This window comes from Myotis nattereri (genome assembly GCF_964212035.1).
Source record: "Myotis nattereri genome assembly, chromosome: 2".
NCBI lineage: Eukaryota > Metazoa > Chordata > Mammalia > Chiroptera > Vespertilionidae > Myotis > Myotis nattereri.
In genome coordinates this window covers 57,291,283-57,435,461 of record NC_138076.1, presented here as the reverse complement: position 1 = coordinate 57,435,461, position 144,179 = coordinate 57,291,283, and positions in this window count along the sequence as shown.

Sequence of the window (144,179 nt, the reverse complement as noted above, 5' to 3'; positions counted from 1 at the left end):
GTGTTGGGAAAATTGGACAGATATATGCAAGAAAATGAAACTAGACCACCAACTTACACCATACACAAAAATAAACTCAAAATGGATAAAGGACTTAAATGTACGACAGGAAACCATAAAAATTCTAGAAGAATCCAAAGGCAACAAAATCTCAGACATATGCCGAAGCAATTTCTTCACTGATACAGCTCCTAGGGCACTTGAAACTAAAGAGAAAATGAACAAATGGGACTACATCAAAATAAAAAGCTTCTGCACAGCAAAAGAAACCATCAACAAAACAACGAGAAAACCCACTGTGTGGGAAAACATATTTGCCAATGTCATATCTGATAAGGGCCTAATCTCCAAAATTTATAGGGAACTCATACAACTCAACAAAAGGAAGATAAACAATCCAATCAAAAAATGGGCAAAGGACCTAAATAGACACCTTTCAAAAGAGGACATTCAGAAAGCCAAGAGACATATGAAAACATGCTCAAAGTCACTAATCATCGGAGAGATGCAAATCAAAACAACAATGAGGTACCATCTCACACCTGTCAGACTGGCTATCATCAACAAATCAACAAACGACAAGTGCTGGAGAGGATGTGGAGAAAAAGGAACACTTGTGCACTGCTGGTGGGAATGCAGACTGGTGCAGCCACTATGGAAGACAGTATGGAGTTTCCTTAAAAAACTGAAAATGGGAGAGAACCAAGATGGCGGCATAGGTTAACGCCGGAGTTTGCTGCTTTGAACAACTACTTCAAAAGTAAAACTAAAAGACTGAACGGACATCACCCAGAACCACTGGAACGCTGGCTGAGTGGAAGTCCTACAACTAGGAGGACAGAGAAACGCATACGGACACTCAGAGGAGGCGCAGTGCTGAAGTCAAATTCTGAGGTGCAGAGTGCGCGCGCGGAGCGGGCTGGCGGCGGAGGGCGCGGTTAGCGTTTTTCAATCGGGAGGGAGTCGCAGACTCTGAGCTCCAGATCCGGGCGAGTCTTTAGGGACCCAGACTCAAACGGGAGGAGCGGGACTGTCTGGCCTCGGTCAGAGCGAGTGCAGCTTTCTCTCCGAGGTGTGCAGCGGGGCTGGGACTCAGAGAGGCAGAGCCCCTGGGGACAGGACTGAGAGCCACCATAACTGCTCTCTCCGGCCCACCCCATTGATCCTGTGCGACCCACCCCGCCCAAGCCCTGCACAGAGGCATTTGCCGGATAGCCTCAGGCAAACGCCAGATTAGCACCTCCCTAGAGGACAGAAGTTCAGACCACTAGGGGGTGCACCAAGGAAGCATAACAAAATGCGGAGACAAAGAAACAGGACAAAATTGTCAATGGAAGATCTAGAGTTCAGAACCACACTTTTAAGGTCTCTCAAGAACTGTTTAGAAGCCGCCGATAAACTTAATGAGATCTACAAGAAAACTAATGAGACCCTCGATGTTATATTGGGGAACCAACTAGAAATTAAGCATACACTGACTGAAATAAAGAATATTATACAGACTCCCGACAGCAGAACAGAGGAGCGCAAGAATCAAGTCAATGATTTGAAATGCGAGGAATCAAAAAACACCCAACCGGAAAAGCAAAATGAAAAAAGAATCCAAAAATGCGAGGATAGTGTAAGGAGCCTCTGGGACAGCTTCAGGCGTACCAACATCAGAATTATAGGGGTGCCAGAAGATGAGAGAGAGCAAGATATTGAAAACCTATTTGAAGAAATAATGACAGAAAACTTCCCCCACCTGGTGAAAGAAATGGACTTACAGGTCCAAGAAGCGCGGAGAACCCCAAACAAAAGGAATCCAAAGAGGACCACACCAAGACACATCATAATTAAAATGCCAAGAGCAAAAGATAAAGAGAGAATCTTAAAAACAGCAAGAGAAAGAAACTCAGTTACCTACAAGGGAATACCCATACGACTGTCAGCTGATTTCTCAACAGAAACTTTGCAGGCCAGAAGGGAGTGGCAAGAAATATTCAAAGTGATGAATACCAAGAACCTACAACCAAGATTACTTTATCCAGCAAAGCTATCGTTCAGAATTGAAGGTCAGATAAAGAGCTTCACAGATAAGGAAAAGCTAAAGGAGTTCATCACCACCAAACCAGGATTATATGAAATGCTGAAAGGTATCCTTTAAGAAGAGGAAGAGGAAGAAAAAGGTAAAGATACAAATTATGAACAACAAATATGCATCTATCAACAAGTGAATCTAAGAATCAAGTGAATAAATAATCCGATGAACAGAATGAACTGGTGATTATAATAGAATCAGGGACATAGAAAGGGAATGGACTGACTATTCTTGGGGGGGAAAGGGGTGTGGGAGATGCGGGAAGAGACTGGACAAAAATCGTGCACCTATGGATGAGGACAGTGGGTGGGGAGTGAGGGCGGAGGGTGGGGTGGGAACTGGGAGGAGGGGAGTTATGGGGGGGAAAAAGAGGAACAAATGTAATAATCTGAACAATAAAGATTTAATTAATAAAAAAAAATTGAAAAAAAAAAAAAAAAAAAACTGAAAATGGAACTCCCATTTGACCCTGTGATCCCACTCCTAGGAATATATCCCAAGAAACCAGAAACACCAATCAGAAAGGATATATGCACCCCTATGTTCATAGCAGCACAATTCACCATAGCTAAGATCTGGAAACAGCCTAAGTGCCCATCAGTAGATGAATGGATTAGAAAACTGTGGTACATCTACACGATGGAATACTATGCTGCTCTAAAAAGGAAGGAACTCTTACCATTTGCAACGTCATGGATGGAGCTGGAGAGCATTATGCTAAGTGAAATAAGCCAGTCAATGAAGGAGAAATACCACATGATCTCACTCATTCATGGATAATAGAGACCATTATAAACTTTTGAACAATAATAGATACAGAGGCAGAGCTGCCTCAAACAGATTGTCAAACTGCAGCGGGAAGGCCGGGGAGGGTTGGGGGGCAGGAGGTAGGGGGGTAAGAGATCAACTAAAGGACTTGTATGCATGCATATAAGCATAACCAGTGGACATAAGACATTGGGGGATAGGGGAGGCTAGAGGACTGTCTAGGGCGGGGGGATAAAATGGACACATATGTAATACCCTTTGTAATACTTTAAGCAATAAATTAAAAAAAAATAAAAATAAAAAAATAAAGTAAGGTTTGTTTCATTTCCAGGCTGAAGTTTCTAAAAAAAAAAAAAAATGAAGCTCAAGTGCCCCACAAAATGCGTCCCTGAAAACTGTCACTTTCTCCCCTCATATAGCAATGAAATAAGTAGAAAAAGCAGACAATAGAAAGGGAATGCTCTACATAGTCTTGGCCAAGTCTGAATTTGTCTTCCTAAAATGTAAAGTCAAAACACTAGCTAAGCCATTTCTAAATCTCTTAGCTACAGATGATATTCAATACATACCAGTAAAACACTATTAGTTTGTGTGAAGGTTATCTAAAAACACCGAAGGTTTTGAATTGAGCTATGATTGCCAAAGGGCTGAGCCTACTGAAATTAATAAAAACCTGTAGAAGCCAGAGGTCATAACTTCTGAAGTGACAACTTTCTATTCTTACCAATAAATCATACTTTTGTACCTGCTGCTTCAAAGAAGAGGCAGCTAAAAGCTATATATTTATAGGGATGGGGCTCTTTTTGGTTTGTATTTGGGCAAGTCAGGGCTAAAATTAAATGTGAAAGCAACCCAATTAAGACTGTTCAGTTTACTCTAGTGAATACTTATTATACAGGGTTAAGCAAAAGTAAGTTTACAGTTGTATGGAAAATTATTAATAAGTAATAATACAAGAATAAACTGTATTTTGTGTACTCACAACTGTAAACGTACTTTTGCCCAACCCTGTAGTACCTGTTCAGTTATTCCCATGAATACATGTGATTTATATGAAATTTTTTCAACAGCTCCAAAAAACAATGAACTCTTCCTAGTGCCATGTGGACTTCCATGTTTCTATCTCTTTTACGGAGGTCTTCAAATGCCCTGCTGGGTCTGGCAGTACAGTGTATGTTGATGGACTGATTCATTCGCCTTGCTTTCAGTTGTAATGACAGCTTTTAAATTAAGATCCAGTTTTAAAAGGTGGTAAATAAATGAGTAAGGAATCCTCAGTGGACAGAAATAATGTTAGTCAAGATCCCAGAATGAAATTCCCTCCCTGAAATGTTCTACAAAACCAATATGGATAAGCTTTAATGTATCTTCACATCTTGCCTCACCTAAGCTAAACACTAATTTATCCCATAAGTGGAATGATCTGAATATCCCCAACTGGCATTCAGGAAAAGTAAAAATCTCCAATTAAAATTCCATCAGATTGGCTAAAATTTTACTCAACAATTACTAGGGGAAATTTAGGGTTGCTTAAAAATGTTTCCATATATTTGACATTAGTATAGTAGAATCCTGAGAAATCATTGTAGGAGAATAGAAAAAAATACATATAAAATTAATTAATCGATAAAGCAAAAATACTTTTACAAAATCAAGGGGGAAACTTCCAGTTTCCTTTTTATGTTATTTTGGTGTTGATCTAGTTTAGAGCTCAAAAGAGATAAAAGCCTTGTGATGCTTCTGTTTTTCCTCCTCTATTGCTTCTTTGTAGCTCCTATCACCTTGCTATTTATAAAGCCTCTTTCATAGCTGACCTGTGTTTTTACCATTTTGTTTCAGCAGTCCTGCCCCATTCCTCCTTTTTATATATTTTTTCTTTGTGATACAAACCTGGCATGTTGTGCGTGTTTTGCACTGGGGGTTCTCACAGTTTAGACATATCCATGGGATTCTCCCCACTTTCTTGTCATGAATATTTCTTGAAGAACTTTTTTCCTTACCACAGAGAATAATCGACCTCTCGTATTACTACTGACATATGAAGATTTTAATCATTCCTTATTGTTTGTTTCATTTTTACTTGTAGTTGGTCCCCACAGCCCTAGGCCAATCTTGTGTGTTTTCATGCAGATGTCTGTAATGAAAGGGAACGCTTGGGAGCACCAGAGAGGAAACACAGCTCTTCTCCCATAGCCAGAGCTACAATGGCAAATAGTTTCCAGCAAAAATAAATGCTAGAAAGCAAATTGAAAGGAATCAAATCCAAGGGTGTTACCAGAGGAAAAGGGGGTGGGAGTAGTAAAGGGTAAAGGAGGCCAAATATATGGTGATGGATGATGCTTTAACTTTGAGTGGTGGGGACACAGTGCAACATACATATAATGCATCATAGAAATGTACACTTGAAACCTATACAATCTTATTAATCAATGTCACTCCAATAAATTTTAATAAATAAATAAATAAAGCATTTTTAAAATCTGAGTGTGAGTTGTAATTCAACAGAATTAAACAGATGAGACTTTTACAGAGCCATATGTATATGAGCGTAAATACTGCAATTGTTTCCATAACATTCAGTCTACAGAGATTTGTACATTGTTCCTCTTTGTGCATATACTTCAGCATATAATCTCTTAATATAAAGCGGATGGGAATTCTAACAACCTTTTTATCTTCACGTGATGGTGAGCATTGCATTAAGCAAGCAGAATGTCACTTTTTAGATGAATGGGTGAGAATAATATAATAGTGAAAAGTCACACAAACTACCTGCAGCATTACAAAGCCCAATTGGAAGGGATTGATTTTCTGTAACTATTGTCAAAAATGCTTTAGAATTTCTTTGACTTTTCTTCTTGGGTAGTTGAGTCATAAATGGCAGTGATCTACTGAGTCATTTTCAAAACCAAGATCTTGTGTTTCATTTTTTTTTTTTTTTTTGGAATTTCTTTATTTTTTTATTTTTTTATTATTAGTTAAGGTATTACAAATGTGTCCTCATAAGATCTTGTACTTTCACTTTGCAATGACTCCAGTGTAAACCGGCCACCATCATCTTGTACCTAAAAATTTCTCCACATATTTCCTTTTTATAAACATTATTTTTAAATATTAAAAAAAATAGGGAGGAGGAAAAATGGCGGAGGTATAAGCGGACGTGTCCTGTGCCTTGTCCTGGAGCAGATAAGGGTGAGCAGCTGAAACGGGTAACATTCAGCCCGAATAGGTAGAGGATTTTCAGCTGAGAGATTGTCTGCAGCTAGGAAAGACTGAGAACCCCCCAGGGGAAAAAAAGGACGGTTGGAGACTGCGGCTGAAGCCTCTCCTGGTGCGCCAGCTAAGCAGCGGAGACTGCGCCATCTTGGGTGATTGTTGCCGGCATCCAGAGACCAGCTACTAACCTGGAAACAAGGGATCTCAAGCAGCGTGACTGCGTGAACTCAGACGAGCACTGCTTCTTCTCACGGAAAGGTTGGACATCCCCTAAAGGTGCGGTTTGCAGTTCGGGTTGGAGGGAGGACCGAGCTCGCGCGCGCGCGGGGCGGAATCTGCGCCCCACAGAGTCCGCAGCCGCTGGGACCAGCGTGACCCGCGAGTGGGGAAGGGGCCCCACAGGGCTGCTGGCAGAAGGGAACGCGAAAAATGAGCCCATAGCTGGACTGGATGTAAAGGAGCAGCCTTGGACTTTGCCAATCTGCTGTCTGCTTGGTGCCAGGGGCGAGTGGGCGCGCGGAGACTGCGCGCGCGGAGACTGTGCGCAGACCTGGAAGGTGGAGGCTTGCGAATTCGCACAACTATCAGGCTCTTGTTACAGTTCCCCTTAGATCCGTGCATTTGATTATTAAACCCAGCGCATGGGATTCCCCAGTTGGGGTCATTCGCAGAGCCTGTAGGGGAAAGTTCTTTTTGGGGAGCCTGGGAAACAGCGGACAGTGGCAAGGAACCAGCTCTGGGCAGTGGTCTTTCCCGAATCAGTTCCAAATACCATAGAGGACAAAACCCTACTGATAGAGAGGACTTAGAGCCTCGGTGGTAAATCCAGACACACTGCCACCCAGAGGCAGAGCCACAAACTGTCTCTTTTGCGATCACAAATAAAGGCAGTCTGGTAAAAAAATACAACCTGCCTTAAAATCAGGTCTGTGGTTTACTGCACAGAGGGACAGTGTATCGCAGGGAAGTTCAACACTCCCCTGAATGCCTGGCAGGACTGAGGCGTGCCAAAAAGAAGAGTGGAAGATCTGAAGCACCTTCACTTCCGAATATTTTTATATATATATTTTTTTAATTCTTTTTTCACCATTTCATTAAGAACCTATTTTATTTTTTTTTATTTTTTATTTTTTTTCATCACCTGATTTTACCTTTTTAATTACTACATTTTTTTAACCAGTATTACTGCTATCCTTTTACCATTTTTTCAAGTGTCATTTTATTTTTTATTATTTTTTTTTATTTTTCTTTATTTTATTTTGGGATTAGTGTTCTACACTCTATTTTCATCGTTCCTTTAGCATCATTTCTCTCTATTTCACATTTACCCTTAAGCCAAAACTATCTTCCTCACTTTTCCCCTTTTGTTGTCCTGTTTCTCTTACCCTATTCCTGCTTTGGATTTTACCTATTCCTTCTTCCTACCCACTGTCTAAATTTCACCCTACTTATATATCTAATTTCCAATCCCTCGCTCTCCCCATACAAATAGCCTCTTCCCCACCTCTATTTCATTCTCTTAATTTTTTTGTTTTTGTTTTTGTTGTTGTTGTTTTTTTTGGTTGTTTTTTTTTTTTGGTCTTTTTGTGGGTTTTTTTTTTTTTCTCTCCCTTTTCCCAATCTCATTTCAGCACTCCTTTTTGTTTTTTATTTTTCTCTCTAATATTTTTCTCTTTTTTCTTCTTTATCCCCTAATTCTCTTCGCTCGGGGGGGGGGGGGGGGTCACCTTTATTTGGGGTTATTAATATTGTGAATGCATTTAGTTCGGTGCCTTGTACGTTGTGCCTTGTTGTGTTGTATTTTGTGCCTTTGAATCAGCGCAACAGAGAGAGATCTACATAACCAAACACCTTGAGAATAGAAATCATGGTGAAACAAAGAACCAACCCAAATATGAAAGAAAAACAGGCATCATCAGAAAAGGAAGTAAACGAAATAGAGGCAATGGAGGCAAGCAACCTGTCAGAGAAAGAATTCAGAGTAATGGTCATAAGGTGGATGAAAAGAATGGAAGACCAATTCAACAATATGTGTAGGAACCAAGAGGAAATGAAGAAGAACCAAGAGGAAATGAAGAGAAACCAAGAAGAAATGAAAAACGACATCACTGCCATAAAGAACTCAATAGAAAGCATCAACAGTAGACTAGAAGAAGCAGAGGACCGTATCAGCGAGCTAGAAGACAAGGTAGAAAAAAATACCCAAACAGAACAGCTTCTAGAAAAAAAAATTAAAAAGCAGGAAGAGAGCCTAAGAGAACTCTGGGACAATGCTAAACGAAACAACATCCGAATAATAGGGGTGCCAGAAGGAGAGGAAACTGAGCAAGGAATAGAAAACCTGTTTGAAAAAATAGTAACAGAAAATTTCCCTGATATAGGGAGGAAAAAACTCACACAAATCCAAGAAGCTCACAGAGTCCCAAACAAAATGAACCCGAAAAGACCGACACCAAGGCACATAATAATTAAATTGGCAAACACCAACGACAAAGCAAGAATCTTAAAAGCAGCCAGAGAGAGACAGAAAGTTACCTACAAAGGATCCCCCATCAGACTAGCGACCGATTTCTCAACAGAAACACATCAGGCAAGAAGGGAATGGAATGAAATATACAAAGTCATGCAAAGGAAGGGTCTGAATCCAAGAATACTATACCCAGCGAGGCTATCAATCAAAATTGAGGGTCAAATCAGGAGCTTCACAGACAAAAACGGTCTACGGGAGTTTATTACAACCAAACCAGCAATGCAAGAAATGCTAAAGGGTCTGCTGTAAATAGAAAAAACAGGAAACAAAGAAGGAACGCAGCGGTAAAGAACAAAAATGGCGACTAACAAGTTTCTATCAATAATAACTTTAAATGTAAATGGATTAAATTCCCCAGTCAAAAGGCATAGGGTAAATGAGTGGATAAGAAAACATGACCCATATATCTGCTGTCTACAGGAAACCCACCTCAGAAAAAAAGACGCACACAGACTGATGGTGAAGGGATGGAAAAAGGTTTTTCAGGCCAATGGAAGTGAAAAAAAAGCCGGGGTAGCAATACTTATATCTGACAAATTAGATCTCAAAGTGAAGGACATAAAAAGAGATCAAGAAGGCCACTTCATAATACTAAAAGGAGCAGTCCAACAAGAAGAAATAACTCTGGTAAATATATATGCACCCAATATAGGAGCACCCAAATACGTAAGAAAGCTTCTGGAGAAGATCAAGGGAGAGATTGACAGCAATACAATCATAGTAGGGGACCTTAACACCCCATTATCGCCACTGGACAAATCCTCTAAACAGAAACTCAGCAAAGAAACATCAATCCTAAATGACTCACTAGATCAGATGGAATTAATTGACATCTTCAGAACATTTCACCCCAAAGCCACAGAATATACATTCTCCTCAGGTGCACATTTGTCATCTTCAAAGATAGACCATATATTGGGTCACAGACAAAGTCTCTTCAAATTCAAGAAAGTTGAAATCATATCAAGTATCTTCTCAGACCACAAAGGCATAAAACTGGAAATCAACTACAACAAAAATAATCCAAAAAAATCAAACACATGGAGACTAAATAGCATGCTATTAAACAACGACTGGGTCACCAGTGAGATCAAAGAAGAAATAAAAAACATCATGGCAACGAATGACAATGAAAGCACAACAATCCAAAACCTATGGGACACAGCAAAAGCAGTCTTGAGAGGGAAGTTCATAGCTCTACAAGCCTACTGCAAGAAACAAGAAACAATGAGAATAAATGACCTAACTCTACAACTCGAAGAATTAGAAAGAGAGCAACAAAAAAAGCCCACTGTAAGCAGAAGGAAGGAAATAACAAAGATCAGAGCGGAGATAAACGACATAGAGACCAAAAAAACAATACAAAAGATCAACAAAACCAAGAGCTGGTTCTTTGAAAGGATAAACAAGATTGATACACCTCTAGCCAGGCTCACCAAGAAACAAAGAGAGAGGACCCAAATAAACAAAATCAGAAATGAAAGAGGAGAAATAACAACAGACCCCATAGAAATACAAAGGATTGTTAGAAAATACTATGAACAACTCTACTCCAACACACTAGACAACCTGGAGGAAATGGACATATTCCTAGATAAATACAACCTTCCAAAACTTAACCAGGAAGAATCTAAAAATCTCAATAGGCCAATAACTATGGAGGAAATCGAAGCAGTAATCAAAAAGCTTCCAACAAACAAAAGCCCGGGGCCAGATGGCTTCACAGGGGAGTTTTACCAAACATTCAAGGAAGACCTAAAACCTATCCTCCTCAGACTATGTCGAAAGATCCAAGAGGAAGGAACACTTCCCAGCTCATTCTATGAAGCCAACATCACCCTAATCCCAAAACCAGATAAAGACAATACAATGAAAGAGGATTATAGGCCAATATCCCTCATGAACATAGATGCCAAAATCCTCAACAAAATCCTAGCAAATCGGATCCAGCAGTACATCAAAAAGATCATACATCATGACCAAGTAGGATTTATCCCAGGGATGCAAGGATGGTACAATATCCGCAAATCAATAAATGTGATACATCACATAAACAAATTGAGAGAAAAAAACCACATAGTCATATCAATTGATGCGGAAAAAGCATTTGACAAAATCCAACACCCTTTCTTGATGAAAACTCTCAGCAAGATAGGAATTGAGGGATCATACCTCAACATAATAAAAGCCATATATGACAAACCCACAGCCAACATCATAATCAATTGGCAAAAACTAAAACCATCCCCCCTAAAAACAGGAACAAGACAGGGATGCCCCCTCTCACCACTCCTGTTCAACATAGTACTGGAAGTACTAGCCATTGCGATCAGACACGAAGAAGAAATAAAAGGCATCCAGATTGGAAAAGAAGAAGTAAAACTGTCCTTATTTGCAGATGACATGATACTGTACATACAGAACCCTAAAGACTCCATCAAAAAATTATTAGACTTAATAAATGAATTCGGAAATGTAGCAGGATACAAAATTAATGCTAAGAAATCCATGGCATTTCTTTACACCAATAGTGAACTTACAGAAAGCGAAACTACAGAAGCAATCCCATTTACCGTTGCACCAAAAAAATTAAAATACCTAGGAATAAACTTAACTAAGGAGGTAAAAGACTTATATGCTGAAAACTACAGGACACTGAAAAAAGAGATAGAGGAAGACATAAACAGATGGAAGAATATACCGTGTTCATGGATTGGTAGAATCAACATCATCAAAATGTCCATACTACCCAAAGCAATTTATAGATTCAATGCAATCCCCATTAAATTACCAATGGCATATTTCACAAATCTAGAACAAACGTTCCAAAAATTCATCTGGAATAAAAAAAGACCCCGAATAGCTGCAGCAATCCTGAGAAAACACAAAGTAGGTGGGATCTCAATACCAGATATCAAACTGTATTACAAAGCCACTGTTCTTAAAACAGCTTGGTACTGGCACAAGAACAGACATATAGATCAATGGAATAGAATAGAGACCCCAGAAATTGACCCAATCCACTATGCCCAATTAATATTCGACAAAGGAGGCAAGAGCATACAATGGAGTCAAGACAGTCTTTTCAATAAATGGTGTTGGGAAAATTGGACAGATACATGCAAAAGGATGAAACTAGATCACCAACTCACACCATACACAAAAATAAAATCAAAATGGATAAAAGATTTAAACGTAAGACGGGAAACCATAAAAATACTAGAGGAATCCACAGGCAGCGAAATCGCAAACATATGCCGAAGAAATTTCTTCTCTGATAATGCTCCTAGGGCAATGGAAACTAAAGAGAAAATAAACAAATGGGACTACATCAAAATAAAAAGCTTTTGCACAGCAAAGGAAACCATCAAAAAAACAACAAGAAGACCCACTACATGGGAGAACATATTTACCAATGATACCACCGATAAGGGTTTAATTTCCAACATATACAGGGATCTCATGAAACTTAACAAAAGGAAGATAAACAATCCAATAAAAAAAATGGGCAACGGACCTAGATAGACACTTTTCGAAAGAGGACATACAGAAGGCAGAAAGACATATGAAAACCTGCTCAAAGTCACTAATTATACGAGACATGCAAATCAAAACGACAATGCGTTATCATCTCACACCTGTCAGAATGGCTATCATCAACAAATCAACAAACAACAAGTGTTGGAGAGGATGTGGAGAAAAAGGAACCCTTCTGCACTGCTGGTGGGAATGCAGACTGGTGCAGCCACTGTGGAGAACAGTATGGAGCTACCTCAGAAGACTAAAAATGGAACTCCCATTTGACCCTGTGATCCCACTCCTAGGAATATATCCCAAGAAACCAGAAATGCCAATTAGAAAGGATATATGCATCCCTATGTTCATAGCAGCACAATTCACCATAGCTAAGATTTGGAAACAGCCTAAGTGCCCATCAGCAGATGAGTGGATTAGAAAACTGTGGTACATATACACAATGGAATACTATGCTGCGGTAAAAAGAAAGGAACTCTTGCCTTTTGCAACAGCATGGATGGAACTGGAGAGCATTATGCTAAGTGAAATAAGCCAGTCAGAGAAAGATAAATACCACATGATCTCACTCATTTGTGGATTATAGAGAACAACATAGATTGATGAAAAAGGACAGACCCAAAGACTGAGAAACAGCGATCAGGCTATCAATCCCCAGAAGGAAAGTAGGGGAGGGCGTGGGTAAGGGGAAGAGATCAACAGAAGGACTTGTATACATGTATATAAGCCAAACCAATGGACATGGACAACGGGGGGATGGGAGCACGAGTTTGTGTGTGGGGGGGAGGTTGGGGGTTAAAGGGGGGGATGAGGACACATTTGTAATTCCTTAATAAAAAAAAAAATAGAACTCCATTATTTCAGAGAACAAACATTTAGATATTTGGGCAAATTTATGCTCCTATTTGTATACTCTTAAAAGTATTCTTTAAGGTGGTCTATCATCACAAGAGTAAGTTTTCTTGAAATTTCTGAGTAACAAGTAGTATATTTGATGTTTCCCCTTGAGTTTTCTTTGTTCATGATCCTGATCACAACACAAATTCTTTGAGAATCAAATAGTGATCAGATAGAATGAATGTGTGTGGATAAAACCAGCTACTGCTACTCATTAGATGTATTGATCTATCAAGTAACAATCACCACATCACATTTATTAAAAATGTAATAGTGTTTATAAACATTAATAAGGTCTGCAATGTTTTCAGATGTTTTGAAACCCTCAAATAAGCATTGAAAAAGAAATTTGGAAGAAATTGGAATTTAAAAGGCAAACCTAGAAATCTAAAATTAAAGTGAAAATGGCCCTTTATAAACACCCTGTGATAGCAATTGAAATTATTTTAACTAATTAATATCAATCATTCTATGTTCAGACATATTTGAGGGATACTATTCTAAGGAGTGCTTTCTGCTAATAATACAGTAATGTTATTGCTATGCCTTAAAGGTATTGACCAATTTTTTTAAAAAAATCAACGCCAATGTTGCCTTTAAGGAATATGAACATTCTTCTGGTCATACTTATGGAATATAGCCTCAGGAAGAACTTTACTACTCAACTACGAATCAATTAGGGTCCTAAACTATGCAGCAAGTATATAACTCCTACCTACAATACGAAGAGTGTTTGCCAGTAAAATTCGTGGAGAAATCAGTGGGCTCTTGGACCTACATGCATGTGAGCCATTAATAAATGATGCAATGAAAAAAAAGGACTTTCTCAGTTAGTAGTGGCTTATTTGGTGAAGAAGTGAAAATATGTTTGGTTAAAAGAATACCTAAAGTGAAATGTGTAGAATTGACCTCATTCTCCAAGAGCCCAACTTAAGTTTAAGGGCCTTTGTGAGTGGATGCAGTTTCCATTTGCCAGTGGTGATTCCGCAAAGATTTATGAGTAAGTGATTTTCTCTTGCCAATGGATCTGAAACTAGTGGAACACAGAGGGAATATATTTGTCTCCACGAAGACGACAACTTTCTAAGTAGGTATTTTTAAAATCTCATGTGAGGAAAACTTCACTTTGGTGAAGAGGTTTATTATTTTCCCCCATCTTTTTGAGGTTTTATTGACAAATAAAATTGTATATACTTAATGTTTGGATGTCATTGTATACATTGTGAGATAGTTGCCACAAACAAGCTAATTAACATATCCATCACCTCACATAGTTACCTGGTGTATGTGTGTGGTGAGAATACTCTAGCAAATTTGAGGTGTCAGTTCAGTATTGTTAACTACAGAACATTAGTTCTCCAGAACTCATTCATCTTACATAACTGAAACTTTGTACCCCTTGACCAACATCTCTCCATTTCTCTCCCCCCACCCCAGCCCCTGGAAACCACCGTTCTACTCTGTTTCAATGAGTTTGATTATCAGAAATAAATTCCAATTCTATGCACTCCAACTTTGTAAGAAATGTATAAAGTTATATATGTGTCTGGCACAGAGTCGATGCCTAATACTGCTGAATTTGATAAAGTGATTAAATAATCAATATGGTTGCATAGAGTTTGGTTCATGTTCTGTAATAATAAATGAAAGAAAATGAAAAATAGATAATGAAGCAAACTTTCTAGGTTTCAGAAATTCATTACGTCTTGAACAATGAATAGAAACTCATAAAATATAGGTAAAATATGTGCGATGGGTTCACATATTATAAATTACAAATGTGAATATTTAGAGTTAGAAAACCAATCATAATAAGAGGCCAAGAGGCATCATGACCAAAATGACCAAACGACCAGTCACCATGAGGTGGCATTGACCACTTCTCGGTCCCTACCCACCTGCCCGCGAGCGGGGGCAAGGCAGGATTGGGGACTGGCGACTGGCTGGTGGGCTAAACTGCTGACCTCTTGGTCCCTCCCACACACACACACACACACACACACACACACACACACAGGCTCTGATGGATCAGCGATGGTGAATGGGGGAATGGGGGTATCCGGGTGGGTGGCAGGAGGACCAGGCTGGCTGTCAGGCCGTTGGGATCACCAGTTCATCCCCGGCTTCTCCGGGGCTCAGGCCTGTGGGAAAGCAGGTGCCGGCAACTTCTCCATGAGCGTGCACTGGCCGGCTGCTGATGGAACGTGCTGCCCACTCAGGGCGCTCACACCGGGTGGGGTAGGTCGGGTAGGTAGCGGGCGTGCCCCACAGCCTCCGACAGCAGCTGAAGCCTAGCAGCAGGGGCGGCGGCGCCTGCGTGAGCAGTCCGAGCAGGCAGCATGTTTCATCAGCGGCTGACCCAGCACAGGAGCATGGAGGTGAAGTCTCCGGCGCCCTTTCCCACAGGCCTGAGCCCCGGAGCAGCCAGGGATGAGCTGGTGATCCCAACGGCCTGACGTCCAGCCTGGGGACTGGCGAACGGGCAGAAGATGGCCCTGATCGCAGGAGGCGAGGCCTAGGGACCCTACCTGCTCGATTTAATCATGCGCTGGGCCTCTAGCTACTTATAAAACAAGTCATGTGATTTGATTTGTTAAACTTCAGATTATGCACATTTTTCCAGAAGGTGGCATGATCATTTGGAAAGAACACTCTCTTACAGCCTGAGGTTTGGGAATAGTTTGGGGCTCACATGGAGTAATTGTGGCAGCGGCTCTGCCAGCATCTTCGGCTTAGAGCTGGAGTCTAACCACGTTATAAAACACACCCTTTTGTTTGTTAACCATGGGACCCAAGCAAGTCAATTAACAAAGCTCCCACTTTTTGTTGTTGCTGTTGTTAATGCTCATTCGAGGATATTTTTCCATTGTTTTTTTGTTGTTTTGTTTTGTTTTGTTTTGTTTTAGTAAGAGTGGAAGGGAGGAGGAGAGACAGAGAGAGAGAAACATTGATGTGAGAGAGACACATCTACTGGGGGACCTCCAATACATGTCCGACCAGGGTCAGGGATTGAGCCTGCAACCGAGGTACATGCCTTTGACTGGAATCGAACGGGGGATCCTCAGTCCTCCAGCCAGTGCTCTATCCACTGAGCAAAACCGGCTACTCTCACTCTTTCTAGGTGCAGTAAAGCCTTGGCCTATGTTAGCTCTATTTTCATAACTCTGAAAATAGAGATTATCATCTCCATTTCACAAATTAAGACCCTGAGCTTTAGAGAAATCCAACAGTCATATATAAAAGGCACAGCTAAATCCCTGGTGTACAGAAAGTTCTTTATAAAATACTGCTACCCTATAACCAAGTAACCACCAAGGAAATATTATAGAATAATGGTCCGGGGGCCTATTTTAGGGTGAGACTCAGTGAGCTGAGGTCATGACCATGCTCTGTCACTGAGCAAGACACAGAATCTCTATGACTTGGTTTCCTCATTTGTAAGTAGGGATTGTAACTTGATCTCCCTCATGAAGCTGTTTGAAGATTAAATGAAATAACACAGGAAAAGCACGTATGTAATCTGACACATAAACTTCATGGTGATATGTGTGAAAGTATTTTGTAAAGCATAAACATTCTACATTGTTTATCTTCATCTAAATTTGTAATCACAGATATACAGCTAAAATAAAATTTTTTCAAAGCAGTCATTTTATAATGACATATAATTCAATGTAATAATAACCCTTTATCAAAAAGAATAATACCACATCTCAAAATAAGGAAACTATGGAAGTGATATTACACTGTTTAAAGTGGGTACACAAAGGACTCATACTTTAATTCAAAATTTTCTTTGCATTTTCCTTTTTTATATTAAAAAATGTTCCAAATACCATGTATAAAAAGTCAATTTTTAAATGTGTTTCAGTAAATAACCAGGCAAGCTACAATTCTTATGATTGATTCAAATCATTGATTGCAGCCTGACAACTTCACCTTTCTTAATTATAAAATACAATTTCAGTTTTGTGCTTTCCAACCCAAGATTTACAAAAGCTAAGAGAACTATCTGCTCAGTCTCCCATTATATGAGCAGTGCCACTTTTTCAGATCTTATCAGATTGGGTTTGGATGATAATTACTTGGGAAGTGTTTGATCTCAATGATGAATACATGATTAGTTTTTCATGAAATCAGTCAACCACACCGAACAGCACTACTCATGTGAAACCTTGTTGATTTAGCTGTTAAAAAGCACACATCTCCCTCAGTTCAGATATGGGACATCAGTCTTTGGGGAAAAGAGGGGGGGAAAAGAGGGCAAGTTTGTGGGTAATGATATTGCAGAGGCAGATATTTAAGGTTTGCTAATTTTCTTCTCGATTATATTCACCTCTTACCTATTACGTGACCACAGGTTCCATCTCGGTTATGGATTTAAAAAAAAAAAAAAGATTTCATGAAACCTTTGTTATTTCTCAACCCCTTAGAGGGTTTTGCCCTGATGAATAATATTTTATATGTGAAATGTTTATGTGATTTTTCACAGAGTGATAACCTCGCTAGCGCTTAACTTTGATGCATTGCGATCACTGGTTTTCCTCACTAAAGTGCTTTTACAAACCCCTCCCATAAATTGACTTAAGAGTTAGAAATGGAACATTCGATACAACTTGGGTGCTCAATAGAAAAATGTCTAGGAGAGTATTTTATGTTTGTTTTGCAAATATATATGGCTACTTTTTCTAAAAGGCCTGGGTTGAGGGTGTTTTGTCTCTTGGTTGATTTGTATCTGTGTGTATGTATGTGTTTTTCTATGATGTAGGCTGTTTCTCTAAGAGTCAATGTAACTTTCATTTTCTTACATTTCAAGTGATCTAATACTCAGAAACCAGATAAAAGGATTCAATTGTCAGTCTTTACACAGCATGCATTTGTTTAAAGAGGTAGAAGCATTGCATTTTGGAAAAAAAAAAAAAAAAAGGAAATAAATTTTGTTTATATTTTGTATCTACCTGATCTTTTTTACTTAAAATGGTCCTAAAATAAAGAATTCTCTAGATTATTTTTAATGAAAAGATCCTTATAAAAAAGGTTTCATATCTTCAGCTTTATTCTAATAATTAAAAAACCACTATGAAGAAAGAGCATACATATATTTCTATTTCATTTGGATTATCCTCTTTCAAAAAAAAATCTTCAACAATATTTTAACCAACATGCTTTAGAAATTATGTCTAGTTCTTTCTTTGTGGGCACAAGGAAGAAGAGATTTAGGAAGCTTATCTGAATATTTTGAATATTACAAAATCTAAACCCTAGCTTTAATGCAATAACTGAGCCCTGGAATATTCTTGACCATGGTCTTACAACCTCGGCACGATTGACATTTTGGACCCGATCATAATAATTCATTGTTGTGGGGCCCACCCTGTGCATTGTGGGATATTTAGTCTCTTCCCTGGCCTCCACCCACTAGATGCCAGTAGTACTTCCCACCCCAGTTTTGTCCTCTGGCAACAAAATTGCCCAAATTGAGAACAAATGTTTTAGACAAAAATTTGGGAAGGATGGGGTTAAGGTATCCAAATAATTGCCTTCATTTTCTCTTACAGACAAGAACCTTATTTTTCTTCTGGGGGATGTGTGTGAAGAATGATACAGATTTGTATCATTTTTTAACAGAAAAGAAGGCAAGCATTAATGTTAATGAGACCTATTCGTCCAGTAAATAAAGAACAGACTATGAGTAATATGCAAATGCCACTGACTAGTTACTACCACAGCCTCTCTTCATTTTTATAAAAAGAAGGCAGCTCTATAGCTTAAATTTGGAATTTTGAATTAAAAGAAGTGGAAAGAATACCTTCAAAAAGTATAAGAATAAAAAGAGCAGACCCTTCATTTTTATTATAGGTATTGAATAAATTTGATAAATTCTAACATTACAATTAAGTCATTTTATTGATATGAATGGTTTAAGCATATCCTTATTAGACTAGGAAAAGATAGGATGTCTTTACAATGTTGTGAATATTACCAAATTGATAAAATGAGCAAAACCTTGGTGTGGTTGTGGAAAGATTATCCTAATACTATAACATTTTCATGGACTCCTCACTTAACTATTATCTCATTATTCTGTTCCAAGGGAAGAACAGTCAGGCTGACATTAAAACAAATTAAAATAAATTTAAAAATAACTATAGTGTAGTACAGTTTCTGTCATTGGGAGCTAATGAGTACATTTCAGTATTGACTAGTAACCACATTGATACAAATGCCACTGATTTGGAGTCATAAATTTTAGGACATGGAAGGCTCATCTATATATATAAAAGCCTAAGTGACCATCGCAACCGAAAGGACGGCCGAACAGGCTGTGTGGGGCGACTAGCTGGCAGGGGGGTTAGTGAGGGGCGACCAAATGACCGAGCAGCAGGTTGCGTGAGGCTACCAGGCCGGCAGGGGAGTCAGTGAGGGGCGACCAGGCTGCGTGGGGTGACCAGGCCCAACGGGAGGCAGTTGGGGGTGACAGGGTCAGCGGGGGGGGGGACAGTGAGGGGCAACCAGGCTGGCAGAGGGAGGCAGTGAAGGGTGACTAGGCCAACGAGGGGGGACAGTTGGGGGTAACCAGGCTGTCAGAGAGGGCAGTAAGAGGCAACCAAGCTGATGGGGGGCCAGTTAGGGGTGACCAGGCTGGTGGGGGAGGCAGTTGGGGGTGACTAGGCTGGCAGGGGGGGCAGTTGGTGGTGACCAAGCCAGAAGGGGGGGCAGTTAGGGGCGATCAGGCAGGCATTCAGGTGAGCAGTTAGGAGCCAGTGGTTCCAGATTGTGAGACATCCCTCAAGGGGTCCCAGATTGGAGAGGGTGCAGGTTGGGCTGACGGGACCCCCACTAATTTCATTCACCAGGCCTCTAGTATTACTATAATAAGCTCAAATATTCATTTCACATTAAGAAAGCATATAACCCACAGTAGACCATCAGAAATACCTGTTTGTTTTTTTCTTCCAGCAAAGCTCCATAGCTTTAAAAAGGAATCCACTTACTCATTGTATTGAAGTCTGAAATAAACCTGAAAAGCAACCATGGCAAATCAGTTCTTATTATTGCCAAGAGTATGGCTTGGTTATCAGTGCAATTATTTACTGCTATTAAAAATTAAGTTGATGTCATTGCTTTAAAAATGTTTTCCTATGGCCCTAGCCAGTGTTGCTCAGTGAGTAAAGTATCTGTCCATTCATGGAAGGGTTGAGGGTTTGATTCCCAGTCAAGGGCATGTACCTGGGTTGTAGATTTGATCCCTGGCCCCAGTCAAGTGCCTATGGGAGGCAACCAATCGATGTATCTCTCTCACATCAATGTTTCTCTCTCTTCCTCTCTCCCCCTCTCTCCCTCTTACTCCCTCCTGTTTCTCTTTTTAAAAATCAATGGAAAAAAATATCCTTGGGTGAGGATTAACAAAAAAATAAAAATGTTTTGCTATGGTTTACTGACAATATTTCAAATCAGCCTGTTGGCTGGTTTAAAGAATGTTTTAATAATAGATAAAACAGCTAACATTCATTGAGTTTTTACAATGTTACCAGTAGTGATATAAATTCTTACATGTGTCATTTCATATAATCTTTAAATCAACCGTATAATGTAGGTGCCATCATTACCCTTACTTGCAGCTGAAGAATGTTTCCCTTGGTCCACTAGCTGGAAACACAGCTGGGATTTGAATAAGGTGGACTCTCTTCAAAATTTACTCGTATATGCCTTTTAGTGTGTGTTTTATAATAGTGGACACGTATTATCTTATTTTTTTCTTTATAAGTATTTAAAATAGGTAGTTTACAATAGTTACTTAAGTCACGTCTTTGGTGAAGTGTGGCCCAGAGAGACCTAGTAATATGTCAAAGATCAAATAACTGGAAAGAAGTCAGTTGATTCTGAATATAATTTACAATTCTTAATTCATAACTAGGATCCCATTTACCCACCATTTGCACAAGCACACATGATTGCATCATTCTTCTACGTGGCTATAATGATTTTGCCCAGATGCGCCTCCGCCACACTTTCTGTCTGGGCCTTGCTTGTGACTGAGAGTACACAGTGGTGAACTGGGTCCCATTAAAGGGCTGTGGCCTGGAAACACAGCAAAGCTGATTGGCCTACACAAACCAACTGCTTCCTTGGCTGGGTGACCCTGTCAGCTGACCTAACTATAGAGAAGCCAATGTAACCAAAACAGGGAACTAAAAGAATGGCATAGACCAGTGATGGCGAACCTTTTGAGCTCGGCGTGTCAGCATTTTGAAAAACCCTAACTTAACTCTGGTGCTGTGGCACATATAGAAATTTTTTGATATTTGCAACCATAGTAAAAAAAAAGACTTATATTTTTTATATTTATTTTATATATTTAAATGCCATTTAACAAAGAAAAATCAACCAAAAAAAAATGAGTTCGCGTGTCACCTCTGACACGCGTGTCATAGGTTCGCCATCACTGGCATAGACGCACAGTGTACCTTCCTTTTGGGGGTGATGTTTCTTTCTTGCTCACTAATCACAAGTTATAACAGAATTCTGATTTCAACTAGTTTCTTAGGGAGCAACTCTAAATCTTAATGAATTGCCATCATTCCACTGATATCAAGGAAAAAAATATAAAAGCTCACTAGCCTATTACCAGTGGCTCAGGAACAAATACTAGCAGAACTAGCAGTGTGAGAGTCCACCCAGGTGTCACTGCTAAGCTAAATGCTCGTACACGTGGAAAAAAACTTGTAGACAGAATTGTACTTCTTTAGTTTGACTCATATTTACAATGGAATGCTTTGGAATGATAGATGGATTCACTGCCGAGGGTAAGGAGGCAGTGGCTTGGAGTGCCATGACTGGATGGCTGGGGCTGCAGCTACTTTTGCCACAAGATGCTTTCCCTCAGGCATTTTGGATCATTTCTGTACAAGGAGTTGCCCTGAGTGATAGGCTAATAGGACTAACACCAGGAGTTCCTGTGACAGTGTGCAAATAAGTAAGTGACTAGAGATAGATTTATTAATAGAAACAGTAAGGAGGGCAACTCAGCCACAATAGGTCAGGCGGCACAAGAAAAATTACATTGGCAATAATTTGGGATCTCCAATTGAGCCCAGGTAAAGGCAGCCTTGTCTTTGCATGAGTGAAAATCAGGCCTTCTGTATCCTTGAGGCTACTCAGAGGAAAGCCACATTTCTGTAGGAATTTAAAATGTTTGTAGCCCCAGGGAATGAACACAGACCTCTGAACCAAGGACAGGCATGGAATATAAGAATTGCTTAAGTATCCCAAAAAATACATGAAATTTACATTAAGCATCCTTCTGAGAAAGGTATGATTGAACTAAGATGCTGCTTCTGGTTGTTAGGAAAATAGGACCTAAAATTATAGCCCATAAATATTCAATTTTCACAAAATACAGAAAGGATGGGAAGGACTTACTGCAAGTTGTATGAGGAGAGCATGGATAGAACCAGCAGATCCAAGGGAAATGGGAAGCAGACCAAGAACTGGCTTTTCTAAAGCTCTGAGAGCTAGCCAGTGACTAGAGAAGATGTTAGTCATTTTCTAAAATCTAACTAGAATGTTAGTCACTCACTAAAATCTCCCTAATTTGAAACCCACCGAACCAAAATAATAGGGTTTGAAGTAACCAAATTAAAGATTATCCTTTTCTTTTTAAAGAACAGCATAGAAATCTCCTTGAATTATGTCTTATTTTAGATAACCCAATATTGAAGTAATGACTTTTTAACATATTATTTTATCAAGTAATCAATGTTCCCCCAAAGTAATTTATTCAGCTTCATTTATTCAATCATTCGTGAGCTTCCTACTATGTGCCCAGAACATTGGTTGATGTCATTCCACAGGGCTATTTATTGGTTTTCATGGGACGGCGTCACTTCCCAAGGGACAGGCCTTTTTCTGTGAACAATAGAAAGAACAGCGATTCAGTGTAGAATTTGAGGAAGCTGGGGAACATTTTCTTTCTTTTCTTGACCTGAAAAGTCATGGACCACAGTCCTAAGAAAATAGCTTAGTCACAGGAATTAGAAACAAATTTCTGAAAAGAGTTCTGTGCTTGAGAAAAGAAACGACGTCCATGCCGTGGAATTGGTGATTTCCACTTCCTCTGCAAAGACCAGGTGGTCCACTGACTGAGGGGAGTCTCAGCCAAGGTCCCGCTCTTGGGAAGAGACCTGAACAGTAGTTTTGACAGATGGACTAGTCTGAGGTAACTGTAGAGCCCTAAGAGAATCACCACTAATCATTGCCAAGGCTAGTCCAGACTGATTGCATTGGGGGAAAGGACAGCATAATGTTTCCTACAGAATATTATATGCAACATAAGTGTTTACTTTAACCATCCTTCTAGTTTAAGAGTAAAGCAACAGCAGAGTTCTAAGTAGGTTGATTAGAAAATAGACAATAAAAAGCCTAGGCATTTCCAAGACCTTCACAGGCCAATATGACAGCCACCAGCCATGTGGCTATTGACCACTTGAAATATGGCTATTCCACCAAATTTCAAAGACTTGGTGTGAAAATGGATAATATCTTATTAATAATTTTAAGATTATTTACATGTTGACATGATAACATTTTTAATATACTTGGTTAAATAAAATATTTCATTAAAATTAATGTTATGTGCTCCTTTTTCACATTTTCTAATTTTGCTACCAGAAACTTCAAACTTATATACATGGCTTGCATTTATAGCATGCGTCCTGTTTCTTTTAGATATGGTATCTTGGACATATACATGACACATAGTACACCATTTTTTTCTGTTTGAAAGGATTAACTATCTTGTCAGATCCACAATAAAACTCAATGACTTGGCCATCCATTCCTCATTTTGTAAATAAGAAAACTTAAGAGTCATGGAGCATGCCTTAAGTCACATAATTATTCATTAGCTGAACCAGGTTTGCCTCATACCCAAATACATATTTTGTGTCTACCTTCCTCAGGCATCTCTCTCTAATATTCTGTTAAGGCAACCTTTTAACTTAGAAATGTGTAAGATGTTATGAGAACAACTAAATATTCTCTGCGAAATAAAAAAATATATACAGTTTATTAAAGACAGACACTTAAAACAGCTACGAACTGCACATGTATGTAACCAGAGTGGTATTACAGTGTTCTCTGCAAACTGCTCCTCGCAGAGTGGATAGAAACATGAGCGACAACTGTGTCATGTATATTCTAGGCATTTCTCATTTATTTCAATTATTTCCCAAAACAACTCTTAAAGGTGAGATAACTAAGGCTCAGAATGATTAAGTGATTTGTTTGGTATCCCAGGGTCAGCTCATCAGCAACAGAGATAAAATTGAACTTAATAAAGTCTGATTTCTCTCCCTATTCCAGAATACTTTGGGTCTTTTTGTGATCAATAGCCAATATATTTTTTAAAATACGTTTTTATTGATTTCATAGAGAGAAAGGTACAGGGAGAGAGATAGAAATGTTGATGAGAGAGAAACACCAATCAGCTGTCTCCTGCCTGCCCCCTACGGGGATCAAGCCCAAAACCTGGGCCTGTGCCCTGACCTGGAATGGACCCGGAAACCTCCTGGTGCATGGGATGACGCTCAACAAACTGAGCCACACAGGCCAGGCCAACACCCAACTTTTTAGCAACTAGACTCTGTGTTACCATCTGCTCTATTTTCATAACCTATTCTAGTCTATGGCCCAAACTGATTGGGTCATTCCCTTCCCTCATCAAGTGGAGCCCAGGGGAGAGAGGACACAGCTGCAGCTTTCCTGGAGGTGATGCAAAACACAGAGCAAGACCTGTGTTGTTTAGAGGTAGAAGAAAACAATGAACCTAGTGTCTCAATGGAATACAAAGGTCATAGACAAGGTAAACAGTACACAATGAAATTCAAATTCTAGGAACTAGACTAAAAATGAGAGCTAAGATATAGACTCAAAATGGGCAGGAGAAACTTGAGGAAAATCCAATGATATCTAGAAGTGAAGGAATGAGGAATTCTGCAGGCAACTGCCAGGAATATGTAATGAGGTTCCAGGCTGACCTGAATTCAGGGTTTATTTAAAGGATATGAAATGAAATAGAGTGGGGGGATGGGGGGTAATGGGGGGATAAGGACACATATGCAATACCTTAACCAATAAAGAAATTTAAAAAAAGAAGAAATGAAATAGAGACTGGTTTATGCTGACCCATGCTATCCATGGCGGGCTGATCAGGTTAGTAGCAAAAGTGAAACACTGGTAAGAAAGAATTTTCTACTTACGTATGTAACTGTGTAGTGACTTTTAGACTATTCAGGTTTTGCCATTTCATATAGTAGTTCCTTAACTCTTGGTTCCCATTAGCAACTTCACAGATCTCAGAGAGTACTAGAAAGGCCATCGCGTCCCCATTGCTGCCCATGTTCAAGGTGCCAGCGGCAGTGCTCCACAGGTAGTCTATCCAGTTTGGGTGGGAATGTTATCACTGCAGCTCTAACCTGCAGCCCCTAAGCTTTTGGCAACATATTTCCCAATCTAAGCTCTACTCCCAGACCAGCTCAATCTCGTTATCCCCTGGTTCCTTATCATACAGCTGTGTTACTCTGCCCAGTGTTCCTTCAGTTTCTAGGAACAGTTCTTTGCTCTCATTCTGAGGTGGTCTGATTTGTTTACCGGTCTCTCATATAAGGTCCTGTGATAGACTTGGGAAGAAAACAAAGGAATGCAATAATGGTCTCTGCCCTTAAGATTCTGGTCACCTAGTGGGGCAAACAGGCAAACTTTAAAACTGTGGGCGCTGGGGTTTGGGGAAATTGTTCAGTGTCAGCCCCAGGTTCGTGATCGTGAGTTTATTCTCTCTCAAGTCTTGGTTCGTATTATAAGTCAGAAGGTTGCACTGGATAAATGACTCTCAGGCTTTTGTATGGCAATGGAATTCTTTTGTTCATGAATTCTTACTTGGACTCCCAGCATTTAATTCTTAAGATGAGTTTTAATAAATAATACTATGAAGAAATAAATAGTTGGAAGGTTGTTTTAAGTAGAAATTGGGGATGGGACCCAGAGTGCTACTCACTTGATATCCTTCAAATACCACTGCACCCCACCCCACCTCACCATAATGCCTTCCAAGGAAGCTCCAGAGGACATCATTGAGGATCCACTCATCTAGTCAGCTGTTCATTTCCTTCTAGCTCCCAACCACAACTTCATTAAACAGCCCACCCTGTTCACAAAATAACTACATGGAAAGACAAATTATGGGAGAAGACTGTCAAAGAGATTACAAGACAATGTAATTTTAAAGGAATGACATAGAGCCTGAGAACTGTGAGCTCAGAGTAAAAGTAATCACCTTGGGCCAGAGCAGACTGCCAAGGGCTTTGAAGGATGGATAGAGAGGAAATCCTTGACTTTTTAGCAGCCTTTCAAGGGAGAACACAAAGAAACCAAGACTGAAATTTAAAAGAAACAATTAGGGATAATAGTACAAACATGATTACTGAGAGCTTCCGACGGCCAGGGGCCAGACATAGCCACAGTCTTCACAGCAGTGCAGTGAGAACGGTACTGTTAACCACGGGGAGAACTGAGGTCCAGAAAGCTGAAAGCCTACTCATACAACTAGTAATTAGTGGCTTCTCATGTGGCTCTGCCTGACTGCTGATCATTTTGCTGTTGCATTGGGTTTGTAAATGGGAGTAGCTGGAAATGAAGCTATGAAGGTTGGTTGAGGTCAGAGAGAAGGATACATTTTTCTGGCTAAGGAGCTTGCCATTTATCCTCTAGGCAATGGGGGGACATTGAAGTTGATTAGAGAGTGAAATGACATTGGTCAAAGTGTGTTTTAGTATGATTTTATTTCTGTTTTAGTAGATTTGTTTATTAGGATACATGCACTAAGACCAGGAATGCTATTCATTACAGTGTGTTCATTAAAAGTTAAATCACACTGAGGTTATTTATCATATATTACCAAACACATGTGATTGCATCACAACTCCTCTTTTTTACTCCTCTTTTAGAAGAAGTGCCAACCACTTGAAAGTTTTAAAGTTAACTTACTATATTAACCATTAATATTAAGGATATTAAGCTAGATTTGTTCATGTGTCCTGTATTTTCTTTTTAAAACAAACACACTTTTTTAGAGCAATTTTAGGGTCACATCAAAATTGAGAGGAAGTGGTCAAAAAGTATATCCTTCCAGTTATAAAATAAGTAAGTCCTGATGATGTAATGTACAGCATAATGACTACAATTATTGTATGTTTGGAACTTGCTAAGAGGGTATATCTTAAAAGTTCTCATCTTGAGAAAATTTTAACTATGTGAGGTGATGAATGTTAAGTAAACTTATTGTGATGATCATTTAAAAAAAATTGAATCATTATGTTGTATCCTGAAACTAATATAATGTTATATATTAACTAGAGGCCCGGTGCACAAAAATTCATGCACTGGAAGAGAGGTCCCTCAGCCTGGACTGCCCCCTCTCACAGTCCAGGAGCCCGCAGGGGATGTCCTACTGGCGGCTTAGGTCCGCTCCCCACAGCTGATCCCCACAGCCGATCAGGGGAAGGCACCACCCCTTTCACCCCCTCGCTGCTGCTACTTCTGGCCTCCCTCTGTGGGAGGCAACCTGGTGATCAGGGGAAGGCGACACCCCCATCATGCCTCTGCTGCTGCCACTGCCAGCCGTGTGGATGCCTGAGCCTAGGGCCGGCCCTGGGCAGTGGCAACCACCATCCGCGGCTTGCCTGAGCCTTGGGCCAGCACTGGGCAGGAGTAGCCACCATCTGTGGCTTGCCTGAGACTCAGGCAGCTGCTGCAGCTTTGTCCGGAAGGACGCAGTGTCAAGTCCCCGCCCACCCATGTGTGCCTCGCCGAGCATGCAGGCTCTTGTTGATTGGTCGTTACAGCATGATGGCATGACAACAATTAGCATATTAGCTCTTTATTATATAGGATTGTATCTCAGTAAAAACTTGAGAAGATACCAAGATTTCTCATGTACACCTAACCCTACATATGCACAGCCCTCCTTATTATCAACATCCCCCTCAAGAATGGTATATTTGTTACAATTAATGAATCTAGATTAATGTGTCCTATGTTTCCTATCAGTTGATGACAACATTTTCTATTTGTTTTCTAAGTAGAAAAGATAATTGTAATAAGCTAATTATAGTACTTAAAAACTTTAACCTATATTATGTAGATGAAAAGCTTGTATAATTTGTATTAATTATTATGTGCTATAACTTTAGGGAAATGGTTAGAGACTGTACACTATGTTCAAACAACAAGAGGGAGTTAAGTGAAATAGAAAGTTCCAAGATTTCATAGTAGACTTCCCTCTAAGATTTAAAAAAAAAAAATTTCAAACAAATTAAACCAGATAACCACTGAAACGTGTACATGCAAGTCTTCCAGACTTCAATGATATACTATAGTAATGTTTTTAGATAAGTTTTGCTGTGTGGTTGTTCTGAATCTTCTTAGCATTTATAACAAATATTAGGCTACAAAAATGTCAATTTCATTATACTAAGAGCCAACATTGATTGAGCCTATACCATGATCCAAGCCTTAATTATTTCTTCCTCCCTCCCTTCCATCCTTCCTTCCTTCCCTTCTTCCTTCATTTGACAATTATTTGCTGAGAACTTGACCACTCATAGCAGTATTCAAAGTGCTGGGTATATAGCACTAAATGAGACAGACAAATGTCTTGGCATCATGTGACCTAAGCCTAGTAAGGGAGACACGTCTGTCGTGTTGTCTGAACCAAGCATTATTTTTGTTACCAAAGAAGTTGTGACTTATCAGGGCATTTTAAATATATGAGGTATTATATATTTTATGCTGATGGGAATGATGGAAGAGATGATGGCGAGAAAGGGTATTTATAGGTGCAGATGCTTTGATTAAATAAAAAGCGAAGGAAGTAGAGCACACATACGTTTACCTGGCTCTAAAACTTATGTCCTTTCCACTTCACTATATCAATATTTTGTAAAGATTTCAGCATTTAATATATATATATATATATATATCTTATATATGTATATATATATATATATATATATATATATATATATATATATATCTTATATATGTATATGTATATCATCATTCTCCTTGGCAGTTAATGCACACACACACACATATACATATATTTACTTACATACACACATATAAGTAAAGTACAAAATTGGTTAGCATCTTATTCAGGAGGGGTGCAGGCAGCACACATGAGAAAAGAGAACATGTATTTGGGACATGCCAGGAGAGCCCTGATGGAGACCCTGAGAAAGGACAGGCACAGTCCGAGAGAGCAGAGAAAGCACTGAAATAAGGTGAAAGCGTAGAGAGCAAAACCTCCCTAAGATGGAGAAGTTACCCAGGACTATGGTGAGGTGTTTGCAACTTAATTTTAAAATATTGTTCTTTCAAATCATTTTGAGCTCTTACCACCTCAGAAAGGCATGGGTTGGTAAATTAAGCATAAATGTTTTAAATGCAAGTAAAGTCATTTTAAACACAGAGCTTTTGAATGGATGAATGTATTATTTATGCATTAGGTATATATACACTGAGTGTCCAGATTATTATGACCACCTAACGAATGTAGGCAAATTAGCTCTAATTTCATGCTGAAGTTGGTAGAGGGCCAGACCATTATAACAGGGAAGCAGGTTGTTTACCATGACAGAAGTGATTTTTTTTCTGAAGATATGGGTAAACAATGTGATTTAACAGCCTTTGAACATGGAATATATATATATATATATACACACACACACACTGAGTGGCCAGATTATTATGACCACTCATCAGTAATTCCTTGGGCCACCTTTTGCCTTCAATACTGTGGCGATTCTTCTTGGCATTGACTCCACGAGATGTTGAAAGGTGATGCGAGGAATCTGACACCATGCCTGATGAATAGCACTGTCCAGTTCTGTGAGATTTGATGGTTGTGGAACCAGCTGCCTGAGGGCTCTTTTAACTTCGTCCCACAAATGCTCAATTGGATTGAGATCTGGTGATTGTGGGGGCCACCTAAGCAAGGTAAAGTCTCCCTCATGTTCTTGAAACCACTCCTGCACAATATGAGCACCGTGGCATGGTGCATTGTCTCGTTGGAAGAAGCCATCTCTATTGGGATACGCCAGCAACATCATAGGATGAACTTGATCAGCAACGACACTTAGGTATGTTGTGCTGTTCAGACATTGATCCACATGAATTAAAGGGCCCAAATCATGCCAGGAAAACATGCCCCAAACCATAACACTGCCCCCACCAGCTTGAAGGGTTGTACTCAGGCATGTGGGGTGCATGCTTTCATGCTGTTTCCGCCAAATTCTCACTCTGCCATCTGTATGATGCAACTGGAAACATGAATTATTGGACCACATGACTTTTTTCCAATGCTCAACTGTCCAATCCTTGTGTTTCTGTGTGACTTGTAGACGTTTTATCTTGGTAACTGCAGACAGCAAAGGAGTTCGAACAGGCCTTCGGCTTCCATATCCCATATGATGCAGTGTACGGCTAATTTGCCTACAAACGTCAGGTGGTTATAATAATATGGCCACTCATGTTCAAATATATCGCATGTTCAAAGGTTGTTAAATTGCATTGTTTACCCACATTTTCAGAAAAAAATCACTTCTACTGTCGTGGTAGGCAACCTGCTTCCCTGTTTATAATGGTCTGGCCCTCTAGCAACTTCAGCATGAAATTATAGCTTATTTGCCTACAAATGTCAGGTGGTCATAATAATCTGGCCACTCAGTATATATATATATATATCAGACATACATTGTATACAACATACTCATTTAAGTTTATACATAATCATATGATTTGCTTTTTTAAAGTCATCCAAATTCTATAGTTATGTTTATCCTACCTGGAGGTGAAATTTTAAGAAAATTCTTCATTTTCCAGGTAATAAAGGGCAGTCCTGATCTGGATCCCTTGATACCAGAACGCTTTTTGCAAGATTAAATGGGATTACCATCAATAGGCCCACAGGGTGTTTGGCTTTGAATTAAAATATAGAAACCTTATTAACAAAATTTACATTCCTTTCTTAACCTTAATCTAATTTTACTGGCATCGTGGCCTCTAATCGAGAGCAATTCTGCAGAATACATGCCTTCTAACCCATCTTTGTCATCCTAATCAGAAGCCCCTGATCACTCCAGAGGAAAAATAGATGCATGAATTTTAAACTGGTCATCACATTCACATTTTTTAAAAATGTATTACAAACTAATATTTTATTCATGAAAACATTAAATATTATATTACCAGCAAAACATTTTCTGGTACCTTGAAATTTATTCTAAAATGGAGTTTTCTTTCGCTCTTTGCCTAAGTGCTGTTTTTTAGCTGACAGTCTTTGCTTCCTTCTCCCCAAGACCGATGACAGCAGCTTCAATCTCTAACAGGAACAATGTAATGTACCTGGACCCTCTGCAGACAAGGCCTTAACCCCCAAGTAATTGCATTAATTGTCATTGAGTTCTGTGGGGAAGGCAGAGGGGCATTGTAATTTGTTCTTCTCCCACAGGGAATTACTTTCACTGCCATTTGCAGATGTCTGGACAGAAAGGATGGGGGGTCCAAAGTAAAATATGAAAATAAGGTATTTTGAGACATTCTCAATGATTCATACTTAAACATCCCTGAAAAGTCTTCACTCACATTTAAATGATCACAAAATCAAGTAATTGAAGTCAGGGAGGGAGGCCGGATTATCGAGTCCAATACACTCATCCACATGTATTTAAGGACACTCACCCACATGTATTTAAGGACACTTAATCACATGTATTTACTGGTAAGTTCTGCAGAAAAATACATTGGCGGTCATGGCCTAAAGTTAATGAAAATATTCAATTTGCAATAAAATAAAATTGCTGTAGATTCCAATTAAGAAAGTTATCTTATACAGAATATTTTTTAAATTTCACAAATTTAAACATCTGGAATTTTCTACAGTAGCATCCTATCTTAGCTTTTAGAGCTAAGAAAAACAATGTAAAGACAATATTCTTGGCTTGTTTATTCTCTAAGAAAGGGGATATTTTTATTTATTCTATTTTTTTTATTTATCCTCGCCTGAGTATATGTTTATTGATTTGAGAGAGAGAGAGAGAGAGAGAGAGAGAGAGAGAGAGAGAGATCAGTTGCCTCCTGTACATGCCCCAACATGGATGGAATCTCCAACCTAGGTATGTGCCAGGAATCAAACTAACAACCTTTTGGTGTATGGAACCACACTCCAGCCAGCAGAGCCACCCAGCCAGGACAATTATATTCTTAATTTATGTTAGAGACAGGCAATTCACAATTTTTATTTTTTCAAGTATATGAAACTGGAGGTGCATATGTGCACTAAGAAAGAAGCCGTTCTTCCTAAAGCCTGAGAACCACATGATCACATCCTTTGCAGGGAATATAATATAATGCTGGCTGTCAATGGAGAGTTTGGAAGATAATTATTAAAATGAAAAAGCCTAGCCCTAACCTGTTTGGCTCAGAGGATAGAGCGTCAGCCTGCAGACTCAAGGGTCCCAGGTTCGATTCTGGTCAAGGGCATGTACCTTGGTTGCAGACACATCCCCAGTAGGGGGTGTGCAGGAGGCAGCTGATCGATGTTTCTCGCTCATCAATGCTTCTAACTCTCTATTCCTCTCCCTTCCTCTCTGTAAAAAATCAATAAAATATATTAAAAAATAAAAATAAATGAAAAAGCCTAAAAATTGGGAGATAAAGACTTCTGTCAACTTCAGTTTTGTCACAAATACACAAATAGGCTTTGCCTATAGCTAACACACACACAGGGCAAGAGGGTGGGAGAGAGAGAGAGAGAGGAGAATGTGGTCATGAGGTCGCAGGAAAAGTTCTGAAAAACTGTTAAGGCAACTCCAAATAATTACGACCAAGAAAAATATAATTCAAGTTATAAATGTGAGTGACACATATAATTCTAAATGTTGAAAGTAGCTATATTTTTCTTTATTGATTAAGGTATTACATAGTTAGAAAGTAGCTAATTTTTAAAAAGTAAAAATTAATTTAATAAACCTTACTTAACCCAATATACCTACAATATTGTAATTTCAACCTATAACCTATATAAAAATTATTAATGAGATATTTGCATTATTTGTTTCATACTAAGTTTTCAAATATGTTGTATATTTACACTTAAGCACATCTTATTTGGACTAACCACCTTTCAAGGGCTCAATAGGCACATGTGACTAGGGCAACCATTACAGATAGCACAATTTTAGAATGGAAACACACACAAAGAGGTGCTCATTTTATTCTGTTTCCTTCCTTTCCTGTCTTTTCTTCTTCTCTTCCCCTCTGTCTCTCTTTCTTTCTCTCTCTTTCTCCTTGTGTCTGTGCATGGTGTTGCTGAGTATACAATAGTGAGCAATATAGGCCAGAACCCTAAATCATGAAAACATTGCCTCTTTGTCAAAAAAATATTAAACACACTATTTAAAGATACTCAAATAGTATAACTAGTTAAAATGCAGCCACAGCCCTGGCCAGTGTGGCTTAGTTGGCTGAGCATCATCCCATGCACTGAGAGGTCACAGGTTCGATTTCTAGTCGGGGCTAGAATTGCAGGCTTGATCCCCAGAAGGGGGCGTGCAGGAGGTAGCTGATTGATGGTTCTCTCTCCTCAACCAAGAAAATGTGAAAGCATGATCAGTTACACAATTCACAGTATACATGGTCCAGAGTCACTAAGATCAACCCAAACCAGTTGTTTCAGAGAGCTATTCTCCTCTGACTGTATAAATCTAAACTCTTATAAACAAGCAAAAATATGACTACAAAGTGGTAGACTGATCTATAAAGGGTGAATGTGGTTCTCTTTCCGAATAACTTGAAGACCTAAGACTTTGCAGATCTTCTACTCTATGACATGCTATGAACCAGAGGTCTATTGCGCAGGACTTCCTGCTGCCCTCACACAATATCCATGATACAAACATTTGTAAAATGACTGAATGTTAAAAAGAATTAAAGAAAAAATTAAGCTGTTAGTCTGGTTTCATTATTCTATACACTAGAGGCCTGATGCATGAAATTCGTGCAAGAGTAGGCCTTCCTTCCCCCAGCTTCCGGCACAGGCTTCCCTCTGGCACCCAGGACCCGGGCTTCCCTTGCAGCCCTGGCTTCATCCAGAAGGTCGTCAGGAAGGATGTCCAGAAGGATGTCTGGTCTAATTAGCATAATTATGCTTTTATTATTATAAATGTTATCCAATTCAAATTCTTGTACAATTGGTCAGCCTTCTTTGTTATAGACACAAAAACAATAAGCCTTTAACCCTCTAACCCTGAAAGATAATAGCATTATCATGGAGCTAAAACTAAGACTTGTGAACATAAAATCATGAAATTTATTAAAAAGAATACAAAAGAAGCATTGCATTTTAATTATTGATAAATATATTAGTACATATTTCACTTAAATATTACTAAGTCCACAATGTATAAAAAAACTCAACAAAAAAATCCTAAATGTTTCAGATATGTTTGAACCAATATTGAGGTTCTTTAAGAACTGAAATTCATTTTTTATGTGAAACAAAGGGGGAGATTCATATGGACTTAACTATAAAAAGAACTGAATATATTTTTGCCACATCATGTATTTGTGCTAGAGGAATATTATTTTTAGATAGAATGTTTAAATTTCCATATAAATTATATTAAAATTTACATCTCTAATCAGCTAACTAAGGCTAATTATGCAACTGGATTAAAACTCCGAGCTACCTGAGAATCACATTGTACTTCCTTTAATATGAAAGAGCTTCAATTAGGTAATTTTCCCAGTCTTTCAGATGGGAAAATTTTAGGATTCTAATAGATCTCAAGTTTCACAAAATGTGGCTGGTCATGTCAATCTCCCCTGCAACCATCCCTCTATTCCAAACACACACAATAGAAAATAGATTATTCTACATTTACTCTAGTTTCATTCAAAGGTAAGAGAGACAAGAGAAAAAAGATAGGTATATCATGTTTTAAAAAAAGAAAGGATATTGGTATCATGTCACCATTATGTTCACTATAAGACACAACTAAAATATCAAGAGTCCCTGAAGGCTAAATGAAATGGCTAAAGATGTGTTTATTGATTTCTAAATAAATCTTACTAAGACACTGAAATAATAACTTACCATCCTCATAATTGAAAGAGGTTTGGCTTTTACTAAAACAGAGAAAGATCTCCAGAATATATGATAATATTAAAACTATTGTATGTTGTGTTGTGGAACATAGTTGAATTGAGGAGGAAGGAGAAAAATCATTCAGACATATAACCTGAACCAAATCTATTATTTATCTTTTCTCTTACTGTATTTATTTATTTATTTATTTATTTACTCATTTATTCATTCATTCATTCATTTATCTATTTAAAAAACATTGAAAATTGTAATTATTTACTTTGAAATCCAGTATAAAGTCATAACCATAATCCATCAACTTGAGTTGACATACAATGCATTTATGCATTCTAAGCCTTCTAAAAATAGATGCAAGGTAGGAATGTAAAAGCTTGTTTACATAGGAAAATCACCACCAACTCTTTGCAGAATTAGACTTTTTCCCCCTCAAATAAGAGGAATATGTGCAATGACTTTTTTTTTTCTTTTTGGTTGACAATTGCTTCCCTTTTCTGTAGATCCTAATGGTAAAATAATGGACCTTGCCAACCATTATGAGCTTCAATCCAGCTGGGGACCCATAACTTTTATTGTGGTCCATTATCTGGCCATTAGAGGCCACAAGTGTTCTCAGCACAATTGTGTAACATTTTGCTGAGGAAAAGGTGTGGAAAGTGTGGAGGCAGCAGATTTTCTAGTATCTAAAGCCATGGAAGCTCCAAAACCTTCTATATTGTGACCATTCATTTTCCTTATGTTGAAAATTTTATAGTGCATTCTTCTTGGATAAAGTTTCCTTTATCAACCCTGCCAGGAAACCAAATATTCCACCCAGCATTGACATGAAACATCCTTGTTTTGTTTTTATTCTAGGAGCAGCCCTGGTGTTAGCAGGGTTTGTTATACCTATTTAGATTAGAAAACAATATGCTCTGGTTGTAGAAAATATTTACTCCACCAGTCTTATTATATGTGAAGAAGATAGAAAAAGGGTCCTCAATAACATCACAGAATACAAGTGGTCTGTCCTAAGATAAGGAAACTCAAATAACTTCTTATCTGTGTAAGTTTCCTTACTGAAGGAGAAGAACTACATCATTTTAGCTGGCATTCCCTTTGGTAGCTATTGGCACACTCTTTGGTACACCACCAATCAGCAACATCACAATTGCTTTCTATTTGTATTACCCCTTTGATCATTGTCATACACTTTAACTTTAAAAGAAGCACAGTTCAAAATGTGGTACGTGTTCGATGCCAAGTATGGCCCATCTTTCACCCAGAGGGTAGAGAGGGCAGACACTGTATTTCTTGGGCAGAACATGGAGTGCATGGAGCGCAGAATAGTCTAGTGCTTCATAAGTAATTTTAAAAATGCTCCCACTTCTCTCATCATCCACCTCCCAATCCTCTAATAATTTTGAAAAGCTTTATGGCTGGTTATCCCCAACTTAATCCTTACATTAAACCCTCCATCTTCCATTAGCAGCAGCATAGGCGGGAAATCTCTAGGTTAAGCCCATGCCCTGAAACACCCTGACCTGAGGGCAAAAAGGCTATTACTGAGACTGCTCTAATGGTTTTCTCCTGCTGTCTGTGAGTCTAAAAGTCTGGAACCTTAATTAGGAAAGGGACAACAGATCACTTCTTAGTATTCCCCAAAGAGGGTACGATGTGCGTTTACTGCCACACGCCATCTATACCACAATGGCTATTCAACAGTATTTAATCAACGATGTTTTTTAAGCACCTTCTATGTGCCAGACCCTGTCCTACATGTCAGAGATGCAGTTTTAAATAAGATGAGTAAAAATTCCTGCTCTTAAGGTTTTTTTCTTCTGGTGAAGAAAAGCAAGAAAGAAATATAAATAATCAGGTAAGAAAATATCAGATGACTGCTATGAAGAAAATGGAAATACTGCATTAGCGATGATCACTTTATACAGGTGGTTAGGAGATGCTGACATTTATTCTAAGAGGCCAATTGCCACGAAAGACCTAGGGGTAAACAATCCAAGAAGGAAGTAGGAGCGGCGGTACCAGGACTTCATGAGTTTAGCCTCCTGGGGGAATGGAGAGAAGAGCAGTGTGGCTGGAAAGGAGAGACCAGACACGGAGACTGAGGAGGACCGACGCATAAGGGAAGTGGGGTGAAAACCAGGAGAGGCGGAGCCAGATGAGATTAGCAAGGAGGGCGGGAGCCAAAAATGCTTTTGATTTCATGACAACTAAGCGTAACCAAAAGCCTTAAAAGTTTTGGAGCAGGATTGAGTTTCTTTATGATTATTTTCTAAAATGGATATTCTGACCACCTTGTGGAGGATTACTTATGTGGAGGAGGGTGAAGTTACGAACACACGTAAGGAGCCATTTTGTTTTATATCCCACATATGAGTGGAATCATATGGTTCTTAACTTTTTCTGTCTGGCCCATTTTGCTTAGCATGATATTCTCAAGATCCATCCAAGTTGTTGCAAATGGCAGTACAGTGGGGTCTTGACTTACGAGTGTCCCAACTAACGAGTTTTTTGAGATACCAGCTGTCTCTCCACCAATTTTTTGCATTGAGTTGACAGAGTAATTTGAGTTAACAAGCTCCTTAACGAGCTCCTCAACGAGCTCGGTCTCCGAACGAATTAAACTCGTAAGACAAGGCCCCATTGTGTTTTTTTTCCTTTTCTTATGGCTGAGTAGTATTCCATTGAATAATAAAAAAAGAGCCATTTAGGAGAACATTGTGATAATCCAGACACTACTAAACTTATCCTGGCTTAAACTAGAATAGGAGTGATGAAGATAGAAAGAGATTAGGATTTACTTTAACTGTAGAATTGAAAGGACTTGCTAGTGTTTTTGAAGTGGATATGATAAAAGAAACAAGAAGTAAATTATAATTTACCTTTAGTAACTTGTTAAATAGTTCACTGAGAGGAGGCAAAGAAAAGCTTGAAGGTGTGAATCATGTCCTCTTTGGAGCCATGTTGAATTTGAGTTGCTTCTTACTAGTAGACACCCTCATGAAGATGTCAAGTAATAATTAGGGTATATGATGCTGGAGTTCAGGAGAGATAATAGGGCTGAAAACATAGATTTGGGCTTTACAACTCTTGAAGAAAAGAGATCCTAAAGCCAAATCTTGGATCATTCCAATTTGGGAGATCAAGTAGAGTAGAAGGAACCAGAAAAGAGGACTGGGAAGCAACTGATGAAGTAGGAAGAACATGAAGGGTGTGGCATGATAGTAGAAAGCAAATAGTAGGTCTCCACATGTGTTTCAAGCATAGATGTATGAAACTAAAGAAGAGGATCATTTGCCCCACTGACCTACCCACAGAATGCCATGCTTTTATACATTATTCCTAGATGAACTAGTAAGCAAACTGACAAAATGATTCACTTTAAGGATCAAACACCTGGCCTAGGTACTTTTTCTTCTTCAGTAAATATTGGGGAAAAATGGTTTTTGAATAAGAGCATCCACAAATAGCATGTTTCCTCGTAAGAAGCTATTGGAGTTTGGGGAGGAAGGCACATTTGCTGCATCTGTCAGCACTTTCATTATTCTAGTCCAGCTCTCTTCACACCCACACACAGTAGCGGTCATGATTACAAATCTTTTATGCAAATGAAAGTGCTGACTAATAAAACATCAACATTAATACAGCCATTACATTGGTAAGAGTGTTATTAAGAAAAGAAATTCCTTGATACCTTGGGTTCTGTGCAATTCTTGTCTGTGTTATTTATGCATAATTATTCCAGCTTAGTGCTAAAGATGCTTTCTAGAAAATATCCCTGCCTTTCTTTAGGAGGGTACACTGGAACATCAGGTTCTCTCATATGTTAATGTCATAACTAGTGCACTGGATTATTCATGGCCTCTAGAGTGACTTTTCTAAAACACATACCCAATCATGTTCTCGCGATTAAAGCTCTTTGCTGTCTTTTCATTGCCTATGGGACCAAGTCCCAACCCTCCTATGTGTGATATAAAATCTTTCCTGACTTGCCCCTGGCTCCTTTTACAGTCTCTTCCATGAACAGACAACCTAATATCCTATGTTCTAGTTGTGAATATGCTATGTTGCCATTTGTAATCACTCAAAGATGCAGCTGCTTCATTCTATTTTCTACTATAACGCCTTTTCTCCTTCTGCTTGGAATGCTTTTCCAATTTCCTCAGCACTCCCACCCCAGATGGTCCCCAGTCTTATACCTTTTTGCTCTGTAATCTACTACTCATACCATATTTATCTCTTCTCATAACCTTGGGCAGTTTCTGGCCCATAATATGCATTTTAGTATATGTATAACATTGAAATAAACTGGGACATTGAAATTGTTTAACCTATTTTCTCCTGAAATGAATCAACCCCTCCATTTCTCCCCACTGTACCCCATACGTAAGCTGTCAGAGTACCACATCGCTGTCTTCTCTATCAGTGTATAAGTTCCTTTAAGAATTTTGTTTAATGCCAGTACTTCCTGTGCCTAAAACAGTACCTGAAATAATTGTATCATGGAAGACACAAAATAAGGCAATGATTACACAAGGCTATAATTTGGCACACCATTGGAATCAGTGATTAGAAGTTGTGAAGGAGATTTTTCAACTACACTAACAAACACATGACTTAAAATATTCCATCAAGGGCTACCTTTGTGATATTTTCTATTTGGCAATACAGTAAAAACAAGAGGCTATAACAACACTAAATTTATTAATTAAGTTGTTGATCAAAAACTGAATTGCTCACTTTTTGGTACATAAGATGTGATCTCTGAATCCAAAGGGATTAGAGCTTAAAGTATGGGATGTGTACAGTAATCATCTCTAGACAGGGATCATGTTACAAATACTCTTTAGGGGCTAGAAAAGCTCAAAGAAGTAAATGAAAGTTTCTTACTCTAAATGAACATTGAAAGACTCAAAACAAAAGTAGCCTCTGAGCTTGACTTGGAAAGAATAATTAGAGTTTTAAAGACAATAACAAAATGTGAAAAGCCTTTCAGGAGGAAAAAAACACAGCATTAGCAACGACATAGGAGAAGAAAATTAGAACTTGAAAAGAACATGGTCATCAATAGCATTGAAGTAGTTCTAAACCAGGGGTGAGTATAAATCACTTACATATAAATGCATACCCAAGCTTCCTGCATGAAGATTTTAGATCAGTAAGTCTGGATAGTGCCAATGATATATCCCTTGGCAGAGGGCATGAAAGGCGAATGCAGTACAGTAGGAGTCAACTCTTCAATATTTGGGATTTCAAATTCGGAGCCCTCATTACTCCAGAAGCTTAAAATCTGGTTAGAGAAATTGGACACTACAAGACAAACATCACAACACTTTAGGTTAAGTAACAAATGAGAGATATAGCCTAGGAAAGCTGCAGAAATTTGGAGGAGAGCTGATTTAGTTAGGGCAGACTTCATGAGGTCTCACTGAGCCCTGAAATGGTAAATCTGGAGTGGCAGATGTTTGGCCATGACTGAGGCACAACTCCTTCCCAGGCCATTCTATACATAGTTAAAGGCATCACTGAACCCAGATTGAGCCGCAGACTCCTCAACACAGGACTAATCAACAACAATTGGTCAGAATTGGCTTGCAATGTAAAATTCTTTGCCATTCATAATACAAAAAAAAAAATAACAGAAAGGAAAGTAAAATGTATTTCAGGCAGAAGCAAGAAATGTAAGCCATAGTGGAGACAATAAAGTTCAAAGAATATTTTCAGGCTAAAAAGGAGAAATCGCATCGGAGAGAAATAGAAATTTAGACTGGTAGGTAGGTACAGGTCATATTCTTAAGGGTCATAGCAATGCCTCAAACACTTTTATGGCGACTTCTGATTGCTAGCATGTTATTATCCAACTCCGTATGTGTATAATGTTCTATATGCATACTCATCTCTATTCTTTATTTTCTAGACTATAATAGAAGCTGTGTGTAAAGAAAAATGTACTGTGTTCTTTAGCGTTCAGCCTCTTCTTTCTGCATTATTTCTCTTCCTACTATGATGTCACTCCCCCAAAGCAGTGTCTCTAGACATCTTCCCCCTCCCTGAAGCGCCTCCTACACCCCATCAAAATCTTCTTGGTCAAAGGTAAGGGTAAACTCACACTAGAATGTAAATGACTAATATGATTTTGGAGCATTAATATTCTCTAATTTAAAGTCACTGGCCCTTTTTAGTAGGGAGCCAGAGGCATTAACATAAGCAGATTTCTGAACTATGGCACCATAGTATTTTACTAGTAAACTGATAAGTTTTGCTAGGGGGGAGGGGAGAGCTGTCCTACACATTGTACAATGTTTAGCAGAATCCTTGACCCTCTACCTATTGTAGCACTCCCAGGCATGGCAATCTAAATTGTCTCCAGGCCCTGGAAGGTGTTTCTCAATGGTTAGAGAGTCAGCCCTTCAGCAGAAGGGTCCCAGGTTCGTTTCCCTGTCAAAGGCACCTAACTAGGTTGCAGGTTCGATTCCCAGCCCCCAGTTGGGTCAGGAGCCTACTGGAGGCGACCAATGTCTCTCTCTCTCTCTCTCTCTCTCTCTCTCTCTCTCTCTCTCTCTCTCTCCCTCCCTCCTTCCCTCTCTCTGTCTCTCTCTTCTCACTCTCTCTTTCTCTTTCTCCTTCTTCCCCTCCCTCCTTTTTTCCCTCCTTTCCACTCTTTCTAAGAATAATTTTTTTAAATATATTTTACTGACTTCAGAGTGAGGAAGGGAAAGGGAGAGAGAGAAATATCAATTAGCTGCCTCCTGCACATCTCCTACTAGGGATGGAGCCTGCAACCCGGGCTTGTGCCCTGACCGGGAATTGAACCAGGACTTCCTGGTTCATAGGGCAATGCTCAACCACGGAGCCACACAGACTGGCTGGACTCCCTTTTATTCTCTCTAAAAATCAAAAGTATCCTCAGGTGAGAATTAACAAAACAAACAAAATTATCTCCAGACATTGCCAGACACCACCCGGGGGACAAAATCACCTCCACTGAGCTAAACAAATAGATCTCATAATGTGAAATGTCTTGTATTTGGACACTCCTGGAATCTCTTTACTAGGCAACTAATGAAGCTGACCCAGGCTATACAGAACAGCAAGAAGTCTTATTGGCTGTCAATCTTGCAATAGCCAAGAAAGCATTAAAAACACAGTTGTTTCCTTTTGAAAGGGTTTCATGGTATCAATTGAAATGAAAACACACCAAAATTGACATTTGTACTGACATTCCATGTATTATCATTGGGTTAACATCTGGGAAGAAAAGTTTTGCAAAACATGGTGATAAAAGATGCTTTGGGTAAATAAAGACAAATAGAGCATTTCAGGCAAAACATGAGGATCTTCTCAGTATCTCCCATGATCCATAAGTGGTCTGGTCTGGCCTAATATCAAATGTATTTCAACATGTGTTTGGGAGGTATTCCCTTTGCTTTTGAATGTCAGACGATATTCTGGCTGCTTTTCAAGAAGTGCTAATATATATATATATATATATATATATATATATATATATATATATATATATATACATATATATTAGAGGCCCAGTGCATGAAAATTCATGCACTGGAGGGGGAGTCCCTCAGCCTGGCCTGCCCCCTCTCACAGTCCGGTAACCCTCAGGGATGGGAGGTGACCTGGCGATCAGGGCAAAGCAATGCCCCATCACACCTCTGCTGCTGCCACTGCCGACAGCGCAAGCCTCAGCTGGCCCTGCTTACCTGAGCCTCGGGTGGCCTGGGCGGATGGGGGGCTAAGGGGACTGGGGACTCTGGAGGCAGGTGCGTGGCAAGGCTGGGCCCACCTGGGGGCGGGCCCAGCCTTGCCACGCACCTGCCACCCTGGCAGGGCTGAGGGGACTGGGCACTGCCGTCTTGTGGCTGTGGGCGCCGCCATCTTTGAGGGCATGGCAGTCAATTAGCATATTCCCTCCTTATTGGCTGTGGGCGTTGCCATCTTTGAGGATGTGGCAGTTAATTAGCATATTCCCTCCTTATTGGCTGAGGCACCACCATCTTTGCAATGGCATGAGGGTCAATTAGCATATTTCCTCTTTATTAGGATATATATATATATATATATATATATATATATATATATGGCTTTTTTTTTTACTTCCTACCATTCTCTCTTTATATTTTATCACATATTACCAGTGATTAATTAGCAGAATAAGACATATATCAGAAGGAAATAATTTTACTTGTGGTACTAGAATGTCATGCTGGTGAATACCATTTTTTTTACAACAAAAATCTCTAAGAAGTAACAACTCCAAAATGTCTAAAATAGTTTTAGCTTTGCCCTAACCAGGTAGCTCATTGGTTGGAGCATTGTAACCCAAAAGGTTGTGGGTTCCATCTCTGGTCAGGGCATGTGCAGAAGGCAACTGATCTATGTTTCTCTCACCTCTCTCTCTCTCTCTCTCTCCCTCAAAATCACTAAAAACATACCTAAGGGTGAGGATGAAAACCTAATCTAATAAAAGAGAAACATGTAAATTGACTGTACCTTTGCTATGCCTTAAGCCACGCCCACCAGCCAATCAGAGCAACTATATGCAAATTAACCCAACCAAGATGGCGGCTGTCAGCCACGGAGCTGAAGCAAGCAGGAGGCTTGGTTGCTCCAGTGATGGAGGAAGCCAAGCTTCCCGGCCGGCTCTGAGCTCCACTGAAGGCAACAAAGTTTCAATTATAGAAGGTAAATCTCAGAATAAAAAAAAAACAAAAAAAAAAAGGAGAGGCTGGGAACTTCCTTTGCTGGGGGGCTTGGCTAGCCAGAAAACAGCCCTCAGCCCCTCACCCAGACTAGCCAGGCACCCCAGTGGGGACCCCCCACCCTAAAGGGGGTGTGACCAGCCTGAAAATAGCCATCAGCCCCTCACGTAGGCTGGCCAGGCACCCCAGTGGGGACCTCCACCCTGAAGGGGGTGTGACCAGCCTGCAAACACCCATCAGCCCCTCACTCAGGCTGGCCAGGCACCCCAGCGGGACCCCCACCCTGATCCAGGACACCTTTCAGGGCAAACCAGCCGGCCCCCACCCATGCACCAGGCCTCTATCCTATATAATAAAAGGGTAATCTGCAAACTGACCCTAACAGCAGAAAGATTGGGAATGACTGGTCACTATGACACACACTGACCACCAGGGGGCAGACGCTCAATGCAGAAGCTGCCCCCTGGTGGTCAGTGCGCTCCCACAGGGGGAGCTCTGCTCAGCCACAAGCCAGGCTGATGACTGCCAGTACAGCGGTGGTGGTAGGAGCCTCTCCCGCCTCCTCAGCAGCACTAAGGATGTCCAACTGCAGCTTAGGCCTTCTCCCCACTGGCAAGTGGACATCCCCCGAGAGCTCCCGGGATGTCAGAGGGATGTTTGACTGCCAGCTTAGGACCAACTTCCCAGGGAGCGGGCCTAAACCAGCAGGTGGTCATCTCCTAGGGCAGGGGTGGGCAAACTTTTTGACTCGAGGGCCACAATGGGTTCTTAAACTGGACTCAGAAGAAGGAGCTGCGGCCGTGTTTCCCGATGTTGCCAGGTTAACACTGCTGCTGGTGAAGGAGCGGAGGGGAGAGCAAGAGAACCCTCCACTCTTTCGGCTCCGCGGGCTGGATAGAACAGCCAAACAGGCTGGATCTGGCCTGCGGGCCGTAGTTTGCCCATGGCTGCCCTAGGGGGTCCCAGACTGCGAGAGAGCACAGGTCAGGCTGAGGGAACCCCTCCTCCCCCCCCCCCCCCCCGCGAGTGCACAAATTTTTGTGCACTGGGCCTCTAGTAAATAAATAAAATATTTTTACCCTCTTAACCATGCATATCAATATCTTCAAGCTACCTCATATTCTCTGATGTATTATAATAGGGCTTTCTAATCATGTTCAAACCTGTAAGAAGGAAGTATAGTAGATTTCAACTCTTAAGCTAAGGATTTGGTAGCCATTTCTCCCCCAGAAGCTAAAAATCTAGTTAAAGAGGTTGGATACTATAAGAAAAACATTATCACGTTTTGGGGTACATTTCAAGTGAAAGATCTAGACCATGTATGCTAGGTAGTCCTCAGAATGGGCTAAGCATTATAAATTAAAATATCATGGGTTAAGCTTTTTAGTATGTGATCAGTATTACGAATTAAAGAAAAACCTGACTAGTGTCCAAACTTCATCAAGAGCCAGTAGTCCATGGTAGATGAAAGAATCAACTCTAGGGCCAGAGAGCATAGGTTCATATCCCCATTCCACCTTATTGAGCTGTGTGAGTTGAGACATGTTACTTAAGCTCTCTGTGCCTCCATTTTTCTTATCAGCACATGATTATAAAGATAGAATCTTCTTCCAAAGGTTGATGTGAGGATACATAAAGATTAAATGAGTTGATACATGCAAAGTGCTTAGAGCATTGACTGGCACATAGTAAGTACTGCATGTGTTCGCTACTATTTATTCCTCATTAAAAAGAAAACAGTGCAATATGCCTGAGAGGAAATCTAGTAGAACAGTAAAGAATGCTCACCTTGGAATCTGATCTGGGTCAAAACACAGCTCTACTTACTATGAGATTTGGGGCAAGTCTTATGACCTTTCTGAGCCTCAGTTTCTTCATCTGTACAATGGGAATAGTATCTGTACCTACTTCTTAGAGTTATTTGAGAAATAAAAGTAATAATGCACACTAAGTGAATGGCAACTTAGCTATCCCAGTACTTCATAAACGTTACTACTTTATGCTCATATGTGTATTAGAAACAGAAGAGGGAAAAAGAGTAGAAAGACTTTGTCTTCCACAGTCACCTCAACAAGTACATTTTTAGGGCTTCCTCTGCGCCAGGCAGTTGGGGATACAAAAGTGAACAAGACGTGGTTTACTGTCCTAAGGGAGTCTAAGCTCTGGTAAGAGTCTCCAAAGCGCCATTGAAGTTCTTTAAACTTTGAGAGAGAGAGGAGTGTTCACAAGTGTATGCTGTTAACTTATAGAGAACTTTATCGATAATATCTAATCTGTTTATTGTTCTCCTATGAGCTTCTGGGACTTCTATTCACTCATCTGTTCACTTATTCCTGTGACTGATATTTATTATATATCTATTTGGACCAGTGATGGTGCTGAATTCGGGCATACAACAGTGACTAGGACAAACACAGGTGTGAAACACAGGGAAATTAAGACTCAGGAGAGCCCTTGATGGTTTTGCTCAGTGGATAGAGCATCCGCCTGTGGACTGAAGGGTCCCAGGTTTGATTCCAGTTAAGGGCATGTGTCTGGGTTGTGAGCTCGTTCCTCAGTAGGGGGTGTGCTGGAGGCAGCCAATCAATGATTCTCTCTCATCATTGATGTTTCTATCTCTCTCTCCTCTCCCTTCCTCTCTGAAATCAAGAAAAGTATATTAAAAAAAAAAAAGACTCAGGAGAGTACATGACTGAATGAATGCATATATGCATACTAAGAGACTAATGGAAGAAAAGGGGAACATTGCAGAAGGAATATGAGTTTGATTCATTACCAATTAATAGTAATGTACTAAGTGAAGCAAGAATGCAGAAAACACTTTCTATTCTCAATAACTTTAAAAAAAAAAAAACTTTAGAGAAAATACAGTAGTTGCTGAAATAGGTCATTAAAGTATGGCAATTCTGAAACAAGGCTACTTATACAGCATTCAGTCATGCAAATGTATCATTGGGGAGTCAGGATGGCTTAATTCTAGTTCTGTGATAAAAAACCATACCAGGAATCAGGATGTCTGAGTTCTAATCCTGATGACCAGACGTTATCTGTGTGACCTTGGACAAGCCCCTGGCCTCTGAATATCTCTATTGTTGCTTCTACATTCTTCACATGAGGATGGTACTTGGACTTCCTACTTCACGGGACTGTGGTAAAAAGGCAGACGATGCAGAGAACTGTCTTAAAAACTGTCTTAAAAATGAAAGGCGCCAAGACTTTCTTTTTTTAATTAAAGAGGTCAGAATAATAGATCCTACAAAAGAAAGCAAAGGTATTATTTTCTAGAGAAATACTTGGTCACATGTAATTAAAAGCCATGGTCTGGTTATTCACGGTCTTTCACTGGTGATTGCGCTGCGTGCTGCGTGGAGGGGCCAGCACGGTGGAGAGGGATGTTTTCCACGCCAGGTCAGGTCGGTCTGTGTTTTCTTTCATGTAGAAGGAGGCGGTGTAGCTTCCCAGTGCAGGGCTGGCGTGCGGCAGGATGAACAATCTTCTCGCCTCTTCTCTGTGAGTGATCTGGTTGAAAAACTAACAAGCGCCTGTCAGATCTGAAGCCTCGGCGTTTCTGACAGGCGGTCCACTGGACTCTCTTATCAAGAGCGCCTTTACAAAGAAACGGGGCTTCTCTCGCTCAGAGAGGAAACGGATCGCGTCAGCTTCTCCGGACCCTTGACTTAGAGGGCATGCTGTCTCCGATGAAGGTCTTTTGATCACTGGGGCTCTTTTATTCAGATTTGACTTCACATTATGGCTAATCAATACCTCGCAACTGTCCAAGCCCCCAGTCAGAAGCACGTCTCTCCATCAAGCAGGGAGGCCTCCTAATTGAGGAAAAGTCCCAGACCTGGGTACCAAGCCCTGGGGCCATCGTCCGGCGCCCATTCCCTCTGCTCCTCGCCTTCTAGAGATGGTGGAAATAAAATTTAGAGACATGACAGGCACAGCCAAGGAGGATCAATGCCTGTCACTTGCCACCAGTGTTTACTGCTTCCCTAGGTCTTCAGAGGGTGTTTTTCTTTCATAGCTTAGGGGAACTTAACCTTTTATAAATGGGAAGAGGGTTTCTTCATGAATTTTAAATTATTTTTATCTCCTATGTCTAGCATTGTTGATTAGGTTAAAATGATTATTTGCTTTCTCCCCCCAAATACCAAATTCTGTTGAGTCATGGCTAGGAGATATGTAAATCATAGTTCTAGTATTTGTGGCTACAGAATGAAGAGGACATATTAATAATGACTTGTATAATAATGCAGTTAAGAAAATAGCATTCTTATGACCCCAGTGTTGAACTGGGAGTAAAGACAAATTTCTGTTCTGAAATGTATCACTGATATTAACCAAGCTATTTACTTATCTAGAGTTGGTTTAATAAGATAAAATATCTTAGTGAAAATTTTAAATATCTGGCCATTATTTCTAGCTATTTCTTCATATCCAAATATTGTGTGCATAAAATATCTGCAGAAGTATGGATTTTTTTTCATTTTTTATCAACTGTTTCAAACAGTAAATTTTTCTATCATTAAACCAGAAGATAGAATACAATTTTGAAAGCACTGTGTGACATTTATATAAAAACTAGAGGCCCGATGCACAAAATTCGTGCAAGGAGATCGGCCTTCACAGCCCTGGCTGCCTCAGCCAGCCCTCACAGCCCCGGCTTCAGAAGGTCATCCAGATGGTTGTCCAGAAGGTCATCTGGATGGTCGTTCTGCTGTTCAGTCTAATTAGCATATTAGCTCTTTATTACATAGGATTCCAGGATAATCAATAAAAGTCTATGATTTTACTGAATATATTTATGACAAGTAAACAAATTTTTTAAATGCTAGTATTTGTCTTGGTTTATGATAGCCTTATAAATACATAAAGGTTTTTCTCTTTTGTCCCAAAGCTACTACTACTACCAAAACTAAAAAATTTTGTCATTCAGCCAATCGGTATTTGGTGTAGTTTCAATTGACCTGGCTTACCTGTTTCCCATCCCCTCTGCCATATACTCATATCCATATGAAATTAACTAAATTATTTGAGTATGGGTAAGTACAGGTCCCATTCTTTAATATTATCTTGAAAAAAAAAAACTATCACTCACCTCAAACAACTTGTTTTTTAAAAGACAGAATTTGGGACTAAACAAAATTAACCAGAATGTTTAAAGAATTAAATATCTATATTTTGGGGCTAGTGATTAAACAGAGTTATTCTTCCCCCAAGATTATTAGCTATGAAATCTTTCTAAACCATACCACACATTCTTGCCTTAGTTACAACACTATGCTGAATGAAATCTATTTTTCTTTGATGAATCATGAAAGACTTCAAAGTCCTTTGGGCCTAGGGATCATTATTTTTAACATCAGTTCTCCCTGAACAAAAATGTGGGTATACATTTCTGGAAAATTTAGTAGTATGAATATCAATCTCAGAATATCTCCCTTCTAGTCCACTTAATTCCTTTTTATTTCCTCTGAGGTTGAATGCAAAAAAAAAAAAAAAAAAAAAAGTCAGTTGAGTGAAGTTTCTGATTAACTAGGTACTTAGAAATCTAGACTTTTCCTATGTTATGCAACTACATTTTCACCAACATTTGTGTGAGCTGAACAATTTTTATGAGTTAAAAAATATATAGAACCAAACTAACTTCAAAGAAACCTGAGTGTATGTTGAACAAAACACCTTCTGGGGAATAGAGTACTCACTGGCATAAGGTAGCTGACCTGCGTGCCCTCTTCCAATGATTCATAGAAGATACACATACTTAATAGAATCTCTTCTTGAAGTCTTGGAGTAGGTCATCTGCCTCCTCTGGGTTTAGCAAAGATCTGTGCATTCTAATACTCTCTTACAGAAACTTCTTCCTGTGCTTTAATTTTTGGAATTGTTGTATTGCTGAAAAGAGTTCAAGGCCTTTGATTATCAAGTGCTATCTCAATATGGTAGTACTTGCCTCCTTGCTGAAGTATGATTTTGATATTTGGTTTTCTACTTAGTTCTAGAATTTCGAAGATCGCGTTGCATTTGGACGTTCTTATTATACCTGTCTATCTTTTCAATAAGATTCCATTAATTACATTCCACTCTTTCCACTTTGATATGTCATTAAAATCTTATAAATGATCATGCAGTGACCTTGAAGGCTATGCATAATACATGAAAGTGAACCTGCAGTAAAATGTATTCTTTCACTCCTGACTGGCTACATCCCACACTCGTTTTCTTCTCTCAGTGACTCCAGTCGGGAGAGCTTGCTAACTGAGCCAAGATATGCAGGGTGCACACATTTCCCAACCCCGGTACCGTTCTTAGTCATGACAGCTGCAATATGCTAATGGCTTCTGTTTGGGTGTGATGGCCCCGTTGCTACTTAGGGCACTGTGCTAATTAACATAGGATGGCAACAACAGGTGCAAATGTCATTTTCCATCAGCATCCTCAGGCACATGCAAAGAGAGCTAGCAGCCCAGAAGCGAGCCAAGAAAATATTAACTTGAGTCAGCAGCCTTGCAATCTCTGAACAGATCTTTTTGAATGCCCAAGATTAAAGGATTCACACGCAGTATACTGTTGCTTTTTTTTTTTTTTTTTTTTTTTTGCTGCTGCAAGAATGGTATTTCTGAATATATGGGAATGTCTTCCTAAGCTTTTAAAAATTATATTTCAACAAAGTGCACTTCTACAGCAGATCAAGTAAAACACACAAGGTCTGTCTTTATGAAGGTTTCCTTATTGAATAAAAGTTCTGCTGAGCCACATTTACTGCGCTGAGCACCTTTGGAAATGGACATGGTTTTGCACAGAGTGAAATAATACCAGTTGGCATGCCGTGATTTTCCCAGAGGATTGATTGCATTTTATTCTATTTGTGTGTATGTTTATTTAGAGCTTGGTTCTTTTAGTCTTTTTTCATCTTAATAAAATTGAACAAAATAGGAACATAGAAACTCCTTTTAAAGTTTAAGGCACTGCATATGTTGAATTTATCAATGAAATATGATCTTTCTTTACCCACAAAAGGGGAAACTCATATACTAAGATCTTACATAAGTAATAATCACTCATTCTCTAAAACATAATGTATGCCAAGTGACTTAGCTTACTTGTAATAAGGATTACTAATTCACTGTACAAATTATCCCCAAAGAGGTTTATTGGTTTAACTTTCTTTAACAATTTGAGTTCTATGAGACATATTTATTATACAATCCAAGAACATTGGAATGAAAAAAAGAAAAAAAAAGGTGCGGAAACTCTAACAATACTATAAACACACCTTTTCGATTAAATTGGCTGCATTGGTCCACCATGCATTAGCTGCAAATCTTGGCCCCATCACTCTCTCAGCTGCAGTTTCTTCATCTGTAAAATGGGGATGCTGGAAATCTCTCAGGTGCTATGGGACTGTAATTAGGGCTCTGAATTGAATTCAGAATGATTTGCATTTTGTTTGTAAACCTGCCATAGTGGTACTGTGTATCATGTAGTTATCTTTACATGTCAACCAAACAAACTTTGTGGCTACCCCAAGGCTGGACTGGATGTCAGGTTTACTTTATTATTTCCAATACCTAGTACAGGGCTGGATCATAATAGGTTTCAAAAAATACACTGTGCATAGATTTGTAAATAACTATGTCTGTGTCTCAAACATTTTCATCTCAGAACTCAAAGACTTTATATTGATATTTACAGTACTGGACATTAAAACTGAGAATTTTAATAGAATATTAATTTATTAAGTAATTAAAACAAGAATAATAAACCCATTAAATGGTAACATAAATAACATTTTTAATTTAAAAACTATATTTTCCAAAGCAAAAAATATTGCAAAAAGAGTAGTATTACAAATTCTTTTCCACCCTGGCCAGTGTGGCTCTGTTAGTTGGAGTGTAATCTTATACACCAAAAGATGGCGGGTTTGATCCACAGTTGGAGCACGTGCTGGAGGCAATGAATCAGTGTTTCTCTCTCACATTGATGTTTTTCTCCCTCACTCTCATTCCCTTTCTCTCCCACCCTCCTTTTCTTCCTCTCTCTAAGATCAATTTAAAAATTTTTAATATTTTTTTTCCAATCTCTTTAACATCTGCCTTATAGAAAGAAAGCAAGATGATTTTTATGTCTGTTTCACAGACATATTGTTTTGGGATTTCATAAATGTTTGGGGCCATTGAAAAGGTAAAATCTAGAAAACTTACTACTGTTCTGGCAATTTGTATAAATGTGTCTTGAATATCTCAGATGTATCTTGAAGAGCCTAGAAGGATAAAAATCATGTGATGTAAATAATGAGCCATATCACAAAGCAGAGGGAGTCAAATCCCAATGCCTTTTCATAACTTTACTTTTTTAAATCATCAGTTAATATCTTCAGAAGGAGTATTACATCGTTTTTAAGAATAGGGACTTTGACATTGAATGCAACTGGGTTAAAATTCTATGTGACTTAGGTAAGTAGCTTAATCTCTCTCAGCTTTGTTTTTCTCTTTGAGACAATGATATGATAATTTCTGACTCATAGGGTTGCCATGAAAATTAAATAAGATCCTGCAAGTGAAGTATTTAGCACAGTGCCCAGAATAGAAGTAAACCTCAATGAATCTTAGTGATAAGCAGGGAGGAGGAAAAAGTGGGATCTTCCTATAAAATATATTCATTCATTTATAACTATGAATATTTCAAACTGTGATCAAACCCTCTTGTCAGAGGGCCAATACCAGAGCCCAGATGATTTAAGTTTATGCACTCCATCCACTCTCTTAAACAGGAGAAACTATATAAGTTTGGGATGAACGATTCAGTTGCTTGGTCAGAAGGATGTGTAATTAAATTCATTAAGTCAGGAATCTTTTTGTAAATAGTCATGAGGAGATGATGCCTTAGACAAAAAAAGGAAGATGTAATTGTAGCAGTCACATGTCCTCTGTGATCTCTCTGCAGTGTGGTCTCTCCCACAGCTGCCCTACTTCCAAAAAAAGATTGCAACTAACATAATAAGGGGCAATGATTCTTTATATATTATAAATACATCACTGGCTTTTTATTTGTAGTAGCTGCAGAAGTAACTATAGACCTGGTGGCAAATTTATTTTCTTAAGGATGATTGAAATTGTGGGCTATTCAGAAACAGACTCATTTTGAACCATATTATACAGTAACCAAGAATCAACATGTCCCAGTACCGTTATGCATGGTGTCTACTCCCTTCTATACTTCTCACCTGAGAAGTGAAATTCAGCATCTATATATATAAAAGCCCAGCAACCAAAGGTGGAGCCAAAAGAACGATCCTTCAACTAGTCACTGTGATGCAGATGCTCAATGCAGGAGCTGCCCCCTGCTGGTCAGTGTGCTCCCACAACAGGAGCAGCCGCTCAGAGCAGGGGTCCACAGCCGCTTGGCTGACCGGGATGAGTGGTGCTCCCACAGCGGGCCGATACCCGCAGGCCATGCCCCACACCAGTGCACGGATCCATGCACCAGGCCTCCAGTGTATATGAAAACCCGTGAAATGCTGAAGTGGCACAGAATTTTCCTCAGACAAGCAGCAATATTTCAGTACAGAAGGATGGACTACATGAGCCTGGACCCTACTATAACTGTCCTGTGTTCAGCCATGAGATGAAGCAAGCCTTATGTCTACCTGTGGATACATGGGAATTATCTGGAACAGAGGAGCTATTGCTAAGACATGTTTTTCACTGAAGTTTATTTCTTTGCCTTACACTTTTGTTTTCCACTCCAAACTATTTATTCCTCTTGGAATTCACTCCCATCTCCCCCCCACACACACACACAAAATGTGTGTATAAAATAGTAAGAGTTATCACTACAATTTCCTGTGGGGTTTCTCTAGCTATGGATCTGTTCTTCATCTTTAATGTTATGCACTGTAACTTCCAAAATATTTTGTAAAGATATTTTATTGTCTATTTCTCACTGTGACTTGTGGGGCAAGATAGAAAGTGTATTCTCCCATGGTTAGATGTGCCTTATGAGGGGCAAAGAAGAAATCACTTTCATTCACGCTTTATCGCACACCACATAAGCACACCAGCCGCCTTCTAAGGGGTTGTTAACTAAAAGGAAGAAAAAGAAGAGAAATAGTAAACATCAAATGGGATCAGAACCACCTTAATCACGGGAACTAACAAAACGTCTGCTGGTCGAGCTCAAGTGATCTGGATTCCACGGTCACTTTGTCAATGCATCCCTTGGTCTGACTGATTTAAATATCATCTTTTTAAAATAGACTTTTGCATATCCAACTTCTTTTTAAATTGAGAATATTGGCCTTAAAATAATTAACCAGTGATTTTCTCTCTGAAAAAAATTATTAAATATCACTGGATTTTAGAAATAAATAGCTCAACATCTTATCCCAAATAGACTTTGCAATATCTCAAGTAATTTGTTGGCAGTTTGAGTTACTACTGCTGTGTAACAAATTAACCCAAATTTAGGAGCTTAAAACAAGCATTCTATTCTGCTAACAGGTTCTCTAAGTCAGTATTTCAGATAAGGCACTTTGGGAATGGCTTTTCTCTGCTCCTTGGTGTATGTGTTCCCAACTAGAAGACTCAAAGTTTGGGGTGAATCTGCAGCTGAGGACTGAAGTCACCTGGGGGCATCTTTATTCATGCCTGTGGCCTACGCTGGCTGTCAGCTGGGGCCTCAGCCAGGGCTCTGGGTGGAGCATCTACATGTGGCCTGGGCTTGCTTATGATACAGAGGCCTCAGGGTGTTCACTGTTACATGGTGGGTCAGGGCTCCAAAAGTGAGTGACCAGCCAGCCAGGCAGTGCTGCACTTTCTTTCATGACGGAGCCTCGGAAATCACATAAAGTCATTCGAACCACAGTATACCAGTTATAAGCAAATCACATTCTTGCCCAGATAGAGAGAGAGAGAGAGAATTTGATTCTGCTTTTGAAAGAGTATAGCAAGGTTTTAGAAGAGTATGGGAAACAGGAAGTTGCAGCTGTGCACTGACAGCTCCCAGCCCAGCCCTCTGACACCAGCCTCCACTGCTGCCCGTGCCCCTGGGGAGACCACACCCACCGCACAGGCTACCTGTGGGCTGGGATATACTGAAAATGCAGTTTGTCCCATGGATTCCAAAAACAACTGACAAAAAATAATGAGGGGAAATCATCTAAACCATTATTCATCATGATTTTGACAATTCCAGTGGATCAGTTTGGTTTTTTCACTTTTCCATGAGTTTTTTTGGCACCCCTTCCCTCCTTTGTAAAATATTCTTTTTCTCTCAAAAAAATGTGATAAGTTGAATGGGAATCAGAAGCAATGTAACAAGGAAGTAGGAATTTCTAAATAATGCTTCAGAATAGCTTAACTAAGAAAAAGATGCTATGAAAATACAAACAGAAAAGTGTATTTTAGGATTCTGTGTCTGTGTTGTGAAGGTGAAATTCAGATTTAGGTGTCAGTAAGCCGAGCAGCTTTAGGAGGGTCTAAGAGAGAAAGGGGCATCCAAGGTCACTTCGTTAGCCCAGGCTGGGAGATCTTCAGACCAGAGGAAACCACTAGCTTTCTCAAGGTATAGCTATGTGTGTATGTATAGCTGTAACATCAATGCCTTAGCATGCTGCACCAGAAAATGGTGAATAGGTGCCCTAAAATATTAAAATATTATGTGTCCTCTGAGAGGAAGCTTGGCTTTGTATAATAATTTTTGTAATATGTTACTTTTCTGAAATTAGTTGACAATATAACCCTGAATGTTTAGCTGCCACTTTTGTTTTTTCGTAATTCTGTAACCTTTAGAGTGATAGTTTAAAATGAAATTGAAAGATTTACAGTACATTTCAGATTATAAGGTATTACTAAATACAGAGTGGGGAAAATTAGACAGTTGGTCATATTGAAAATAACACAATAATAATAATAATAATAATAATAATAATAATACAAGAATGAACTTTTTTGCATACTCCCAGCTTCAAACCTACTTTTGCTCCCCCCTGTATTTTAGAGCCCAAAGTTAACTATACAATATCCTATTAAAATGTTCTTCAAAAGTGTTCTACAATAATATATAAAAAAAAGTGTTCTACAATTCCAAATCATTCATATACATAATCAAGGGATATTTAGCTAATGGAATTATAATTCCTGCGTAGGTTCATGAATTGTGCTTGCTAAGTGATGCTTTCTCAGAAACCCATGGCTTTTAACTCTAAAACTCTAAACCCTGGCTAGACCCACTAATACCAAGCACATATTATTTTCATGCATTTCCATTTGCATGTGCAAATACTCATATTTGCTCATGGAAATTGCACAGGCAAGCAGATGATAATTTAGAAAAAGGACAACCCCTGTCAGCATGCACCGACGCATGAGGAAACATGCTTTCAGTTCCCAAAGATTATCCAATCTGTGGGCAGTTCATGAAGAAAATAATTAATGTTCTTGTATGCATGGCAGGTGAGTTGACACATAAAAAAGATGCACCAAAAGTTAGCATTTTTCACAGTGATTTTATTCTAGCTTTACTTATATAATCTGCTATCATTTTTCAAAAACTTGGGAAAAAACTAGGCTGAGTAGGAGAATTAACTATTCTACTTCCTCCTCTTTAATTTTCTGTGTCAGTTTTTATAGTTAGTGTTGCTCTGTTTCTGCCGTCTGTGAATACATGTATGTGAATAACTATCCTGTTTGCTCAGTTGAAATATATTTGGTAATGTGAAAAGCAGCTTCTCTCACTTTTACTACCTTAATTACCCTTGTTAATTCCAGGGCTTTTTTTACCCTCATACTTCACAATTTATCCTCTTCCTTATCAAAATGGCAAGGTCTTTTCTCATTGTAGCACTCATTACTCTATCTTATTAAAGAGTATACTAAATAAAAATTGGTTTGGGGACTAAATACTGAGGCATGGCCATGCACTGTACGCTACTTTTGTAAGACTGAGTTTGTAGCAAGAACACTCAATTTGTAGTAATAACTCAACTATCACTGTTTTCCCCCTCCAATAGCTTACCAGTGGTCAGCAAACTGCGGCTCGTGAGTCACATGCGGCTCTTTGGCCCCTTGAGTGTGGCTCTTCCACAAAATACCACGTGTGGGCGCACACGTACAGTGCGATTGAAACTTCGTGGCCCATGTGCAGAAGTCGGTATTTTGTGGAAGAGCCACAGTCAAGGGGCCAAAGAGTCGCATGTGACTCGCAAGCCGCAGTTTGCCGAGCCACAGTTTGCAGACCACTGGTAGACCTCTGCAAAGTGCCTCCCTCCACGTATTTCAGGTGTCTCTAATTGGCTCACAAATAAGTGTGGTTACCCACCATGTGTTACCTGCTGGCTTCCCAGATACACAATTTCACCTTTGCAGCCTGCCGCTGCCCTAGCAGTGCAGCCATCTCCATCTGCCAAGCATCGCGCCTGCTGGACCACCACTCTCTTTGGACACGGCTGTCCCCAAATACAACACAGCCTCCCACAACTACTAGCACACCTGACCCCATGAGAATCCACTGTTGCCAGCTGTAGGCTTTTGAAGTGAATAAGAATGTCTCTGTCTCCTTGGGTATTACATTATGTCAGGTGTCTGCAGCTAAAATAATGTGCTGTGCCCGGAGCCTTAGCTTCCCCAATAGGTCTTTCCATTTTAACTCACAGATCCTGCCACCTGAGGTATTGCCAGAGTCATCATTCCCCTCAGAAGTTGGAGGTATTGTTACCAAGTAAAGCATATCATGCACCTTCTGCACCTTGGATAAGTTATCCTCTAGAAAAATCCCCAGGCCCTCACAAAGAAGCTTTGTGGATCACCCCAACAATCCAACTGACAGGCCCACACATCTTTGGACCTCAGCAACGGACAACCCTTGGGCTAGAGCTAAGAACCCTGCCACATTTTGCATACATTTGCAGAGGTCCTTCTGTCTAAAGTGATTATTTAGGTCAGGGACAATATTAGCATCAAAATTGCTAGGGGGGTTTTATCACTTTAAAAGTTAATAAGAATCACGTTTTTAGCCAAAAGAAACAGAAAGAAATAAGGAGATAGAAAGAGGGAAAGGCAGAGAAAGAGGGAGAAAAAACAAGGGACTAGAATAGATGACAACACAACAAACCACTGGCAGAGCCAGTATTTAGAGCATTAACCTCACATCACCCTCCATCATCACTCCGGGAGGAGAGTTACTGAACCAGACTCAGTTGCTTTAGAGAAAGGGACAAAAAGACAACCATCTAAATGTCACTCTCAGGTTGGAAAAGACTTTAGGTTACTCTGCTGTTAAAAGGTCATTTCACATGCTGAGTAATATTTTTAAAAATCTGATTAGATAAGGTGAAGGGGAATCACTTACTTAAAAGAAAGGGCATACAAGAGGGAGAACGAAGGGGAAGGAGGGGAAAGGGACGGAGAGAAGGAGGAAGGGAGGGTTGCTACTTTTTAATAAGCTATTTATCCAAATGAGTTTGTATAAATACACCCAAGAATACTAGGAAAAACGTGTCATAGTTTTGATTTATCATCAAAATACAGAAACTGTGCCTTGAATCAGGCAACCATTAGACTGGTAAAATTAGATAAGGGAGAATGGAAGCAAAAATAAAGCTACAGGACTTATTTCTGAAACAAACCTAAGTTTCACTGTGTAAATTTAATTTCTTTGTGGAAGTAGCCTACTTCCATCCAAAAAAAAAAAAATCAGTAATTCTTATGAGAACAATTATAAATCCTAACTTCCAAAAGTGTTAATGAACCATTTCTAATTGATAACAAGTTCTCTTTATCTACCTTTTTAAAATTAAGATTTATTTGGGTGGGGGCAGGTAGAAGAGGGTAAAGCAGGGTAAATGATGATGGAAGGAGAGTTGACTTTGGGTGGGGAACATACAATATTATCTACCGATGATGTATTATAAAATTGTATGCCTGAAATCTATATAATTTCATTAACCAATGTCACCCCAATAAATTCAATAAAAATATTTTTAAAAGAGCAAAAAGGGAGATGTGATGAATTCTTAAAATTTCTGAAAGATTTCTGTGAGAATTTCCCCATGGAGCCCTCACAGCAGAATTCCTACACATGTGTGGTGACCAGCTTATAGCAAAGAGAAAGAAGTAAAACAAAGGCTCCTCTGTACCAGAGATACTCCTGTATGATTCCTTGATTTCCATTCATCTTTTTCTTCTGCAAACAAAACCAGGAGTTGCCCTAAACTTGCTTCAGAAAGATGTCCCTTCAGTCCCTGCTTCAGTCATGCCCATTTCCTGGTAACAATACATGTAGTGCATTTTTCAGTGAATGGACACAAAGCTGGACACAGAAATGGGGACAGTACAGCGGGTGGTCATTGGCTAGAACCAGAGAGTGACAGGGTCAAGAAGACAGCGTTCTTTTGATTGAAAGGATGGCAAGTGTATTCTGTCAGAAAGTGATTGGATTAAAGTTAAATAAGGATGTAATTAATGTGAATATACTAAATTCCACTGACTTATTCCCTTTGATAAATTTTATGTTATATAATTTTCACCTCAATAAATTACAATTTTTTTTAAGTGTGAAAAAACAAAGTTAAGATTTTTGAAAAGCAGGAAAGAAATTGCAAATTGCCTCTTTAAATGTTTTCTATGATATTCTTAATTTAAAGGATAATGTGATTTAATAATAACTGTCTATTTTAAAAACTAATATATGGGTACTAGTACATATCTGGATGGCAACCATTTTCAATTTCTACTAATGGAAACCATGGTTATTTTAGCCAAGCATTTGTTCTAACTTTGATGAAGTGTGCGTGTGTGTATGTATTTGAATAACAGCTATATCTTATCTCTAATATTAAGACTTGGCCTAAAGCAAGAAACAAGCGACTAGTAAAAATCCATGGGCAACTAGAAAGCTTATTTCATAAATGAGAATGTTTTCTAACCAGACATTCTTTTCTTTTAGAAGTTGCTATTAGGACTCTATCATTCCCTACTTGTTTATCCATCAAATCTATTACATGATGAAATTGCATTATACATTTACAATAATTTTCCATCTTAACATATAGCACAACTGGACAATCATATAAATGTGGGTGTTTCACTTCTGATAAGAAAATATTAAAAAGCAAGACATGTTTAACATGCTGGATCATCTTTATACATGGAAAAGAAAAAACAGAGAAATTACTATTTCCACATTGCTCACCATTTAAGACTCAGTGTGGGCTCCATTTTTCAGCTTTATTTTGCTCATCCTTTGTTAATTAAAAGTGTTAAAAATTAATCTGTTGTCAAATTCGTTTTGTAGTTAACAGGTTATTGCATAGCAGCTTAATATCTAACTACTGTGTGTGAGTTACCATGGCCTGAGTGCTACTAGTAAACATTTAAATATTGAACAAGGTAATTTGTTCATATTACAATATAGTCTTTTCACCTGAAGCATGTTCAGCCTGGGTCAGAGGTTAATGAGAGTCTAGATGAACATCAATAATGAGGTTAATGTCAGCTAAGCTGTGGAATCTGAGGTCCAGGACCACATGCCCTTTTGTAGCTTATTTTTCCTACCTGTGTAGTGGGATTGCAGAGAATTATAATTTTAATTCATTATCAAATGTATTATATATCAAATTTATAACGAGGACCTGTACCACTTTTAGTTTTCCCTCTAAAAACCCACAAAAGAGTGAATTTCCTATATCAGGCCACTTTCCTTGCATTCACTAGAGGTGACAATAGAATTTCTCCCTTAATATAGCACTGAGACAGAGTAGATGTTGACATTGAATGGATAAATGAATGGAAATGTCCTGTTTCAGGGTCAAACCATTTCTTTCTGAAATCTAGTTCAAATTAATTAATCAAGACCCCTTCTTGTCCTTTCTCCTGAGTTATTTTGTGGTACATTCTAAGAAAACATCATTTTTATTATCTCCTGCTGTAAATAAATAAACAGAAAATTTTTAAATTATTCAAGCAAGATTCCATCTCTGGATTCTTGGCTCCCACTGAAAGCAATGAGAGATGTATGTGCATTTAAGAGAAATTTAGCTTTTTAAATGTAGAGTGAATAGAGAGAATTTTTAAAAGAAATTTTTGAGCAAAATTGAAAGCAATAATTTGTTTAATCAGTTATTTGTTTTCAGTAAAAAAAGTTTACATGGTTCATAAAGTTGTTATCAGTTCCTATTGGGATAAATTATTGGAAAACTAGAGTTAAGAACAAAACAGGACAAAATACTGAATTATGAAAAACAGGATTACACTGGGGGAAAGGGTGTGTTTTTGTGATTACAAAGACCTGGCTACAAATCCTAGATATAATCCTAGCTATATGTCCTTAAGTCATAATCATAATGAGTATATAATCATTTGAAAGGAATTTTCTATGTGATAGGCATACGCTAAACACTTGAGCAAAACTCTCCAAGATGTCAAAATATAATTGAAATCAAAATTTCTGATTGTCGCAGTTTGTCTGATACTGACATATGTGTTCTAGCATGTAATTGTCCTGCACTTGTAGTTATATGCTAGTGCTACCATTAGTCTGATTTGATAAAAACTGAGATTCAGAGAGTTTAAGCTGCTCAGAGTAACACAGAATGTGGCAGAGTCAGCATTCAGATCTCAGCACTTGCCCCAGCCTCTGTGGACTTCATCCAGAGTGTGAAGACTGTCGGTCCAGTTGCCAAACCTGACCCACAGCATGTTTCACTATGCCTGGAAGGTGCTTTTTTAAAGTTGAAACATTTCCATGAAGTTGGTATTTCTGAAAAATTGAAAACTCAAGCAACAGCCAGCTGACATCTGAGTGGGGCAGCTGAGGAGCCGCTGCCCTTTTAGCCACTGCTCACTGGTCCCCATGACTCCACGCTGTATTCCACCACCTGCTTCATTCACTGACATCACTCGCCAGACTCCTGCAGACATAGGTGGCCATAACTCTGTTCATTCCCTCCAAGCAAGGCACCTTGTCTGAGCCTCATTCCAAAAGCTTATGAAATGGGAATATCAAGGCCTACCGTATATTGCTGTGAGGAATAAGTTCAACAATGTACGCATAGCATTGGGTAAAGTAGGCATTTAATAAAGAGTGAAATTTATCATTTTTATTAATAAAAGCATGCAAACTAAATAAATTTTTTAACCAAGGAATCAACTCCAGCACCTTGCAGAGATGACTTTTTATACTAACAGCTGTCAATCAATTTAAGTTCACAAATGTGCAGCTCTTTTTGTTGTTGCTCAACATGAATTTATGTATTTATTTTTCAATTACAGTTTACATTCAGTATTATTTTGTATTAGTTTCAGGTATACAGTATAGTGGTTCAACAATCTTATAGTTTACAAAGTGTTACCCCCAATATTCTCAGGACCTATCTGGCACCGCACATAGTTATTACAATAGTATTGACTATATTTCCAATCCTGTACTTTACATCCCTGTGACTATTCTGAAACTACCAATTTGTACTTCTTAATCCCTTTACCTCTTTCACTCAGTCCCTCCCCTCTGGCAGCCATCAGTCTGTTCTCTGTATCTATAAGTCTGTTTCTACTTTGTTTGTTAATTTATTTTGCTCTTTAGATTCTAAATGTAAGTGAAATCATATGGTATTTGTCTTTTTCTGACTGACTTATTTCACTTAGCACAATACCCTCTAGTCCAGTGATGGCGAACCTATGACATGCGTGTCAGAGGTGACACACGAACTCATTTTTTTGGTTGATTTTTCTTTGTTAAATGGCATTTAAATATATAAAATAAATATCAAAAATACAAATCTTTGTTTTACTATGGTTGCAAATATCAAAAAAATTTTATACATGACACGGCACCAGAGTTAAGTTAGGGTTTTTCAAAATGCTGACATGCTGAGCTCAAAAGGTTCGCCGTCACTGCATCTAGTCCATCCATGGTAAGATTTCATTCTTTTTTATGGCTAAGTAACATTATATGTTTATGTACCACATCTTTTTTAAATTTTTTTTATTAAATCTTTATTGTTCAGATTATTACATTTGTTCCTCTTTTTTCCCCCCTATAACTCCCCTCCACCCAGTTCCCACCCCACCCTCCTCCCTCACTCCCCACCCACTGTCCTCATCCATAGGTGTACGATTTTTGTCCAGTCTCTTCCCGCATCTCCCACATCCCTTTTCCCCCCAAGAATAGTCAGTCTACTCCCTTTCTATGCCCCTGATTCTATTATAATCACCAGTTCATTCTGTTCATCAGATTATTCACTTGATTTTCAGATTCGCTTGTTGATAGATGTGTATTTGTTGTTCAAAATTTGTATCTTTACCTTTTTCTTCTTCTTCCTCTTCTTAAAGGATACCTTTCAGCATTTCATATAATACTGGTCTGGTGGTGATGAACTCCTTTAGCTTTTCCTTATCCGTGAAGCTCTTTATCTGGCCTTCAATTTAGAATGATAGCTTTGCTGGATAAAGTAATCTTGGTTGTAGGTTCTTAGCATTCATCACTTTGAATATTTCTTGCCATTCCCTTCTGGCCTGCAAAGTTTCTGTTGAGAAATCAGCTGACAGTCATATGGGTACTCCCTTGTTGGTAACTGAGTTTTTTCTCTTGCTGCTTTTAAGATTCTCTCTTTGTCTTTTGCTCTTGGCATTTTAATTATGATGTGTGTTGGTGTGGTCCTCTTTGGATTCCTTTTGTTTGGGGTTCTCTGTGCTTCCTGGACTTGTAATTCTATTTCTTTCACCAGGTAGGGGAAGTTTTCTGTCATTATTTCTTCAAACAGGTTTTCAATATCTTGCTCTCTCTCTTCTTCTGGCACCCTTATAATTCTGATGTTGGTACGCTTAAAGCTGTCCCAGAGGCTCCTTACACTATCTTCGTATTTTCAGATTTTTTTTTCATTTTGCTTTTCTGGTTGTGTGTTTTTTGCTTCTTTGTATTTCAAATCGTTGACTTGATTCTTGCAATCCTCTGGTCTGCTGTTGGGAGTCTGTATAATATTCTTTATTTCAGTCAGTGTATGCTTAATTTCTAGTTGGTTCTTTATCACAACCTCGAGGGTCTCATTAGATTTCTTGTAGATCTCATTAAGCTTATTGGCAGTTTCTAGAAAATTATTGAAAGACCTTAAAAGTGTGGTTTTGAACTCTATATCCAGTAGCTCCCTTTCCTCCATTTCTGTCATTTGTGTCCTTTTTCTTTGTCTCCGCATTTTTTATGCTTCCCTGTATTGATACAGTGGTTTTCTATGCTAAGTGTCCTCTAGGGCCCAGTCATTCAGCCTCCCCAATTACCTGAGGAGGACACTCTTGGGGCACCCCCTTGTGGTCTTTGTGCACAGTCTTGTTTTAGTTAAGCCTTGATTGTTGTAGGTATCACTGGGAGGAATTGGCCTCCAGGCCAATTGGCTATGAGAATCAGCTGTGGGAGAACTTCTGTGCTGGAGACACCCCTCTGGGGCAAGACTTGCTTCAATGGGGCTTTGGTGCTCACTGAGTCTGCCCCATGATTGTGTCCTTTATGGATCCAAGGAGCTGCAATCTGGATGGTCCCACTCTGACCTCTGGGTTTCCTGGCTCCTGGATCTCTAGGGAGGTGCTAATCTAGCCTTTGCCTGAGGCTATCCAGCAAAAGCCTCCCTGCAGGGCTTGGGCGGGGCGGGTCCCATGGGATCAACAGGGCGGGGCTAGCAGTTATGGCTGCTCTCAGTCCTGCCCTCAGAGGCTTTGCTTCTCAATGTCCTGGTAATCGCTGCAAACCCTTCAGAGAGAAAGCTGCCCTCGAGTTCAGACCACTGCCAGACAGTCCCGCTTCTCCCGTATGAGTCAGGGTCCCCAGAGACTCACCTGGAACTGGAGCCCAGAGCCTGAGACTCCCTCCCGATTGAAAATGACAACCGCACCCTTAGCCACCAGCCCACTCCGCACGCACCTCCGCACCTTAGTATTTTACTTCCGCACTGAGCCTCCTCTGAATCTCGGTATGCTTTTCTCTTTCCTTCTAGTTGTAGAATTTCCACTCAGCCAGCCTTCCTGTGGTTCTGGGTGAAGTCCATTCCGTCTTTTAGTTGTATTTTTGAAGTGGTTTTGCCAGGCAGTAATCTCTGGTGTTTACCTAGGCCGCCATCTTGTTTTTCCCTATGTACCACATCTTCTTTATCCAAGGGTCTATTGACTGTACTTAGGTTGCTTCCATATCTTGGCTAATAGACAATGTGCTGATTTTTAAACAAACATTTTCTAAAACTAACTTACTAAGAAATAAATAAAACAAACAAAAAACAAGTAAACAAAAAACACATATTTATTATGTTCTATGTGTAAAGCACATCATGACATAGTAAGTACCCCAAAGAGTTTTTAAACTATAAGGTAAAGGCAAACATACAAGCAATGAATTTTATACAGTAGAATATAGAAGTTCAGAGAGTATCTATTACTTTCTTTTTTTCAGTTATTTTTAATTTATTATCTTTTTCCTTCAAGATTTATAGATTTTTTTACATTCAATATTATTTTCTGTTAGTTTCAGGTGTGCAGCATAGTGGTTAGACAATCATATACTTTACAAAGTGCACCCCTAATACATACAAAAGAATGAAACCTTACCATCTTTAACAGCATGGATGGATTCAGAGGGTATTATGCTAAGTGAAATAAGTCAGTCAGAGAAAGACAAATATGATTTCACTTATATGTGGGATCTAAAGAACAATATAAACAAACAAAACAGAGTACACATTATTTTCATATTTATTTAGACCTAATCTGAATAGTTCAGAAATTGGAGAGAAGATGATTAAAAAGTAGGTAAAACTAAAAGTGGTAAAGATAGGTACTACCTACAGAGGACTGCAATTTTGCCTCAGGACATCCTGTAATCAAAGCTAAGAGAGAAAGAAGCAAAACCCATCATAAGACTGAGCGTACTCATATGATCACAAACTCACCAATGGCTCAGGAAGAAGCACTGCTTTCCTGAAACTAACACCTGAAAGAAATATATTCTCATAGTCAGGCTTTTGATCAGAACTGGATATTGAAGAGCTTGCATTCATGGTTTATGGCAGATCCTTGGATTGGTATGTCAGGGCTGAGCAAACTCTTTCTACAAAGGACTAAATAGTAAATACTTTAATCTTTGTGAGCCTTATGGTTCTCTTGCAATTACTCAATTCTGCAGTGTGAAAGCAGGCATGGGCAATATGTAAACTAATGGCCTGCTATGCTCCAATGAAACTTATTTAGGAAAACAAGCAGCAGGATGGAGCTGGGCCATAGGCTGTAGTTTACCAGCCTATCTTCTATGTTGCCAGTTAAAAGCAGAGTTGTCAATTTCAAAGGATATTTTTAACAGTCATATTAGTGAAAAATAAAAGTTGTTTTTTATATTGTTAACTGTTTCATGGAGCTGATCATCTGCTCCTTGTGGCTTGGCGAAGAGTATAAGAAGTAAATAAAAAACCCTATGGGCATTAAATACTGGTGTGTCTTGCACTGTGTAGAAATGCTGCGGTTACCTGCAGCCTTACAGAAGGAGTGACTGATATGGTATTGCTCGTGGCTCAGGGGTCATGCAGAGCTGCTAACACTCACGGAGTCCAGAGGTCCCCAGAGCTCATAAGTGTGATAAAATAATGCATCTTCCAAAAAGACCTGTGAAACAGATTATTTATATATGACTTAGAGTGGCAGAGGGTCTCTAGAAGGGGAGTTCACAATATTTTACAACATTTTTCAAAAAGTTTTGGGAAATCAGACCTTAAACAGCAAGGTCTTTATTGTTAGGTTTTGTTCTGGGCATGACTAAAAATGGCCCTCATCTCTATATTCATCTGTCTTACAATAATTCCAGAATGTCATAGTAGCCCATCTCAATCACAAAGACTTATCTTCTTCTCTGACTTTTTTGTGAAATAAAAATTCAAGAAACACTATATGGTGATAATTCCAGTGCCAGGCACTTAGTAGTCACTCAAAGAAAATTTGTTGAATTTGAATCTGTGTCTTCAAAGATAAGCAAAATTAATTTCAGCTCAGCAAAATGACTGATGTGTAGAGGATGAAGTAATGAATTGAGTTTGGAGAGGTCAGGGAAAGCTTTGCAGAAGACATTTCATTTGAACTGGGCCTTAATGGAATTGGACATGTACCAAATAGGCAAAAAGTGTAGGAGTTAGTGTGGGGCAAGAGGAAGGTTCTAGAATCGAAAGCACTTTGTTTTGATGTGAAGAAGCCAAGGGAGATGAAGCTGGAGAGGTAAACAGGACACTATCAAGTTCAAGGGAATTGAGGCAGGAGGAGACCAACAGTGGACTCATTGGGGAAAATAAATCAAATATCAAAGTGCCTACCTTTGTTTGCCAACCCACCGCCACCCCTGACCAGAGAAAGAGAATGGATCAGCAGCAGGAGTCTCTCTCTATACATGGGCCGGCCGGTAGCACCCACAACACCAATGGCACAAATCTAAGAAGGATAAAGTTTCCTAAATCACATGAAAGGATGGCCTGCAAAGTAGAGAGGGAAGCACGTCAGTGCTCTCCTGGCACAAAGATCTTACTAGTAGACACAGCACCTTTCAGGAAGCCATTCAGGTGAAGGTCCTCAGGCCCCCTGTCCTCTTGAACCCTCTCCAGGTTCAGTAGTGAATTGCGGTAAATTGTACTTATTTTTTCCCAAAAAATGAAAAAAGGAGGGGAGTGGGTGGTAACAAAAAGTCTCCCTTTGTTTTCTTCGCTCCCCCACTGGGCTGTGGATTCATTAGGAATGGTTACACTTGCTGGAGCTTCCCTGAAGCGGCTACCGTGGCTTTTGCTGCTGGCCTCCGCTGTAACACAAGCAGCCTGCAGCCCCACTCTGTTCTCAGCTTTTATTCACGCTAGGAAGGCCTTCTCGCCTTCGGAAAACGCACACTGCTGCCTGATCCAAATGAGAAGAGCTGCCTTTTAAGTAATGCTCAGACCTTCAGACAATAATTACTCTATCACTTGAAAACATAATGCCCGTGTTTCATTGTGATCTCTTCATTGGTTGCTAGACCTCAAACTCCACAGGGAATGTCACAAATTCACATGTTATCTCTGGAAAATAGATACAGCACTTGCAGCTCTGATGTACCTAAAAAGGGGTGTAAGGAAAAAAAGAAAAACAACACATTCATGTAGCCAGACAGCTCCCTGTCAGTGATGTATATAAGACAGCTTAAACTGTAAGTTATTCAAAGAAAAAGGGTGAATATTTTCCTTATTCCCTTTTTTAGCATAGAACTTGTCAACAGGCAATACATGAAATAGTGGTGGGTATGATAAGGCATCCCAGGCAGTGGGTACAGGAAGTCAACAGACCATGGGAGCAAACAGAGATGAGTTTGAAACCTGCCATTAATTGGCAGGGTGATCTAAGTGAGTACTCCAAAATCCCTGAGGTTCAAATTCTTACAATTATAAATGGCTCATATAATCGGGAAGATTGAATTAGACAATGTGTTGATGTTGATCTAAGAAGCAGGCATTGGGAAAGTTCCTTAGGGGAGACATCTGTGAGGTAAAGTGAGGAGGGAGCAGGTGAACACTGGGAGAGGCCTGAGACCAAAAGGCAGCCCCTCGGAAGGGGAGAGGGAGTGGAGGAAGGTTGGATGGAAGAGTCTCACTTGTGTTCTAAGTAAGTTCAGCAGTGCCAATGGGAAGTACTCCAAGCTTCAGTCACTCCCCGGAGGATGCTCTGTCTTCCAGAAATACAGCTGCCCTGGCATCCCTGTAATGCTCAGTCATTGGCTGGCAGTAGCCCATGGGAAGTGTGGCCTTGTGATACTGTGATTTGTAATGAGGAATATATATATTTGGTCTCAGTCCTGTTTCTGCACAGAGCTTCTAAAACCTTTGGGGTTTCCTAAAGCCATAAAGCTGTCGTTATGTTATGTTATGTTATGTTATGTTATGTTATGTTATGTTATGTTATGTTATGTTATGTTGCTTGACTTTTGGAATGCCCCTAAGTCACCTAAAATTGATGATTAGATGATTGGAACTTTCATTCAAACACCCACACATATTACAGAAGTATAAAGGGGCTGGAGATTAAGATCAATGCCCACAGCTAATGATTTAATCAATTATGCCCATATAATGATGTCTCCATAAAAATCCAAAGGGACAGATTTGGAGAAATTCTGGGTTGGTGAACTCATGGAGATTCAGGGAGAGTGCTGCACAGTAAGAGGGCTTAGAAGCTCTGAGCCCTTTCCCCATACCTTGCCGTGTGCATCTTTTCCATCTGACTGTTACTGAGTTATATTCTAGTAACCTAGTAAGTTAAAGTTTCTGAGTTCTTTGAGCAATTCTAGCAAATTAATCAAACCCAAAAAGGGGGTCATGGGAACCTCTATTTATAGCCAGTCAGTCAGAAGTACGAGTGACAACCTAGGTTTGCAACTGGTGTCTGAAGTTGAAGTGGTAAGGGAGACAGTCTTGAAAGACTGAACCCTTGGCCTGTGGGATCCGGCACTATCTTCTGGTAGACAGTGTCAGAACTGAATTGAATCCTAGGTCACCTAGATAGTGTCCTAGCTAGTGTTGCAGGGAAATTTTCCCATACACACACACACACACACACACACACATCACCTCAGAATTAGTGACCAGAACCCGTTTGGCCTCCATACAAACCTAGCAAAGGATTTCAGAGTACCTGGGGCCAGATGATTACATTCCCTGCTGGACAAAATCAGAGAGATATACCCTCATAGCCACCACCAATTGTATATGAAAGCACTTTGCACAGTAATTGGCATATAGAAGTCAACCAATAAATGTATTTTTTTCTCCTTAGATGTCCGACATTTTGTTCACAGATTAAATAAAGTCTGAAGTCTTTATGGTTTTAATAAAATTTGAGATGTAAGTTGACCTTCAGTTGATGGAATGCAGTATACAATTGGTAACATCTCACTCAAGTTTGAAAAAGAATGTTTTTAAAAAAAAAAAAACAAAAAAAAAAAAACAAAAAAAAAAAAAAAAATTGAGGAGAGAAGAAGATGAAAGGTTAACTCTCTTCCAGCAAACCCAAGTTCTCCATCCCAACTCCCATCAAGAGAAGAGTTCCCAGGATAGTAATGTCATGCCCAGATTCGTATGTTAGGGACAAAATGTTTTCAGCCAGTTTATACAACCTTACCTCATTACCAACATGTTTCTAATCAATAAATTCCTGCTCTTCTAGGTTCCACATGTGCTAAAACATTTCATTCCCTGACCCTCAGCAAAAATTGTTGATACTTCCTATCTTCATCCTCAAGCTACTGCACTTTCCAACACAGGCCACCTCAAACTTCAGCCTCTCTTTCTTGTTTATCACTTTTTTCCTGTGGAAACAGGAGTCTACAACTTTGCATTTTTATAGCAAACATCATAAAACATCTTAATGTAGGAATGTCCAGGTAATACATATCTGTACATAGACTTGGTTTCAGGTATTTTGGAATACCGCACCAGGCTCTTTCTTCCTAGCTCTTTGACTTTAGGAACATTACTTAACCTCTGTGAATCTCAATTTATTCACACACAAACTTGAAAACAATATTATCTTACCTTGAAAAGCTGCCCTTGAGTTTAGAGGTAATTAAATTAGGCATTTAAAAATTAGAAGGTAAATGCTAACAAATATTTGCTACCAGTTGCTTCATAAGCATCTTCCAGATCAAAAGCACTGCTAATCTTTATAAACTAGAAGCAGAGCATTAGCATAAGATATTTGTCCTACATCTTCAATATTTTCTCAGTTTATTTCATACTTTGATTTTGCATGCCTAAGTCCAAGTATACACTCCTTTTCAACCAAATTGACTTATTCTTTCCCCTAGGAAACAGGGCCTTCTCTGAAATGTATGGATCCTCTCCTGCCAAGAAGAGAAAAGTTTTCCTATCTTAATCAGGTCAAGGCCCCTCCTTGCTAGGCCCAGAGGTTACTCAGCAGTAGCTGGTACAGAGAATGATTCCCGCTCTGCAACTGTCTGTTACCATGGAGACATGCTAATTAGTGAATGATGAGAAAGCAAAGGAGTTCAGGGTCTCTAAAACCATGAGAAAGAAAGGGAAATGAATGGAAAAATATGGATGAAGAGAAATTAAGGGATCTTAAGGGGCAAATTGTAAGTAAAGGAGTCCTGGAATGATAGGGTCATAATGGAAGTAGAAGAGAGTTATGAGGAGAGAATATCAATGACTCATCGATTGTGAGCTTGAAGACATGAAAGCTAGAAACTATAGTTTAAGAGAAGAAATGAAAAACTCCAATTGTTTCAAGGGTAAAGTCGCAAGATCACATAATGTTAAGGACTTGAATTTTACAGGTGTTGAATGGCAAGAATATTTCTTTCTAAATGGAAGGAAATGTGACATTCAGAGCCATCAAAATAGATTGCAAATCTCTGCAGACATTTCTTTGCTACAACTTGAATTCACATTTGCCATCATAATTTGCTGGGTGGAGTGTCAATGTGCCAGTGCATGGTTTTTCTGTCCAATTCTCTGAGCTAAATGTGCCCTTGGATTTCTATACCTAGACCTTCAAGAAATAACAGGATAGAAAAGGAACACAGTGAGAATTTCAAGAACTGTGTTTGAAAAAAATTAATATAGAGATGAAACTTAAGGACAAAGGAGCACTTACGTAACTTGTACATTTTGAAAATTTTACTAAGTGATAACATCTACCATCCAAAGAGATAATTTCATGTTATTTAATATAAACATTTTCATCTATTTTAATATACATTATTTATTACTCATTGTTGGTGACTACACTTAAATGAGGGATATTTTATGCAAATATAAAGATACTGTTGGTTTCTAATAAGCAGAATATACAAGCTACCTGTGAAGCCAAGGTATGACCAAAATCAGCCCATACATGAAGGAAGAGAACTGGTCTATTGTTAACTAGAGGAGAGTTATGTAGTTAGGTGAGTCTCACATGCAAAATTAATCTCATCTGCCCTTGTACATGAACAAATTCACAGCATTCTGGATCTTGGAAATTACCCCCAACCTTGGATTTCCCTGCCTTCAATTTTCTACAAATCCCATCTACCCAGATCGTCATCCACGTTATAGATTCCCTTTCATCCTTCAACTCCAAATCAACTACCATCTCCTCAGTAGAGGCCTGCCTAGACCTTTATAAGTAGTTAGCAATGAGTATCCATCTTAATAGACCTGCAGCACTTTGTACTTGCCTCTCTTATGAAATTAATTCCTGACATTTTGGCTATTTGTTTCAATAACTGTCTATCCCAGTTTGCAAACTCCTCAAGGGATAGAGACGAGCTTTTATGCACCTTTATATTCTCTGGTGTCAACAGCACCACAAACAGTGCAGAGAAAATATCATGTGCTTGTTAAATATATATTAAATGAATAATTATAGTAAATTATAACTGATAACTAATTTGTATAGTGATTTAAATTTTATAAAGGATTCGCATGTCACTAAAGTGTAAGCTTACTAAGCCCATTTTTTAGGACACCTCTATTTTTAGGACATTAACTCAACAGATGCTCAATTAAAATTTGTTAAATGAGTGTCCAGAATTATCCAGAAATTTTGCCTTTCTTTCAAAATTAATAGTTCCTTAGCAACATAATAATGCCTAAAAATAATCTGTCCTCTCTCAACAGGAATCAAACTCTGCCAATACATGTATATTAAAAGATAAGCTTTCCTGGTCAGGGAATTTTCCACTGAAGCTGACAAATGCCAGATGTGAATGTTCTAGAACAGGGGTGGGCAAACTTTTTGACTCGAGGGCCACAATGGGTTCTTAAACTGGACCGGAGGGCCAGAACAAAAGCATGGATGGAGTGTTTGTGTGAACTAATATAAATTCAAAGTAAACATCATTACATAAAAGGGTACGGTCTTTTTTTCCAATAGTTTTATTCATTTCAAACTGGCCGGATCCGGCCCGCAGGCCATAGTTTGCCCACGGCTGTTCTAGAAGCTACAAGGGGTTCCCCAAACAACTCAGGTCTAATGAGTTCTGGACTACCTATGGAAGTATCCAAGAGCATTAAGAAGCACATAGTCCAGAACTCATTCTAGTTCTAACACCAGGAGGAGCCATTCTCAGGGGAAAGCCAGCTGGGGTGGAGCTTACCTGACTGGTGAGGAAGCAAAAACATTGACCCTCTCCAGCATGTTGCCTGCATTTTATATCACTCTGCTTTCCCTAAAGTCTTTCAATAATGGTATTAAACATCAAGTCAATTAATATAATATTGAAAATGTTTTTGAAAAGCACCATTTGAGGGGGACAGCACCATGAATTCTGAAAAACCAATGGCCCTTTATGCTTTGCTCACAGGCTTGCCTCTGAGTTAGCCAAATGTGTGAAGGAAGTGTTAAATTTATAGGCAAGCCCAAATTACTCTCTAAGCCCAAAATATCTCTCCATTAATCCTATCAAGTTAATTTAGTTTAGTATCTAAACTCCCATAATACTAATCACTGTAAGTGAAGAATTTAATGGTTCACATTTCTAAAAAAAAAAATCATATTAGCTCTCATCATCTAAGAATAGTGAGAATGAGACACAGGGCAGATCCATTGGGATGGGGCAGAGAGAAAGAGGAGGCATATTGGGCCCTGAGAAGGAGAGCAGGTGAAGTGGTGATGCTTTAGTGGAAGATTATAAGCAACCAGTAAACAGCTTTAATAGTAAATAGCTGAGGACCACAAAGTCAGGCAGATGAAAGGAAGGGAGCCAGGAAAAAAAGATGGAGAGAGTAAATTCAATTATCACAGTTCTGACTGAGAACAACCATGGTGAAAATCAAAACCCGGTCATCTTGCTCTAGGCCACTACACACAAAAACATGGTATGGCCCTTTAAATATGTGCTACAGACCCATACATCAGACCATCTCCTGTTACCAAAATATATGGCAAGTATACATTTATAAATTTTATATATATATATATATATATATATATATATATATATATTCCCAATCAGGTGATAAACTCAGGGGTCCTCATAAAGAAGATACAAACCAGAAAAGTCTTCTCATAGAATTTTCAATGAAAAATATTCTATAAATTTCTGAATCTTATTCCCATGCATTTAGTTTGTTTCACATCTATAACCACTTCATTAATTTTAGCCAGACATTTTAAAATTTTATTTCATCACAAATGCACTCTCCTAAACAAAACAACAAGTGGATCAAGGTGAATCCATTACCTCAAAGTATAAAACCCTAGAATATCATTATTACATCAGTATCTTCTCCACATAGGTTAGACAGCACACTTAGTATCTGACTAAGAAGAGACCAATTTATAAAAACACCAAAGTAATACATAATCATTTCTTTAACTACACACAAAATAATTTTGCAAATTTTCAAAAGGCTCCATTTCTTAGATCAATGGAGCATTTACATTTAAGAGATAGCATATATTTTCCAGATATTTTAACAAAATATTATTAATATCATTTATTCTTAATATTACAAGTAGATTTGCAATGTGAATATATTGTACACAGACTTATGTCTGAAACTTAAGTCATAATTTACTTTGTAATCACAGAAATTATAATTTAGGAAGTATCCAAGAGCATGAAGAAGCACTTGAACTATTAGATCACCCAGTTAGTTTCTCTGCCTTAAATATCTCTGACATAATCATTCAGACTCCAAAATTTCTCCATCTAGAACCCCTGCTTCTATTTATACTTAGAGACTATGGACAGTCTGGACTTACGGCATAATGCTGCTATCTGGCTCTTTCTCACCATTCTCAGTGCTTCTCAGTGGTTTCTGAAACTCTGTCTTAATTTTTTTTAGTCTCCATATTGTGTTTTTGAATAACAGAAAGATTAGAGAGCAAAAAATGAACATTCTTTCAACTCACCAAGTTCTTCTTGGGTCATTTGGACTGCTATAGCTAATTATCACAGACTGGATGGCTTATAAACAACAGAAACTTATTTCCCACAGTTCTGGAGGCTGAAAGTTGAAGATCAGATCAGGGTGCCAGCATGATCAGGTGAGGGCTCTCTTTACAGTTGCAAACTTGTATATCCTCAAGTGATGGAAGGGGCTGGGGAGCTCTCTGAAGTCTCTTTTATGAGGGCTTTACTTCCATTCATGAGGGCTCAACCCTCAAGAACTAATCATGTCCCAAAGGCCCCACCTCCTCACACCATCGCATTGGACTTTCAGATTCCAACATGTGAATGTTGGGGAGACATGACATTCAGATTGTAGCAACTTCCATCATACCAAAGGATAAGATCCAACTTCTGAGTGACCCAAATGAGTGAAACCAATAAGGAGTTTCAAAGTGCAAGAATATAAGCTGAAAATAAATATGAGCAGGGAAGAAATGGTTAGAGGCTCGCAGTGAGTAGTAAACTAGCAGTAAGTTAATAATGTGATGCTGTAATATTTACAAAACTATTCAAATACTAGGATGCACAAAAGCAATCACTTTCTCCATATTGTCAGAGCTTTAACAAGATGCATTGGCCTGTATTAGGGTCTGTAAAAGAGAAATGGATAATTCAGGAAAAATAAAGCATAGGCATTAGATTCAGACATTATCAGGCTTTGAGTGTTATTGAATAATTGTTTCAAACAATGAAATGCATTAAGGACTCCCTTTAAAAGATCTTTCAAAATAAGATCATTTTTTCATCTCTCTGTACCTATGAGAAGAATGGGTAAGGTGGTTACTCTAGTTCTCTAGTTCATTAATTCTTGATTATCTGTGATTCTATATTGATGTATCAATTATTCAGACAATTTAGACAAAAGCAATTTTTCTCCTGTAGAGCTGATATTTAAATATCAGATACCCAACACCATACCCGAGTTTCAGGGACTCTTCAACTACAAGGCAGTATAATATTGAAATTTGATTACCAACAATTCTAAAATACATATTTAATTTTGTTAGGCCTTACAAGAACTTAAAGTTCGTCCTGAATTACGAAAATACACACTTATTGAAAGAGAATCAGTCAGATTTTCTGCACAAACCTTGAAAGTTTTAGAGTAATTTCTTATAAATGTTACTCTTGAAAAATGGCATAAAAATCTGTTTATCTAGAGTTAACTGTCTTATATTTCTCTAATACTTTAGACTTACTAGTATTCTGCCAGTGTCAAATAAAAGGTGACTTTTCCCAATGCTAACATCCTAAATATACCAAGTAACTGGTAACATTTTCCACTTATAAAGGTTGCAAATGGTAGAATTTAAGTACATTTATAATATTTGATCAAAAGGAAATGCCATTTTCATGATTAAACATATTCCCTTAGATATTTTCCTAGGTAAAATATTTATCTATAGCCATGTCTATAAAGACAAAATAGCAATAGTATGTGGTGGTAGGGGGGGCAAGGGGGGCATTTTTAACAAAATTATAGAAGCTACTGAATTACTATTCTACTGTGTGTTTTTTAAGTGGGTGTTTATACACTTTTATAGGTTCAGCCTAGAGTTTTGTATGTAGTTAGTGTACAAAAATATCAGTGATTTATTTTTGAAGAGGTAGGCATCTTAATCTTCACAATCTCTCCATTTGTCTTTGCTTGCTAATTTCAGACAATTTCAAAAAATTAAGGACTTTTGCTCTTTGGAAGATACCATTTACAAAATGATGACATAAGCCCCAGGCCAGGAAAAAGTATTTGCAAAACATACATCTAATGAAGGACTTGCATCCAAAACAAATTTAAAAACTCTCATAACTCAAGAAGAAGCCAGACAGCCCAATTTTTTAATGGAAAAAAAAAGTTGAACAATTTACCAAAGAAGATTTGTGGATGGTAAGTAAATGCATGAAAAAATATTTACCATCTTTAGTCATTAAGGAAATGCAAATTAAAACTACAATGAGATAACCCTACAAACCAACCAGAATGGCAAAAAATTTAAAACTCTCAATTCAAGTGTCAATAAGAATACAGTGCAACTGGAATTCACATCTACTGTTGCTGGAATGTAAGATGTTTCAACGACTTTAGAAAATAGTTTGGGGAGAAACCAAGATGGTGGCATAGGTAAACACCAGAGATTGCTGTCTCGCACAACCACTTCAAAAATACAACTAAAAGACGGAACGGACATCACCCAGAACCACAGGAAGGCTGGCTGAGTGGAAATTCCACAACTAGAAGGAAAGAGAAAAGCATACCAAGATTCAGAGGAGGAGCAGTGCGGAAGTGAAATACTAAGGTGAGGAGGTGTGCAAGGAGCGGGCTGGCGGCTGAGGGCGCAGTTGTCTGTTTCAATCAGGAGGGAGTCTCAGGCTCTGAGCTCCAGTTCCAGGTGAGTCTCTAGGGACCCAGACTCAAACGGGAGAAGCGGGACTGTCTGGCATCGGTTGGAACTCGAAGGCAGCTTTCTCTCCGAGGTTTGCAGCGGTTGCTGGGACACTGAGAGGCAGAGCCTCTGGGGACAGGACTGACAACAGCCATAACTGCTTGCTCCGCCCGCTTTGTTGAGCCCCTGGGACCTGCCCCACCCAAGCCCTGCAGGGAGGCTTTTGCTGGATAGCCTCAGGCAAAGGCTAGATTAGCACCTCCCTAGAGGACAGAAGTTCTCCCACTGCAGACACAGCTGATTCTCACAGCCAGTTGGCCTGGAGGTCAAATCCCTCCCAGTGTTACCTACAACAATCAAGGCTTAGCTACAACAAGACTGTGCACAAAGACCACAAGGGGGTGCACCAAGAGTGTCTACCTCAGGTAATTGGAACACTTAGCACAGAAAGCCACTCTATCGACACAGCGAAGCATAAAAAAATGCCGATACAAAGAAACAGTACACAAATGACAGAACTGGAGGAATGCAGGCTGCTGGACATAAAATTCAAAACCACACTTTTGAGGTCTTTCAAGAGTCTCCTAGAGATTGCCGATAAACTTAATGAGATGTACAAGAAATCTAATGAGACCCTCAATGTTGTGATAAAGGACCAACTAGAAATTAAGCATACACTGACTGAAATAAAGAATATTATACAGACTCCCAACAGCAGACCAGAGGAGCGCAAGAATCAAGGCAAAGATTTGAAATGCGAAGAAGCAAAATACACACAACCAGAAAAGCAAAATGAAAAAAGAATCTGAAAATATGAAGATAGTGTAAGGAGCCTCTGGGACAGCTTCAAGCGTACCAACATCAGAATTATAAGGGTGCCAGAAGAAGAGAGAGAGCAAGATATTGAAAACCTGTTTGAAGAAATAATGACAGAAAACTTCCCCTACCTGGTGAAAGAAATAGACTTACAAGTCCAGGAAGTGCAGAGAACCCCAAACAAAAGGAATCCAAAGAGGGCCACACCAAGACACATCATAATTAAAATGCCAAGAGCAAAAGACAAAGAGAGAATCTTAAAAGCAGCAAGAGAAAAAACTCAGTTACCTACAAGGGAGTACCCATATGACTGTCAGCTGATTTCTCAACAGAAACTTTTCAGGCCAGAAGAGAGTGGCAAGAAATATTCAAAGTGATGAATACCAAGAACCTACAACCAAGATTACTTTAGCCAGCAAAGCTATCATTCAGAATTGAAGGCCAGATAAAGAGCTTCACAGATAAGGAAAAGCTAAAGGAGTTCATCACCACCAGACCAGTATTATATGAAATGCTGAAAGGTATCCTTTAAGAAGAGGAAGAAGAAGTAAAAGGTAAAGATACAAATTATGAACAACAAATACGCATCTATCAACAAGTGAATCTAAGAATCAAGTGAATAAATAACCTGATGAACAGAATGAACTGGTGATTATAATAGAATCAGAGACATAAAAAGGGAATGGACTGACTATTCTTGGGGGGGAAAGGGGTGTGGGAGATGCGGGAAGAGACTGGACAAAAATCGTGCACTTATGGATGAGGACAGTGGGTGGGGAGTGAGGGCGGAGGGTGGGGTGGGAATTGGGAGGAGGGGAGTTATGGGGAGAAAAAAGAGGAACAAATGTAATAATCTGAACAATAAAGATTTAATTTAAGAAAATAGTTTGGCAGTCATAAAGTTAAACAAACATTTACTACTTGACCTTTCAATCCCATTTCTAGGTATTTGCCCAATAGTAATGAAGAGATATGTCCAAACAAAGACCTGTAGTCTATTTTTTTTTTATAGCAGCCTTATTTGTAATTTTAAAAAACTGGAAACCCAAATGTCCATGAACTGGTGAATGGATAAATAAATTGCAATACAATCACAAAATGGAATTTTACACAGAAAGTGAAAAGAACAAACTATTAATACATGCAACAACATGAATGAACCCGAAAAGCATTAAGCTAAGTGCAAGCTACATATGATACAATTTATAAAGCATTTTGAAAGCATCAAAACTATAGGCACAGAAAACAGGTTATGAGGGGCTGGGAGTGAGAAAGGGGGTTAATTACATAGGCACATGAAAGAAGCTTTATAAGTGATGGAAACATTATGTATCTAAATGGTGGTTGAAATTACACAATCGTATACTTTTTCCAATCTTAAGAAATTATATATTTTAAAGGCTTATGTTTACTTTATATAAATTATACCTCAGTAGACCTGACTTTTTTCCAAAAGGATATATGTGTGCGAGTGTGTGTACACACACACACACACAATGATGACCACATAGCTTGCTTTCCAAAGGTGATGAGAACTGTCAGGAAGCATTAGGCCCTGTACCAGCCAAATTGCATTGTTTCACTAGTTGACTCTACACCATCAGGGCATTTTAAAAAGGACAACAGCTACCCACAACCTCCATAAATTAGGGCTGCCCCTCCTCTACCTCATCAAATAAGCAAACTTTCCACATTTAATTTTGTTTGTATTTTTGTGCCTTTTTTCCTTCACGTGTTGTGTTAAATAGTCAAGTTGAAGGCCCAACCACCCCCACCTGTCCTAATATATTTCACAAGCTCTTTTACAGGACCTGAAACTTAACTGGAGTCATTTTCTAAAGGGTGATAATGGAAATGTTCGGGGTAGACTGCAGACTTCACAAATGCATAATAAAGCTTTTACTTAAATGGAACCTACCCACAAAATTAGGAACCCCAACATCGCCATAGCAGGAAGATGGCAATGAGGGCTGTGGAAAAAATATTATCAGGAGGATTCATTTTCACTTTACTTTAGACCTTTTCCTGTAATTCCTTATATAAAAATCTCCTTTTTTCCCTTTGACCATTAATACTGATAATTATATCTGTATTTCTTAAGAATATTATGAGTTGCCATTTCTGCATAGTAGCAGATTGAATTTATTCACCTTACGGATATATTATTATCACAGATAATAACTGCAGCATGATAATTATCATTAATTATTCATTTGGATTAAGAGGCAAATAGGCTTGTATTCAAGGGTCTTCCAGAACACCGTTCATTGTTCCCGAGCCCTGTGTGCCGGTGTGACTAATTCATACTCTTTTCAGAGCCACTGCTGACATCTGACGGGTCCCATATGTATTTATCTGAAGATATAATAAAAGGAATAAGTGCACCATTTCAGGATGGAGTCACTAAAATAGACATATGGTTTCCTCTTGGTCTTTAAGTGAGGGTATGCAATTGTCTGTTAAAACCAGGCTGCCGTGAGCATTGCTTCGGTAGATGTGGATGCATTCCTTTCCTTTGCATCCTCGCCTCAGACTATTTAAGCGTCTATGAGCCTGTATATTTACATAATAGCTTTTTGCAAAAACAATAATGTGATACGTCATATACTTTATCCTTCACTTGAACGAAATGTTTTGGAATGGTTATTTGTGCTTGTGTTTGAAGTTGTCTTAAGTTTAATATGCAGAAAGAGCCTCTGCAAAGTTTAGAAAACCTGTAGAGAAATCAAGAAGAGAGGAGGCAATGAAGAAAGAAAAGAGGTTGATACATCTTATAAATAAACATGCTTTTTTGGTGATTTTTTTGGCTAACATACCCCCAAATTGAGACATGTGCCTCTTTTCTTTTGTTTCTTCTCTAGGTGTTAGTCCTTAATTTTTGTAATTTGTCATTCATAGTCACACTTTTAAAGTGGGTATGAATGACAGTTTGAGAACTATGCCAGCAGAGCTAACATTTAACACAGGGTACAGTTCTTGAGTGTCCCTATTAGACCTGCCAGTATTATTCCCATTTAGAAATGAAAAAATTGAGGTACCAGAAGATTAAGTGGTGCTTGAGGAGGACACAGTGACAGGACTAAATCAGGAACCCATGTCTCCTAACCCTTTACTCCTCTTTCTGTGCCTGATCACAGCTGTGACTTGTCTGGCATACACGATAAAGAAATATAGGGAGGAACTTTGAAAACTCTGTCAGATAGGACTGCTCTGAATTTCTGAGCAGGAAGGGACCTCAGGAACGTTGGCTCGGAGGCTCCGTGGGGGTTACTCAAAGCAGCTTCTGTCACTGCTGACAATAGGCCCTGGCTGTTCATTCCCGCTCCTCTTTTCAAGCTCATATAGTGTTTATGTCTGTCACTCAAGTCTGACAGAGGGGCAATGATGGTCAGAGACACCTTTGTGAGGAGTATACACGTGCTGTTGTAATGCAGGCTGTGTTCATGAATAGAAATCTCATTTTAATCTATCATACTTATAATAATAGTTATTAGAACTTAGAAAATACTATATGCCAATAGCTGAACTATGCAAATGTTATACAATATCTGAAGAGAGAATAGGTGAGCAAACAGCTTCCCTTTACTAAGGAGTTGCTTATGAAGAAGTCTCAGTCTATGAGCTATTGGTTTCTTTGATAATTAACAAAGTAGAAAAAGGTACTTAAAACATTTCTTCTTGGGAATTTGGACATTAAATTTTCTCTCTATCTACTCCTCCTACATGTATTTATTGAGTACTCTCTATGGTACCAGACTCTCTTCTAGTTATCCCAGGGGTATAACTCTGAATAACACTAAGTCCTTATGTCTTAGTCCATTCAAAAGGCTATAGTAGACTACCATAGACTGGGTGGCTCACAAACAATAGAAATATATCTCTCATAGTTCTGGAGGCTGGGAAGTCCAAGGTCAAGGCCAAGATGATCTTTCTGGTGAAAGCTCACTTCTTGGTTCATAGATATTCATATTCTCACTGTGCCCTGACATGGCAGAAGGGATGAAGAAACTCATTGGGACCTCTCTCATAAGGGCACTAATCCCATTCATGAGGGCTTCACCCTCATGACCTAATCCCCTCCCTAAGGCCTCACCTACTAATATGATTACACTGGGGATAGGTTTCAACATATGAATTCTGAGGGGACCCAAATATTCAGACTATACCACACTGTACTCTTGAGCAATATATATTTAGTGGGGGAGACAGATGACACATAAATATTTCATATATTATAGTGTGAAAAATGCTATACAGAAAAAATAATGTCAAGTACGGCAGGAAAGATGAATAGTCATAACTGGGGGCAGCTCTTTAAGATGGGACAGTGAGAGAAGGCACAGCTAAGGGATGTGAAATATGAAATGGGCAAAAATGTTACTATGGGTAGAATCTAAGGTCATCCAAGGCAGTGGGCCAGCAGATGCAAATGGATTCATATGAGTGAGAGTTTTCAAAAGAGGACTCAGAAGCCACAGAACATCTTGCACCGATAAAAATGTTCTTGCCATCGATATTTAATTTGTTGTCAGCCTCTTTAGTTTTCCTCTGAACATTTTTCTCTCTTGCTCTGAATTTTATTCTCTTCTTGCTGAGCTTCTTTGATCTTATTGTTTATGTTTTCCTTTTTGGCCATGCTATGTTGACATTTCTGTCAAACCCCTAAAATCAGATTCTAAAAATGGAATAGTCTTCTAATAGTCATGATAACTTGAATATAAAATAACCTTGTACATGAAAAAAAAACAGAGTGGTGAATTACAGTTGCTTTACAATTGAATTACAATAAGTTTTGATGGATTGTAGGAAGAGACCATATTAAATGAATGTCTCTCCTGATGCTTTTCCTTTGTCTAAAAGGAATACTGACTTTAAATCAGTCATACTTATAAAAAAAAAATAGCTACGAGCTAGCATTTCTTGAAAGTCCACATTGTATAAGGGCTCCACTGAGCACTTCAGATGCTCTTTCTAGTCCATGTGGTGATCCTATGTAGGAAGCAAAATTACCCCCATTTTCAGGGGAGGGAGCTGAGGCTCAAGTAGAGGAACTATCCCAAGGTTGTCCAGCTACGTTGCCCTTGCTACAAAGCTGTTCTCTTAATCATCATCTCCTATTTACAGTCAGGAGATTTCAAGGGTTTTTAAGCGTGGGTGACATAGATTTCTGCTTCAAATAAAGAATTGTGGCAGCAGTGTGAAGAGTGGATTGGAAAAGAATGAACTTGGAGTTAAGAGAAATGGGAGATAATTTCTGTTTAGGAGAGAGAGAGAGAGGCTTTAAACTAAGAACACTGTCAAGAGTGATTACAGTAACAATCAGCTACCCTAGAGGATGACTATAGAATCTAATATCCAAAAGCAGGAGAATATGCGTAGCAATGCATGTTCGAATAAGCCACACAATAATAAACTTTTAGGTAATGTTTTATGTAATCTTCCTACAGCAGAACACTGCCCTCTATTGCTTTCTGTCTCATGCTTTAAATGATCCCAACTATACCAGAGTAAAAGGTATGATCAGTCAGCTGTTGAAAATGTGAAATGAGCCACTGATGGAGCAGGAAAGGGGTCCCAACTGCACTGCCAGTTCACACAAGCACTCTGGAGTCTCAACCAGTTCTCCAAGAGCAAACACAGGCTTTAGCTCCCTGCCCTGACCAAAATGATAAAGAGGCTGTACTACATCTGTGCAATTGCACAATTTTAAAACTTTATTGAAAATTTTAGTAACTGTAATTCAGTTCCCCAATCTAAATAGCTATACAGAATACATTGAATATACTTTCCTTGCCTTGCTCTTGAAAAGATGGAATAATTATGAATATAAATGACTTCTGTTTCCTTCATGTAAAAAAATGCATTATGTACATATAAGTCAAGTAGAGTATAAGAGAGAAATAGATGCAGTGTAATAATGATAAGAAACTATAATATCTGCGTGGAGGTAGATGCAAAATTGCCACTCATTACCCGAACGGGGAGAAAGTTAGTAGGCAATTAGCAACAGCAAATGCCAAGTGGAAGGATAATTTGTAAGACAACAATAAACATAGTCTATACCAATGAGACAGAAAGAAAGAGGAAGCAGAAGTGCCAATAAAACAAGCATAGCAGCCATGGGAAGGGCTGCATTAGCACAAGAAAATAAAATGAATCTTCCCTATTTCTCATCATAAGTTCCAGCATTTTCGATTCTCAGCTTGTTCTGGATTAGTAGCAATAGCCAAGTTTAGAAAATTATAGTAATAATAAGCCACATTATGTGAAAAAGCTTGCTTTCAGACAACCAAACATCAGCAGGGCCTATTCACAGTGCATGGTTCTGGAAACAAAAATAAGGGAGCAATAAAAATAGAAAGCAATGATTCACCCCTTGAAAATCAAAGAACAAATAATTATACAATCAGTGAAGAAGGACCTGAGGGATATAAATCAGTCAGCTTGGCTACATCCACACACATATGAAGTAATTACAGTGAAGAATTTTTTAAATTAAGAAACACGATGATTGGGAGCATAATTTCAGAATCTCTAACATAACTACTTTTTGGTATTTACCTGACCTGAGGCATTCCAGACCAATTAAAATCTGTCTTAGTTTCAATGATCTTTAGAAAGACTATAATTTTCCTCATAACCTACTCATTATGCAAAGAAGCCTTTTATACACGTGTAGATGTAACTATTTGTGTCATAAATACAAAGAATGGAGTCTGCAAACAATAACACAGAACATTTTTTAAGTAATTTAAGAAATTATTCAGTATGTACTTTGCTACACACGTTTATACATAATCTCCTCACAGCCCTATAAGGTGGGTACTATTATTTCATATCTTATATATGATGAGGAAACTGAGGCTTAAAACTTTAATTTCTTGCTCAGAGTAAAGCTGGATTTTAAACTCAGATCTGTCAAATTGCTGAGCCTGAGTTCATAACAATAAAGAAGAACAATGTAAATTATAATTGAGAAGAGCATTCTGGAATCCAGGCTCTGCCATTTGACCTAGTGATCCCACTCCTAGAAAAATATCCTAAGAATCCTGAAACACCAATCAGAAAGAATATATGCACCCCTATGTTCATAGCAGTGCTACTTACAAAAGTTAATATCTAGAAACAGCCCATGTGCCCATCAGTCGGTGAGTGGATAAAAAAGATGTGGTACACTTACACAATGGAATACTATGCAGCTGTATAAAAAGAAGGATCTCTTACCATTTGAGACAGCATGGAAGGACCTGGAAGGTATTAAGCTAAGTGAAACAAGCCAGTCAGAGAAAGATAAGTATCACATGATCTCACTCATATGTGGAATCTAATGAACAAAATAAATTGATGAACAAAATAGTTCCAGAGACAGAAGCATGGAACAGCCTGATGAATCTCAGAAGGAAGGGGGAAGGAAGAGATTAAGCAAAGAACTTATATACATATATGTATAACCTATGGACACAGACAATAGTGTGGTGATGGCCTCAAAAGGAGGGGGCAGGTGGGGGGGGGGCGGGGAAGGGAGACATCTGTAATACTTTCAACAATAAAGATAAATTTTTTAAAAAATTGAACAGGTTAGTTCAGTTAATCCTCACATTAGCTCCAAAAGGAAAGAATAATGATAATCATGAAGATAAAGATGATGAGTGGTGGCGATGATAATGATAATGCCCATTGGGAAAAATGAGAGGTTAAGTAATCTGCTTAGAGTCACCTGGCTAAATGAGAAGCCAAGTTAATCTTGACTAGAAAGGCTCTGATTTTAGCTACTCTACTAAAATCCTGGAACATTCTTTCTTCATCTAAGTAGTATTGTTCACATCTCAGCTATAGTAGCTTTACTAATTGCTGAATAACAAATTAACACATATTTAGCTGTCTAAAATATACATTAATCATCTTGCAGTTTCCACGTGCCAGGAGCATGAGTGCAGACTAGCTGGTTTCTCCACTCAGGGTGTCACCAGGCTACAATCTAGGTGTGAGTTGGGATACATTCCTATCTGGAGTTCAGAGTCCTTTTCCCAGTTCACATGTTAGCAGAATTCAGTTCCTTATGGTTGTAAGACTGAGGTTCATGCTTTCTTGCTGGCTGTCCGCCAGGAGCCCCTCTCAACTTTCAGAGCCCCAACACCCGCCACACCCATACACACAAAATCTTTACCAAGGGGCCCACTCAGACACTCTCACAATATGGCAGCTTACTTCTTCAAAGCTAGAAGGCAATTCTCTCAGACATCTAGTCTCTTTTAAAGTGCTCACCTAATTAGGTCAGGCCATCCAAGATAAGATCCTTTTTGTTTACTTAAAATCAACTGATTAGGTTCTTTAATTACATATATAAAATCCCTCCAGCTAATATAACATAATATAATCACAGGAATAATATCCTTTCATCTTTGCCCTATTCTATTGATAGAGGTAAATTATTGATCCCACCCTCACTCAAGGGGATGCAATTATACAAAACCATGATTCACTGGGGTTCATTTTAGAGTTATGCTTACCACATCAGCTTTAACATTACTTTCTTTAGTATTTCTTTGCTGTTCCCTATAACTGAATTACTCTCCTACTCCCATGTCCTGTACATTCTCATCATAGAATTTATCCCACAGTATTGTTATGGTTTTCTCCCTGCTAGATGCCAAGTCCTTACAGCCATAGATCTTATCTAATTAACTATAGTACCTCCAGTATCCTTCTCAATGTCTAGCATTTTGTTATAATTCAATAAACAGGAGCAATTGTTATTCAAAGAGTATTTATTCAGAATATTAGTGCCTGTCAAGAAATAGAGCTTAAATATTAAATATCATATTATCTTTTTTTATTTTAATGCAGTTCTTGTATCCACCCAATATTTTCACAGACATGGGTATAATAGCTCAAAAGTCTATTTATTAGTTATACCCCAATAAAGCTGGAGAGAACAAAAAAATCTACATTACACTAATGAACAATAAGTTGAACAAACATTTTGCATTATCACTAACAACTGATTTTTTCTTTATTATTAAATTTATTGGGATGACATTTGTTAATGTGATTACATAGGTTAGGTTTCAAAGGTAGATTTCTGATATATGACCTGTATATTGCATTGTGTGCCCACCACTCAAAGTCAAATCATCTTCTGTCACCATCTTTTTGACCCCATTTACCCTTTACTATTCACCAGTCCTCTTCCCGCTAGTAATCACCATATTGTTGTCTGTGGCTGTGAGTTTCAATTTTATATCCCACATATGAGTGAAATCATATGGTTCTTAGCTTTTTCTGACTGACTCATTTCACTTAGCATAAAATTCTCAAGATCCATCCATGTTGCTGCAAATGGAAGTTTCTTATGGCTGAGTAATATTCCACTGTATATACTAGTATGTACTACATCTTCCTTATCCAATCATCTATCGAAGGATGACTGTTTTGATTGTTTCCATGTCTTGGCCACTGTGCATAATGCTGCAATGAACATAGGGGTGCATATATCTTTGCAAATAAATGTTTTCAAGTTTTTTGACTAGATACCCAGAAGAGCGATTGCTGGGTCATATGAAACTCTATTCTTAATTTTTTGAGGAACCTCCATCCTGTTTTCCACAGAGGCCCTACCAGTTTACATTCCCACCAGCAGTGAATGAGAGTGCCTTTTTCTCCACAACCTCTCCAAACCTTGAGACTACTTGTCTTGTTGACAATAGCCATTTTAACAGGTGTGAGGTGGTATTTCATTGCAGTTTTGATTTGCATCTTTTCATGCATCTGTTGGCCATCTGTATATCTTCTTAGAAGTGTCTGTTTAGGTCGTCTGCCCATTATTTTAATTGGATTGTTTATTTGGTAACTGCAGATTACTGATTCGTTTATTTTCTCACTGTTTTCTGACATATTCTTCTCACTCTTGCAATATGAATTATATCTCTCGTTTCATAATGCATTATTAAGAAAGCAAAACTGCAAGTTAAATCTATTGGTATTATATAAATGGATCAAGAAAATAGAATTACCTAAAGACTGGAAAAATAGTGCTAAAATTCAGGGTTAAAAAGAAGAGTACAAACCATAGAAAGATTATATTACCACAATGCAAAAAAAAAAAAAAAAAACCCTATAGACAAGAAAGTCTATAAGGAATACAAAACAGACTATTTGGTAACAAAGTAGAGAGCAAAGCTGAGCTGATAGAAAGTAGATCTGTGGAGGGGAGGGGGGCGGGGGGGAGTGTTTTAAAGTCCCAAAATGAAATTCCACCATGGCTTATTCTAAAAAAGCAATTCAACACTACAGGAGAAACTATAAGCTGACATTTATCATTCACTTAAAAATGCTATGTCTCTGCTTTCATGAGTAACTTAAATTTCATAAAATTACCCTTGAAAATGGTAATTTATCTCAAATTTTTCACAGGCAAAGACACAGAATCACATGGACATTTTTTCAGGTTATAGCTGAAACTCTTAAAGTTTCAGCTATTTTATTTCAGCTTTTATGCATGTAAAGAACCATAGCCTGGATAATATTTTAAGAGTCTTTTGCTCTATCTCTGGGTGAGTCTATCACTGGGATAATCACACAAATGTGCCAGCTCTGTAATTATTTACGACTAAAAAAGACATGCTCAGAATTTGGAAGACATTCAAACTATTGCCTACAGCAGCCTTTTTAAAAAGTTCTAAGGAGCCTCCATCACCAGTTTATTGCTCCATTTAGGAAAAGTATATCTTTCCCTGACTTCAGGATTCTCTGTTAGTGAAGGACCTCGCTTTAGTATTCCCAAAAAGAAACCTCGTACATCATCTTCTCGGCTGCTTGGTGGAGAGAGCGGAGCAACGGAGGAGAAGGAGAAATAGGTTTGGTCCTTTAAAAAGTCAGTCAAGAAGTAAGTGAAAATAAGAAACCAGGCCTAAAATAACAGTTTATTTCTTATTCTGTACCCTGTCTGTGCCTGCAGAAAGACCCAGATAGAATATGCTCTGTCCCCAGCCATTTGGTCTGCCTGTCGTAGGGAGAAGAGGGAGAGAAAGGAAGGAGCACAAGGGCCAGCAAAGCTTTTGCGGGCAGAAGAGAAATTAGCTGGATATTGATATCTCAGATCTATATTCGTCAGGCTCTTACAGTAAACTCTGTTTTCTACTGTCTATTAATAGTTGGCACTTCGGCAAATCTGGAGTTCAAAGATAGCACGTGTCCATAAAGATGACCTGAGGCCCACAGGAGCCTGGAGTGTTTCCTGCCCCATCAAGAGAGGTCACATGCCCTTTGTGCCCTGAGTTCCAACCACACCAGACAGGCTTGTGTGCTTCTGCAACACGCCCTAGGAGGGAGCGCTATGCCTTTCCCACCATCCATTCTAACCGCTCAGAATTCCTTCCCCTGCTGGCAGGGCTTCATGCCCAGAGTAGGGGGCTCCAGAAAGACTTGTTGAATTCATGAAGGGGAGGCGATGCTCTAAGTTTTTTTTTTTCCTCTTAAGCTGATTTTAACTCCTCAGGCTACAGAATAAGGCACTTTTCTGTCGTGTGTGTTGGTGATTTTTGTCTGAATGCTCAAGGGCTTCACCCTGTCCTGCACACCTTATACTAATATGTCACTGTACTCTGTCTGAAGGGCTCTCAGAATTTTTCTCACACATACCCTCCTTTAGGCTCTCATTGCCTACAGCAGTGTCTGGCATGTAAGAGGTGCTCAGTATACAGTTGGCAAACAAATGAATCGGTAAATGAAAGAACGCATTGCCTCTACTACATGTTCTTTCCCACTTGCTGTGAGAGGTTCTTCTTTGGATCCACTACTTACACACCCATACTTTATTTTAAATAGTATTAGTCATTCTTTCCCAGGCTGCCTAGATTTTCCCCCCTATTGTTTCCTCCTCCCTGAATGTCCTCATGTTTGAATCCATTTGTGGACATTCTTTTTATTCTCCAAAGCCTAGATCCAATCTGCCTTCTTCCTAGAAGCCTTCCCTGATACCTTGGCTGTAGTCTCCTCTACTCCCAACTCTGATTCTGCTAAAGTGGATTCTCTACTCCACCAATTTTTAGCTGGTGTGCTGCAAAAAATTTTAAAGCATGTAATACCTGAAACTTAGTCAGGAGCACGGCCCTCCTTTCCCTTAGATTGTCAAAAAAAATTATAACAGCCAACACAACAATAGCTATCCAGTGTGAATGAATCAAAGTTATATCTATTTTTTGTCAGATTGGCAAAAATATATGTAATATATATTTTGGAGTGCCACAGTAATTAGTTTATGAGTGCCACAAGATGAAAAAGATTGAAAATCGTTTCTCTACTCCATTAATTCTCCTCACAAAGAATCCTTAAAATTAAATGAAATGAGTAAAATTTTATTTTATGGAATTCCAGTGTTTTATGTTTCAGATGAAAGTGACTTTAGATTTAATCATAGAAATTTGGGATATTTGTCTGAGGCTGTTCGTTCTCTAATAAAAGCAGAATGAGAAAGTGACTATATTAACTTTATCCAAAAGTCTGATATTCACTCTCAACATTATATAGTAACTAAAAATCAATTTAATTTGACCAACTGATTAAAAATCAATTTTTTAAAAGGAAGTAAGAAAACACAGTAACAGTTATAAACATTTTGAGGCAATTTGTTAATTGATTGGGTTTTAATTTTTAAAATAGCTTTCCAAATGCTAAATAGACAAAGGCCTAAGGTCTGGATTTCTGAACAGAGAGAACAGTGCTCCATGGTTTTAAAATCACCCAATCGATTTGATTAGCAAATGTTTCTTGCAAGGTTTGTAAATGACATGTGCAACAAGGGTTGCTTTTTTTCCCCAAGATAACCCTGTTAGGTTTGACAGCTTGTTTGCAATAGCACCCTAAAGACACATTCTGCAGTGCTCAACTGTATAAATATACATTTGAGATACACACTCTGGCTCATAACATTTGTTAAACATCTGAAACGTGAAGTCAATCTGGTTAGTGTGTTCTTTGCACCTCTTTAAATAGTGTGAAGGGAATGGATCTCTAGACCTTACAAGTGTATCTATAAACTCCTACTTCAATTGGCATGTACCATTGTGAAAGTCAGAAAGTAATTCAGAGACCTCAATAAAGAGATGGGGGATCCAAAAAGATATTATGAAAATATATGGTAAACAGATGGGACACCAGTTATGAGGAATATGAAAGGGTTAGGGAAAGGTCCTCTGCTAAGGCATACCTATTCAGGGTCTAAATTTCTACCATAAAGAATTTATCCCTTTGCCATGGCCACTGTTTGCTAAGTGGTTAGACCATTAGCCTGCACACCAAAGGGTTGAGGGTTTGATTCCTGGTCAAGGGAGCGTACTTGGGTTGCAGGTTCAATCCCCAGTCCCGGGGCACATGTGGGAGGCAACCAACTGATGTGTCTCTCTCACATCAATCTTTCTTTGTCTCTCTCACCCCTTCTTTCCTTCCCTCCCACTTTCTCTAAAAATCAATGGAAAAAAAATATCCTGAGGTGAGGATTAAGCAAAAATTAATAATAATAACTCATTCCTTTGAATCAAAACATTCCATATGCCCAAGAAAACAGAAACACCAATCTAGAAAGAATATATGCACCACTATGTTCATAGCAGCACAATTTACAATAGCTAATATTTGCAAACAGCCTAAGTGTCCATCAGCAGATGAGTGGATTAGAAGACTGTAGTACATCTACACAATAATACTACACTGCTGTAAAAAAAAAAAAAAAAAGGAATTCTTACCATTTGCAACAGCATGGATGGAACTGGAGAGCATTATGCTAAGCAAAATAAGCCAGTCAGAGAAAGATAAATAAATATCACATGATTTCACTCATATTTGGAATATAAGGAACGACATAAACTGATGAACAAAAACAGAACCAAAATCATAGAAGCATTGGATAAACTATCGAACCTATGAGGGAAGGCGGAGGGTGAGGGAGTACAAGATCAACCAAAGGACTTGTATCCATGCTTATGAGCATAACCAATCGACATAGATGGGGGAGGGGGGGTTGAGAGCATGTGCTGGGGGTTGAGGGTGGCGGGGGTAAAAGGAGATTTATGTAATGCCCTTTAAACAATAAAGAACTTAAATTTTAAAAAAAATCCCATATGAATGCTCTGTTAAAATATAAAAATTACCTGGAATATTAAATACATATGAGCTATCAGCATTCTAGGGTCACAAGAAGGGACAAAATCTCTTAAAAACCATGAAGAATAAATTTGACTGAAGACTTGTAACAATAGAAATAAAATAGAATGTTCACAGCTCTTTAAGTACCCCAACTCTCTTCAATTTTGAACTAGTTCTGGGAATTAGCAAAAAGGGCTTTCATTTATATATAAGAAACTTATCCTGCTTACGAAGGTGCACCTAACTACAGACAACCAAAGGGGCATGCGATGGGGCCTCCAAGGGCTCTGTGATGGAGATCTCCGCCATCCACAGGTACCAACATCAGGCAGCTGATGCCTGATGTTGAAGTAATTTATATCTTTCTAGGAAGCCATGTTTCCTCTCAGTCAAAGCTCCAGCCAACCAATGCTTCCTGTGTCTTGAGCCTCAATATATCAGCATTTTATACTTTTGCTCACTATTTTATTATAACTCCTTTATTCCAGGACTTTGGGTTGAATCATTTGATTTTCATAGATAATTCCATTTGACTTAATAGTCAAAATATACAAAAAAAAAAAAAGGTCAACAACCTCACATGCAACTCTCAGGTTCGGGGAATTAAACCTATTTAGATTTTTATAAATTCTCCAAACATTAGCTCACTATCTCTTCTTTTTTCTTTAATATATTTTATTGATTTTTTTACAGAGAGGAAGGGAGAGGGATAGAGAGTTAGAAACATCGATGAGAGAGAAACATCGATCAGCTGCCTCCTGCACACTCCCTACTGGGGATGTGCCCACAACCAAGGTACAGGCCCTTGATCAGAAGAGAACCTGGGACCCTTGAGTCCGCAGACTGATGCTCTATCCACTGAGCCAAACCGCTTAGGGCAGCTCACTATCTCTTCTAATGCTTTGGTCTTCCACCACCTCTAAAAAAATATTTATTTTTATTATTTTCTTATGTTTCTTGATGAAGGATAATATAAACAATTGAATTTAAGTATAGCTTGGCTCTTTGATATCTGCTAACATCAATAACATCTTTGATTAACAAACACATAGCTTACCTTTCCACATTTTTTCTAGCCACTTTTGGTGATCTGGAACATTTTTAAATGTTATCTTGTATTGATCCACAACCATTCTGACTCAGACCTTACAGATTTGTGCCTCAGTCAATTATTTTTCTTGGTCATGAGCTCTTTCTGGTTTATTTGGTATATTAAAAATTCTAGGCTAATGAGGGAGTTAATTTTGTAGCTATTTTGAGTGCTTTGACCTTCAATCTCATTTTCTTCTCATTTATATTACTCTCACTTGCATGGTCAGAATTATATATTTTGTAAACTTCTCATTCTCTTTAAAATCATATTCTTTGAAAGAGCACACCCATGCGATTTCTCTAGCTTTGGGGATCTGTTCTGGTATCAGGAAAAGAAGACAGACTCTAAAGTTTGAAAAGTCTGTGGCCAGGTTCTAGTCTAGTGAATGCAGAAGAGATGAACCATAAATACATATTGAGTAAATGAATGAGCAAATGAATCATGATCTCAAACAAATCATTGAATCTCACTGAGCCTCAGTTATCTCATCTGCAAAATGGTGACACAAATATCTATCCTGGAGCACTGTTGTCAGAAGTAAGTGAGCTTTAAGACCTGTGGGGGCATTTCTAATGAAAGTAAGTTTCTTTTTAGCCTTGAACCAGTTCTGGGCTGACTGTTTTTTAGGTCTGCTTGTAGGGCTGGCTGGCTGTCCTTATAGATGGCTCTCTTAAAATTTTTAAACTTTTGTTTTTATTAAGTTTACGTATCCATATACTTGTAAGAGTCACCCAGGTTTACAAGTTTTGTTAACAATTACTTGTCATTATCCTTTTCCCCAATCACGCCCAACTTCTCCTGTTCAGAGATAACCAACCACTTTTAACACATTTAGTATTAAGTGTATTCTATTAGTCATTAGTATTTACCTCCACATTTCTAAATAACATGCTTATGCTACTGCTTCTTAACTTTTCCAATTCTGAACGTTATCTATAGACTTCCCACATGGAATATTAGTACCTCACACACTCTCCTTCCTTCCTCAAGGCCCTCCTCTAAGTATAGTTACTGTAAAATGTGTGATTGGTAACCATCAGCGTGGACATTATTTTGACCCTGTAACATTCAAGACTAAGTCATGGGATACACAGTGACTACCTATTCTTTCTAACACTGCAATTAAAATGATCTGTTTCCTTTGTCTTCTATGTTCTTGTCACAGATTCACTTCAAACTTAACATGTCCAAAATGAAAGCTTCTCCCAGTCTTCTTTACTCCAATTGCTAAAGTCACCCTTACTTGTCCTTTTCCTGCACCCCTCAAATGTAATCTTTAAGCAAGATACATCAAAAATATATCTTAAACCTATCCTCCCATCTCCACCACACCAACTGGTCCAAGCCCTTTCTGGCTTCACTTAGAGCTTGTCAGAGGACTCTATAACTGCTATCTATCCCCCCTTCCACTTCCCTCCCTTTTCCGTGCAGTCATCATATGTACAGCAGAGCGGCCGTCGAAAAATGCAAACTACACCATATTCTCCACTATGTGAACTCCTCAACGGCTGTCTATTGTGTTTCATATAAAAAAACACAAAAAGGCTCACTCTGCTCCAGGCCCGCTGGTCTTTTGCTAGCTCCCAGAACACTCTAATCCCATTCTGGCTGCTGGGCTTTAGCTGTACCTTTTGCTTGAAATAAATTTTCAAAATTTTCTTTTCTTCTGCTCCTTTTCATCTTCAAGGCCCTATCTGCTCTATATAAAGTTCCGCCTAGAATTCTCTAGTTCATCACTCTGATTATTTCTTTCGTAGCACAAACTCTAATTTTTTGTTTTATTTTGCTCCTCACAAGGTAAATTCTATGAGAACAGGGTCCTTGTCCCTTTTGATCTTCATTGTAACTCCCAGCATATCCTGCATGATATTTGAAAGAGGCTCAGTTGATACCTAAGGTTAAAGTATCAGAATGCAAGGCATGACCAAATGCTGAAGGTTTTTATTTTAGAAGAACAAATAAACTGCTATGGTTCCCATGTAGATATGATAAACAGTGGTAGTACAATTCATCAGATTCAGAAATGGGTTGATGAGCATGATGTAAGGATCTATCTTATTTGATACCTTTGACAGTAACTTGCATGAATAGTAGGAAGTATACTTCTCAGGTCTGCATTTGCTACAAGGCCAGGTGGAGTAGCAAGAGTTCGGGAAGACAAAGAGGGCTTGGTGAATCTAAGGCAGCTGGCGTGACAGGGTGGGTGTAGAAAGATGATGTCTGAACTATTAAGGGCAGATAGAACATCTGCTAGGGTTCGGGGAGTCATCTAACTGTGAACGGGGAGGCAAAACACTGACTTACTAATGGTTTGCAAAGGGTGGTTATCACTTGTAGGAAGAGCTCATACAACTTTATTTGTGTACTGCACTGCTTGCTGTGCCTGAGGCCCATTCCTGCCACAGTCATACTTGTAGCTAAAACAGTTGAGGTGCACATTCCAGACACAGGCGGTGGGGGGGTGGGAGGGGCATCACCTTGTGATCCTGCAGACCTCACATGGCTTAGAGTGCTCAGTTCTGGGTGCCATCTTTTGGGAAACGTGTTTTCAGTCTGTAGGACTGTCAGAGGTGAGACAACCAGGATACTGAGCATTCTGAAAGTTAGAACATGCCATAAAGAATGATTAAGGGAAATGGAGCTGTGTAACCCAGGAAGATGGATTATTGGAGAGAGCCAAGAGGCTGCTCAAATATTTTGAAAGTGCTATGTAGTAACTAAGATGTCATCCAGGACTGTTCTGAATGACATGACTGGAATGCACAAGTAGAACCCGTAGGGGGAAGCCTTCACCCCAGGATGAGGTGTGTTCTAACAACGATCTATTGTTACTCTGGTCTAACAAAAGGATGCCTCCCTAGCAAAGGGGTAAGCTGCTGTTACTGAGGTTTGCAAGCATACCCGGCATGACCTGGGCGAAAGTGCATGAGAGGCTGGTGCCTCTAAGATGCCTTCTGACTCTAAACGCAGTGATGCTAAGTGAACGGAAAGTTCACTGGGGCCTAACCGGTATAAGCCTACATTCAAACACAGTTAGAGAGAGCATACATGAAGCCACTCTCCTGTGTGTGCGAAGATTTCCCTCTGTGCACTTATTCTCTGTGGAAACAGTGGAGTTAGTGCATGCAACATTCCTCATACAGCTTTCTTATTACCATTGATCAGGCTACCTGGCTGGTGGTCATAAATGAATAAGCAGATACAAATTCCCAAATAAGCAGACATTTCTGTTTTTATGTACACCAAATGCTATTGTTCTCTGCTGCACCCTGTGATACCAGAGGAGGTTTGAAATGAGTAGATAATCGGGAACCTTTTTCCTAATGAAAGGAAATTATGACTATGTGCTTTCCTGATAGCCTTTAATACTTCTTACAACCAACCTCTCCCCTCTACCCTACACACACACACACACACACACACTCACACCATATGGCTTCTCTTGTAGTCCATTGAATATGGCTAAAGTGCATAAATGAATATTTTCATCCTAGTACTTACACTAAACTTGCCCTGATAAAAATGTTTTTATTAATAACCTAAAAATTTAATGAAGGCCCTATCTTTAAAAATAATATATCCACTGCTCTTTTTACAATGAATTTATAATGGGCCTTTGGGAAATTTCTGAAGTTCTTACACACGTATTAATTCCCATTAATTAACTTAAAGGCTAAAATGCAAATAAAAGTAATTTCGGTCTTTAGAAAGGGCAGGGCTCAAAGTAAAAGAAGAATCTCTGACTCAGGATATTTTCCACACTGGAGTGAGCTGTGACCTTCTTGTTTCTGGCTCCTTGCTAAGACCACTACTGAGCGACAGCAAGACTTAATGGAAGTTTCCTGAGAAACTGGGGCTATCTCTCCATAGTACATGTCAGTACACAAGCTAAGGTCAAATCCCAGCTATATCTTGTAGGACCTTATGAAGTTACTTACTTCAACATGAAAGTAAAGAGGTATGCCACAAAAGCAATGTATATCAGCAGTTAACGGTGGTTGTGAAGGTATTTTCATGATTCTACATCCTGCTAATGCTAGAGATACCTTTTGCCAATTTCCATTGGCAAAAATGATATTATCTCCACTTTCACAGGAGAAAAATGCAGGAGAAAAGTCAAAGGATTTCGCCCAAAACATGAAGTTCTGAGATGTGTGGAATATTATTTCAGAAAACAAACAAACAAACGAACAGCTATTATATCCATGATGCAAGGGTACTATAAATGTTTCCCTGGCCCTGGAATAATTTGAAGCGAAGCTGTAGCAGTGTTCTTGCTTAGAAGGAAGAACAGCCCTCCCCAAATGCACAGCCACGCAAGGATTGCTCAAACATTACATAAGGACCAATGGCCTAGTCAGAATCCAAACCTGGCATTTGAAAGCTGATGCTTGAGCCCCTAAACCTTTCCTCCAGCATAATAGCTTCATAGGAGGAAGATGCTGGCAGGCATTCTTCATCGGCTGGCCTCTGAATACCGTCGCTCTCTGATTGTCCTACAGGAAGCTCTGCCACATGAGGGGAAGTAATTATGTGCCCAAGGAAGGCAGAGAATGTCCTCGGTATGCTTACAGCACAGGAAGGGATTACAAGGCATAGTGCTGTGTTAGAACATGATTCTGGCCATCCACTCTGTCATGGTGCGTGGGCCCCTAACACAGCCCGGCGGGTTGCAGCCAAGAGGCAAAGGGTTTTCATTGCTTGACATTGTGGCCCAGAGAAAAGCAGGCAGGAGAGAGAAGGAGATGAAGAAGAGGAAATAGAAGACTGTTGTTTTTTAAATGGAAAGTAGCTACGAGATAAATGGTTGCTTTGGGAACACCAGGGGGAAAGGAAACATATACAAGCTTAATTAATAGAATTCAGATGAAAGAAGGGCAAAGCAATTAAATATTCATTATAGGTCCCATAAAGCTATGATAAAACAAACTCAATTGAAAGATTCATTGGAGACACAAACTTTGAAAATTAAGAATGTGAAGGAAACAGGAAAAAGCAAGCAAATTGTCCACATTAGAATGTTAGTATCTGTAGGTGACAGTGTCCCAGGCGCTTTCCATGTATCTGATTTGAAAGTGAAGGAGGAGAAATTTGTGAAAGTGGACAGTGTGGGGCATGCAGGTGCTGCCAATAAAAACCGGACAAGAGAGTATTTCTATGTTCAATTCAATTCAACTTCATCCATAATGAACTGGATATAGAAAATTCTGGAATAGAGAAAATAAAACAGACCTTGGAATAAAAATGATGATGATAACAATAATTCTAAAAAAGGGCTAACATTTTGTAAAATGTTCTCAAGTTCCTGACAGCATGTCAGGCATATTTTTAAATTTATTATCTGATTTATTCTTCATAATAATGCTAAGAAATAGTTTCCATTATCATTCATTTTATAGGTGAGGATATGAAAATTCAGAGATAAACTTGTTGAAAGTCACAAAAGTATTAAAGTGGCAGAGACAATAATTGAATTCCATATCTGTATACCTTTAGTATTTGAACTAATAAATTTATATAAAATTTCAATAATTGTATATTATGTGTCTTAAACTTCTCCTCAAAAACTCTCTAGTACATGTATATTTAAAATCATAGTTTCTTGTTTCTTTTTCCAAAAGCTATTCTCCAAAAATAATAGGTAAACTTAAAACTGTAACATCATCACATTTGTGGAGGAAGTGGGTGTAGGGACACCTAAAAGATGGGCTGTGAAACTGAGTTATGAATTTATATTTTAAAAGATTGGGAAAGATTTTTTATTTGCATTTTTATCTGAGCTAATTGATACTTTGGAAAATTCAGAGTAGTTCAAAGAGCCAGCCTTTCCAAGACCAGGAAAATCCTCTAGTGTTTCTTCCCAGATCACTCAAACCACATCTCTCCAGCTCTCTCAAGATATTAATATGTAATCTTCCACCCAGCAAAGGATAGGGTCATAGAGTGAGTCACAGCACCTAGTAACATAGTGCTTATTGAATGAAAAAGATTGATCCCTCTCCTCCCACCTTCCCATAGCTGCACTTTGGGACTTGCTATTTCAATAAATCAAAGTATTTGCAAATCGTGCGGTGTTCTCTGTGTGCATTCAATTTGGAGCGGAGAAGAAACAGTCTCTCTTCCCATGATAATCATCAATAATCTCACATCACAAAAAGGCAGAATCCAGACTAGATGGACACCCAAGAAGGAAAAAAGAATGCTACAACTTCAGAGGTTCAAACCATTTTGGCAAAGAGGCTCCCTGGGAAGCTAGACTTCCCACTTCAATGTGGTCCCAGATACACTCCAGCCATCCTTCTCCATCCCTCTTTATTTAGGGTGGAGGGCAGAGAAGGAGGGCAGAGCCACCCCATACTGTCCAAGAAAGACCTGAAGGTCCCAATATTGTCATGCAACCGTGGGTTGCTCATGATATTTTCTTAAAAGGCAGAAGAGTGAAATCCAGTTCATAGATGTAAAAATTTGAGTAGCATTTTAATCATTGCATGTTATATAACCTCTATGTCTAAATGTTTACGTACACTCCTCTTCTGGCCTTTCACACAAAGGTCCTAAACCACCATCAGCCCTTCATGGATCCAACACCTCCCTCCTAACTTTGTCCACTTCTGCAAAGAATCCTGCTTATTGAGTAAAACTCGACCAAGTACAAGTGTATTAACTACTCTCAAGAATTAGTATTCCCATAGACTGAGAGAATTATTATTGGGTGATAACAGTGTGTTCACTGACTTTAGTGGACAGAGAAAATCCAGTCCCTTAACCTGTGCATTTGGCCCCCAAAGCACTGAGCGTGCTTTTCCCAGGAATCTATTCCCTCCTATTTCTCTTGGGAGTCTCTTGCCCACTGACAAGCCATCCTCCCCCCCCCGCCTCCACCTATAGAGAAAGGAACTACACAATTTAATCATCAGTTGTGTACCCCTTCCCCAAAGTACTACTTTTGCATCGCTACACTTTCTCCAGGAGCCAAAAATAAATGAGTATATTAACCTGGTTTATTAAATTAAGCAATTAAATATATTCAGGTGTCTTCTTTCTAGTTCAGCTTGTTTTTCCTTATGTACTTACCTATCATTTACTTCAATGCCTTCAGAAGCACACATAAAGTAGCAACAGAAATTCTACAAAATGAAATAGCTATAATAGGGAGAAATTTGTCTCTGAGATTTCAGAAATTCTAAGTTTAACCTCTTTGATGTTCTACCCACCATGTTGAGTAGTTCATCACAACCCCTTTTTTTCCTGATTATATATAGTTTTAATACCCAGAGAAATAAAAGTGCTGAACTCTATCTGATATTTTACTGAACTCCTGAACTATTCTGAGTTAAGTATGACAGATGCCCTAATGCTTGAGCCAGGGAAGTTGTTCTTTTAGTTCACACACAGAACATTTCCATTAAAAACCAGAGACCTCAGTTCTAACCTTGGCAATGCCTTCTCCACATGATTAATTATTTTTATGTGCACGGTAGTCCATTAGGGAAGTGTCAGTGTGCCTCAGGACTCAGATGCCTTCACATGGAGGATTTTGCCCACTTTGTTCCTTCCTCCGTCTTCATCTAGCAAAATAAAGAATCACATATCCTGTACTCTTATTTCAGATATTTGTAAAGTCATTAAGACTTTTACATTTTAAACTGTGATTCCATTTAGCATTATGCTCTTGAGAGACTCTATGTTACTGTTACTGAGCTCGTTTAGAAATAAAAAGTTAAATCTAATGAACAAAATGAACTGAATAAAATAAAACCAGAGGCATGTTTACATGGAACAGACTGACAGATCTCAGAGGGGAGGGTGGTGATGGGGACTAGATAAAGCAAGGTGAAGAGATTAGCAAAGAACATACATTCATAGCCCATGAATATAGACACTGGTGTAGTAAAGGCCAGGGGAGAGGGGATTGGGGTCTGGTTGGAGATGGGCAAAGCGGGGGTCATCTGTAATACTGTCAACAATAAAGAAAAATAGAAAGTTAAAATAGAAAAATGCAATCAGTAAAACTCATGACAATTATTTAGAAATAATTTAGGAAGGAAAAAAGTCACATATAGTCTTTTTTTCATTTGAGGACCACTATTTACCTCGATAGTATAATCTACTTTACATATATGCATAGGTCATTAAACTATATTCTTTGGAACCCTTGCCTATTCTGTTTTAATGCTTTCTTTCATTGTCACTTTGAAGCATATTATTGACTTGAATCCCAGGTAACAGGACAACTGGTGATCCCTTTATGTGGAATGGTGATCTACTACCATATGAAAGTAAAATATGTTCTGTGTGCTTAACAGAATATTCATGAAGAGGTGAAAATTTTAAGTACAGTACTATTAATAGCTTTATAATTGAGTTAATGAGCAAACTCTCTGCATTTTCTAATCTAGTTCTTAACTTGAAGGCAAAAACTGCATCTCTACCCAGCAGGAAAATATACAAAAATACTTCTCCTTTTTTTGACTTTATCTTGCTCCTTGAAATTCCATTATGGTAGTGACCCTCGCTCAATAGTTTGATTTCCCAGCCACAACTGGAAATGCATAAAAATCTGCAGACATTTGTACCATCCTCTCTTTATTTTGGTCAATATCTCTAATTCCTTTTAAAGGTACTTTAAATGCTTGGGGTCTTTTAAATTAAAGTTTTTGAAGTTGTTAAACTAATTGTGGCTCTTACTTGTTCATAATTTTCTTGATGAAGAGAAAAAAATAGAACAGAGAAGAAGAGGAGCACTACAGTATTGTTATTTTTATTGTTATTTATTAAGAAGTGATTATGTGTTAGGTACTTTACATTAAATATTGCTAATGCTTCCATAAACCCTGTCACTTGTCTTATTTGATATTTAAAGAAATAGTGACTCAGGAAAGGTAATCAACATATCAGAAGCCACACAGCCGCTAAGCAGCAGACCTGAAATGATCTCTCTCCGCTTTCAGGTTCAACCTCCTAGGGCCTCACCAAATCGGCTGTCACAGTCCCTGGGCCCTTCCCAGTAGCCTCGCAGCCCCATGTTCAAAAAAGTCATCAGGCATCCACTCTCCCAGATGTTAATATAAAAGCTTAATTACTCTGGGTTAAGGCTTTGATGGGGATCAAAATTCGAATGTCTTGAGCATAGAGATAAGAGTCGAGTGAAATTTTTACCAAATTCCTATTATGGGCCGGGTACAGGGCATAAATTCTCATTTAGTTCTCACAGCCCTCTAACCTGGGTGCATTTGAGCCTTCTACCACTGTTGTACTCTCATGGTGTGAATGAACATTCTGAGACAGCTTTTGGTGAAAGAAGGGTGGGTAAGACAAATAATAATAACAGAAATGACTAGTTCTTTTTACTAGCTTGCATGAATCATTTGGAGGAAAGAGTAAACGATTTTAAAATAAACTGCTACAGCCCTAACCGGTTTGGCTCAGTGGATAGAGCGGCGGCCTGCAGACTCAAGGGTCCCAGGTTCAATTCTGGTCAAGAGCATGTACCTTGGTTGCGGGCACATACCCAGTAGGGAGTGTGCAGGAGGCAGCTGATAGATGTTTCTCTCTCATTGATGTTTCTAACTCTCTATCCCTCTCCCTTCCTCTCTGTAAAAAAATCAATAAAATATATTTAACAAATAAAAATAAAAATAAAAAAAATAAACTGCTACAGGCAAAACACAATCCAAGTATGGGCCCTATAAACTCTTCATTTTCTGTATTTCTTTTCAAATCCTATGTCTATTAGCATTTGTATAAACATATATTTATTGAATATGGAAAGAAGTGTAATAAAAATGTAAATGTCTGATCCCTAACCCAGCAACTCCCCACTCCATTAATATTTTTATAATGTTTCTATTTAGGTCACACAATTTTTTGTGTTCCACCAGGTTAAGCTCTGCATGAAAAGTTTTATAGAATATGCAGAGATGTGTAAGACACATTGGAAATATAGTAAGAATGCAAGTAATACTCAGCTTATAATGACCAAAAAGGTGATGAAGAATAAATAAGACAGTAAAACTTAGACCAGGAGTAAATTATGCCCAAAATAAGGATGCTCTAGATTCCAATTGTTCGACTGCAATGTTTGTAAACTAATTTTGTTTTTTTATTGAATTTATTGGGGTGACTTTGGTTAATAAAGCCATACAGATTCAAATGTACAATTCAATAAAGTATCATCTGCATCTGCATAGTGCAGTCAGCACCCAAAATCAAGTTTCTTTCCTTCCCATTTATCCCCCTTTGCCTACTTCTACCTCCCCTCACCCCCATGTATCTCTATCACCATACTGTTATCCATCTCCATATTCTTTTGTCGAATCCCTTCACCTTTTTCACCCTGCTCCATAACCCCCACCCCTCTGATAGCTGCCAATGTCTTCTATGTATCTATACTTCTGTTTCTATTTTATTTGTTAAAATATTTTGTTGATTAGATTTCACATAATGCTCTCCAGGTCCATCCATGCTGTTGCAAATGATAAGAGTTCTTTCTTTTTCACAGGAGCGTAGTAATCCATTATGTAGATGTAACACAGTTTTTTAATCCACTCATCTACTGATGGGCAGTAGCCCTTTATTTTAAAAGATCCAAAAATAGAACTGTTTATCACTGATGAGTACAGTCTTTACAAAAATAAAGTGTCTCTTGATCCACTTGATTCCAATAGTTTGGGAAAGTTATTAGAGGATTTTAAAGCAGGGACATGTCATGAGTCTTAAAAGCGAAATATCATGTTATTTTAAAAAACAAAAGGAGCAGTTCAAAAGAACTAGAGTTCAGAGTGTGCATCAGCATGGCTATTAATGCTGACAAAGCTGGAAAGATGTCGTGATGATATTGTGAAAGGCTTTATTTGCAGTCCTAAAGTGTTTGAACTTTATCCTGGAGGCCATAGCTAGCAAAAAAAAGAGAGAGAGTTTTTAAATTTTAAGTAAGGAAGTGGCATGCTCAGATTTAATTTTTGAAGGAAAACTCAGGTGGTACAGAGGATGAATTGGGGACAATCTTTAGCAGCAGAGAGACCACTTGGAAAGCTGAGGCAATAGTTCTTGCTGAAGGTGGTTCAAATGTAGACCATTGACTTCAGGGTGAAAGGAACAGTTTGGGAAGATACTTAGAAGAATTGTTTAAGTGGGTGGAGTTGGGAGGAGAGAGGGCAGGAGGAGTAGAGAATAATTTTTGTTACAGACAGGAAGAAGACCAGGTTTGAGAGGGAAGGCAATAAATTCAGCATGTGGTGTTTGGTTGCTTGCAGAATGTACAGATGTACCAGTTGGTGTCCTGGAGGCCACTGGAAGTATGAATCTGGAGCTCAGAATGAATGGATGTTGAATAACTGGCCTAGTATACTTTGCTCTAAAAACCCCCATATGTTCATAGGCCTTTGAAAAAAAGCAGCTAATTCTTTGCCTCTTTCAGCACCCTATGCTTACATCACATTCACTTTCAAATAGTTTCTCATGCCATATATTAGAGGAGAATTGTTGAAATGAGAACCTCTTCATGAACATGATCCACTAGCAGTAGCCTGAAGATTATAAATATTTTTGTAATTTAAACACTCTGTCTATGAGAGGAATGACTATTTAAAAGGTTTGTTTCTGAGTGCTTATTATGTACCAGGCACTGTGTTAGGTGCTGGGATTATAATAGTAAGCAAAAATAAATGCAAATCCAGCTCAAAGAGCTTTCCAGTAGAGGAGGAGACAGGCTTTACTCAACTAACCACACAGATGAAATCAGGTGATCTAAGAAGATGAAGTTTACAGTTCTATGAGTACATAGGAGAAAAGAAGCTGTTCTAGAGGTTTGCCCATGAAAGGTAATATTCAAACCAAACTCCCCAGGATAAAGAAGACCAGGAGGCAAAAGTCCCTGTGGTGAGAGGGAACATGATGCATAAAGAAACTGAGACAGGCTGGGGGCTATGCACAAGGAGTGAAGGGGAGGGGTTGCTATATGATGCTGCTGGAGATGTAAGCAGAAGTTATAGGTCTTGTAAAAAAAAATTAGCCTTTAAACCAAGAGCAATGGGAAGCCACTGTGGTTTGGGCAGTGAGATGGCAGAATCCAACTTTCATCTTGGGAAACCCATTTTACCTCCAATGTGAAGGACAGGATTGGCTCCTCTCTTGTCATGGTTTTACTCTTTGCTGCTCTTTGCCCAAATTGATTGTCTCTTCTCTTCATCTTTGTACAATGCTGATGATCAGGTTTGGGCTGAGCTACAGTAGTATGGGAAATGACTCTTGTATGTCCATATAAGATGCAGGTTGCCATCCCACTGGTACTTGTGAGAGTTGTCCGAGTGAAAATAATGCAAGGGTTTGCTACTTATAAATCCATGACTGGCGGAGAGTGTGCAATGAGAAAAGTGAGGTCACTTGGGTTCTAGTTCCCTGGCTGCCACTTTCTACACTAATAAAAGAGAAACATGCAAATTGTAGTCACTCCACTATGCCCACCAGCCAATCAGGATGAGTATGCAAATTAACCCAACAAAGATGGTGATTAATTTGCATAAGCAGGCACCAAGTGAAGACTGAAGACTGAAGATGACTGAAGACTGAAGAGGCTTGGCTTCTCTATTCCAGCAGAGAAGCCAAGCCTCGCTGCTGCAGCCGAACCAAAGGCCTGGGTCCCGGGTGCCGGAGGAAAACCGGTGCCAGCAGCCAGGGGAAGGAAGGCCTATTGCATGAATCTTCGTGCAACGGGCCTCTAGTCTGGCTATAAAACCACGAGAAAATCATTGAAAAGCTTCCCACTGCAGATGCCTCATCTTCAGAATGAAGGCAGAACAATGATTAGGCTCTCTTATGCCCTTCTGATTCCACTGAACAAATAATGAAGAAAGTGTAATTCCTAGACAAACCACCATATGGGTCCAGAGGCAAAAGAAAAATGTCTTGATATAAGGAAATTCACAAGTCTGGATTCTGCATTAAAGCATGCAGATTATATATATATATATATAATTTAAAGTTTGCCCTTTTTACTTGTTAATCTACCATTTCAAGCTGCATTTTTATGTGTGGAACTAAACACACACCCATATTGACTTCTATTTATAGCTAATATAAATACTTTGAAATTTGTCTTTGAGCTCTTAAAAAACTTGAAATAGGTACAGTTTCCTTCCCATGTAAACCAGACTGCAAATAATTAACAGACAGAATTATTGGATACATTTTTTTCACAATCTCAAATCCATGAGGAATATGTAACTAATTTAAGCTTTGTTGTATTAAATTGTAGAATACACCATAAAATACTGATACTACAACTTGCAACAAACAAGTAAACATTTGTTATGGGGACAGTAAAATTTACTTTTCACAAAAGGAGCCTACAGTAATAATGCATTCAATTCTATTTCCCAGAATGCTTCTTAAGTATGTTAATAAAGTCTTTATTGTGTCTGCTTATAAAAGTCGCCACCATTTCCCATTAGAAAGTCTCTGTTTATTCATCAAACATTTACTGACAGTGACTGCTGGGAGCAGCCTCAGATTTCCACTCCATTACACGTTTGTGGCATAAAGCACATTAATTATAGATATATTACAATATTCAACTCATTGAGGAAAAATTAGATGATCAAGGCTCATTTTCCTTGACAATAAGCAAGTTAATGAAAATACTAATTACCTGATGATGAAGTGGAGCCTTCAGGATTGAATGCTTAGCATCTGTAAAAGAGTTCTCTGAATCTAGCACAGAATATTAAAGCCAGAAGCATTGAAAGTCTGTGAGGTGGTCCTTGCAATTGTCCAGTGTGCTTTAATTAGAGATAAAGGATAATCAGAGGTGAAGCAGAGTTTTTTAAAACATTCGGGGGAAGTCATTAAAAAGTTATGTTCTTTACCTAAAAATTTAAAAGTATTATTATGTGGGACAGTGACCTGTCCAGAGTCACAGGACTGATTGGCAGAACCAAGAATAGAAACCCTTATAACTAAAGCTTGAATTCTTAACCTGGAAGCTCAATTACAAACCAATAAAAGAGAGGACTGTTACAACATGCAAATTCACATTTGCTTTTCCACTTCCCAGGATAAGCAAGAAGAAAGGGCAAAACAAAGGCCCTGTGAGAATATCTGTTGCAGGCACACAAACTAGAATTTTGGCTTTGGCCATCTTGAAGGCAAACAAAGGCACTTGAAGGATCCCCCACGCCTACTTATCCCTACCCTCTCAACATTCATTGGACAAATATTTACTTTGGGCACAGAGGAATCCATAGTGACCAGAATGTTCAAGGTCTCAGCTTTCAAGGACCTTACATTCTAAGGATGAAGAGGGCCTGGGGACAGTAAAAATGATATAGAAAAGAGTGTTGAGTGCTACCAAGATAATAAAACTGGATAATATGGTGGAAGGAATATGGAAGGGTACTGTGCATAGTCAGGTGTGAGAAACTTGTGATCTGCTTAACAAGACACAAGAAAGTCATGCTGAAAGAAAAGCACTCCATGCAGAGAGAAGAGCAAGTACAAAGGCCTGAGGCCAAAATGCAGCTTGACATGCTGGACTGGCAATAGAAATGCAATGTGAGCCCAGTGTGTGATTTCAAATTTTCCAGTGGCCTTCTATTTTTTAAAAAAAATAAAAAGAAACAGGTAAAATTAGCCTTAATATATTTAATAAAATATACTATGTGAAATGAAAATCAACTTTATTTTAAATAATTATGCAAAGAATAAACTCATTGTCTGCAAGAATTTTAACATGGCCTAATGATTCTTTTTTTTTTAATAATGGCAGATGTATTTTTAGCCATTTTTAAATTATGAGAGGAAACTTGATTTAAAGATCCCCTTCTCTGGATTTCTAGAAGTTTAGACTGAATAGTGATAAACTCCAGGCACAGGAAAGCCAATTCACATTCAAGTAAGAGGCTGGGGATCCTTAAAAAGATGCCCTTTCCTGATAAGCATGTAAAAAGATGCTCAACATGATTTGTCATTAGGGAAATGCAAATTAAAGCAACAATGAGATATCACTACACACCTTTTTCAGGATGGCTGAAATCCAAGAAACGGATTGCTGATGAGGATATCATGCAACAGGAATTCTCATTTATGGCTGATGAGAATGCAAAATGGTACAGCCACTTTGGAAGATGGCCTGTCAGTTTCTCACAAAGTTAAGCATAGTCTTAACATAGGAGCCAGCAATCACACTCTTAGGTATTTACTGAACTGATTTAAAAACTTAAATCCATATAAAAGCCTGCAAACAAATGTTTACATCAGCTTTTATCATAATCACCCAAAACTGGAACCAACCAACATGTCTTTAACAGATGAATGGGTAAACAAATTGTGGTACACCCACACAATGGAATACTATTCAGCAGTTAAAGAAAGCAATGAGTTACCAAACCACATAAAGACATGAATAAATGTTAAATGCATATTTCAAAGTGAAGCAAGCAGTCTTTCAGACTATATACTGTATGATTTCAATTATATGACACTATCAAAAAAATCAAACTATAGAAATGGTAAAGACACTAATGAAAAGCAAAGAAACACTAAAAAACAAAAGAATAATGTAGCATTGGATTATAACCCAAAGTATATAGTAAATATATCTGAGTGCATACTGAATCTTATATAATAAAAGCCTAATATGCTAAGTGTCCAGTCGTCCAGTCATCTGTTCAACCAATCAAAGCATGATATGCTAATTATACGCTAAGGCCATTCAACCACTTGCTATGAAGTGCACTGACCACCAGGGGGTAGACACTCCAACTGGTAGGTTAGCTTGCTGGTGGGGTCTGGCCGGCCGATCAGAACTGAGTGAGATGGGATGGAAGGCCCTGGAGCCCTCCTGTGGTCCCTCCCCTGCTGGCCAACCTCCCATGTCCCTCCCCAGCACTGATCGTGCACTGGTAGGGTCCCTCAGCCTGGCCTGTGCCCTCTTGCAATCCGAGACCCCTCTGGGGATGTCAGAGAGCCAGTTTCAGCCTGATCCCGCAGGCCAGGCCGAGGGACCCCACTGGTGCACAAATTTGTGCACTGGACCTTTAGTAAATAAATAGGTGAGGAAAAAGAGACAAGTCTTCCACACAGAAAAATCCCAAGTAATTTATGTCGATACTCCACTCTCAAGGAGGTGGAGTGTAACTTCCCAGACTTTAACTGGAGGCTGCACGTAAAGACCTCCTTCCAAAGTGTAAGCATGGAAAGGAGGGTAAAAAGTAACTTTATAATTGAGAAAGCTGATAAATATTCCCTCAGCCAGGTGATCAAGTTAGGGTTAACAGTAATAAGTCATGATGATAGCATGTACCCTTGACATATGATGAGAATGGTACTTTATCTATATGGTCTTCCTCCCAAAAACACACTGGCCCACTTTAATAATGAACAATCATAATTGAGGGACATTTTACAAAACACCTGACCAGTGTACCTCAAAATTTTCAAAGTCATCAAAAACCAGGAAAACCTGAGGAACTGTCTCAGCGAAGAGGAGCCTCCTAAGAAGACATGATAACTAAATGTAATATGGTATCTGGGTAGGCTTCTGCAACAGAAAAGAGACATTGAGTAAAAGCTAAGGAACCATGAATAAAATATAGACTTTAGTAAATAATAATGTGCCCACATTGGCTCATTGATTGTGACAAATGTACTGTACTAATGTAGGATGTTCATAATGGGAGAGATGGGGATGGGGTATCAGGGAACTCTCTGTAGTACCTTTGCAAATTTTCTGTAGTTGTAAAAGTATTCTAAAATAAAAAGTTTATTTTTAAAAATAGGCAGTCTCCACACAGGCCGGAATTATTTCTCCCATTTCTCAAACTGGCAGTCTAAATCAGAGTAAGCAAACTGCCGAGTATATCTTCTGATTTTGTTCCAGCATCAATTTGTATTTTCTCTGCTCTTTTGATTTCAGCTAATAGCCCTGCACAGCCTCTCCCTTTTCCTGTGCATTATCCATTGACTGAGTTCCAAAGCACTCTGCTGTGGAGGGCCAGAGATCCCATTTGATGGATGTCCATTTCACACGCCTGTTTTGGGGTCTTTGATTGATGTGCTGGCATGCATCTAATGTAACTTCTCCTAATAGGGGAGTGAGGAAAACATACATTTGTGCAAGCCGCAGTCCAGTTTGCTGTTCATTCAAAAGGCTTAATTTAGAAATAGTTACTTAATAATTCAACATGGACAATTCCTTGATTCCCATTGACTTTCAATTCAATCAGCAAAGCTGCCCCTTGGATTTTCCATTATTATGAAGACTGATGTATTTTATAAAAGCAAACAGCTGCTCGGGCAGATTAATGTTCCTTCTTGTCACCCTGCAGTGAAAGCTTACTTGGGATTCTTCTCTTGTGAAAAAAAGTTAAGGTCCAAAGAATTTGACTGGCTGACCACCAATGATGAGTGCATGTCTCTGCCCGATGCCTATTCTTAAAACCTTGACTACCAAAGTTCATCAAGATCTTTGGATAGTTATCCTCTCCTGTCTCATGTAGTGAAATGCCCAGGAACTTGAAGTTGGGCAAACTAGTCTCTCATTCCAGACTTCTCATTTTCTGTGGACAAGTTATTTAACCTTTAAATGCTATATATATATATATATATATATATATATATATATAGAGAGAGAGAGAGAGAGAGAGAGAGAGAGAGAGAGAGAGAGAGAGAGAGAGAGAGACCTGATGCACAAATTCATGCACAGGTGGGTTCCCTCGCTCTGGCTGGCAATCAGGGCCAATTGAGGCTGCAGGAGGTTGGCCGGGGGGAGGGGCTGTGGTAGATTGGCTGTGGGAGCGCACTAAGCATCAGGGGGCAGCTCCTGCATTGAGCGTCTGCTCCCTGGTGGTCAGTGTGCATCATAGTGACCAGTCGTTCGGTCGTTCGGTCATTTAGGCTTTTATGTATATCCTCACCTGAAGAGAAACATTGATCTGTTGCCTTCCATATGCACCCCACCTTGGATCAAACCACAACCCAGGTATATGCCATGACCAGGAATCAAATTGGCAACCTTTCAGTGCTCAGGAAAACGCTCAGTCAACTGAGCCACTGCAGCTGGGCGACCTGTTTTCTATTTTAATAAGATTATTATAGGTAGATACTAGACAAGGGACAAAGGCAGAGGGAAGGAGATCAGTGACTTAGCTGTTGAAATAACCTAAGGAAGAGATCATCATGCCTTGAGACAGGATCCTGGCAGAGAAAGTATTTAAAAATGACTGGATTCAAGATATATTTTGAAGGCATAGCCAGTAGAATTGTCTGGGAGATTAGATGTGATATATTAGGGAAAAAAGAAACATTTCTTTCCAAATTTTTTGTCTGAAACAATTGGAGAGGTAAAGTTGTTATTTAATGACACGGAATACAATGTAAGAAATAATTTGGAGGGATGGGGAAGAGCAGAAGCTCAGTTCTGGAAAGTTATGTTTGAAAAGCTTGTTAAACATCCAAGTGAAAGTTAAAAGAAGATAACTGGACATATAAGCCTAGAGTCTGGAGGGGAAATCCAAACTGAAGATAGAAAGCATGTAAGTTATGAGTATACAGATTGTATTTAAAGCAATGAGAGTTGATTAGTCACAAAGTGAATGTGAACAGTAGGGAAAGAGAAAAGGTCTCCAAGGAGTCCGCTCTGGGGTATTCCGATGTTAAGAGGTAGAAAAGACAAAGAGGAACTAGCAAAGAATATGAAGAAGAGGCAAGAGTTGAGAATGAAGCAAAAGAAAGGGAGTGTGGTAGTAGTGACTTACTTTAAATCCAAGGGGAGAAAGTGTATTGCAGAGGACGGAATTATCAAGTATATGAAATGTTGTTTGTAAGTCCCATAAGATAAGGTCTGAGAAATGAGCTTTAGGTTTAGTGATGTGGAAGTCACTGCATCTTCATTTGGAGGCAAAAAAGAAAGCACAATTGGAGTGAGATCGAGTTAATGGGAGCCCACCTGGCATGGCTCAGTGGTTGAGCGTCAACCTGTGAACCAGGAGGTCACAGTTCAATTCCCAGTCGGGGTATATGCCTGGGTTGCAGGCTCAATCCCCAGTGTGCAGGGTGCTCTGTTATCATTGATGTTTCTACCTCTCTCCCTCTCCCTTCCTCTCTAAAATAAATTTTTAAAAAATTTTTTTTTAAAAAAAGAGTTAATGGGAGTTCCTGGTTTGATAATTGCACTACAGTGATGTAAGATGTTGATATTAAGGGAAGCTAAGTGGAGGGCATATGGAGAATATCTGTATTATTTTTGCAACTTTCCTATAAATCTACGATTGTGTCAGAATAAAAAGTTGAAAATAGTACATAGGAAGAAATCATTGGAAGCAGTAGTATAGGCAACATTTTCATGGAGTTTTCCTAAAAATGTAAGAAAAAAAATGGATGATATTTTGAGGAGAAAATGGGGTCAAAAAGGTTTTGGGTTGTTTGGTTTGGTTTTTGTTTGTTTCTTTTAAGCTACCATGTTTGTATGTCAATGGGAAACATTTGGTAGAAACATTAAAAAAAACTAATGGTACAGGAAAGAGACAGTGTTACTGGAGCAATGTCCTTGAAGAGAGAATGCCACCTACTTTGCCTGCTCCATGAAGGGCAGGTGGAAGCATGCTGCTACCGCACTCAGGTAGATGTGCAGATGCTGTCTGATGGCTTCCGATTCCTCACTGAAGGGAGGGGCAAGGCCACAGACGAAGGTGAGGATCGAGGCAGGAGGGTGGGGTTTTGAAGAGAGAATAAAGGAGGGACATAGTTCCCTAGAGAGTGGGAAAGGGAATTGGTGATAGCATCTGAGATGCTGGACAGTCATTAACATGCATTTAGGGAAGAAAGGCTGGGAGTGCAGGGGTGAAACAGTTGACTTTCTACTCTTCTTTCTTCTCATCATTAACGTTAGTAGTAACTCCAATTGACAGACCACACCAAAGAAAGTTCCAGAGGCAATGGCACAGCCCACCTCTGTAGATTAAGTATTGCGATAAAACGTTACGAAAATCTTCACACATCTAATGAACTGCCTCACCTTGCCTTCAGAACTACCTCTACTGCTATGAGGCAGAAGTCAGATCATACAACATGATCCCCTGTTAGATCTGATCATGTTACACTTCACAGATACATGCACTTAATATTATACTTTGAAAGTATATAATACTTTAAAGCAGTGGTATTATTTAAGAATAGAAAATCCAAGAGGAGAGCTAGAAAAAAAATTTGAAAAGTTTCCCCTTTGGTCCACCAAGCACTTCCCTGTGATACTGTGCCCCTGCTAATTTCACAGGAAGGGTATGTTTCCCCAACTAGCGGGCCTCACCTCAGAAGTAGGGTTGGAAAAGGGAAGCATCCCAGGAGAATTGCCTCTTTCCACTCAGGAGTCCAGGGGAAGACTCCTAATTGAGTGACATTTCAACCAAGAGTCAGGGAGATTGTTACTGCCTACCTAATAAAGCTCCTTATTCTTCAAGCTGGTCCCTGACCCGTGAGGGTATGGGATGGGGGCAGGTCCCAAGTTTCCTGGGCTACTGGCTAAATGTGTCTCCTGCAGAGAACAGAAGAATAAAATAACCAAAACTAAAACTGCACAGTCAGGGTGAGGTGGATAACTTGAACTAAACACACCTGTTAATGAAGGAGAACGGGGATTTGAAGTTCTGTAGAGTTTGCTAAGGGAATCAAATACCCAGATAATTGCAACTTGTCCACTTCGATGCCACTGAAATAACTGAACAGATTCCTCTCTCCTCAGAAATCCAGATTAAATTAGACAAAATTTCTACCCCAGAGATTCCCTACACATCCCCTCCCCCACCTGCTTATACCAGCCTTTGGGAGCCTGGCTCTTTCTGTCTATGATGCAAAGTACATGGTTTTCTCACAACTGTGATAGTGAGAAGGGCCCGTTTTCCTTTGTTTATGTAATTTCTCTTAGTGTCAGGCCCTAGTTATTTGTTAGTATCCTGGTTTTGGCCTGAGCTTTTTACCATAATTTTATCCCTCCAGCATGGCATGTTGCAGTGAAGTTAAAAAGACTGTGGGATTACGAGGAGGAAATTACATGACTGGCATCTCCCGTACAATTACAACAGTTATAAGGAACTACTTGTCCAGGAAGCCCTAATGCCTCCATTAATTTTGAAAAGCTTTGAAAGCTGTAACATCTTTTCAAAACACAAAAACACTTTTCCTTTATCTCCAAACTGCCTTCCTCTTTGTACGTCGAGGCTGCCTCAAGCTCCCTTTTACTGCCTGTTTTAATTTGTCTTTAATATCAGATGTGCTGTATCGATTTCTTCTGTGTATGTTTTCATTCTGAATAATTCAGAGGCCCAATTTTCCCCCCATTATGGTCCATAGCAGGAGCAAATTTTGAGGATAATCAATTGAGCCCTGACCGACGATTCCTGCGGTTGATATCCCCAGAAGTGAGGGAGAGGGATCAGTGGGGGATAATGTGACCCACAGTCAATCACAGCTGTCAGCAAATGAGCTGACAGGGGCCTGTGTGAGGAACGGAGATCCATACCTCCAGCCCACAAGGACTGCGCTGTACGTTTCATCACAAGGCACTCCCGCGGTGCCAGGGAGAGTTAGGGCCCATTCCCATATACATTTTCTTTCCTACTAATGTTCAAAAATGATGTTTGAAGTGTCATCTTTTTTATGAATAGGTATGTCATGAAGGCATCAATTCTTAATGATTTGTTCATATTTTAGCCAAGCTTTTTCCAAAATGGGGTAGGAAAATTGGAAAGCTTCCAGGAAATTAGTCCAGGGAATAAATGTCACATTTTAATTCAGATAATGTGGTTGAAATTAATTATCAGAGAGCTGACAGAAACAATGCAGGTTTGTCTAGTCCCCTCTCACCTGCGGTAAAAACACATTTTATGTGCCTGCTTTGGCACTGGCCCCTATCCAAATCTTTGACACACTCCATTGACTACAAAATTGGCAGCCCTCTATCTAATAAAGGAATCCAAGTATAGCAGTAAATATTGGTCCTTCTGTATAATATGACTAATATAGTCATAGTAGACCTAATAAGGATCAGGTTGTTGGACTTAAATAATTATAGTATTTTATATATTCCATTTATTTCTTAAGACATTTTCATAAAATCCTGATTTAAGGGGATATCCTAGAAGCAGGTGGGCTTTTGCATTCTCCCAGGGACCTAGAGATCAGAACAAGGGAGGAAAAGGGAGACTCAGGTTAACCCAAGCAGTTCAATTTCAATTACGTACAGTAGATGGTCTTTTTCGGGTCTGATGGTTTCTGAAAACCACTTGAAGGTCTGTTGTGATTTACATGCAGTTTGCCTTGATCTTTTATAAAAATAAGGGCTTCCCCATTACTCGATTCAAATGTTTGAATGTAATTATATGCCTGCTTGTCATAAATAGATATTCCTAACTTTAAAAAACAACCAAGCAATCCCTAAAGAATTGTTGGTTTTATAATAAAGATTATGGAATTAATATTTCTACAATAGACACCCTGTTTTGCTTATCTTCAGAGGAGATCCATTAAAATTGCAAAAACATCTGTAGTTAATTGCTATATAACTTATAGTTAAATAATAGCTCAATGTATGCAAAGTAAAAGAGGAAATTAGAAGCCCTGGTTTAGTTTACCATAGATAACTTATTTATAAATCTCTGTAATTTATTATTAATATCCCTACACAATAATTGCTCATGCACATAAACACAGTTAAACTTAAAATTTTATTCTAATTCCTTTTTTTTTTTTTTTTACAAAAGAAGTATTTTGGCTTTAGGATTCATTAGTGTTAAGGGTTTTTTGAAGACATTAAAGAAGTACATTGTCATATTTTATGGAGGAAAACAGTGATTCTTTGTTCACCATCTTATTTTTTTCATCAATAAATTTCATGGAGAAAAAAATTACTCTCATTAAAAAATACAATTTCCTTGAACTAAATTTTAAGGATTCCGGCTAATAATCCAAAAAAAGCCAAGATAAATTATTTGTAAAGTTGGATTTATCTTGTAAATATCATCAAGGATCTTCTATTGCCAATTACATCAGTACACATGCTCCAATTGCTTTCATCAAAATAAGTCATTATCTGCTTTGCTCTTGTTCTCAAAGAGAAAAGTACAATTTTGGAGTGACAAACTCTTGGAGAATTATGTGGTGGATCAAGCGGACCTGTTGCATGAAAATGAAGAACAGAATGATGAAGAAAGTGATTCCTTGTTTTGGTTAATGGTTGGTAATATATGTAGCAAGAGACATTTGCCAGAGTGGATTGAATACTGATATATAGTTGATACTAAAGTGGCAAACAGTCTACTGTAAAGCAACACTAGTTACTTAATAAAGCCAAACTTAGTAATATAATGCTTTTAGCCTGTTTTTCTTGATCAGTTGCAAGCATTTCATAGGTTGACATTAAGAGATGATATCAATGTTGATATCAAAATTATAGATCTTAGTTTGACCAAGAAAATAATAATAATAATAATAATAATAATAATAATAGGACCTTCCATGTATTGGAAGTTTTTTTTAAACTAGAGATCATCTCATTTAATCTTTACAAGAACCTTATAAGGCAGGTACCATTATAATTCCTATTTTGCAGGTGTGGGGGTGGGGTGAGGACGTGGTGGGTGGGGAAGGGTTCAATGGGGTTAAAAGGGTGACATCTGGAGGAGGAACCAAGATGGCAGCATAGGTAAACACCTGAACTTACTGCCTCGCACAACCACATCAAAACTACAACTAAAAGACAAAACAAATATCATCCAGAACCACGAGAAGGCTGGCTGAGTGGAAGTTCAACAACTAGAGGGAAAGAGAAAAGCGCAACTAGACTGGTAGGAGGTGCAGAGGTGCAGAAGAATGGAGGTACTGAGGCGCATGAAACAGTCTGGCAACTGGGTATGCTGTGGTCTTTTTCAATCGGGAGGGAGATACAAGCTCCCGACTGCTCTGAACTCCAGTTCCAGGTGAGACTCTGGGGACCCAGACTCATACAGGGAGAAACTGGACTGTCTAGCATCGGGCGAGAACACGAGGGCGGCTTTCTCTCAGAGGTGCTTGCAGCGTTCATTGTTCCTGTATGCGGCCGCGGGACACAGAGACCCAGGGACCTATCTGGGGCAGGGCTGATGGGCAACCATTGCTGTTTCACTGCCCCGTGATTCCCTGAGACCCTGCCCCACTCAAATTACAATCCCACCCAAGCTGTGCACAGAGACTTTTGCATATGAATGGCCTGGCCTTTTGCAATCTAAAACCTAACAAACTGCAGCTGGGTCAAAGAACCTCAGAGCTTCCAAAAGAAGGCCTAAGGCTGGTCAGCAGCCTGCATTGCTTCACAGCTGCACCTCATCTGGGCACTACCAAACCCCAAACAAAGAGGAGGAATCTGCAGATCTCTTTGTAGCTCCTGCTGGGTGGCCTCAGGCAGTGGCTGACTTTGCATCTCTTTGGAGATCCAAGAGCCAGTGTACCCAGTGGTCAGAGTAAGACCACACCAGATTACAACTCAGATCCATAAGGGACACACTCAGGAGGCAGACTCAGTGAGCACCAAAGCCCCATTGAAGCAAGCCCTGCCCCATAAGGGTGTTTCCAGCACAGCAGTTCTTCCATTGTAGACACAACTGGTCCTCACAGCCAATTGGTCTAGAGGTCAATTCCTCCCAGTGATACCAACAGCAATCATGGCTTAACTACAACAAGACTGTGCACACAGCCCACAAAGGGGTACACCAAGAGCGTCCACCTCAGGTGACTGGGGAGGCTGAGCCACTGGGCCTATAGGACACCTAGCATACAAAGCTACTCTATCAACACAGGGAAGCAGCCAAAATGCGGAGACAAAGAAACATGTCACAAATGAAAGAAATGGAGGAAAGCAAACTACTGGATATAGAGTTCAAAACCACAGTTATAAGGTTAATCAAGAATCTTCTAGAAGCCTCTGAGAAATTTAGAGAGACTCTCAAGGATATGAAAAAGGACCAATTAGAAATTAAGCATACACTGACTGAAATAAAGAATCATACAAGAGATGCAAATCAAAACAACAATGAGGTATCATCTCACACCTGTCAGAATGGCTATCATCAACAAACAACAAGTGCTGGAGAGGATGTGGAGAAAAGGGAACACTCATGCACTGCTGGTGGGAATGCAGACTGGTGCAGCCACTATGGAAGACAGTATGGAGTTTCCTCAAAAAACTAAACATGGAACTCCCATTTGACCCTGTGATCCCACTTCTAGGAATATATCCCAAGAAACCAGAAACACCAATCAGAAAGGATATGTGCACCCATATGTTCATAGCAGCACAATTTACCATAGCTAAGATCTGGACACAGCCGAAGTGCCCATCAGCAGATGAATGGATTAGAAAACTGTGGTACTAAGGAATACTATGCTGCTGTAAAAAGGAAGGAATTCTTACCATTTGCAACAGCATGGATGGAACTGGAAAGCATTATGCTAAGTGAAATAAGCCAGTCAATGAAAGAAAAATACCACATGATCTCACTCATTTATGGATAATAAGGACCATTATAAACTGATAAACAAAAATAGATACAGAGGCAGAGCAGCCTCGAACAGACTGTCAAACTACAGCCGGAAGGCCGGGGAGGGTTGGGGGGGGGGTTGCGGGGGGGGGGGGGGTAGGAGATCAACCAAAGGACTTGTATGCATGCATATAAGCATAACCAATGGACATAAGTCATTCCTCTGTTTTATATGCACTGCCAAGCAGAGTATTCCCCAGTTGTTGTTTTTGTTTTTATGAGGAAGCTACTTTTTGTTGCCCAAAAGATTCCAGTGACTATGGGAAGAGGAGGGAAGTGGTGTGGCAGTCACTAATGATAATGACCCCTGCCACAGTGAGAACATTCTGCCCACTTGAAATGGCCTTGCTATGGAGATACAAGAATGATGCAGAATAACATTAAATGGTAAATCAATACCTGGAGGACATGTTTCACTATAACTTCCCAACTGGCTTTGTCCTTGGGTCAAGCTTTTGAACTCATATCCCAGACCAGGGGTGGGCAAACTTTATGACTAGAGGGCCACAATGGGTTCTTAAACTGGACCGGAGGGCCGGGACAAAAGCATGGATGGAGTGTTTGTGGGAACTAATATAAATTCAAAGTAAACATCACTACATAAAAGGGTACTGTCTTTTTTTTTTTTTTTAGTTTTATTCATTTCAAATGGGCCGGATCCGGCCCGCGGGCCGTAGTTTGCCCACGGCTGGCCCAGACAGTCTCCTGGCATTGTGAGACTAAATTAATTAGTATACCCTACATAAAGGGCACCTCTGTTCAAAGTGGCTCCAGGTCTTCAGAGAGTTAAAGGGGAAGTTCAAGAGACCTGGTACCTTGATCTCAGGCAGAATCATAGGGTCAGAAGATGTATACTGTGGGAGGCACAGGTTTGAGTCAAACCCTTTCTGCCATGTTCTGTATAAGCCTGGGAAATGTACATCATTTCTTTGATCTCTGGTCTCCTCATTTAGACAAAATGTTTAACAAAACATATCTCACCAATACATTGTCCAAAGATGCATCAGCATAGGGTGGTTATGGGGAATCAGCAAGATACTGAGTATACAGTGGCTGTTGCAAAACAGGGGTTCTGTAATGATCACTTGATCTCTTCTCATGATTTGCATTCCTGTCACAGAGAGATCCTTCTCTCACTAGGTCACTAAGGAATTTGGAGTCTTTGAGTATTTAAAATTTAAATATTTAAAGTTGTATTTAGATTTCATCTTTAATTTGAAAAAAAACCTCAGGGTGCTATTTTCAATGAAATGTATCAGTCTTACCTGAAATTCACTTTATTTATTTCACTTCAGCTAGATTAGTTGCTGCGATCATACTATTTAGAGCACACTTCAAAACCACAAGTGAACTAGAGGTTCACTTGAACCATAAAAAGACTAGAGGCTTTCCAACATCCCCTGAGGGGTCCCGGACTGAGAGAGGGAAGTTCTCAGGTAATACACCCTGGAATCAGGCTCCCTCCTCTCTGGTTCTGGGTGCATGACACAAGAACCGCAGCTGCCAAGTCACCACAGCTCGGCAGCTCCTGTGTTGAGTGTCTGCCTTCTGGTGGTCAGTGTGCATCATAGCTACTGGCCAGTCGGCCGGTCAGCCAGTTGGCCTGTCAGCTGGTCACTTAGCCTTTTATATATATAGACTAGAGGCCCAGTGCATGAATTCGTGCACGGGTGAGGTCTGGCCAACCTGGCTCCAATCATCGAATTGGGGCTGGGCCTGTTGGGAGGAGGCAGCGGGAGGTTGGCCGGCTGGCCCACCCTGATCGGAGCCTGTTCAGGGCCTGGCCGGTGGGGGAAGGGGCCGTGGGTGATTGACTGGCAGGCCCAGCCCCCAATTGGAGAGGGGGGGGCGATTGGGGACTGGTCTGGCCATGGGGAGGGGCTGTGGGTGGTGGGCCAGCTGGCCCGCCCCCAAATGGGGTAGGGGGGCCAATTGGGAATCAGCATTTGGGGGTGGGGCCGTGGGAGGTTGGCTGGCCAGTCCCACCCCTGATTGGTGTGGGGGGAGCCGCTCAGGGTTGGGCCGGCCTGGGGGAGGGGCTGTGGGCAGATCGGGGTGGGGTGGGTGATTGAGGGCAGGGCTGGCCAGGGAAGGGCCACAGGGCGATTGGCCGGCCACCCCGCCCTTGAGCAGGGTGGGAGAGGCTGATTAGGGATGGACCATCTGGGAAAAAGGGCCAAGGGAAGTTGGCCAGGTGGCCCCACCCCCGCATCGGGCTGGTTTGCTAGCCACAGTGGGCATCATAGCGACCAGTCATTCTAGTCATTATGGCGTTTTGGTTACTGGCTTTTTATATAGAGAGATATCCTTTTCCAGACTTTTTAAACTTATAATCTGTTTTAATTAAATTTGTTTAAGGGAAAGGTACCACCATCACACAATGAGTCTACCTGGCACAGTGAGGAGAATATAAAACTCAGTTATTTCTCTTCTTGGTTTGCTCTTCCACTAGAAGTTACTCCAAAGTTGGACATCCTTACAAAGGGAGAAGCTAGTACCGAAGATCCTAGATTGAGAGATGCCAGGGAAAGAAAAGGAATACCAAGGTCCTTATCAGCAGCCCTAACATCCTAGAAATAACTGGAAGCCTGAGGTCATTTATAACTACCCAGTTTGAGGGGCAAACATGGTCATGTGCCCTGGGTCCAGAAGAGGGACTTTTTCTTAAAGGCTCCATGGATCTCCATATACCCACAGGATACATCCCTGCCTATAAATTCAGATTTATAATCATTTAGCAGAATAGAAATAAATTGAAGTTTTATGGATAAAATTTCACAAAGTAAATGACAGCTTTTTTATATGTGCATTCAAGAAAGAAAAATGTATCTCTTATGCAGTCCATAATTGTGGAACTTATGCTAATGGAAATCATTGTAACACTTTATTCATAAGGGTCATTTATAAATGATGTATGAATGTCCATAAATGTCTCTCTGATTTGCTATTAATAGTTAGGAATGCTATTATTTTTACATAAGCCAAGTGTGATGCCTTTCAAATGGAAGCAACAATAGGTACAATCTGTTGAAACGAGTCTACAGACAAAACAAGCATATTTTTGCTTGGTTATTAACTACAATAAAGCATTTCCACATGGGTTATTTAAGGTTTTATTTAGATTTCATCTTTAATTTGGAAAAACCTCAGGGTGCTATTTTCAATGAAATGTATCAATCATAAAACTTGGAACCCAATTATTACACTTCAGCTAAATTACTGTGATCTTACCACTGAAAATACACTTCAACCTGCAAGTGGGTTGTCAAAAATATGTACTTTTCTTAGTCTCTTTTTTTAACTAATAATCTGTTTTAATAAAATTCATTTACGGGGAAGTCACCATCGCACACTGACATTATGCAGCACAGTGAGGGAAATATAAAACCTACTGCTATTGGCCTTTTGGTGCGTCCCTTCCTTCCAAAGTACAGAGTCAAATGCCATCTTGCTCTTAATGTAGAGGAGGGATGGGTTGAGAGAAGTGGAAGTTCTTGAATGATCTTCCTCGTCAAATGTTCTACTGGTGGAATTTCATAAAATGATTTGTTTCAGATATAGAAGAAAATGTAAATGTTCTCCGGGGTGATTTAAAGATGGTTCAGTTGGCATTTTGCACACACAGCCTTTCAAGGTCCAGGAGAAGTAGCATTTACTCTGCTCTTCTGTTTCATTGTTCCCCAGCAGGTGGAAATGCAGACCCAAGAGGGTCGGGGCTGCAGCCACCACTGTTTGGAATGGATGAATGAGTCCCAAAAGGAGGGGATGTAAATTCCAGCTCAGGATTAAACTGTGCCACTGCGTGTGCGGAGATCGGAGGGGAGGGGGGAAAGCGTGCCGTCCTCCCAATCTCACTTCTTCTAGCCTCTTTGACCGTTTAGCCTCTGTACACAGGTTGGGTTTTAAGCAGGCCCAGAGTAGACGCTGCCCTGCCCTGCAGACCATTTCCAAGATGAAATTTTCCTTAACTACAGCTTTGATGCCTATTTTAAAATGCACAGTGCCTATGAGAGGAAACAATTTTAGTTTCTCTGGGTGCCACAAAGGATGTCGGGCGCCACGTTGTGAAAAATTGGACACTATGGGAGGAAGGAAGGTCCCTGGCTCAGAGGCCAGCCGATAGAAGACAACTCAGTCAGATTCATATTTTGCCTGAGGCCAGATTTGTCTAAAAGCTTCAGGCTTTCGCACGGCTCCTCCCCCACGATCATCAGCTCACCCGGGGGTCACGTGCGTATTTCCCCAGCCTCATCCCTCTGGGTAAACATCAGAAGATCTGCTGGTGTACCATTCAATTACACTTCCGTCCCTGGTCCTCGTGTGGATTATGGTGGTTTGGGGAGAGGGAGGATTTTTTATAACATGAAATGTTCAATTCCTGTGAATAAAACCAGGAAGGCTTGTCAAACCTGCCCAGGGCTGTCAGAGGCATAGGGCCCTGCAAAAGGGCAGAGATTCAGGTTAGAACATTGGTCATTATTCCAGGGTCAGAAGTTTCATTCTCTGACTACCTTTTGGATTTTAATTGCAGAAATGCAAGGCCAGGTGAAAGGAAATTGTCATAAAGATTTATTGAATAAATAGAAGGATGGATGGATGGATGGATGGATGGGCTTAATATGCCTAAGCATTGTTTTATTTAATTCCACAATCCTATGCAGTAAGCACTGTTGTTAAGCATGTTTCTCAGATGAGGAAATGGAAATTAATAATAGGTGTTAATATTCATACCCTAGTCTTTTTTATTCCAAAATCCATTTTTTTGGTGGAGGTCATGCTTACTCTATTGTCATTCCTTACATATGTCAAGAAACTGAAACAACTAAAATCCTAATGGGCCAGTATTTGAGCCCAGTGACATAATGGAGTTAATAACAGGAGGTTAAAAAAATTTTTTTTAAATATTTTGCCTTGCCTCCCTCATCCCCAGTCACAAAGTACTCCTAGTAATAAAGAGAGCCGAGGGCCTTGGCCAGTTCCCCTCACTGTGTCCTAGCTTTTATGTATGTGATCTAAGAAGAAAGCCCTAAGGAAATGATACTTGTGTAGGGGCTATATGTTCAACTTTGATTTTTTTCCCCTGTATTCATGATTTAGTCTATTTTAGACTTAATCTCATGGAAAGCATTGTGTTTACGGCCAGCACAAGAGAGTCTCTCTTAACTTAGAAGTGACTCAGATATTTAAGATTCCAGTATCTCTAACTGGAGAGCCAACTTGAAGGAGGGCAGGAGGGCAGTACAAGTGAGGAATTAAAACCAGGACTGCTGAGAAACTGGATGATTTAATCTGGAGGGGAAAACAAACCCGAAACTATAAAAAGTAGCCTCTGGGTTGTATGTAATTAGTCATAAGGAAAATACTGTCAAATCTTCTCAATTTTTCTTTCAGTCAAAGTAAGAGTATAAGCTTAAGTTACAGTGAGAGGAATACAAGTAACTTCATACTTTTACCCCTTTTCCACTAGGAAAACTACACGTGTGTCAAGTTCCTGAGCTACTAGGATGATTTAAGGCAAGCATGTCTCCTCAATCAACATCCTGTGTCTACAGCAGTGGTTCTCAACCTTCCTAATGCCGCGACCCTTTAATACAGTTGCTCATGTTGTGGTGACTCCCAACCATAAAATTATTTTCGTTGCTACTTCTTAACTGTAATTTTGTTACTGTTATGCATCGTAATGTAAATATCTGATACACAGGATGTATTTTCATTGTTACAAATTGAACATAATTAAAGCATAGTGATTAATCACAAAAACAATATGTAATTATATATGTGTTTTCCAATGGTCTTAGGCGACCTCTGTGAAAGGGTCGTTCGACCCCCAAAGGGGTCGCGACCCACAGGTTGAGAACCGCTGGTCTACAGGAAGAGGGGAGTCAGGGGAAGCAGCTCAGTTCACCTGGGTCTGGCCCAGGAGAAAGGAGCATGAGCAGCCTTTACCAGGATTCCAGTTGATCAAAGAAGGAAACAAAACAGGGACTAACTAAATCTTCTAAATTCTACTGCAAGTGTCATTTGAGCACAATGACAACGTAGCTGCCATTTATTTAGTTTCCAGTTAAGCCCTCTAATTGTATTACCTTATTTATTCTTTACAGGAACCCTATTGTTAGGAGCATTTTTATACTCGTTTTAACAATAAATAAAAGAAGGTTCAGGGAAGTTATGTAATTTACCCGAGCTTTTACAGTGTGTGGCAAAACTGTAATTCAGGCCATCATGATTCCAATATCTAATCTCAGATACTAATATCTAAGTCCAAATAACTGACTGCTCAATCAACCTACTTTCCTGATATCTTCTTACTAGAGGCCCGGTGCATGAAATTCAAGCTGGTGAGGGGGAGGGGGGCTGATGGAGGGGTGTTCCTAGCTAAGCCTGCACCTTCTCACAATCCGGGACCCCTTGGGGATGTCCGACTGCCGGTTTAGGCCCTATGGGACTGGGCCTAAACCAGCAGTCAGACATACCTCTCGCAATCCGGGACCACTGGCTCCTAACCACTCACCTGCCTGCCTGCCTGATTGCCCCTAACCACTCTGCCTGCCTGCCTCATCACCCCCAACCACTCACCTGCCTGCCTGATATCCCCTAACCCCTCTGCCTGCCTGATTGCCCCTAACTGCTCGCCTGCCTGCTGATCACCCCTAACCACTCTGCCTGACTGCCTGCCTGATTGCCCCTAACTGCTCACCTGCCAGCCTGATCACCACTAACCACCTCTGCCCCAGCCCTTGCCACCGCGGTTTCATCCAGAATGATGTCCGGGATGACGTCCGGAAGGTCATTTGGCTGCCTGGTCTAATTAGCATAATATGCTTTTATTATTATAGATATTAGAAAGAAAACCTAAATCATATGATAACAGGTATGTGCCCTGATGAGTTCTCGGTTGTTTAGAAGTCATCCCATACACCAAAGGTGACAGGTTTGATTCTGGTCAGGGCACATACCCAGGTTGCAGGTTTGACCCCTAGGGCAAGTGCAGGAGGCAGGCAACTGATCAATATTTCTCTCTCTCTCTTCTTTCCCTTTCTTTCTCCCTAAAATCATTAAAATATACCAAGTATTTTTTAAATGAATAAATTAATGAAAACAAGTTAGATACATCTGTGTCCTCCAGTATAAAAGTCATCTGTATTATTATCTGTTTTTCATTCATTTATTCCATTGGTCCATCCATAGAAATTTATTAAAGATTTATATTTAGACAAAGATCCTAAATAGTCAAGTCACATTTGTCATTACTCTATTATATGCTATGTGTGTACTACATATAATCACTATTAATTTATTATATTAATGATAAATGAGAAAGTGATACAAAATATTTTAAATACAATGTTAAACCAGAGATATTTTTAAGGGGGCAGTGGTGGCTCTGTTTTACCACAGGTTCAATCAATTAACCATTCCCTGACCATTGCAGCTTATTTAAGTGTTAGTACAGTGGGGCCTTGACTTACGAGTGTCCTGACTAACGAGTTTTTTGAGATACCAGCTGTCTCTCAGCCAATTTTTTGCATTGAGTTGATAGAGTAATTTGAGTTAATGAGCTTCTTAACGAGCTCCTAACGAGCTCGGTCTCGGAACGAATTAAACTCGTAAGTCAAGGCCCACTGTATTTAAATCAACACCTTCTATTCATGGTAGATATGTAGTAATAAGTTGTATAGTGTTTCACATAGACTTAGATGATTTACTATAACAATTAAGAAAATGTCTAGCTAGTTACCAGAGAAGTTCAACTATCTCTAAGCCCCTATTAAAATCCAGTAAGATATAAACCAATATCAAGATAGAAAGAGAGAAGAGAGAGTAGGATCCAAAATGTTCCTCGAGAAGACATCTCTTAGTATGATGGACAATGAGTTTCTACTTACTATGTAGCTTATTGGAGAAATGCTTTTGAGGAGTGGAGGATGGTTGAGGAAGTATAACTGGCCATTGGCCAATTAAAATACTGCTTCAGGTCTACCCATCAGACTAGAATAATCAAGCTTCTTCAGGGGAACCCAGGAGAAATTCCTGGAATTGACCAAGCATATTAGATTTCACATTATCCAGCAACATAAAATGATGTATTAATGTTCTCCCTGAATTCAAAATGTTTATTGATTTTTTTAAATCTTAGATAATTTAACTAGGTTACATTTGCATTAAGTAGTATAAAATAAACATTTCAAGTTATTTCTGCTCACATCACAGACTGTCTTGACCAAAATATTTCTTCATTGCCTGAATTTATGGTATGAACTGAGGTGGAACAAGTCAACCAAACTTAGGTATCAAATATTTATGTTTGTTAAATACTATGGTTATTCATAGAATCCAAAAAAAAAATTTTTAATGGGATCATGTCTGATAGTCATATCAAGTTGAGAGAAATCTGTGAATGAGTCTGTGGCATCTGGTAACTAAGATGAGGTCCAATCCTATATAATAAAAGCCTAATATGCTAAGTGTCCTACCATTCATTCAACTATTCAACCAGTTGCTATTACGTGCATTGATCACCAGGGGACAGATGCTCCAACCTGTAGGTTAGCTTGCTGCTGGGGTCCAGCTGATCGGGACTGGGTGAGACAGACCAGACATGCCTTGGAGCCCTCCCAAGGTCCCTCCCCAGACCCCATCGTGCACCAGTGGGATCCCTCAGCCTGGCCTGTGCCCTCTTGCAATCTGGGACTCCTCGGGGGATGTCCGCAGGCCAAGCTGAGGGACCCCACCAGTGCACAAATCCATGCACCGGGCCTCTAGTGTTATATAAAATAAACAAGAAAAAGTTTCTGCATACATGTCAAGGTGAAGAGTGATAGAAAACAAAGAGAGCGAGGCCACGTCTGATGGTCTTAGCCTTGATGCTAGAGAACTTGGAATTTCTTGACATTTTAGATAGGCTGCTTGCTGGAATGTGGCCAACTGCTTAAAGAGGGGCAAGACCTGAGGGAGGAAGTCTAGTCAAGAGACTACTGCAACAATCTGGTGAAGAATTGATAGGGGATTGAACTAGGTGAGGCCAGGGACATCTTTGTATCCCCAATATCTGGTCTAATTCCTGGTACATTGAATGTGCTCAAATAATATTACTAATTGAGCTAAACTTGTGTTTCCTCTTTCATATTCCAAGGAAATCTCCTTCTTTTGGCTTTAAAATCATAGTTCTAATGACTATAATGATACATAAGGCTCTAGACAACAACTCCACAAATACACCATACAAAATATAACAAGAGTATATATGCTACTAAGTAAAATAAACTGGGAAATCTGCCTATTGTGATCATAATTCATGCCACAAACATGATCAATCTTTCCCACACTTTGCTTTACTTTTCCTGGACCCCAGGGATGAGGATAAAATTATAGATTGTAAAAGATTGTTTCAGTCATCATAGCACTAAAGACACTAAAGCCAGATAGCCAATCAACTAAGCAATGCTCAGTGCAGGAAATAAGCAATTTTGCACTGCCATTGCCTATAAAAGATCACATACCTTGCTGGACACATGATATGCACATGATAAATACTTGCTGACTGAAAAATATTTTCTAACAGAAATTTAAAAATAAAAAGTGAGATTGACAATTGCAGTAAGTGCATAATAATATATTGCTGTACTGCAGCATAACTCTTACCTGGAAATTAAATGTCCAGGGAGCTTGGTTATCTAGAAAGGTAAGAACTAGAATAAGAAAAGACTTTTACATTATCAAGTAAATATTTAAAAATGTCAAGTCATACTGGCAGGACTCAAAGCCAGGCACTGCCACATACAAGTTATGGTTCAAGATACTTCACTACTTTGAGCCTGCCTTCAACTGTACTCTAACATATACGGCTGTTAGGATTGATGTCAATGGAAGTATCCAGAAAGTGCTAACACATAATAGGCTCCCCACATAAAACAATTAGTATAGTGTTATGAGCTGAATTGTGTTTTCCTTATTCCCCTTCACCAAAATTCATATGCTAAACCCCTAAACTTCAGTACCTGAGAGTGAGTGTGACTGTATTAGGAGTTAGGGCCATTAAGGTAATATGAGGTCATATGTGGGGGACCTAACTCCATATGATTTATGTCCTTATAAAAGAGGAAATGTAGACACCTCAGGGGCATACATGCAAAGAGAAGCCTCCGTGTAGAGCAGCAGGATGAAGGCAGCCATCTTTAAGCCAAAGAGAGAGGCCTCCAAAAAAACAAACCTGCCACACCTTGATCTTGGACTTTTAGACTCTAGAACTGTAAGAAAATGCGTAAGCAACCCAGTCTGATGGTATTTGTTATGGGCTATCAAAGTGGTAGCACTCATGCCGTAGCAAACTGATACATAAACTCATTGTCATTTTCTTTAAAATAGCTTTGTTTGAGGGGGAAGGGAAGTCTGGCATTTGAGTGACATGATTGATGTAAGCTCCTAAACTTCAAGGTTTTTATAGATTCAGCATTTATGCCCACATCTAGTTCAGTGGCCTGGCACATAGTACATTCTCAATAAGTATCTGTTGAATGTCTGATTAAATGAATGAATGAATGAATGAATGAATGAATGAATGACTATTAATAAGAGGATAAGCCTCTAGTGCTAGGTATACTACATCAGCCAGCTAGCTGACAGATTCACAAGAACAATGGCTAAGTGCTTTTTATATGCCAGGCACTGTGCAATAAAAACTATAAAAGGCAAATGCAAGAACATAAAACCTTAGGAGTCTGAGGGTTTTCTCAAGTAAGGAAAAGTGGTCCATGTTACCACTTCATTATCTTTGCAAAGACAGCTGTGTAATCGCTGGTCCAGAGAGGCAATGCTGTTTAAGGGAAGGAGCGCTGGCTTGAAGCCAGAAGTCTCTTGTTTGCTTTCTTGTTCTGACACTCATGAGACATCCTTGGGGAAGTCACTGAGCCCCTGAGACTCTGTTCCCTCTTCTGTAAAACAGGAATATTGATACCTACCCCACCAATAATACAACACTGTGATTAAATGAGAAGGTATGTATCTGAATATGCTCTAAACTACTAGGTGTTTGGTGGATTAAACACATCCTGTTCATAATGGTAACCTTGAATCATCCAATATAGTAAAAGCCTAATATGCAAGTAAATCAAACAGCAGAATGACCAGTGGAATGACCGGTTGCTATGATGCTCATTGACAACCAGGAGGCAGACACTCAACGCAGGAGCTGCCCCCAGCCCACAGGCCCCAGGCCAGCCAAGGCAGGTGCCAGTGGGCACTCCCTCTTTGATCGCCCCACTGATCACCTCACAGATCAGCCCTGATTGCCAGCCAAGCCTAGAAACCCTATCCATGCATGAATTTTGTGCACCAGGCCTCTAGTTTTTTAAGATGGTATTTCTGATGATAATTATTTGGAAGTGTTTTGATTTGGGCACTTCTGACTCTTAGATTAATGATGTTCTAAAGCATTGTAGTAGTACTAATTGGTAAGTTTTAGTGAAAAATAAAATGTATTCTTTTGAGTGAGAAGGATACAGAAAAAAGAAAGATGTGTGCAAATAGTGATGTATTTTAGATTTGCTTAGTGGTTTATTTTTAATACTAGAGGCCCTGTGCATTAATTCATGCATGTGTGGTGTCCGGCCAGCCTGCCCCAATCGGGGCTGATCGGGCCAGGCCAGCCAGAGATAGGGGCCACAGGAAGTTGACCAGCCAGCCCCACCCCCTAGTTGAACTCCTGGTCAAGGGGACTATTTGCATATTAGCCTTTTATTATATAGGATATTTACATTTCATTTATTACTTCTAAAATTTTAATAAAGAAAACATAAAACTTTATTCCATAGACATAGTCAAAACACATCTTTCCCCCTGCATTACACAAAACTAATAGAAAAGAAAACAAGAAACAAGAGAGGAACAAAAGAAAGAAATAAAGATAAGTAAAATCAAAATGGAGCAAAACCCTGAGGGTTAATTATCTATTCAATGTTTTAAAATATTGCCAACTCTTTAATTTTTCAATAAATGGTAGCAAAGGACTTAATAAATGTTTAGATTTCTGTTTAAATATTGCCAAAAAAATCTTCTCAATTTCCCCTTTTCTTTATTTCCAGTGGGAAGAAGAGTCTTGCTTCATGCTGTAAGTCCATGTCTATGACATTTGTTTTTATAGAGGCAATACATCAACTTTAATGGAGTGACATCACACTAACATAGTCCACTGGGACACCACAACAAATAACTTTTAAATTCAAGTTGCCTTTTTTAAAATTATGAGCATAAAAGAATTCAAAATATCTTAGTAATGATACAGAAGATTTTATTACTTTTCCAAGATATTTTTGTCCAGTTAATCTGATACAAAAATTTTCTTCATTCACTTAAGTGAGAAGTAATAATTGGTTCTAGTTCCTCATTTGTAACCCATGTACCATCATAGACTAAGGTTCTTCGTTAATATAATAAGACAAAAATCCTTGACTTATTTGAGTCCCAGAATTAATATGTGAATACAGTCAGGTAATCGGATATTTTGGTGGGAATGCGCTGTCTGTGCATTCAGATAAAGGAAATAAGGAATGCTTTACACTTGCAATGTATTGTTACATGATGTTCCTGAGTTTGCCCCAAAGCATCATTATTTAGATTTGTCTTCAGACCAGGAAAATGACAGACCAATTTATAAGTCTAACAAAAACAAGAAGAAAAAAGAAAACTATTATATATATTTCCTAGGTGTTTGACAGTCTTTGAAGTTTTTTCTCTGTGAATCTTATTTCCTTTTGGGCTAAGTTTTATTCCTGTCCTCAAACACCAACACATTAGTCAACAATGTCCTATGCTATTATAGAAACAATATAGATGCTATTGATATATTAACAATAGCTTATTTTTTCATAGATTTATAATTTGAGTACCTACAGATATTTTATTTTTTTCTAACTTAGAAAAAATTCCAAAGACCATACTAACTTGAAAAAATAACACAAAAATACTCATATAACTTCCATTTGGAGTCAATAATTGTTAGTGTTTTTTCATATTTGCTTTATTATTCTCTGCATATATATGCCTAAAGACATCTCAAATATATTACATCATTATTATACCTAAGAAAATTTAAAAATTATTATTGAATTTTTATGAAATAAAAATTATTACATATATATCACCAATATCGAGTTGATATTCATATTTTCCTAGTAGTCCTGAGCCCTACAGAAATGTTATCTTATAGCTTGTTTGCCATTGATATTGTGCTATTTTATATATTTCAAGGAGTTGTGATAGCTCCTTGTCTTTTAATCCAGATCAGTCCCTTTCCTTGCTTTTTTTGTTTGTTTGTTTTTTCATGATATTGAAGTTTCTTAAGCATTTGGGTCCAATTATCTCATATAGAATATACTGCTTTCTGGATTTAACTAGTTGTTTTCTCATAGTGCACTTTAACTTGTACCCCCACGTCCTATATTCCTTAAACTAAAAGTCAGATTAGAGGTTTGATTAGATTTACATTTGTCCCTGTAAGAGTCAGTAAGGGTAGTCACCACCTGACCTGTCCACTGTACACTTACTTCTTTCCCATTTCACTTAAGCCATAAATATCCTGTTCCTCAACATCCTTTCACCCAATGGCTTTAGTACCCAATTCGGACATTGGGGACTATAAAGTGGTGATTCTCTAAATTTATCATTCCTTTTACATTTATTAATTGACATTTTTCCCTAACGAAGAATCTTGCTCTGCTTTGTTTTGTTTTTCCTCCCTTCATAATTTGGTGATTATTTTTAATATTTTATGTTTAATCCTCATAACTTCTCTAATATAAATAATATCATCCCTATTTTCTAAGTGAGCATTAAAGCACAAAGAAGTTCAGTAACTTGCTCAGCATGCTAGTAAGTGGCAGAAACAGATGTGGAATCAGATCTCTAACTCATATTCCTATACAGTGGCCAATATATCATAGTTACCACATAATATACACCCTCAATCAATATGAGGTATATGCACAACCCCAGGTACCAACGGTTTTCTTCCTGAAGTACCTCTGCTGTGAAACTGTGACTAAGCCTCCTGTTAGAAAATTCCAGGAACCAATATCTAAATGTTCCCAGTGTAGGTTGCAGGGTATGGGCTATTATAAATGAAAAGTAGAAAATGAGGATGTGCTGGCCAGAAATTGGGACAACATTTCTCACTCCGCACTCCAGTAGCTAAAAACCACACTGAAAAATCTAGGAAGCTCCTGGGGGGATTTGGGGGGCAGGGAGGGAGGCATGGGCTATTGACTCATCTATAGTTTTTAAATCAAATCCCCTGAAATCAGCATTTAGACGATTTCCAGATAATTTCCTTTTTGGCATTGACCTTGTCAGAGTTTGGCTGGGGAAAAGATAATTTATTCAACATAAAGTTAATTTTGTTTTATTATAATTAAAACTATACAAATATTGGGCATATTTATACCTGGAAAACATGTACACTCTCCATCTACTTATCCCCCCCCCCTTCTTTTCTCTGCCTCTTATTTTTCATCAATAATATAGTTATTAATAAAAGCATGAGAGGTTGTGTAAGATAGTGCATAAAATAGTTTCCACATAGCATTCTGGCACTACTCTTCTTCAATTCCTTTTCTTCTTTTCTCTTCTTTCTCATTTTACAGCTATTATTCCTTCCTGGAAAGAAGCAAAAAGTTTGTCCACTTATTTAAAAAATGTGACTTAATTTATTCTTTAATAACAAGCATTTCCTACTAACTGCTTGTGATTAAACAGGTATGTGCAAGATTTCTTAGAAACAAAGCAGTAAAAATGTTCCTGGAAAGTGCCATATATCTGTTATATAATGTTGTAAATGCAAAAATGAAGGTCTGCACAGTGGCTTGGGGAACTCAGAGGAAGAAATACCCTCAGAACATTGACTCAAAGAGCTTGTGAAGGTGTGTGTCTCCCATAAACACTGATTAGTGGAGAACAGTTGTTTCATTTCCTTGTAACAAGGAAAATAGTGTATGGTATTTTGTTTATTTTAATTAAATAAAATTCTAAAATGGGGATTAATATGAACATGAACTGATCTCAAAGAGTAGGCTAGTGGGAAAAGTTTTCCTGGGAGATTTGTTGGAAAATGAGAGCAAAGGCTCTGGGACCCTGGAAATGATCTTTATGAGCAAAATTTGCACAATCACAGTCCAGGGCAGGCCAGAGTAGTGCATTGCTAGCCATCAGCACCACATTTACTTGACATTCTTGAGGAGAGAGAAACGTTGGGCTTATTTCATTAAGTCCCAGACCCACATCAGCTCACATTTAGACAACAGAACCCAGGATGAGTGGACTCCTTTGGGGAAGCCATCCACCATCCTAAGACTTTCTAAAGTTCAAGCAAGCCTCCTCAGTGAACTGGCTGTGCGACCTCGAGTGAGTCGCTTACCATCTCCTGTCTCAATCCTCAATTGTACATGGAGATGGAGATGCTGACCTTCCTCCCAGGCCCACGTGGAGGGACAGCTCATTAGCAATCATAAAGTACTTTGAAAATGTAAATGCTGAATTATAATTTTAATCAACAAATTAACCTTGGTGCTTCTCACTCAATCAGTCCCTCCTGGGTAAATGATCAAAACCGCTGGCTGACCCAGGAGTTTCTGAGCCCAGAATTCAACCCCCTGCACAAAACATGGCTCCTCCAGAGACCCGGGGAGCCCGTTCATGCCCCTGTCACCACACTGCAGCTGCTTTTCTACCACTAATCTAAACACAGGACCCTGAATGTGAAGGAGATTCAAGCTTATGCTTAACAGACACTTCAACTCCAAGGAAATTCTGATAAAGAAAATAACAGGACCAACCCTGGGGATGTGTGGACCACATTTTCTCTGGATTTGTAAAAGTTTTCAACTACTGAGATATGTATTTATTAATTTATTTTTAACAAATATTTGCTGAACACCTAAAATGTGCACATTAGAACTAAATTCATTACAGCTCAGCCAGTAGCAATATGATCCTATCGCAATAAGATCAATGTGCAATGGGCCAGTGAGCCTCACTAGATAATTAAACCCCTCTCAAAGCCAGGTAGTCATCTTACAGACACATCCAATGCCCTACAAGGGCCAGGTGGTGGCCAGAATGGGGCTGCACAAACACTCAAGTCTCCAGTTGGGTGCCTGAACTTGCCTGGTCTTCAGACCTCTCAAGTGATTAGTGTCAAGCACATCTTTGTAAAAAAATGACTTCTTAGTACAAATAAAGCAATCATCAAATGCTGGATTGAATTTTAATTGGACACTTCCCAGTTTAGGATAAAAAGTGCAATTCCTAAAATACTAAATAAACTTAGAGCTGAAACCAGAGGTGCTTCCCTTATCACTTGTTGAATAAGTTGGATCATAAATTCAAGTGGAAATATGTGCCATAAATATATCCCCTTAGTTGGACTTGCATATTTTTACTATCCTTAATTAATAATTGCATGTAGAGTACAACATGCAATCTTAGTTTAAATGGTTATATCTTCTTTCACACTTAATCTGAGCATTCAATAGTAAATGCACTTATCTGAGTCATTCAACATTTCAACACCTATTATTAATCACCGGGTGTGATTTTACCTGTCAGAAACTTATAAATAAAACCAGACTCTAGAATGAGCACTGGACTAGGAGTTAGTACATAAATCCAGGACCCAAGTAGCCCACATTCTAACCTCTTGATTTATAGAATCACTTAAATTGTCTTAGCTTGAATGTTTTAATTCTCAGCTTGAATTACCTCCTCTGTAAAATGAAAATAATAATAAATGTCCTTCCTACATGCAGGGTCATTGTGAGGCATTAATGGGACGTTGTGTGTGAAAACATTTTTTGAATTATAAAGCACTCTGCAAACTACAGGAATGGTGATGATGATTGCTTCTATTAAATCTTCATGGAATAAGTGAATTTGCTTAAAAAGGGTAAGCAGATATTAGTACAGTGCCTATAGGTAGTAATAAATATGTATTGATTATTATGAGGAGAGTGAGAAAAAACTATTTTGTTCAGATTCCATCTTTGATGAAAAAGATTTAGCTAGCTTCATTGTGCTTTTCACAGCTATCACATTTATGATCTTTGCAATATTCATATTTAAATGGAATGCTATAAAAATAATGGGTTCATAAAATTACCCATATGTGGCAAGAATAAAGAATAAAACACAACATTTCTCTCCATCCCAAGAAGTTTCACAGGTTTCATAGTTAATAAAATTCAATATATTCTCAGTCAGGACATACAAATAGAATATCGTTTTGAAGATATTTAACTCCCTAGTGTCACCAAAGCCTGCAGAATACTGCTATTTACTATGATGAAATACAAAATACAATAAATGGGGTACAGGCAGGTGAAATGCAACAAAATATAGCCATGAAACAAGTTTACATATATTAGCAAATATTTGTAATTATCAGTTTAAGAAACTTAAAATAGTGGAGTGACTAAAATGAAATTATATATAATACATTTTATACCAATGTAAATATGGTCTTTGTCTCACTTTCTTAAAATTTATTTTTACATTTTTTCTAAACACTATTGAAAATATTCATGTGCAACCTATTTTTTATTTAGGATACTATATTTTTTTAATAATTTTTCTATTGTTCTATATACCCAGTCTTCATATATCTGAAGACATATTTGGAAGCAAATATGCACTGAATTCCACTCCCCAACACTGCTATCTTAGGAGACAGGGAAGATACAAAGTTAGAATCCCTAATGGAGTAGAAAGAGAGCCACATTCTCTTTTTCCTCCTCTCTTTACTCCACCCACCCCCTTCACTCTCTGTCTTTAGGGCCCTTAACAATAAGAACGATAAAAACTGTTAGGGAAAAAGCAACTCAATGTTTTTCAAACATTTTACCTAAGCATTTCCCCCTTTTATTTAACAGTGTCTTCGTTATCTATTATACATAACAAATCACCCCACAACTTGACTTCTTAAAATAACAAACATATTATTTCATAGTTTCTGTGGGTCAGGCATGTAGGTATGGTTTAGCGGGGTCCCTCAGACACAAGGTCTCGTCTGAGGTTGCAATCCAATTGTCCACTGGTGTTATTTACAGTCATCCCAAATCCCAACTTGTGCTGAAGGATTAGCTTTAAAGTCACTCACGTTGTGCAGCCAGGCTGAAGATCCTGGCGACACACCATGCCACGTGGGTATCTCCATAGGACTGTCCCCAGCATGGCAGGGCGCTTCCTTTAGGATAAGTGATCTCTGAGAGTGTGCAAGGCAGAACCACAAAGGAGGTCACAGTCTCTTGTAGCGTAATCTCAGAAATGACATCCCAGTACTCTTGCCATATTCTATTTATTAGAAACAAGTCTCTAGGTCCATCCCACACCCAAGGGGCTTAAATAGCATATCAGACAAATCACTCTAAGAAACGCAAAACAATGACAGATGATTTTATTTCTGACTAGATGAAACAAAGTGAGCATGTTGAGCATGACTAATTCCACTCACATAATGCCTCTAATTAATTCAATTTTTCCCCCAGAAAAACCTAGTTTAGTCATTTTCAAAATGGTTTCTCATCAAATCCCTGACAGTACTGAGTGCCTAAGATGTGCCAGGCACTGGGCTCAGTGGTGATTGCACAGAGAGAGACAGCCCCTGCCCTTCAGGAGTTTTTAATTTTGAACTCTGTTTGTTTTTATTTCCAGGTCTTTGAAAATTCCTTTAAATGTTTTAGTTATTTGGGTTTGGCTTGGTTTTGCTGAAATAAGGAACAACATCCTACTAAATGAATATGCACTTAAATGTGCCCTTCCACAGAGCTCCAGGGACCTTAGACTCCCTAAATAAATGGGTGGGGACTCAGTTTACAGTTATACAAAGTGACATCAGGTCACCTGTCCGATGCCTCAAATGTAAGAATAGATCATGAAATAAAAGAATCCATCTTACCTGAGTATCTATCCATTTTCCTATTCACTGGGGGTTATTGCATTCCTTTGTGCTCAACAAGGAATTTAGAATCAGTATTAATTTCACAAACCTACTTACGTACTTCATTCTTTCTCTTTCACCTCTTTATTGTTGGGTTTACAGACAAAAATCACTGTACTCTACAATTCTATTACTACTAACCCCTCCAGCTTTTTCCTGCCCTTGTCCTTGCCCTAAGCATTTAAATATTGCACCACATAGCTGCTCCACACCCCATCTTTCCATTCCAAACACACTGTGCTTTACCCTAAATCTTTGAGCCCATCTTTAAAAATGCACATGTGTTTTTGCTCTTTGAAATTCCTGTTCTTTAGTGGGCTTGTAATCAGCTTGGCTTTGAACTTTGAGCTCCATCTGCATGCACCAAGCCAAATCATTCCTACTCCAACTATTCACGTTAGAATGTCCACTATCTCCCGATGGTGTTGTTTACCTGAAGTCAGATAATGGGAGAATCTGCAAGCAAAGTCAGTGAGGCAAGATACCTGAGTCCTAAGTCAGAGTTGGCTCTTTAAAATAATTTAAGGAGAATTATAACATGATGTGCTGACAATCCACCTACACAAGACTGATTTCAGTGATGTTCTATCACATTTTAGTATGAGGATGGATGTGAAGGTTGCAAAGCAAACAGTTAAATAGTACTACTCCACTGATAGTGCTATTTATTCAACATTTCCATGGTGATTAAAAATACCCATTCAAGATGCATTTCTGGTGTGTGATAGCATATCTGCCTAAGCCTCTGACATATTTGGTCTTATTCATATGAATAAGCAAGCATCACAAGCATTAGAAGTCTCAGGGATCTGGAACTCTAAAAACTTAAAATGTAAAACATCTCCGAAGAAAGAATTATAAAGCAAAAATAGTTGTTCACCCAATTGAATTACATAAACATGACTGGAACCATGAATTAATAACATAAAATCTAAATGTGTTATAGCAGTGAGTGGTCATAAGAGCATAAATTGCTGTCACTGACAAGCAGGCAATCTGGGACCTGTAGGGAAACTAGATGTGTTCATGGCTTCTACTGTGGTTAGCAATATACTATAAAGAGCAAAACTGGGCCTCCTGAGGAATCTGCAAAAGATTGTAGACAGATGTTCTGAAACTTAGAGTCCAACAGCAGTGTATTTAGGTCAAGGAATAAGGTTGAACAAGGAGAGAAAGAGCAGAAATAGAATTTGTTGTGTGACCCCTAGAAGCTGTTTCAATAGAAAATTGTCTTGATATGTACTTTATAACAGAAAAATGAGATTAGCTCTGAACCACAGCTAAACTAATATAAAAAAATCCAAATCTAAATAAAATTACTCTGAAAATGTTTCAGTATTTGAGAGTACCACAACATTGACTATAGCAAATGAATTGTTTTTCAAACTGAATTCAATATATCAGACAGCAGTATGATCTTCTTAAATAAGGCTTGTTTTATATCAGCCATTCAGTTAAACTTTCTTAGATAAGTCATTTTAGTTCTTCTACCTAGCCTTCCTTTATCTAATATCCACATAAAGCTATAAAAATTGATCTAGTCAATAAAAACTTAAGCCACACTGGATTGACTGAGATTTCTTTATATATAAATTTTATTGATTGATTGATATAACATATGCTAATATTTATTATTTATATTTGTGTTTATTTATATTTACTACCCATCCTATATAATATTTTCAATATATACATATATATACACACATATAAAATCAAAATTATATTTGATTATTCAGTGAGAAAAAAAGAGGGGTAGAATCCTATGCAAACTCAACCTGTATGTGAGTGTAATCTTGCTACTCCTATACAGAAGAGAACCGTGATAATAGCTGTCTTCAGAAAACAGAATTATTTAAACAACTACGCTAGTAGCTACGTTACCAAGCTTCCACCTCCTCTTCTTTCACCCCAGCTTATCATTCCCTTGTCACTACTATTTGTTCTCCCAAAACTTGCCTCAGACTCATATACTCCTCACTCCAGGCCGTATCACCTTCTTGACTGTACTTGGCTTCAAAAAATCTCCAAAGAACTACAAGATTATTGTATTTCTAGAGTGTATATCACTCCTACCCTCCAATCCTGTCTAACCCCATCATGAAGAAAATGAGAAAATGACATCAGTTGTCCCCACATGAGATCCATGCAATGTCTCATTAATAGACAAGGATGATCAACTCAGACGTTCACCCATCCTCCCATTTTTAGGTGGTCCTGATGAAGGATGGTTTGCTGATGATTAGATATTAACTCCAAAGAATTGGGCCTCCGACAAAGGGAGACCCATACACTATCTCAGTCTAGAGTATTTCTTCCTATTTCTGAAAAGCACACTAAAGGGAAACATCACAATTTCAAAATGTTACTACCAGGGCCAAAGTGGCCTGTTGTGAGAATAATAAAAATGTGATTACACATGTACACACAGTTCTACTCCTGTGTTTGAAGCCATGGAATTCAGAAAGATAAGGGATCATTTAATGTATCATTCAAATATAAAATTACGACTTAACAATAATAATCGGGAAGGGCTGCTTCTGCCTCTTTTTTATAATGGGAATAACAACTTAGTTTTCATTTGAAATTTTTATGAAAGAGTGGTAACCAAAAGTACATCATATCACATCAAACATTAAAGTATGAAATTTTTGTAATTTAAATACAAAGTTAAGGACTACAGAATCTCTGAATATTTAAGAGAAAATGAACAAAAAGAAAAGACTCCCATTAAACACCAAAGCTGAGATTTTCTTACTTTTATTGCAACCCCTTTTTCTGTTTCTAGTTTACACCTCTGTTTACCTAGTATACAGATTACTTTCTTTTCTTTGGTAGTAAGAAGAAAGCCCAAAGAAAGAATCACAGATAGGTGGGTGCTGCATCACCTCTGGAAGCCACAATGTGGGCTGTAGACAAAAGATCTAAGTCTGTGAAACAATGAGTTGTGCAGGTGATCATCTTCCTCTTGATTTCTGTATGGGGCTTAGGGATGTTCATAAGATTCAACTACACCCTTCTCAGTCTAAATCTTGGGCTGACATTCATGGTGAATTTTTCTTGCCACTTAGTATATTAGAGGATAAATTTTAATTTAATTCTCATAATTGACCCATAAGCAAGTGGTTAAATGCATCTGTCTTAGTTCTCTTTGGGCACTGTTAGGGTAGCTAAAGAGAATAAAGATGACCTCTGCTTTTCTTGTGTTTAAAATATAACTAAACAAAAATACAAAACACAAGTTATGACACGCACATAGTACTTATTCTATATATGTACTGAACTAAGTGTTTTAATTATATTAACCCATTAAATTTTCCCACCGTCCAATGAAGTAGAATGTATTATCTCCACTTTACCGGTGGGGAAAGTGAAACACAGACAATTTGTATAATTTCCCCCATGGCTACACAGCCAGAATTTAAACCCAGGCACTCTGATTTCCCAAGTCTATGCTCCACCAACATGTTCAGTGTTATATGAATTTACAGAAAATTTATTTTTTAAAAATAAACAATGAGAGCTGGAAAGGGCTGAGAAGGCAGGCTTCAGGAAGAAAGTGGAATGGCCTTGGAACTTGGCAGATGAAGAAACCATGGTCAAGCAAGACGCAAGGAATTGTGGCAAGAAGATGAACCATGAGCACAGAGCGCCCATGGGGAAACCAAGAAGCCAGTGTGGCCAGAGAGGATGGGAATGAGGAGAAAGTAGATGAGATAATTAGGACAAGGAAGATCATGGAACTCCAGAACATTTCTAGTGAAAACTGAATTCCTAGCAGGGTAAAGTGAAAATTAAGGTAAAAGACATTACCTCATAGATGTATTTTATTATATTCCAACAGAAACAAAGCTTCTCTGGAGATGTACAGGTCTCTAAGTCATGGTTTCACTACTGGCAAATTTGAGCAGGGCAATATACTGATTGAGGTCAAGATCAATGTTTATTTTTAGGTAGCACCGGAGAATGGTAGCCAAAGAGCCAGAGTTTTTAGTGCTGACTGACAGTCCGTTTTGATTTGGACTCAGTGTTTGTGATCTCTGTCTACTATATATCAAGGTGGCATTTAAGCTGAAATGTGGTTACAGCCATGAGGCCTGCTGGGAGGAAAAGCAGACTGCAGGGAATTTTCTCAATGCCATCTTCTCCTTGGAAGATCTCTTTGGAAGATTCTTAAAGAAAAATCAGCTTAGAGGTGGAGTAATTTTGTCCTACATGCAAAAAGCAGAAAGGGAGGTGAGGGAGAGGCAATGGGTCTAAATCATCTCTTGGAGAAAATGTGATCCTAAGGATGAGCCGGCCAAAAACAGAGTGAAACCAGAGAAGTCAGGGTGTCTAAATGTGTCACCCGAAAAGTTAAGAAAGCGGGTGGAGTAGGCTAGCTCAGGAACATGGCAAGAATATCGGAAGGAAAACAGGGAGAAATTTCAAAACCTCTTAATCTTCCCATCTCCTTACAATGTTCCAGAAAAGAGAAAGTGTGCTTGGTAAGAATGATTTATTGAGCAATTACCTCTTTCCGCCCTCAGCTCTCTGGACCTGGAGAGCGGACAAGTCTGGTGAATTATATTTGTGGACTTGTGCGGCAGAGCTTCCTCTCAAGGATGCTCAGCTTCCCAGGAAGTCATGAGGCAGCTCTACTGTCTCACAGTTTCTGTAATTTTAACTTTCCCTTCCCTGTCCCTGTCCCTTTCTCGGACCTTGCTCATTCCCCACTGATTCTGGATCATTTACTGCACTTGTCACTACATCATTATGTTTACCCCCTGGCTTTTTATCCAGTCCTCCCTCCCTTGTCTCATCCCCCATTGTTCCTTCACACCAGTCCTTCACTGGACTGTCTGCTGCCTGAGCAAATCGGATCCTTCATGTGCTGCTCCGTCTTCCCTCTCTCTTCCCCCAGCCATGCTCTGGTGGCTTCCCTGTTTGAAAATATCCTGCAAAGGAGAGATTTCCTAAGCTCTCCTCCCCTAGTAGGTCTCTTGGCACCCCAGCGTCCCAAGTCTCCACGCAGTTCTGCTTTTTGTGACTTCTGGGGTTACCACTGACAAGCATGAGAGGAAGGATCCAAGAAAAACCTGTGTTTTGGTTCAGTAATTACTTAGATTTTATTTGGATAGCCTAAGAGTGATGCAATGTCTGTTTCCGCTGAACACCCTATGGTCCCAATTGTGGTAAGCTGGTCTCATTTGTCATCCGCAGCCATGGGTAACTGGCAAACTCCAGGCATAGGGTGACCATCTGACACACTCCAGCAGGCATTACATGAAGAATGCCAACAGATTATAGACCATCGGGTTCTAGCTGAGTTCTTCTCCTAGGGGATGTGGACCAGCATCTTAGATCAATTTTGGCACATTGAGGTACTTATTTTAGAAGCTTTGTTTCAGAGCTGCTGGACACTTGATCCTCCCAGCATTTTCTGCATTACAAAGTCAAAGAAAAAAAGTATTTTCACTGACTTGGTGATAGTTATCAAACTCATTCCACTTAACATTGTAGGTTAAACTCAAATTGGGGTCCCTGAAGAAAAAGACTGGTCCTTTATTCGGTACGTGAAAGAAAGTATTTTTTATTTCTATTAAACAACCATAAAAGGACAAATCGTGCAACAGCTGGAAGAGCACTGCAAATACCAGGGTTACCCAGGGTCACCCAGAAACCTTTAAAATAATTTAAAACGGTGATAGAACAAGTAACACTGTGTTTCTATTGATGCAGTAGAACCTAACCCTTGAACCTAACTTGTACTTGCATGAAGAAGTCAGTAGAGCTGTTTCTAGTTGATCTACCAAGACAATTTCCCATAGTTTGATTGATTGGGAATGGTGCTGATGATTTTTTCTTAAATTGTCCACAAAGCACTAAAAATTTTGACTCTTTGCTGAAATTACTCTTCCATGAAAAAAGGGAAAACAGTGTTTTAGAGATTTACAATAAATAAATGGATTAAGATAATACTGCACTGTGAGATCTAAAGACATCAAAGATAAGTGGAGATTACAGAACTATGACTTCCTCAATTCTTTGCAAGGTAATCAAAGCAATTCCAAAAGGCCTTACTTTATTAGAAATCAGATTTCTTAAGTGTTATCTAAGTTCACAGAGAGCAGACAGCTACCTTAGAAGTGGGATTACGACAATGAAATTCAAAGGTTTGAAAATAAGTAAAGCAGAAGCAAGATACTTTAAATCATTAACAACACTACACATGCACACAGAGATACAAAAACAGCTAAAAAAGCAAAGACAAAATTAAACAGTAATGATGATTTATAGTAAGATACTCTGAGACATGACAGA